At 51.4% G+C, this 144,179-nt stretch overlaps 2 protein-coding genes, 1 long non-coding RNA gene and 5 other non-coding genes across 15 annotated transcripts; 1 reads left to right on the forward strand and 7 right to left on the reverse strand.

Moving 5' to 3' along the window:
• Positions 1-16,262: 16,262 nt before the first annotated feature.
• On the reverse strand, positions 16,263-21,260 carry LOC148443115 (uncharacterized). 4 transcript variants are annotated; one of them, XR_015875731.1, is made up of 8 exons: positions 21,172-21,260; positions 20,578-20,635; positions 19,837-19,896; positions 19,527-19,593; positions 18,770-18,829; positions 17,619-17,671; positions 17,145-17,200; positions 16,263-16,364 (listed from the first exon to the last, which is right to left on the reverse strand). It is a non-coding gene; the product is annotated as an uncharacterized LOC148443115 (long non-coding RNA). The 4 variants fall into 4 exon arrangements; XR_015875732.1 differs by lacking the exon at positions 21,172-21,260 and adding an exon at positions 21,110-21,170; XR_015875733.1 differs by lacking the exon at positions 17,145-17,200 and having other exon boundaries at positions 21,172-21,252.
• Positions 16,981-17,113, reverse strand: LOC148443116 (small nucleolar RNA SNORA9). Its single transcript, XR_015875741.1, has one exon. It is a non-coding gene; the product is annotated as a small nucleolar RNA SNORA9 (small nucleolar RNA).
• On the reverse strand, positions 17,459-17,591 carry LOC148443117 (small nucleolar RNA SNORA9). The gene has a single exon (XR_015875738.1). It is a non-coding gene; the product is annotated as a small nucleolar RNA SNORA9 (small nucleolar RNA).
• Positions 18,608-18,740, reverse strand: LOC148443118 (small nucleolar RNA SNORA9). Its single transcript, XR_015875736.1, has one exon. It is a non-coding gene; the product is annotated as a small nucleolar RNA SNORA9 (small nucleolar RNA).
• LOC148443119 (small nucleolar RNA SNORA9) lies at positions 19,673-19,805 on the reverse strand. Its single transcript, XR_015875737.1, has one exon. It is a non-coding gene; the product is annotated as a small nucleolar RNA SNORA9 (small nucleolar RNA).
• On the reverse strand, positions 20,168-20,300 carry LOC148443120 (small nucleolar RNA SNORA9). Its single transcript, XR_015875739.1, has one exon. It is a non-coding gene; the product is annotated as a small nucleolar RNA SNORA9 (small nucleolar RNA).
• A 24,153-nt stretch (positions 21,261-45,413) lies between the features above and the next one.
• On the reverse strand, positions 45,414-54,359 carry ANAPC15 (anaphase promoting complex subunit 15). Its single transcript, XM_088463182.1, has 5 exons — positions 54,220-54,359; positions 50,214-50,336; positions 50,073-50,132; positions 46,441-46,575; positions 45,414-46,355 (listed from the first exon to the last, which is right to left on the reverse strand). The coding sequence occupies exons 2-5, from the start codon at positions 50,331-50,333 to the stop codon at positions 46,308-46,310; spliced, it is 363 nt and encodes a 120-aa protein (XP_088319308.1). The 5' UTR covers positions 50,334-50,336; positions 54,220-54,359; the 3' UTR covers positions 45,414-46,307.
• Positions 54,360-54,382: 23 nt separating this feature from the next.
• CCM2 (CCM2 scaffold protein) lies at positions 54,383-106,926 on the forward strand. Of its 5 annotated transcripts, none has more exons than XM_088463177.1 (11): positions 54,383-54,571; positions 55,715-56,024; positions 90,013-90,192; positions 94,272-94,355; positions 99,034-99,217; positions 99,853-99,989; positions 100,087-100,222; positions 102,774-102,828; positions 103,979-104,090; positions 104,389-104,527; positions 105,080-106,926. In XM_088463177.1, exons 2-11 carry the CDS (start codon positions 55,995-55,997, stop codon positions 105,379-105,381), a joined length of 1,359 nt encoding a protein of 452 aa, XP_088319303.1. In that variant the 5' UTR covers positions 54,383-54,571; positions 55,715-55,994; the 3' UTR covers positions 105,382-106,926. The 5 variants fall into 5 exon arrangements, with proteins under 5 accessions (XP_088319303.1, XP_088319302.1, XP_088319307.1 ...); XM_088463176.1 differs by having other exon boundaries at positions 54,383-54,567; XM_088463181.1 differs by having other exon boundaries at positions 54,383-54,567; positions 100,087-100,183.
• The last annotated feature ends 37,253 nt before the right edge of the window (positions 106,927-144,179 follow it).

Genomic DNA, 144,179 nt, shown 5'->3' on the forward strand with positions numbered 1-144,179 from the left:
ATCTGCCCCAAGTTAGCTAGCGTCCTTATATCAAACCCCGAATACTCATACATTACATATTCACACATAAGGTTTAGTAAGTTTTACAGTATATGATTTAAGTTGGTTCAGTTAGTTTAAATGCTGTGAAATAAAGATATTTGATAACTTAGGTTCTGTACATGCTAAGACAGCAGTGTTTGGGTTCGTACTGATGCGTACTCTTTCATCAGAATTCCGGTACTATCGGTGTGGAGATCACATCATGCATTCACAACTTATGGACCGCAGAGACTACAAGCAACAAAATGTATATTATAGAAACAACTGTTAGGATGCAGACATGGGGGTGGGAAGGGAAAACCCCCAGCTGTTAAAGGCAGGGAGATTCTATTTGAACCAGCCTGTTAAAAGCTCTGTAACAGATGCTTCTCCCCTGGGAACCAATGACATCAGCAACATACTCCTCTATTATCCGTTCTATTCTGGGGGGGGGTATAAAAAGGGGTGAGCGGATTCGGTTCTACTCGGTTCCGTTTGGATTTAAAAACCGAATCTTATTGGCTATCCAAAAAAAAATGTGTGCTCAAACGCTGGGTTCTTGTCTTCTTGCTGAATTTTGAATGATGAGGGGTCTCTTGCTGATATCTATCACTGGGTCCGGAAGCTCTGCGTATGTATACTGTGCTTGGGTCTGTATATTTCCTTTGCGTCTAATTGTGTCTGGATCAATAGCGTGTAACTGACTGTACTTTTACTTGAATAATACTTTGTGCTTTGGAACCACATGTTCTAAGTCTGCAGTCTCTATTTACTGTATGATTGCATATGCAAATTAGCGTTATTCTTAGAGGTTTATAGGAAAGATTTTAGAAGGTATAGGCAGGGGTATATAGAGGTTCAATTTTAATATCGTCAATACGCTTCCTCCCTCCATACAGGACCCCACTGGCTGCCTCTACTGCTGTCACAGCTTCCTCCCTCCATACAGGACCCCACTGGCTGCCTCTACTGCTGTCACAGCTTCCTCCCTCCATACAGGACCCCACTGGCTGCCTCAACTGCTGTCACAGCTTCCTCCCTCCATACAGGACCCCACTGGCTGCCTCTGCCACAGCTTCTTCCCTCCATACAGGACCCCACTGGCTGTCTCTACTGCTGTCACAGCTTCCTCCCTCCATACAGGACCCCACTGGCTGCTTCTGCTGCTGTCACAGCTTCTTCCCTCCATACAGGACCCCACTGGCTGTCTCTACTGCTATCACAGCTTCCTCCCTCCATACAGGACCACACTGGCTGCTTCTGCTGCTGTCACAGCTTCCTCCCTCCATACAGGATCCCACTGGCTGCCTCTACTGCTGTCACAGCTTCCTCCCTCCATACAGGACCCCACTGGCTGCCTCTACTGCTGTCACAGCTTTCTCCCTCCATACAGGATCCCACTGGCTCCCTCTACTGCTGTCACAGCTTCCTCCCTCCATACAGGACCCCACTGGCTGCCTCTATTGCTGTCACAGCTTCCTCCCTCCATACAGGACCCCACTGGCTGCCTCTACTGCTGTCACAGCTTCCTCCCCCCATACAGGACCCACTGGCTCCCTTTACTGCTGTCACAGCTTCCTCCCGCCATACAGGACCCCACTGGCTGTCTCTACTGCTGTCACAGCTTCCTCCCTCCATACAGAAACCCACCGGCTCCCTCTACTGCTGTCACAGCTTCCTCCCTCCATACAAGACCCCACTGGCTGCCTCTACTGCTGTCACAGCTTCCTCCCTCCATACAGGACCCCACTGGCTGCCTCTACTGCTGTCACAGCTTCCTCCCTCCATACAGGACCCCACTGGCTGCTTCTGTCACAGCTTCTTCCCTCCATACAGGACCCCACTGGCTGTCTCTACTGCTGTCACAGCTTCCTCCCTCCATACAGAAACCCACTGGCTGCCTCTACTGCTGTCACAGCTTCCTCCCCCCATACAGAACCCCACTGGCTCCCTCTACTGCTGTCACAGCTTCCTCCCCCCATACAGGACCCCACTGGCTGTCTCTACTGCTGTCACAGCTTCCTCCCTCCATACAGGACCACACTGGCTGCTTCTGATGCTGTCACAGCTTCTTCCCTCCATACAGGACCCCACTGGCTGCCTCTACTGCTGTCACAGCTTCCTCCCTCCATACAGGATCCCACTGGCTGCCTCTACTGCTGTCACAGCTTCCTCCCTCCATACAGGACCCCACTGGCTGCTTCTGTCACAGCTTCTTCCCTCCATACAGGACCCCACTGGCTGCCTCTACTGCTGTCACAGCTTCCTCCCTCCATACAGGACCCCACTGGCTGCCTCTACTGCTGTCACAGCTTTCTCCCTCCATACAGGATCCCACTGGCTCCCTCTACTGCTGTCACAGCTTCCTCCCTCCATACAGGACCCCACTGGCTGCCTCTATTGCTGTCACAGCTTCCTCCCTCCATACAGGACCCCACTGGCTGTCTCTACTGCTGTCACAGCTTCCTCCCTCCATACAGGACCCCACTGGCTGTCTCTACTGCTGTCACAGCTTCCTCCCTCCATACAGGACCCCACTGGCTGCCTCTACTGCTGTCACAGCTTCCTCCCCCCATACAGGACCCACTGGCTCCCTCTACTGCTGTCACAGCTTCCTCCCTCCATACAGGACCCCACTGGCTGCCTCTACTGCTGTCACAGCTTCCTCCCTCCATACAGGACCCCACTGGCTGCCTCTACTGCTGTCACAGCTTCTTCCCTCCATACAGGACCCCACTGGCTGTCTCTACTGCTGTCACAGCTTCCTCCCTCCATACAGGACCACACTGGCTGCTTCTGCTGCTGTCACAGCTTCCTCCCTCCATACAGGACCCCACTGGCTGCCTCTACTGCTGTCACAGCTTCCTCCCTCCATACAGGACCCCACTGGCTGCCTCTACTGCTGTCACAGCTTTCTCCCTCCATACAGGATCCCACTGGCTCCCTCTACTGCTGTCACAGCTTCCTCCCTCCATACAGGACCCCACTGGCTGCCTCTATTGCTGTCACAGCTTCCTCCCTCCATACAGGACCCCACTGGCTGCCTCTACTGCTGTCACAGCTTCCTCCCTCCATACAGGACCCCACTGGCTGCCTCTACTGCTGTCACAGCTTCCTCCCTCCATACAGGACCCCACTGGCTGCCTCTACTGCTGTCACAGCTTCCTCCATCCATACAGGACCCCACTGGCTGCTTCTGTCACAGCTTCTTCCCTCCATACAGGACCCCACTGGCTGTCTCTACTGCTGTCACAGCTTCCTCCCTCCATACAGAAACCCACTGGCTGCCTCTACTGCTGTCACAGCTTCCTCCCCCCATACAGAACCCCACTGGCTCCCTCTACTGCTGTCACAGCTTCCTCCCCCCATACAGGACCCCACTGGCTGTCTCTACTGCTGTCACAGCTTCCTCCCTCCATACAGGACCACACTGGCTGCTTCTGTCACAGCTTCTTCCCTCCATACAGGACCCCACTGGCTGCCTCTACTGCTGTCACAGCTTCCTCCCTCCATACAGGACCCCACTGGCTGCCTCTACTGCTGTCACAGCTTTCTCCCTCCATACAGGATCCCACTGGCTCCCTCTACTGCTGTCACATCTTCCTCCCTCCATACAGGACCCCACTGGCTGCCTCTATTGCTGTCACAGCTTCTTCCCTCCATACAGGACCCCACTGGCTGCCTCTACTGCTGTCACAGCTTCCTCCCTCCATACAGGATCCCACTGGCTGCCTCTACTGCTGTCACAGCTTCCTCCCTCCATACAGGACCCCACTGGCTGCCTCTACTGCTGTCACAGCTTCCTCCCTCCATACAGGACCCCACTGGCTGCTTCTGTCACAGCTTCTTCCCTCCATACAGGACCCCACTGGCTGCCTCTACTGCTGTCACAGCTTCCTCCCTCCATACAGGACCCCACTGGCTGCCTCTACTGCTGTCACAGCTTTCTCCCTCCATACAGGATCCCACTGGCTCCCTCTACTGCTGTCACAGCTTCCTCCCTCCATACAGGACCCCACTGGCTGCCTCTATTGCTGTCACAGCTTCCTCCCTCCATACAGGACCCCACTGGCTGTCTCTACTGCTGTCACAGCTTCCTCCCTCCATACAGGACCCCACTGGCTGTCTCTACTGCTGTCACAGCTTCCTCCCTCCATACAGGACCCCACTGGCTGCCTCTACTGCTGTCACAGCTTCCTCCCCCCATACAGGACCCACTGGCTCCCTCTACTGCTGTCACAGCTTCCTCCCTCCATACAGGACCCCACTGGCTGCCTCTACTGCTGTCACAGCTTCCTCCCTCCATACAGGACCCCACTGGCTGCCTCTACTGCTGTCACAGCTTCTTCCCTCCATACAGGACCCCACTGGCTGTCTCTACTGCTGTCACAGCTTCCTCCCTCCATACAGGACCACACTGGCTGCTTATGCTGCTGTCACAGCTTCTTCCCTCCATACAGGACCCCACTGGCTGCCTCTACTGCTGTCACAGCTTCCTCCCTCCATACAGGATCCCACTGGCTGCCTCTACTGCTGTCACAGCTTCCTCCCTCCATACAGGACCCCACTGGCTGCCTCTACTGCTGTCACAGCTTTCTCCCTCCATACAGGATCCCACTGGCTCCCTCTACTGCTGTCACAGCTTCCTCCCTCCATACAGGACCCCACTGGCTGCCTCTATTGCTGTCACAGCTTCCTCCCTCCATACAGGACCCCATTGGCTGCCTCTACTGCTGTCACAGCTTCCTCCCCCCATACAGGACCCACTGGCTCCCTTTACTGCTGTCACAGCTTCCTCCCTCCATACAGGACCCCACTGGCTCCCTCTACTGCTGTCACAGCTTCCTCCCTCCATACAGGACCCCACTGGCTGCCTCTACTGCTGTCACAGCTTTCTCCCTCCATACAGGACCCCACTGGCTCCCTCTACTGCTGTCACAGCTTCCTCCCTCCATACAGGACCCCACTGGCTCCCTCTACTGCTGTCACAGCTTCCTCCCTCCATACAGGATCCCACTGGCTCCCTCTACTGCTGTCACAGCTTCCTCCCTCCATACAGGACCCCACTAGTGTGGTCACAGCTTCCTCCCTCCATACAGGACCTCACTGGCTGCCTCTACTGCTGTCACAGCTTCCTCCCTCCATACAGGACCCCACTGGCTCCCTCTACTGCTGTCACAGCTTCCTCCCTCCATACAGGATCCCACTGGCTCCCTCTACTGCTGTCACAGCTTCCTCCCTCCATACAGGACCCCACTGGCTGCCTCTATTGCTGTCACAGCTTCCTCCCTCCATACAGGACCCCACTGGCTGTCTCTACTGCTGTCACAGCTTCCTCCCTCCATACAGGACCCCACTGGCTGTCTCTACTGCTGTCACAGCTTCCTCCCTCCATACAGGACCCCACTGGCTGCCTCTACTGCTGTCACAGCTTCCTCCCCCCATACAGGACCCACTGGCTCCCTCTACTGCTGTCACAGCTTCCTCCCTCCATACAGGACCCCACTGGCTGCCTCTACTGCTGTCACAGCTTCCTCCCTCCATACAGGACCCCACTGGCTGCCTCTACTGCTGTCACAGCTTCTTCCCTCCATACAGGACCCCACTGGCTGTCTCTACTGCTGTCACAGCTTCCTCCCTCCATACAGGACCACACTGGCTGCTTATGCTGCTGTCACAGCTTCTTCCCTCCATACAGGACCCCACTGGCTGCCTCTACTGCTGTCACAGCTTCCTCCCTCCATACAGGATCCCACTGGCTGCCTCTACTGCTGTCACAGCTTCCTCCCTCCATACAGGACCCCACTGGCTGCCTCTACTGCTGTCACAGCTTTCTCCCTCCATACAGGATCCCACTGGCTCCCTCTACTGCTGTCACAGCTTCCTCCCTCCATACAGGACCCCACTGGCTGCCTCTATTGCTGTCACAGCTTCCTCCCTCCATACAGGACCCCATTGGCTGCCTCTACTGCTGTCACAGCTTCCTCCCCCCATACAGGACCCACTGGCTCCCTTTACTGCTGTCACAGCTTCCTCCCTCCATACAGGACCCCACTGGCTCCCTCTACTGCTGTCACAGCTTCCTCCCTCCATACAGGACCCCACTGGCTGCCTCTACTGCTGTCACAGCTTTCTCCCTCCATACAGGACCCCACTGGCTCCCTCTACTGCTGTCACAGCTTCCTCCCTCCATACAGGACCCCACTGGCTCCCTCTACTGCTGTCACAGCTTCCTCCCTCCATACAGGATCCCACTGGCTCCCTCTACTGCTGTCACAGCTTCCTCCCTCCATACAGGACCCCACTAGTGTGGTCACAGCTTCCTCCCTCCATACAGGACCTCACTGGCTGCCTCTACTGCTGTCACAGCTTCCTCCCTCCATACAGGACCCCACTGGCTCCCTCTACTGCTGTCACAGCTTCCTCCCTCCATACAGGACCCCACTGGCTGCCTCTACTGCTGTCACAGCTTTCTCCCTCCATACAGGACCCCACTGGCTCCCTCTACTGCTGTCACAGCTTCCTCCCTCCATACAGGACCCCACTGGCTCCCTCTACTGCTGTCACAGCTTCCTCCCTCCATACAGGACCCCACTGGCTGCCTCTACTGCTGTCACAGCTTCCTCCCTCCATACAGGACCCCACTGGCTGCCTCTACTGCTGTCACAGCTTCCTCCCTCCATACAGGACCCCACTGGCTGCTTCTGTCACAGCTTCTTCCCTCCATACAGGACCCCACTGGCTGTCTCTACTGCTGTCACAGCTTCCTCCCTCCATACAGAAACCCACTGGCTGCCTCTACTGCTGTCACAGCTTCCTCCCCCCATACAGAACCCCACTGGCTCCCTCTACTGCTGTCACAGCTTCCTCCCCCCATACAGGACCCCACTGGCTGTCTCTACTGCTGTCACAGCTTCCTCCCTCCATACAGGACCACACTGGCTGCTTCTGCTGCTGTCACAGCTTCTTCCCTCCATACAGGACCCCACTGGCTGCCTCTACTGCTGTCACAGCTTCCTCCCTCCATACAGGATCCCACTGGCTGCCTCTACTGCTGTCACAGCTTCCTCCCTCCATACAGGACCCCACTGGCTGCCTCTACTGCTGTCACAGCTTCCTCCCTCCATACAGGACCCCACTGGCTGCTTCTGTCACAGCTTCTTCCCTCCATACAGGACCCCACTGGCTGCCTCTACTGCTGTCACAGCTTCCTCCCTCCATACAGGACCCCACTGGCTGCCTCTACTGCTGTCACAGCTTTCTCCCTCCATACAGGATCCCACTGGCTCCCTCTACTGCTGTCACAGCTTCCTCCCTCCATACAGGACCCCACTGGCTGCCTCTATTGCTGTCACAGCTTCCTCCCTCCATACAGGACCCCACTGGCTGTCTCTACTGCTGTCACAGCTTCCTCCCTCCATACAGGACCCCACTGGCTGTCTCTACTGCTGTCACAGCTTCCTCCCTCCATACAGGACCCCACTGGCTGCCTCTACTGCTGTCACAGCTTCCTCCCCCCATACAGGACCCACTGGCTCCCTCTACTGCTGTCACAGCTTCCTCCCTCCATACAGGACCCCACTGGCTGCCTCTACTGCTGTCACAGCTTCCTCCCTCCATACAGGACCCCACTGGCTGCCTCTACTGCTGTCACAGCTTCTTCCCTCCATACAGGACCCCACTGGCTGTCTCTACTGCTGTCACAGCTTCCTCCCTCCATACAGGACCACACTGGCTGCTTATGCTGCTGTCACAGCTTCTTCCCTCCATACAGGACCCCACTGGCTGCCTCTACTGCTGTCACAGCTTCCTCCCTCCATACAGGATCCCACTGGCTGCCTCTACTGCTGTCACAGCTTCCTCCCTCCATACAGGACCCCACTGGCTGCCTCTACTGCTGTCACAGCTTTCTCCCTCCATACAGGATCCCACTGGCTCCCTCTACTGCTGTCACAGCTTCCTCCCTCCATACAGGACCCCACTGGCTGCCTCTATTGCTGTCACAGCTTCCTCCCTCCATACAGGACCCCATTGGCTGCCTCTACTGCTGTCACAGCTTCCTCCCCCCATACAGGACCCACTGGCTCCCTTTACTGCTGTCACAGCTTCCTCCCTCCATACAGGACCCCACTGGCTCCCTCTACTGCTGTCACAGCTTCCTCCCTCCATACAGGACCCCACTGGCTGCCTCTACTGCTGTCACAGCTTTCTCCCTCCATACAGGACCCCACTGGCTCCCTCTACTGCTGTCACAGCTTCCTCCCTCCATACAGGACCCCACTGGCTCCCTCTACTGCTGTCACAGCTTCCTCCCTCCATACAGGATCCCACTGGCTCCCTCTACTGCTGTCACAGCTTCCTCCCTCCATACAGGACCCCACTAGTGTGGTCACAGCTTCCTCCCTCCATACAGGACCTCACTGGCTGCCTCTACTGCTGTCACAGCTTCCTCCCTCCATACAGGACCCCACTGGCTCCCTCTACTGCTGTCACAGCTTCCTCCCTCCATACAGGACCCCACTGGCTGCCTCTACTGCTGTCACAGCTTTCTCCCTCCATACAGGACCCCACTGGCTCCCTCTACTGCTGTCACAGCTTCCTCCCTCCATACAGGACCCCACTGGCTCCCTCTACTGCTGTCACAGCTTCCTCCCTCCATACAGGACCCCACTGGCTGCCTCTACTGCTGTCACAGCTTCCTCCCTCCTTACAGGACCCCACTGGCTGCCTCTACTGCTGTCACAGCTTCCTCCCTCCATACAGGACCCCACTGGCTGCTTCTGTCACAGCTTCTTCCCTCCATACAGGACCCCACTGGCTGCCTCTACTGCTGTCACAGCTTCCTCCCTCCATACAGGACCCCACTGGCTGCCTCTACTGCTGTCACAGCTTTCTCCCTCCATACAGGATCCCACTGGCTCCCTCTACTGCTGTGACAGCTTCCTCCCTCCATACAGGACCCCACTGGCTGCCTCTATTGCTGTCACAGCTTCCTCCCTCCATACAGGACCCCACTGGCTGTCTCTACTGCTGTCACAGCTTCCTCCCTCCATACAGGACCCCATTGGCTGTCTCTACTGCTGTCACAGCTTCCTCCCTCCATACAGGACCCCACTGGCTGCCTCTACTGCTGTCACAGCTTCCTCCCCCCATACAGGACCCACTGGCTCCCTCTACTGCTGTCACAGCTTCCTCCCTCCATACAGGACCCCACTGGCTGCCTCTACTGCTGTCACAGCTTCCTCCCTCCATACAGGACCCCACTGGCTGCCTCTACTGCTGTCACAGCTTCTTCCCTCCATACAGGACCCCACTGGCTGTCTCTACTGCTGTCACAGCTTCCTCCCTCCATACAGGACCACACTGGCTGCTTATGCTGCTGTCACAGCTTCTTCCCTCCATACAGGACACCACTGGCTGCCTCTACTGCTGTCACAGCTTCCTCCCTCCATACAGGATCCCACTGGCTGCCTCTACTGCTGTCACAGCTTCCTCCCTCCATACAGGACCCCACTGGCTGCCTCTACTGCTGTCACAGCTTTCTCCCTCCATACAGGATCCCACTGGCTCCCTCTACTGCTGTCACAGCTTCCTCCCTCCATACAGGACCCCACTGGCTGCCTCTATTGCTGTCACAGCTTCCTCCCTCCATACAGGACCCCATTGGCTGCCTCTACTGCTGTCACAGCTTCCTCCCCCCATACAGGACCCACTGGCTCCCTTTACTGCTGTCACAGCTTCCTCCCTCCATACAGGACCCCACTGGCTCCCTCTACTGCTGTCACAGCTTCCTCCCTCCATACAGGACCCCACTGGCTGCCTCTACTGCTGTCACAGCTTTCTCCCTCCATACAGGACCCCACTGGCTCCCTCTACTGCTGTCACAGCTTCCTCCCTCCATACAGGACCCCACTGGCTCCCTCTACTGCTGTCACAGCTTCCTCCCTCCATACAGGATCCCACTGGCTCCCTCTACTGCTGTCACAGCTTCCTCCCTCCATACAGGACCCCACTAGTGTGGTCACAGCTTCCTCCCTCCATACAGGACCTCACTGGCTGCCTCTACTGCTGTCACAGCTTCCTCCCTCCATACAGGACCCCACTGGCTCCCTCTACTGCTGTCACAGCTTCCTCCCTCCATACAGGACCCCACTGGCTGCCTCTACTGCTGTCACAGCTTTCTCCCTCCATACAGGACCCCACTGGCTCCCTCTACTGCTGTCACAGCTTCCTCCCTCCATACAGGACCCCACTGGCTCCCTCTACTGCTGTCACAGCTTCCTCCCTCCATACAGGACCCCACTGGCTGCCTCTACTGCTGTCACAGCTTCCTCCCTCCATACAGGACCCCACTGGCTGCCTCTACTGCTGTCACAGCTTCCTCCCTCCATACAGGACCCCACTGGCTGCTTCTGTCACAGCTTCTTCCCTCCATACAGGACCCCACTGGCTGTCTCTACTGCTGTCACAGCTTCCTCCCTCCATACAGAAACCCACTGGCTGCCTCTACTGCTGTCACAGCTTCCTCCCCCCATACAGAACCCCACTGGCTCCCTCTACTGCTGTCACAGCTTCCTCCCCCCATACAGGACCCCACTGGCTGTCTCTACTGCTGTCACAGCTTCCTCCCTCCATACAGGACCACACTGGCTGCTTCTGCTGCTGTCACAGCTTCTTCCCTCCATACAGGACCCCACTGGCTGCCTCTACTGCTGTCACAGCTTCCTCCCTCCATACAGGATCCCACTGGCTGCCTCTACTGCTGTCACAGCTTCCTCCCTCCATACAGGACCCCACTGGCTGCCTCTACTGCTGTCACAGCTTCCTCCCTCCATACAGGACCCCACTGGCTGCTTCTGTCACAGCTTCTTCCCTCCATACAGGACCCCACTGGCTGCCTCTACTGCTGTCACAGCTTCCTCCCTCCATACAGGATCCCACTGGCTGCCTCTACTGCTGTCACAGCTTTCTCCCTCCATACAGGATCCCACTGGCTCCCTCTACTGCTGTCACAGCTTCCTCCCTCCATACAGGACCCCACTGGCTGCCTCTATTGCTGTCACAGCTTCCTCCCTCCATACAGGACCCCACTGGCTGTCTCTACTGCTGTCACAGCTTCCTCCCTCCATACAGGACCCCACTGGCTGTCTCTACTGCTGTCACAGCTTCCTCCCTCCATACAGGACCCCACTGGCTGCCTCTACTGCTGTCACAGCTTCCTCCCCCCATACAGGACCCACTGGCTCCCTCTACTGCTGTCACAGCTTCCTCCCTCCATACAGGACCCCACTGGCTGCCTCTACTGCTGTCACAGCTTCCTCCCTCCATACAGGACCCCACTGGCTGCCTCTACTGCTGTCACAGCTTCTTCCCTCCATACAGGACCCCACTGGCTGTCTCTACTGCTGTCACAGCTTCCTCCCTCCATACAGGACCACACTGGCTGCTTATGCTGCTGTCACAGCTTCTTCCCTCCATACAGGACCCCACTGGCTGCCTCTACTGCTGTCACAGCTTCCTCCCTCCATACAGGATCCCACTGGCTGCCTCTACTGCTGTCACAGCTTCCTCCCTCCATACAGGACCCCACTGGCTGCCTCTACTGCTGTCACAGCTTTCTCCCTCCATACAGGATCCCACTGGCTCCCTCTACTGCTGTCACAGCTTCCTCCCTCCATACAGGACCCCACTGGCTGCCTCTATTGCTGTCACAGCTTCCTCCCTCCATACAGGACCCCATTGGCTGCCTCTACTGCTGTCACAGCTTCCTCCCCCCATACAGGACCCACTGGCTCCCTTTACTGCTGTCACAGCTTCCTCCCTCCATACAGGACCCCACTGGCTCCCTCTACTGCTGTCACAGCTTCCTCCCTCCATACAGGACCCCACTGGCTGCCTCTACTGCTGTCACAGCTTTCTCCCTCCATACAGGACCCCACTGGCTCCCTCTACTGCTGTCACAGCTTCCTCCCTCCATACAGGACCCCACTGGCTCCCTCTACTGCTGTCACAGCTTCCTCCCTCCATACAGGATCCCACTGGCTCCCTCTACTGCTGTCACAGCTTCCTCCCTCCATACAGGACCCCACTAGTGTGGTCACAGCTTCCTCCCTCCATACAGGACCTCACTGGCTGCCTCTACTGCTGTCACAGCTTCCTCCCTCCATACAGGACCCCACTGGCTCCCTCTACTGCTGTCACAGCTTCCTCCCTCCATACAGGACCCCACTGGCTGCCTCTACTGCTGTCACAGCTTTCTCCCTCCATACAGGACCCCACTGGCTCCCTCTACTGCTGTCACAGCTTCCTCCCTCCATACAGGACCCCACTGGCTCCCTCTACTGCTGTCACAGCTTCCTCCCTCCATACAGGACCCCACTGGCTGCCTCTACTGCTGTCACAGCTTCCTCCCTCCATACAGGACCCCACTGGCTGCCTCTACTGCTGTCACAGCTTCCTCCCTCCATACAGGACCCCACTGGCTGCTTCTGTCACAGCTTCTTCCCTCCATACAGGACCCCACTGGCTGTCTCTACTGCTGTCACAGCTTCCTCCCTCCATACAGAAACCCACTGGCTGCCTCTACTGCTGTCACAGCTTCCTCCCCCCATACAGAACCCCACTGGCTCCCTCTACTGCTGTCACAGCTTCCTCCCCCCATACAGGACCCCACTGGCTGTCTCTACTGCTGTCACAGCTTCCTCCCTCCATACAGGACCACACTGGCTGCTTCTGCTGCTGTCACAGCTTCTTCCCTCCATACAGGACCCCACTGGCTGCCTCTACTGCTGTCACAGCTTCCTCCCTCCATACAGGATCCCACTGGCTGCCTCTACTGCTGTCACAGCTTCCTCCCTCCATACAGGACCCCACTGGCTGCCTCTACTGCTGTCACAGCTTCCTCCCTCCATACAGGACCCCACTGGCTGCTTCTGTCACAGCTTCTTCCCTCCATACAGGACCCCACTGGCTGCCTCTACTGCTGTCACAGCTTCCTCCCTCCATACAGGACCCCACTGGCTGCCTCTACTGCTGTCACAGCTTTCTCCCTCCATACAGGATCCCACTGGCTCCCTCTACTGCTGTCACAGCTTCCTCCCTCCATACAGGACCCCACTGGCTGCCTCTATTGCTGTCACAGCTTCCTCCCTCCATACAGGACCCCACTGGCTGTCTCTACTGCTGTCACAGCTTCCTCCCTCCATACAGGACCCCACTGGCTGTCTCTACTGCTGTCACAGCTTCCTCCCTCCATACAGGACCCCACTGGCTGCCTCTACTGCTGTCACAGCTTCCTCCCCCCATACAGGACCCACTGGCTCCCTCTACTGCTGTCACAGCTTCCTCCCTCCATACAGGACCCCACTGGCTGCCTCTACTGCTGTCACAGCTTCCTCCCTCCATACAGGACCCCACTGGCTGCCTCTACTGCTGTCACAGCTTCTTCCCTCCATACAGGACCCCACTGGCTGTCTCTACTGCTGTCACAGCTTCCTCCCTCCATACAGGACCACACTGGCTGCTTATGCTGCTGTCACAGCTTCTTCCCTCCATACAGGACCCCACTGGCTGCCTCTACTGCTGTCACAGCTTCCTCCCTCCATACAGGATCCCACTGGCTGCCTCTACTGCTGTCACAGCTTCCTCCCTCCATACAGGACCCCACTGGGTGCCTCTACTGCTGTCACAGCTTTCTCCCTCCATACAGGATCCCACTGGCTCCCTCTACTGCTGTCACAGCTTCCTCCCTCCATACAGGACCCCACTGGCTGCCTCTATTGCTGTCACAGCTTCCTCCCTCCATACAGGACCCCATTGGCTGCCTCTACTGCTGTCACAGCTTCCTCCCCCCATACAGGACCCACTGGCTCCCTTTACTGCTGTCACAGCTTCCTCCCTCCATACAGGACCCCACTGGCTCCCTCTACTGCTGTCACAGCTTCCTCCCTCCATACAGGACCCCACTGGCTGCCTCTACTGCTGTCACAGCTTTCTCCCTCCATACAGGACCCCACTGGCTCCCTCTACTGCTGTCACAGCTTCCTCCCTCCATACAGGACCCCACTGGCTCCCTCTACTGCTGTCACAGCTTCCTCCCTCCATACAGGATCCCACTGGCTCCCTCTACTGCTGTCACAGCTTCCTCCCTCCATACAGGACCCCACTAGTGTGGTCACAGCTTCCTCCCTCCATACAGGACCTCACTGGCTGCCTCTACTGCTGTCACAGCTTCCTCCCTCCATACAGGACCCCACTGGCTCCCTCTACTGCTGTCACAGCTTCCTCCCTCCATACAGGACCCCACCGGCTCCCTCTACTGCTGTCACAGCTTCCTCCCTCCATACAGGACCCCACTGGCTGCCTCTACTGCTGTCACAGCTTTCTCCCTCCATACAGGACCCCACTGGCTCCCTCTACTGCTGTCACAGCTTCCTCCCTCCATACAGGACCCCACTGGCTCCCTCTACTGCTGTCACAGCTTCCTCCCTCCATATAGGACCTCCAGGCTGCATTTTCTGTGTATTACTTGTCTGGCTCACTGTTTGCAACTTATAAATTGGTCATCTTTAATGTGTCCACAGTCCCTACTGCATTCAGGTCTCCAGGATGCCACGTCCACCTAAAAGCCAGGCCTCCTGAGACGCACCCACTTATGTGTGCAAGATGGGTCCTCCTCACAACGACTGATGATCGCACTATCTGTATAGAGTGACTGTGCGAATGGCTTCTCTGCGAGCCGACTCCCCTCCTCATTTGCTTGAGAGAAGTCTCCATGCCTCCACCTCTGCATCAGACCCACCAGATTAGTGTCTCCTCTAGCATTACCTCTGCCCTACTACATGGTCACTGACCGGGAGCAGACTCCATATTCCTGCACCGCAGTTTTTATGAACCAGGCCGGCTTCTGAGGAAACTAGGTCTCTCTATACAGAAACACCCCCACAGCCCCCAACTCAAACAGAGCCTCACTGGGCAAGTGTTCCATCTGACCGGTCCAATATATAACCCAGAGGTTCCCTAACACGGTCCTCAAGAGCTCAGGTGTTTGTTATATCCATGGTTGAGCACAGGTGGTTAAATTAAATTGACTGAGGTACTAAATAAGTCACCTGTGCTCAACCATGGATATTTCTAATACCTGAACTGTTGGGGAGCCTTGAGGACCGCGCTCCCGTTTCCCTACAGCAGAGGTTCCCAAACTCTACCATTACAGTCCAGGTTTTAAGGCTATCCATGCTTGAGTCCAGATGGTTAAATCAAATTGACTGAGGTACTAATTAAGCCAACAGTGCTCAGGCATGGATATCCTTACCACCTGGACTGTAATGGCAGAGTTTGGGGACCACTGCCCTACAGTATATTTAGTAACTGCAGTAACGCCCAGTTACCACTTGGTTAGTATCTAGTGTTTTATAAAGGTTTTTTTATTCATACTTGTAACGCTTTGTAGGACAGGCTGGGGTTGTAATTTTTTATATATATATATATACACACACACACAGAGGAATTAAGTCAACCATTCAAGAGGTGACATATTGCCAATGAGGACCCAGGCCTAGCAGTCCCTGACCGCTTCCCACCCTCCTGCAGTCATACAGATCACTCTGGGGTCCTCACTGCTGATGGCACCAGTACTGGGGTTTGGAATCGGTTCTAGGGGCTTCCTCCAATTACTTTCAGAATTCCCTAATCTAGGTGGACTGTGGTGGCAGCGGCTGGCACATGGGCGTGACTGACTGCTATGGACGTTATAGCCACTTTGTGCCAGGATGTCTAAGAGAGTAACACAGGGAGGGCAGTGGTGAAGAGCGGTACCACCCTCCATGCTCCTGGGAAAATATTGGTCATCCTGCCCCCCGCACATCCTCCTCCATCACATTGTCCTGACCCAAACGCATTTGGCAGCCATTACCTCAGGCTGCAGGGGAGAAGCCAGATAGCAGTGCAGCATTCCCATAGACCACACGGTTCTCAAACTCACTCCTCAGGGCCCCTCACATTTTCCAGGTCACACAGCAGGTGCACAGGTGTAATCATTACTCACTGACACATTTTAAGAGATCCACAGGTGGAGCTAATCATTGCACTTGTAATTCTGTGGAGACCTGGAAAACATGCTCTGTTCGGGGGCCTAAGGACAGAGTTTGAGAACCTGGGCCCTAGACTTTAGCTGTTTAATAGGAAATGACAATCTTACAGGAGCTGTACAGGTTTTACAGAACACACAAGTGTAGCCAGTCTCACACAAAGCACTTTATTAGCAGGTTACTATCCGCCAACGAGGCCATCGCGGGAAGAGCGGTTTCCATTTCTTACAAATTACAGCAGCGACGCAGATTTACCTGAAAGAAAAATCATCACATTAACAAATAAAAGACAAACAAAAGGCCACCACCAGCTGCACATTAACCTGTAACATGACCAAATATATTTATAAGACAATACTCCTGCCATACAGGAACGGGGGAGATTTTGGGGTGATATATATTTTTTTACCATATGTGCAATGGAATGTTAGCGTTCCCTCTAGGCTGTTTTAGACGGGCACCACACCCTGCTTGATCTCTAAAGGGCAGAATGCACCCTGCCCCTATTGGCAGCGCCCTGCTAAAACAGCCTGCCGGGTGCCATCCCCACCAGCGGGCCGCAGTGTCCGGTGGTTGGGGAAAATTGCGATGTAGCGATCACCACCGGGAAATAGATACCAGGTGCATGCGCCCAGCATTTATTCACAGGAAAGGGAGAGATTGGGGGCAGCTCGGCCTGTCTGCAAGTGCCAGGCACACCCCCTCCCAAGAGTGATGAAAAGGGCGAGTATCTTATAGACACGGCCACCACAGTGCCCCTCTCTATGTCCGGTGCCAGACCTAGTGTGAACATGAAATATAATGACTATAAGTATCCCAGTGTTATGTAATTACTGTCAGAGGGTTGGGATCAATTTCATCCCCATAAAGACGTTGTCTGGGATTTCTATAACCTCCCCCCGGAGGGGCAGAGAGAGGCCTCAAACCGTCCCAGGGCTGATCTAGCAGAGTCTACAGGAATGGACAGTGCTACTGCAAGCCCCAACATGCTGGAAGACCTGCACATGGCGGAGGGGAGTAGGGGGCAATATACACCTCATGTCCAGCCCAATCTTCATCCACCACACACAGGGGACCAACGATTCTTCTTACTGACAAAATAATAATGTACGTTAATGTAGAGAAGTGTTTGCACCATTTGGAACAGGGCAGAACCAGAACCTGACTATACGTTTGTCTGCCCCAGTGTACAGAACAATCTGCGATCACATGTATGACACATACGAATGACTTGTGTGTAGCGCTAGTTACAGGGAGACCGCACAAGTCATCAGCAGGGATTACACGGACAATCTCCTGTCTCCTACTCAGAAATGTCATCTACGACAGGCACATATTTATTCCTCTGTCAGTGTCTGGGATTTCTATAACCTCCCCCCGGAGGGGCAGAGAGAGGCCTCAAACCGTCCCAAGGCTGATCTAGCAGAGTCTACAGGAATGGACGGGGCTACCGCAAGCCCCAACATGCTGGAAGACCTGCACAAGGCGACAGTAGGGGGCAATACGCACCTCGTATCCAGCCCAATCTTCATCCACCACAGAGGTAACAGAAGCACTGCGTCCTATAGACAGGAAATGAGAAATGTCACAATCCTCCATCACAGGTTTTACATCAGAACGGACTGTACCAAATCCTGTAACTCCTGGTGGCAAAATCTAGGCCAGGGGTATTCAACATGCTGCCCCCCAGCTGCTGTGGAACTACACATCCCAGCATGTCCTAATAGCAAAATCGTGGCGAGGCATGCTGGGATATGTAGTTCCACAGCAGCTAGAGGGCCGCATGTTGAATACCCCTGGTCTAGACATTTTACCAATTCCACCCAGCCTTTATAATATGTATCTATATGGGAGTCATGACAGCGTCACAGTCAGATTAGGTTGCAGAGCTTGCGCTTTGCCTGTTTGGCTTCAGCAAAAAACTCAAGACGCTCGTCCAAAGGGGCCACAAGATCAAAAATCATCCTAAAACCGCAAACGGGCGTAATCCGGGTAACACCTGATCTGTGCCGGGAACATCCAAGAGACTGTTTTAGGAAGGAGACTATAACAGCTCTTTTATATTTCTGACAGACCTCAGTTAATAACACGTCAGTAATATACGGGATATGGCTGAAATATATTACAGAACAGATGACGACACTTACCTGTACCAGCAACCTACATTCACCCACTCCCTATGGGGAGTACATTAGGGCACGGTCCTGGAATATCTGTCACTATATACTGAATGCATATAGTACATACTGATCCAGTTATTACACCTCCAGGTGCCGATGCACCCCCCCCCCCCCCCCTCAATACATAGATGATACACTGATGCCAATCTCTCACTACGATACATTTCTACTCTATGATGTTTTCCCGAGCGTTAGTGATCCAGCCCAGGTTACAGCCTTTGCAGAGACAATAGTGGAATGAGCCAGAACATTTACAGGGGTCTCATTCTCTCCTACTCAGAAAAGTCATCTACGACAGACACATATTTATCCCTCTATCAGTGTCTGGGATTTCTATAACCTCCCCCCGGAGGGGCAGAGAGAGGCCTCAAACCGTCCCAGGGCTGATCTAGCAGAGTCTACAGGAATGGACAGGGCTACTGCAAGCCCCAACATGCTGGAAGACCTGCACATGGCGGAGGGTAGGAGAGAAATACTCACCTTGTATTGTATGGTCACCACTGACCGGCTCACCCGGGTGCGCACCAATCATCTGGGACTCTAGAAAACACAGACAGGTTGAAGTCACCATTTTACCATATAAGATACTAGTATAACGGACATGGCCTATGAGGGGCCACCTCAGCCTCCGCCCCAGACAACCCATCCCGCCATCGCGGCACCGTACTGACACACCCCCCCCCCCCCAGACAAACGGCTTAGTTATGTCCCTCCCCCTTCAGGTCTATCCCGTCTCCCTCACTCAGTGGAAGCTGTTGGGGCGTGCACTCAGTCTTCCACCGCGCACGCATTGTGGAGACGGGACCGCCCTATGTAATTATATAGATTACGTCTCTTAAGACGACCAAACAATTTTATTATTTTAAATTATAATTTACAACTAATTACTAATGTCTTTGCTATCTTCTGGTGGAAAATATGCATTCAAATTCTTTCTATCCTATCTACTTATGAGCTTATAGATCTCAGCCCACATGTAACAATTCAACAAAGAATCCTTTCATTCTCCCCCTGCCCTCCTCACTGTAATATAACATGGGAGGCAGCCGGGATGTGCTAACATTTCCCAGAACCCATGTGAAAGTGATCTGTAATGTTACAGAGAAGCTTTAGCTGCTGCATTCGCATTAGGTCATGGTGGGTTTCTATGAGGAGGTTCTGTGGTCTTTTAAATCGCTGCCAGTGACCTCCACACGTCTCCCCCCAAATTACCTCCACACATCTCCCCCCAAATTACCTCCACACTGTCACCAGCTGTCTGAGGCTTTGCCATGGAGTCCAGTCCTGTTGTCACGGGGAGAATGCTGGACACAGGAGGGAGCAGAATAATGAGGGTGACGATCATTCTTATGGTCTTTATGCTGCAACAATGTATTTGTGCCTCAGTGTCTGGGATTTCTATAACCTCCCCCCGGAGGGGCAGAGAGAGGCCTCAAACCGTCCCAGGGCTGATCTAGCAGAGTCTACAGGAATGGACAGGGCTACTGCAAGCCCCAACATGCTGGAAGACCTGCACATGGCGGAGGGGAGTACGGGGCAATACACACCTCGTATCCAGACCAATCTTCATCCACCACACACAGGGGACCGACGATTCTTCTTACTGACTGGAAGAAAGAATAATAATTTATTTTAATGTAGAGAAGTGTTTGCACCATTTGGAACAGGGCGGAACCAGATCCTGACTATACAATTGTCTGCCCCAGTGTACAGAATAATCTGTGATTGCGTCACATGTATGACATGGAAACCTACGAATGACTTGTGTATAGCGCTAGTTACAGGGAGACCGCTCAAGTCATCTACAGGGATTACACTGCCTCACCCCAACGCATCAGCACGCGAATATCAGCAATCCAGAGCTATGTATTCCTCTGTCAGTGTCTGGGATTTCTATAACCTCCCCCCGGAGGGGCAGAGAGAGGCCTCAAACCGTCCCAGGGCTGATCTAGCAGAGTCTACAGGAATGGACGGGGCTACTGCAAGCCCCAACATGCTGGAAGACCTGCACATGGCGGAGGGGAGTAGGGGGCAATACACACCTCGTATCCAGCCCAATCTTCATCCACCACACAGAGCAGTGCCTATTGTTCTAGGCATTACTGATTATATATATATATATATATATATATTATATATTCAGCATTGGAGCTCTGTAATAATCACCTCCTTTTGCACCAAAGGTTTCTGATTAGGGACCCTGTATGTCTGGGCAGTGACACCAGAACATACAGATAGTAAGATATAGTATATAGATGGTTATATACAGTATATAGGTGGTTACACACCCTATATACACTGAGGGTCCTCATCCTGCTCTCCTGGCTCAGCCGCAGGTCACAGGCCCTGGAAAACAGACAAATATCTGTATAAAGGTACTGACACATTGCACCAGTAACAGCACCAGTGACCCCAGTAACAGCTCCAGTGACTCCAGTAATTGCACCAGTATCCCCAGTAACAGCTCCAGCGACCCCTCTATCGGCACTGGCCGCACCAGTGACCCCAGTAATTCCACTATCACCAGTGTCCCCAGTAACAGCACCAGTGACCTCAGTAAAACCCACTATCTGCACAGGCCGCACCAGTATCAGCACCAGTGACCCCACTATGTGCACCAGTATCCCCCATTATCTGCACAGACCACACCAGTATACCCAGTAACCGCACCAGTGCCCTCAGTAACCCCACTATTGGCACAAGCCGCACCAGTATCCCCAGTAACAGCACCAGTGTCCCCAGTAACAGCACCAGTGTCCCCAGTAACAGCACCAGTGTCCCCAGTGATTGCAACAGCACCAGGGCCCTCAGTAACCCCACCATCGGCACTGGCCGCACTAGTGACCCGAGTATCGGCGCAGACACACGCGGCCCCGTCCTACCTCTGCCAGGAGCACATGGAGGAGGAGGAGGAGGAGGAGACGCCCGATCTGGGCCGCCTGCCCCTCCCCCCGGGCCGCCCCATGTATCACCCGCTACCAGTTACCGCGCACAGCCCATATCCGCAGTAGTGCCGGGGGCTCGCTGTGACCGGGGCACGTTATTATACCGCCATGTGTCACCCTCTTACTACACTGCCAGCAGGGAGAGATGAGGGGAGCTGTATAGTGAGGAGACTCCCCCCGCCGCCGCCGGCAGATGGTTCAGTCTGAGGAGGCTGCAGTGCTCTCAGTGTACAGCAGGGGGCGCAGTGAGGACTCTCAGTGATGGTATATAGCTGGCTGTAATGTAACTCTGGTATCAGATACTGCAGTGCTCTCAGTGTACAGCAGGGGGCGCAGTGAGGACTCTCAATGATCGTATATAGCTGGCTGTAATGTAACTCTGGTGTCAGATACTGCAGTGCTCTCAGTCTACAGCAGGGGGCGCAGTGAGGACTCAATGATAGTATACTGTATAGCTGGCTGTAATGTAACTCTGGTATCAGATATTGCAGTGCTCTCAGTGTACAGCAGGGGGCGCAGTGAGGACTCTCAATGATAGTTATGTATCTAAAGTAGCCTATCCGATGGATTGGTACGATATCGCACAGTGTATGGGCCTGATTTCGTACAAAGCGCGCTCCCGTGGGGTCGTACATTCCATTGCCTGATCGCACTGCAGAACCATGCAATCAGGGGATGCAATGTGCAATCCCATGTGTTGTTAATGTTATACAGGTGAGGGAGGGGGGAGCCGGCATATCGGGCGGTCGGATGTTGGATCCCCCATCACCTCATCGCACCATGTATCAGGGAAGGCTCCAGGGGTCTGAGCACCCTGTGCTGGCCCGGTACTGTGCGCCCTGCAATCGAGTGCACCAAAGCCGCGCGCGACCAAAATTGGGGGAGTGGCCTCATTCCCATAGGCCATGCCGCCTCCGTCACTGGCTGGGCTGCCCTCTCCCGTCAGTGAATGGATGCCGCGCGCATGCATGCTGCATCCATTCATACGCCACTGGGTCCGGCACCGCCGCACAGCTGTGGCGGTGGGGGTCCCCAACCTCACGATTTGGCCACCCGCAGCAGGCAAGATCTGAAGATGTGATGTACGACCAGTGGGTACGCGCATCGGCATCGTGATTGTGAGTGGAGACTCACGTTTAGGACATATTTTACACAATCTTTCGTTCCAATGCGTCGGAATCGGGCAGATCGCGTACAAAAATTGCCTAGTGTGTAGGCACCTTTAGGGTCAGAATTTAGTTTTTTCAAAATGGGAGTGATCACTGCATGCTTGTACACTGATGGGAGTGATCACTGCATGCTTGTACACTGATGGGAGTGATCACTGCGTGCTTGTACACCGATGGGAGAGATCACTGCATGCTTGTACACCGATGGGAGCGATCACTGCGTGCTTGTACACCGATGGGAGCGATCACTGCGTGCTTGTACACCGATGGGAGCGATCACTGCGTGCTTGTACACCGATGGGAGCGATCACTGCGTGCTTGTACACCGATGGGAGCGATCACTGCGTGCTTGTACACCGATGGGAGCGATCACTGCGTGCTTGTACACCGATGGGAGCGATCACTGCGTGCTTGTACACTGATGGAAGTGAACCGATGGGAGCGATGATTGCATGCTTGTACACCGATGGTAGCGATCACTGCATGCTTGTACACCGATGGTAGCGATCACTGCGTGCTTGTACACCGATGGGAGCGATCACTGCATGCTTGTACACCGATGGGAGCGATCACTGCGTGCTTGTACACCGATGGGAGCGATCACTGCGTGCTTGTACACCGATGGGAGCGATCACTGCGTGCTTGTACACCGATGGGAGCGATCACTGCGTGCTTGTACACCGATGGGAGCGATCACTGCGTGCTTGTACACCGATGGGAGCGATCACTGCGTGCTTGTACACTGATGGAAGTGAACCGATGGGAGCGATGATTGCATGCTTGTACACCGATGGTAGCGATCACTGCATGCTTGTACACCGATGGTAGCGATCACTGCGTGCTTGTACACCGATGGTAGCGATCACTGCGTGCTTGTACACCGATGGTAGCGATCACTGCGTGCTTGTACACCGATGGTAGCGATCACTGCGTGCTTGTACACCGATGGGAGCGATCACTGCGTGCTTGTACACCGATGGGAGCGATCACTGCGTGCTTGTACACCGATGGGAGCGATCACTGCGTGCTTGTACACCGATGGGAGCGATCACTGCGTGCTTGTACACCGATGGGAGCGATCACTGCGTGCTTGTACACTGATGGAAGTGAACCGATGGGAGCGATGATTGCATGCTTGTACACCGATGGGAGCGATCACTGCGTGCTTGTACACCGATGGGAGCGATCACTGCGTGCTTGTACACTGATGGAAGTGAACCGATGGGAGCGATCACTGCGTGCTTGTACACCGATGGGAACGATCACTGCGTGCTTGTACACCGATGGGAGCGATCACTGCGTGCTTGTACACCGATGGGAGCGATCACTGCGTGCTTGTACACCGATGGGAGCGATCACTGCGTGCTTGTACACCGATGGGTGCGATCACTGCGTGCTTGTACACCGATGGGAGCGATCACTGCGTGCTTGTACACCGATGGGAGCGATCACTGCGTGCTTGTACACCGATGGGAGTGATCACTGCGTGCTTGTACACCGATGGGAGTGATCACTGCGTGCTTGTACACCGATGGGAGCGAACACTGATGGGAGCGATCACTGCATGCTTGTACACTGAAGGGAGTAATCACTGCGTGCTTGTACACTGATGGGAGCGAACACTGATGGGAGCGATCACTGCGTGCTTGTACACCGATGGGAGCGATCACTGCGTGCTTGTACACCGATGGGAGCGATCACTGCGTGCTTGTACACCGATGGGAGCGATCACTGCGTGCTTGTACACCGATGGGAGTGATCACTGCGTGCTTGTACACCGATGGGAGTGATCATTGCGTGCTTGTACACCGATGGGAGTGATCACTGCGTGCTTGTACACCGATGGGAGTGATCACTGCGTGCTTGTACACCGATGGGAGAGATCACTGCTTGCTTGTACACCGATGGGAGCGATCACTGCGTGCTTGTACACCGATGGGAGCGATCACTGCGTGCTTGTACACCGATGGGAGCGATCACTGCGTGCTTGTACACCGATGGGAGCGATCACTGCGTGCTTGTACACTGATGGAAGTGAACCGATGGGAGCGATCATTGCATGCTTGTACACCGATGGTAGCGATCACTGCGTGCTTGTACACCGATGGGAGCGATCACTGCGTGCTTGTACACCGATGGGAGCGATCACTGCGTGCTTGTACACCGATGGGAGCGATCACTGCGTGCTTGTACAGCAATGGGAGCGATCACTGATGGGAGCGATCACTGCGTGCTTGTACACTGATGGGAGCGATCACTGCGTGCTTGTACACTTATGGGAGTGATCACTGCGTGCTTGTACACTGATGGGAGTGATCACTGCGTGCTTGTACAATGATAGGAGTGATCACTGCGTGCTTGTACACCGATGGGAGCGATCACTGCGTGCTTGTACACTGATGGAAGTGAACCGATGGGAGCGATCACTGCGTGCTTGTACACCGATGGGAGCGATCACTGCGTGCTTGTACACCGATGGGAGCGATCACTGCGTGCTTGTACACCGATGGGAGCGATCACTGCGTGCTTGTACACCGATGGGAGCGATCACTGCGTGCTTGTACACCGATGGGAGCGATCACTGCGTGCTTGTACACCGATGGGAGCGATCACTGCGTGCTTGTACACCGATGGGAGCGATCACTGCGTGCTTGTACACCGATGGGAGCGATCACTGCGTGCTTGTACACCGATGGGAGCGATCACTGCGTGCTTGTACACCGATGGGAGTGATCACTGCGTGCTTGTACACTGATGGGAGTGATCACTGCGTGCTTGTACACCGATGGGAGCGAACACTGATGGGAGCGATCACTGCATGCTTGTACACTGATGGGAGTAATCACTGCGTGCTTGTACACCGATGGGAGCGAACACTGATGGGAGCGATCACTGCGTGCTTGTACACCGATGGGAGCGATCACTGCGTGCTTGTACACCGATGGGAGTGATCACTGCGTGCTTGTACACCGATGGGACTGATCACTGCGTGCTTGTACACCGATGGGAGTGATCACTGCGTGCTTGTACACCGATGGGAGTGATCACTGCGTGCTTTACACCGATGGGAGTGATCACTGCGTGCTTGTACACCGATGGGAGAGATCACTGCTTGCTTGTACACCGATGGGAGCGATCACTGCGTGCTTGTACACCGATGGGAGCGATCACTGCGTGCTTGTACACCGATGGGAGCGATCACTGCGTGCTTGTACACCGATGGGAGCGATTACTGCATGCTTGTACACCGATGGGAGTAATCACTGCATGCTTGTACACTGATGGAAGTGAACCGATGGGAGCGATCATTGCATGCTTGTACACCGATGGTAGCGATCACTGCGTGCTTGTACACCGATGGGAGCGATCACTGCGTGCTTGTACACTGATGGAAGTGAACCGATGGGAGCGATAATTGCATGCTTGTACACCGATGGTAGCGATCACTGCGTGCTTGTACACCGATGGTAGCGATCACTGCATGCTTGTACACTGATGGAAGTGAACCGATGGGAGCGATCATTGCATGCTTGTACACCGATGGTAGCGATCACTGCGTGCTTGTACACCGATGGGAGCGATCACTGCGTGCTTGTACACTGATGGAAGTGAACTGATGGGAGCGATCATTGCATGCTTGTACACCGATGGTAGCGATCAGTGCGTGCTTGTACACCGATGGTAGCGATCACTGCGTGCTTGTACACCGATGGGAGCGATCACTGCGTGCTTGTACACCGATGGGAGCGATCACTGCGTGCTTGTACACCGATGGGAGCGATCACTGCGTGCTTGTACACTGATGGAAGTGAACCGATGGGAGCGATCATTGCATGCTTGTACACCGATGGTAGCGATCACTGCGTGCTTGTACACCGATGGTAGCGATCACTGCGTGCTTGTACACCGATGGGAGCGATCACTGCGTGCTTGTACACCGATGGGAGCGATCACTGCGTGCTTGTACACCGATGGGAGCGATCACTGCGTGCTTGTACACCGATGGGAGCGATCACTGCGTGCTTGTACACCGATGGGAGTGATCACTGCGTGCTTGTACACTGATGGGAGTGATCACTACGTGCTTGTACACTGATGGGAGTGATCACTACGTGCTTGTACACTGATGGGAGTGATCACTGCGTGCTTGTACACTGATGGGAGTGATCACTGCGTGCTTGTACAATGATGGGAGTGATCACTGCGTGCTTGTACACTGATGGGAGTGATCACTGCGTCCTTGTACACCGATGGGAGCGATCACTGCGTGCTTGTACACTGATGGAAGTGAACCGATGGGAGCGATCACTGCATGCTTGTACACCGATGGTAGCGATCACTGCGTGCTTGTACACCGATGGGAGCGATCACTGCGTGCTTGTACACCGATGGGAGCGATCACTGCGTGCTTGTACACCGATGGGAGCGATCACTGCGTGCTTGTACACCGATGGGAGCGATCACTGCGTGCTTGTACACTGATGGGAGCGATCACTGCGTGCTTGTACACTGATGGGAGCGATCACTGCGTGTTTGTACACTGATGGGAGTGATCACTGCGTGCTTGTACACTGATGGGAGTGATCACTGCGTGCTTGTACACTGATGGGAGTGATCACTGCGTGCTTGTACACCGATGGGAGCGAACACTGATGGGAGCGATCACTGCATGCTTGTACACTGATGGGAGTGATCACTGCGTGCTTGTACACCGATGGGAGCGAACACTGATGGGAGCGATCACTGCGTGCTTGTACACCGATGGGAGCGATCACTGCGTGCTTGCACACCGATGGGAGCGATCACTGCGTGCTTGCACACCGATGGGAGCGATCACTGCGTGCTTGCACACCGATGGGAGCGATCACTGCGTGCTTGCACACCGATGGGAGATGGGAGCGATCACTGCGTGCTTGCACACCGATGGGAGCGATCACTGCGTGCTTGCACACCGATGGGAGCGATCACTGCGTGCTTGCACATCGATGGGAGCGATCACTGCGTGCTTGCACACCGATGGGAGCGATCACTGCGTGCTTGCACACCGATGGGAGCGATCACTGCGTGCTTGCACACCGATGGGAGCTTTCACTGCGTGCTTGCACACCGATGGGAGCTTTCACTGCGTGCTTGCACACCGATGGGATCGATCACTGCGTGCTTGCACACCGATGGGAGCGATCACTGCGTGCTTTCACACCGATGGGAGCGATCACTGCGTGCTTGCACACCGATGGGAGCGATCACTGCGTGCTTGCACACCGATGGGAGCGATCACTGCGTGCTTGCACACCGATGGGAGCGATCACTGCGTGCTTGCACACCGATGGGAGCGATCACTGCGTGCTTGCACACCGATGGAAGCGATCACTGCGTGCTTGCACACCGATGGGAGCGATCACTGCGTGCTTGCACACCGATGGGAGCGATCACTGCGTGCTTGCACACCGATGGGAGCGATCACTGCGTGCTAGCACACCGATGGGAGCGATCACTGCGTGCTTGCACACCGATGGGAGCGATCACGGCGTGCTTGCACACCGATGGGAGCGATCACGGCGTGCTTGCACACCGATGGGAGCGATCACGGCGTGCTTGCACACCGATGGGAGCGATCACTGCGTGCTTGTACACCGATGGGAGCGATCATTGCGTGCTTGCACACTGATGGGAGTGATCATTGCGTGCTTGTACACTGATGGGAGTGATCATTGCGTGCTTGCACACTGATGGGAGTGATCATTGCGTGCTTGAACGGTGATGGAAAGATACCAGTAGAGAAGGAGAGATTACAGATTTTAGTTAAGGTTGGGATGAGCACAGGAGACAGAGGGCCTGATTCAGACCCGGTCGCAAGCGCTGAGCGCTCACAACCAGGTCGATGGTGGCCCAGAGCACATGACGCACCCAACACACGGCCATAGCCGGTCTGGACGCCCCTCCAGCAAGGGAATAAATGGATTTCAGGCATATTTCAACCTTGCGATCCGTAGCATCCTTTAAGGAGGACATGGGCAAAGTATCACTCCTCACTAGGCGTGTGACATGAGAATCCACCTGCGGAGGAGATTCCCACTTGGAGAAAGGGGTATGCAAAAGCCAAATGTTTCTGAGGCTGGTACAGTTTACCCGGCTTTTTCCACGCCTCCTCTAAATGACCAGATAGAGGAAATACAGTGGCATCACCCTTAATATCCTTAAAGAAGATGTATTTGGATTTGGCCACAGGGGGATCGCCATCCTCAGTAACCAAGGCTGTACGGACTACCCATATAAGGCCAGGTACATAGACCTTAGACTTAGGCTCCGCCTCCTTAGTACGGAGGGGCTCCTGGTCAGAAAGGTCTTTAATGTCACCGTCATCAGATGACACATCATCCTCATCATACTGAGGCGTCTGAGACACTAAAGGCCGCAATGATGACTCCCCCTGTAAACCGTTCGACAGGTGTTGCACCGTATTGGACAAGGAATTGACCCACGCAGGCTCCTGTGAGACCTGGGGGGGCATCAATTGTCTGGGGAACCCCTGGATGGGTGATGACACCACCGACTGCTGTGACAACCCCATGTGGGGAAACGCAGGGGGCGTCGCTAGCTGGCCCACAAGGGTTGTAAGTGCCTTAGCAAATCAAGTCCAGGGCGGTTCCTGCACAGGCGCAGTGACACAAATCGGGCGTGACATTATATAACATGCCTTAAATAATCCCTCAGCGCTCCCATCACCCTCCGCTATTGGTACATTACATGTGGTACACTTTAGCTGAAGAGGAAAATCACGTTCTCTCTCAGACATGATGAGTGGAACGGAGCGTATGTGACTCCCCTCACAGATAAATAAATACTTTTACTGTAAGGCAATGAACACCCTGCAACACCGCACCGCAAGGGCTTTAGCAGTGATAGGAAAACAGGGATAGGAAAATGGCTGACAGTCAGAAGTGAGAGTACAGTCAGACAGCACTAGCATATAGTCACATACAATGCAGAAATAAATCCCTGCACTATCAGCGCTGAAATCAACTACACAGACACAGAGCCTGGTAGGAAACAGCACTGCACACTCTGGACCTCATTCAGAGTCGGTCGTTACGGCCGCACGGCCGGATATGCAAATGAAGCGCTCGCAAGTTGCGTCGTTAAGATGGGATCATTAGCTGGACGATCGAGGGGAGGATGCGGCCGTAAGACTAAAAATACGCCCCCTTCTCGTTCGCATTACACGTCATCTCCGGGCATATAAAGATTAATTGTGACCATCGGAACTGGTCGTAGAGCTTAAGGTTGACCATACCCTCTCTTAAGCACTACGATCTAGTCAGTGTAAAAACCTCCCATGTCACATGTGCCATGACGCTACTTAGTTAATTATGCACTCCCATAAATCGGCGTTTTATGGGACGTGATGTCAGTAGGTCGACTTCCTGCTCTACTAGAGCAGGAAATCCACTGGGGCTTGCGGCCACGAGACCCTACCGCAAGGGTCTCGTCGCAAGCCCGATGGTCTTGACCATCGCGACTATCACCTGGCCGCTCGCATAAGCTGTGGGTGGTAACCCACAGCTATGCGAGCGGCCAAGAGGCTGCAACTAAAAAAAGAAGCGCCCGCCCTGATTCAGAGCGAGCGCTCACTTTTTGCGAGCGCCTCTGAATCAGGCATTATGTATCTATATCCCAGCCTTATACTGAGCTAATGTACTATGTATCTATATCCCAGCCTTATACTGAGGTAATGTACTATGGGCCTGATTCAGAGCCGTTCGCTATTTGTGGTCGTTCGTTTAAAAACAAGGGGTGGCTATTCAAATGATCCGTACGCACACCTCTTAGTCTGAACGAGCGAGCAAAACATACGCTCGTTTATTTGTTAAAAACGCCCCCTGGCCGCTCGCATCCTACGTCATGTCCGCTATTTATTAGATTAATCGAGTACATCGACCAGCGTATGAACTGCTCGCTATTCTTGTGGTTGGTGTTTGCTACCACAAATTTGCGAGCAGTTCTGGCTATAAAATAACCCAGTGACGTGGTCAATGACGCTGCTGTTTTAAATATACACACCCATAAAACGCCCGTTTTGACCTTTAAGCACGCCTGCGTTCGGATCTCCACTCCCCATTTTCAAACTCCTTCCCCTGTTACCACCCACATACGCCTCATTCTGTCACTCAAAATAGCAGGCCCTCGCTATATTGCGTACCAACGATTTTCGGCCGCACTGACTGGTTCGCGCATGCGTACTAAAAACCGTACGCATGCGCAGATGTGCAAACATCGCTCGGAACGAGCGTACTGCCGCTAACGAGCGGCTCTGAATGAGGGCCTATGATTCTATATCCCAGCCTTATACTGAGGTAATGTAATATATATCTATATCCCAACCTTATACTGAGGTAATGTACTATGTATCTTTGTCCCAGCCTTATACTGAGCTAATGTACTAATGTAATGTGCGAGCACATGAATTTCGGCCGCACTGACTGGTTCGCGCATGCGTATAACGATCCGTACGCATGCGCAGTTGGGCAAACATCGCTCGGAGCGAACGAGAGGCCGCTTACGAGCGGCTCTGAATCAGGCCCTATATCTCAGCCTTATACTGAGGTAATGGACTATGGGCCTGATTCAGAGCCGCTCGTAAGCGGCCGCTCGTTCGTTCCGAGCGATGTTTGCACAACTGCGCATGTGTACGGATTGTAATACGCATGAGCGAACCAGTCAGTGTGGCCGAAAATCGTTTGTTCGCTAAATAGCGAATGCCTGCTATTTTGAGTGACATGAGGAGGCGTATGTGGGTGGTAACAGGGGAAGGTGCTTGAAAACGGGGAGTGGAGATCCGAAGGCAGGCGTGCTTAAAGGTCAAAACGGGCGTTTTATGGGTGTGCATAATTAATACAGCAGCGTCATTGACCACGTCACTGGGTTATTTTATAGTCAGAACTGCTCGCAAGATTGTGGTAGGAAAAACCAACCACAAGAATAGCGAGCAGTTCATACGCTGGTCGATGTACTCGATTAATCTAATAAATAGCGGACATGACGTAGGATGTGAGCGGCCAGGGGGCGTAGTTTTAAAAAAAAGACCGCATGTTTTGTACGCTCGTTCAGACCTAGAGGCGTGAACAGACCGCAAAGAGCGAACGGTTCATTTGAATAGCCACCCCTTTTTTCTGAACGAGCGAGGGCAAATAGCGTCCGGCTCTGAATCAGGGCCTATGTGTCTACAGTATATCCCAGCCTTATACTGAGGCAATGTGTCAAATGTGTGTGTATGTATATACAGTCAGGTCCATAAATATTGGGACATTGACAGAATTTTCATATTTTGGCCTCTATTCACCACCACCATGGCTTTGAAATTAAACAAACAAGATGTGATTTACCTGCAGACTTTCAGATTTAATTTGAGAGTAATTACATCCAAATCAGGAGAACGGTGTAGGAATTACAACGGTTTCTATATGTGCCTCCCACTTTTTAAGGGTCCAAAAGTAATGGGACAAACTAAACAATCCTAAATCTAACTTTCACGTTTTAATACTTTGTTGCAAATCCTTTGCAGGCAATTACAGCCTGAAGTCTGGAACGTATAGACATCACCAGACGCTGGGTTTCATCCCTGGTGATGCTCTGCCAGGCCTCTACTGCAAATGTCTTCAGTTCCTGCTTGTTCTTGGGGAATTTTCCCTTCAGTTTTGCCTTCATCAAGTGAAATACATGCTCAATCGGATTCAGGTCAGGGGATTGACTTGGCTATTGCATAACATTCCACTTTTTAGCCTTAAAAAACTCTTTGGTTGCTTTTGCAGTATGCTTCGGGTCATTGTCCATCTGCACTGTGAAGCGCCGTCCAATGAGTTCTGAAGCATTTGACTGAATATGAGCATATAATATTGCCCGAAACACTTCAGAATTCATTCTGCTGCTTTTGTCAGCAGTCACATCATCAATAAATACAAGGGAACCAGTTCCATTGGCAGCCATACATGCCCACGCCATGACACTACCACCACCATGCTTCACTGATGAGGTGGTATGTTTTGGATCATGAGCAGTTCCTTTCCTTCTCTTCCCATCACTCTGGTACAAGTTGATCTTTGTCTCATCTGTCCATAGGATGTTGTTCCAGAACTGTAATGGCGTTTTTAGATGTTGTGTGGCAAACTCTAATCTGGTCTTCCTGTTTTTGTGGCTCACCAATGGTTTACATCTTGTGGTGAACCCTCTATATTCACTCTTGTGAAGTCTTCTCTTGATTGTTGACTTTGACACATATACACCTACCTCCTGGAGAGTGTTCTTGATTTGGCCAACTGTTGTGAAGGGGTTTTTCTTCACCAGGGAAATAATTCTTCTGTCATCCACCACAGTTGTTTTCCATGGTCTTCTGGGTCTTTTGGTGTCGCTGAGCTCTCTGGTGAATTCTTTCTTTTTAAGAATGTTCCAAACAGTTGATTTGGCCACACCTAATGTTTTTGCTATCTCTCTGATGGGTTTGGTTTGATCTTTCAGCCTAATGATGGCTTCACTGATAGTGACAGCTCTTTGGATCTCATATTGAGAGTTGACAGCAACTGATTCCAAATGCAAATGTCACACCTAGAATCAACTCCAGACCTTTTACCTGCTTAATTGATAATGAAATAACGAGGGAATAACCCACACCTGTCCATGAAATAGCTTCTGAGTTGATAGTCCCATTACTTTTGGCCCCTTAAAAAGTGGGAGGCACATATAGAAACCGTTGTAATTCCTACACCGTTCACCTGATTTGGATGTAATTACCCTCAAATTAAATCTGAAAGTCTGCAGGTAAATCACATCTTGTTTGTTTCATTTCAAAGCCATTGTGGTGGTGACTAGAGGCCAAAATATGAAAATTCTGTCAATGTCCCAATATTTATGCACCTGACTGTATGTATATAAAATCTCAGCCTTATACTGAGGTAATACCACATGGCATCTCTGTTATTAATCCATTTACATTGTACTTTTATGTGCAATATACTGACTGCTTTACATGTCTCTCCATACTGCCACATCATGGATACCACACTCTACCGTCCCTCCCGTCCCGACTGCCGAATAATGTACTCCCTACTCTACCATCCCTCCCATCCCGACTGCCGAATAATGTACTCCCTACTCTACCATCCCTCCCGTCCCAACTGCGGAATAATGTACTCCCTACTCTACCGTCCCTCCCGTCCCGACTGCCGAATAAAGTACTCCCTACTCTACCGTCCCTCCCATCCCGACTGCCGAATAATGTACTCCCTACTCTACCATCCCTCCCGTCCCAACTGCGGAATAATGTACTCCCTACTCTACCGTCCCTCCCGTCCCGACTGCCGAATAAAGTACTCCCTACTCTACCGTCCCTCCCGTCCCGACTGCCGAATAATGTACTCCCTACTCTACCGTCCCTCCCGTCCCGACTGCCGAATAATGTACTCCCTACTCTACCATCCCTCCTGTCCCGACTGCGAATAACGTACTCCCTACTCTACCATCCCTCCCATCCCGACTGCCGAATAATGTACTCCCTACTCTACCATCCCTCCCATCCCGACTGCCGAATAATGTACTCCCTACTCTACCGTCCCTCCCGTCCCGACTGCCGAATAATGTACTCCCTACTCTACCATCCCTCCTGTCCCGACTGCGAATAACGTACTCCCTACTCTACCATCCCTCCAATCCCGACTGCCGAATAATGTACTCCCTACTCTACCATCCCTCCTGTCCCGACTGCCGAATAATGTACTCCCTACTCTACCGTCCCTCCCGTCCCGACTGCCGAATAAAGTACTCCCTACTCTACCGTCCCTCCCGTCCCGACTGCCGAATAATGTACTCCCTACTCTACCGTCCCTCCCGTCCCGACTGCCGAATAATGTACTCCCTACTCTACCATCCCTCCTGTCCCGACTGCGAATAACGTACTCCCTACTCTACCATCCCTCCCATCCCGACTGCCGAATAACGTACTCCCTACTCTACCATCCCTCCCATCCCGACTGCCGAATAATGTACTCCCTACTCTACCGTCCCTCCCGTCCCGACTGCCGAATAATGTACTCCCTACTCTACCGTCCCTCCTGTCCCGACTGCGAATAACGTACTCCCTACTCTACCATCCCTCCCATCCCGACTGCCGAATAATGTACTCCCTACTCTACCATCCCTCCTGTCCCGACTGCCGAATAATGTACTCCCTACTCTACCATCCCTCCCGTCCCGACTGCCGAATAATGTACTCCCTACTCTACCATCCCTCCTGTCCCGACTGCGAATAACGTACTCCCTACTCTACCATCCCTCCCATCCCGACTGCCGAATAATGTACTCCCTACTCTACCATCCCTCCTGTCCCGACTGCCGAATAATGTACTCCCTACTCTACCATCCCTCCCGTCCCGACTGCCGAATAATGTACTCCCTACTCTACCATCCCTCCTGTCCCGACTGCGAATAACGTACTCCCTACTCTACCATCCCTCCCATCCCGACTGCCGAATAATGTACTCCCTACTCTACCGTCCCTCCCATCCCGACTGCCGAATAATGTACTCCCTACTCTACCATCCCTCCCGTCCCGACTGCCGAATAATGTACTCCCTACTCTACCGTCCCTCCCATCCCGACTGCCGAATAATGTACTCCCTACTCTACCATCCCTCCCGTCCCGACTGCCGAATAATGTACTCCCTACTCTACCATCCCTCCTGTCCCGACTGCGAATAACGTACTCCCTACTCTACCATCCCGACTGCCGAATAATGTACTCCCTACTCTACCATCCCTCCTGTCCCGACTGCCGAATAATGTACTCCCTACTCTACCATCCCTCCCGTCCCGACTGCCGAATAATGTACTCCCTACTCTACCATCCCTCCTGTCCCGACTGCGAATAACGTACTCCCTACTCTACCATCCCTCCCATCCCGACTGCCGAATAATGTACTCCCTACTCTACCATCCCTCCTGTCCCGACTGCGAATAACGTACTCCCTACTCTTCCATCCCTCCCGTCCCGACTGCCGAATAATGTACTCCCTACTCTACCAACCCTCCCGTCCCGACTGCCGGATAAAGTACTCCCTACTCTACCATCCCTCCTGTCCCGACTGCGAATAACATACTCCCTACTCTACCATCCCTCCCATCCCGACTGCCGAATAATGTACTCCCTACTCTACCGTCCCTCCCGTCCCGACTGCCGAATAACGTACTCCCTACTCTACCATCCCTCCCGTCCTGACTGCCGAATAATGTACTCCCTACTCTTACCATCCATCCCTCCCGTCCCGACTGCCGAATAATGTACTCCCTACTCTACCATCCCTCCAGTCCTGCCTGCCGAATAAAGTACTCCCTACTCTACCATCCCTCCCGTCCCGACTGCCGAATAATGTACTCCCTACTCTACCATCCCTCCCGTCCCAACTGCAGAATAACGTACTCCCTACTCTACCATCCCTCCCGTCCCGACTGCGGAATAATGTACTCCCTACTCTACCATCCCTCCTGTCCCGACTGCGAATAACGTACTCCCTACTCTTCCATCCCTCCCATCCCGACTGCCGAATAATGTACTCCCTACTCTACCATCCCTCCCGTCCTGACTGCCGCATCATGTACTCCCTACTCTACCATCCCTCCAGTCCTGACTGCGGAATAATGTACTCCCTACTTTACCATCCCTCCCGTCCTGACTGCCGCATCATGTACTCCCTACTCTACCATCCTTCCCCTGTCCTGACTGCGGAATATGTACTCCCTACTCTACCATCCCTCCCGTCCCCTTACTGCCACATCATGGACTCCCTACTCTACCATCCCTCCTGTCCCGACTGCGGAATAATGTACTCCCTACTCTACCATCCCTCCAGTCCTGACTGCGGAATAATGTACTCCCTACTTTACCATCCCTCCCGTCCTGACTGCCGCATCATGTACTCCCTACTCTACCATCCTTCCCCTGTCCTGACTGCGGAATATGTACTCCCTACTCTACCATCCCTCCCGTCCCCTTACTGCCACATCATGGACTCCCTACTCTACCATCCCTCCTGTCCCGACTGCGGAATAATGTACTCCCTACTCTACCATCCCTCCAGTCCTGACTGCGGAATAATGTACTCCCTACTCTACCATCCCTCCCCAGTCCTGACTGCCGCACCATGCCTCCCGTCCCCTTACTGTCACATCATGGACTCCCTACTCTACCATACCTCCCGTCTCCTGACTGCAGCATCATGGACTCCCTACTCTACCATCCCTGCCCTGTCTGCAGCATCATGGACTCCCTACCCTACCATCCCGCCCCGACTGCAGCATCACGGACCCCCTACTCTACCATCCCGCCACAACTGCAGCATCACGGACTCCCTGCTCTACCATCCCACCCCTGTCCCGACTGCCGCACCATTGACTACCTATTCTACCATCCCTCCCCTGTCCCATGACTGCCGCACCATGGACTCCCTATTCTAGCATCCCTCCCCTGTTCCATGATTGCCACATCATGGACTCTCTGCTCTACCACCCTCCCCTGTCGCATGACTGCCGCACCATGGACTCTCTGCTCTACCACCCTCCCCTGTCCCATGACTGCCGCACCATGGACTCCCTGCTCTACCACCCTCCCCTGTCCCATGACTGCCGCATCATGGACTCTCTGCTCTACCACCCTCCCGTCTCCAGTCTGCCACATCATGGACTCCCTGCTCTACCATCCCTCCAGTCCCATGACTGCCACATCATGGACTTCCTGCTCTACCATCCCTCCCGTCTCCAGTCTGCCACATCATGGACTCCCTGCTCTACCATCCCTCCCGTCGCAAGACTGCCGCATCATGGACTCCCTGCTCTACCATCCCTCCCCTGTCCCATGACTGCCGCACCATGGACTCCCTGCTCTACCACCCTCCCCTGTCCCATGACTGCCGCATCATGGACTCTCTGCTCTACCACCCTCCCCTGTCTCCAGTCTGCCACATCATGGACTCCCTGCTCTACCATCCCTCCAGTCCCCAGTCTGCCACATCATGGACTTCCTGCTCTACCATCCCTCCCCTGCAGCATCATGAACTCCCTACTCTACCATCCCTCCCCTGTCCCATGACTGGCGCACCATGGACTCCCTGCTCTACCATCCCTCCCCTGTCCCATGACTGCCGCACCATGGACTCTCTGCTCTACCACCCTCCCCTGTCCCATGACTGCCGCATTATGGACTCCCTGCTCTACCATCCCTCCCACCTGCCACATCATGAACTCCCTACTCTACCATCCCTCCCGCCCCGACTGCAGCATCACGGACTCCCTGCTCTACCATCCCTCCCCTGTCTCCAGTCTGCCACATCATGGACTCCCTGCTCTACCATCCCTCCCCTGTCGCAAGACTGCCGCATCATGGACTCCCTGCTCTACCATCCCTCCCGTCCCCAGTCTGCCACATCATGGACTTCCTGCTCTACCATCCCTCCCCTGCCGCATTATGAACTCCCTGCTCTACCATCCCTCCCATCTGCCACATCATGAACTCCCAACTCTACTATCCCTCCCGCCCCGACTGCAGCATCACGGACTCCCTGCTCTACCATCCCTCCCCTGTCCCCAGTCTGCCACATCATGGACTCCCTGCTCTACCATCCCTCCCCTGTCCCAAGACTGCCACATTATGGACTCTCTGCTCTACCACCCTGGCCTGTCCCAAGACTGCGGCATCATGGACTCCCTGCTCTACCATCCCTCCCATCTGCCACATCATGAACTCCCTACTCTACCATCCCTCCTGTCTCCTGACTGCTGCATCATGGACTCCCTACTCTACCATCCCTCCCCTGTCCCCAGTCTGCTAAATCATGGACTCTCTGCTCTACCATCCCTCCCGTCCCCAGTCTGCCGCATCATGGACTCCCTATTCTACCATCCCTCCCCCTGTCCCCAGTATGCCGCATCATGGACTCCCTACTCTACCATCCCTCCCATCTGCCACATCATGGACTCCCTTCTCTACCATCTCTCCCGTCCCATGCCTGCCGCACCATGGACTCCCTGCTCTTCCATCCCTCTCCTGTCCCAAGACTGCCGCACCAAGGACTCTCTGCTCTACCACAGTGGCCTTTCCCATGATTGCCGCATCATGGACTCCCTGCTCTACCATCCCTCCCATCTACCACATCATGAACTCCCTACCTCTACCATCCCTCCTGTCTCCTGACTGCCGAATCATGGACTCCCCTGTCCCCAGTCTGCTGCATCATGGACTCCCTACTCTACCATCCCTCCCATCTGCTGCATCATGGACTCCCTACTCTACCATCCCTCCCATCTGCCGCATCATGGACTCCCTACTCTACCATCCCTCCCATCTGCTGCATCATGGACTCCCTGCTCTACCACCCTCCCATCCCTTGACGCCCACATCATGGACTACCTACTCTACCATCCCTCCCGTCTCCTGACTGCCGCATCATGGACTCCCTACTCTACCACCCTCCCCCATCTTTCCACTTCAACCTTCTGTGCTTTTTCTTTTCTCTGTAATATTCCACTGCATGTTACAACTCTATGCATGGCTCATCCTGCCCCCTGTAACCTATGCAGTGTGCCTAAGATGACTATAGTTACACAGGCAGGAAGAACCCCTGTAACTAATTATGCAGTGGGTATCTTGCTAGTCACTGTTCATTTTATCCATGTATATCTTGCTTAGCTCACATTGTAACCAATGTAGTGCTCAATATGGCTGCCCCGCCTGGGACTCCAATGTGTCCAATGAACAATGACGGTTCTGATCATTTTGGAGCGATCTCACCTATTATCTTTTATCTCCCCATTATGGGTCATCTCTTCCAGACATTGCCTATTCTACCCAGTATAATCCTATGTAATGTGCCAGAAATGGCTGCCTCACTTGGATCCTTCGTGGGTAGGATGAATAATACTGGGAACTTATTACCCAAAATGGCTGCCACGCCTTTGTATTATATGTATGGTCTCTGTATCTTATATTATGTGCAGCCTATCTGTAAAGTGCCTTGAGTCCTATTGGAGAAGAGCACTATATAAATAAAATATGAGATATGGTAAGAACTTACCTTTGTTATCTCTACGAAGTCCACAGGGTTCCACAGGTTACCTTGGGGTATAGGTGATGACGTCAGGCATCGGGCACCATAGAGTTAAGTTTTCAGCCTCCCAGGATGCACTAGGGTCCCCCTCCTATACCCCGCCCCCGAGCCAAGGCATCTCAGTTACGTACCAAGCCATAGGCCGGAGGAGGAGAAGGAAGAGAGAGAAAAAAAGATCTGGACACACACAAGAATCACATTCTCACCAGAGGGAGACGAAAAAACCAATGACCAGAGCAAAACCTATCTGCAGCACAGGTGCGACAGGGCGGGAGTCCTGTGGAACCCTATGGACTTCGTAGAAATAGAGATAACAAAGGTAAGTTCTTACCATATCTCATATTTTCTACTTCAGGGTCCATAGGGTATCCACAAGATACCTTGGGGATGTCCCAAAGCAGTATCCTTTAAGGGTGGGGACGCTCCTGTGCCGAAAGGAGAATCCGCCGCCTGAAGGAAGCATCCTGAGAGGCAAAGGTGTCAAACGCGTAATACCTCACAAAAGGTATGGACAGAGGACCATGAGGCCGCCTTGCAGATCTGGACTGCAGAGGCACCACGTCGAGCTGCCCACGAAGGACCCACAGACCTAGTGGAATGAGCCCTCACAGAAGATGGAACCGGCAGGCCTTCATGAAGATAAGCTTCAGAAATTGCCATACGGATCCAAGCTGCCAAAGTTTGCTTTGAAGCAGGCCAACCCTTTTTACGGAAGCCATAGAGGACAAACAAGGCGTTTGACTTCCTAAACGAAGAAGTGCGGTCAACATAAATCCTTAAGGCCCGCACAACATCCAAAGTGGCCTCACCCAATGAAAGGTCAGGTGAGTTAAAAGCCAGCACAACGATTTCCTCGTTGATATGAAAACGGGAAACAACTTTTGGAAGAAAATCAGGACGAGTGCACAGCACTGCCCTGTTCCCATGAAAAATCAAGAAAGGGGGGGGTCTACAAGAGAGCCCCTAAATCAGAAACACGTCTGGCCGAAGCGATGGCCAGAAGGAAAACAGTTTTAGCTGTTAGCCATTTAAGATCCACTGAGCCCAGTGGTTCAAACGGCGGTCCCTGGAGAGCCCTCAGGACCACAGCCAAATCCCAAGGCGCCACCGGTGGAACAAATGGTGGCTGAATTCGCAGAACATCTTGCATAAAGGTGCGCTCATCAGGGATTGTAGCAATCCTACGATGGAACCAGAAAGACAGGGCAGAAACCTGCACCTTCAAAGAAGAAAGGCGAAGCCTATGGTCTAGTCCCGCTTTTAGGAAGGCTAGCACTCTAGACAGACGGAACTCCCGAGGTGCATAACCTCTCGGTCGACACCACTGGAAGAACGTATGCCACACACGATGGTATATTCTTGCTGAAGACGGTTTCCGAGCTCTTAGCATAGTTCGTACTACAGAGCTGGAAAACCCCCTGGACCTTAACATGGCCGTCTCAACAGCCACGCCGTCAAAGACAGCCGAGTCAGGTCCGGGTGAAGACAAGGACCCTGTGACAGAAGGTCCGGTCGTAGCGGCAACCGCAGAGGAATGTCCACGGACAGACCCTGAAGGTCTGAGAACCAGTGCCGTCTGGGCCATGCGGGAGCTATCAACAGGAGCGTCCCTCCTTCCTGTTTGAATTTCCGGATTACCCGAGGAAGAAGGAAAAACGGAGGAAACAGATAAGCAAACCGGAACGTTCACTGGACGGACAGAGCATCCACCAGAGACGCCTTTTCGTCTCTTGTGCGAGACCCGTACACCGGCAACTTGTTGTTGTGCCGTGACGCCATGAGGTCGATCTCTGGAAGATCCCACCTGTCCACCAGAAGTTGAAAGACGTCCTGGTGCAGAGACCATTCCCCCGGATGAACGTCCTGGCGACTGAGAAAGTGGCCTCCCAGGATGAATACCGCTGATATGGCCGGGAGATTGCGCTCCGCCCAGATCAGGATGCGGGACACCTCTACAAGTGCCGTCTGACTTCGGGTTCCTCCTTGCCAATTTATGTAGGACACGGTGATTGGACCTGCACGGGCTGACCCTAGAGAACCCGATGGGCCTGCTGGAGAGCATTGAAAACGGCACGGAGTTCCAAGATGTTTATTGGAAGCTCCTTTTCCGCCTGAGTCTATCTGCCCTGGAACAAGTGTGGACCCGTGACCGCTCAATAGGACCCAGTTCGCCACCCAAAATGGACGACCCTTGTTGAGATTGGTCATCTGCAACCACCAGGCAAGGGACAGGCGAACCTCCGGAGTGAGCACCATCGTCTGGGATTTGAGACTCTGAGGCAGTCCATTCCATTTGGACAGGATCAATTGCTGCAGAGGTCTGGAGTGAAACTGGGCATATTCCACCATGTCGAATACGGACACCATGGAGCCCAGTAACTTCATTGCCGAGTGAAGAGACACACGGCAACTCTGCAGACAACTGCGCACCCTCAACTACAAGGCAGAGATCTTTTCCCCCCCGTCACAAAGATCCTCTGCTGACTGGAGTCCAACAAGGCTCCGAGGTGCAAAATCCTCTGAGACGGGATCAGGGTGGACTTTTTCCAGTTTATCAACCAGCCGTCACGTTGCAGTACCGCAATCGTCAGATCCAAATGGTGTAGAAGGAGCTCCGGAAATTCTGCTACCAACAGTAGGTCGCCCAAGTACGGCAACATGCGGACTCCCTGCAGCCGCAGGGAAGCTGCCATGACCGCCATCACCTTGGTGAACACATGTGGTGCTGTCGCCAAGCCAAAAGGTAACGCCCGGAACTGGAAGTGATCGTTGCGGATTGCAAACCTGAGGAACTGTTGATGGCGCGAAAGAATAGGGACATGCAGATAAGCGTCCTGTATGTCCAACGACACCATGTAATCCCCAGGTTCCAGCGCCAGAATGATGGACCGTAGGGTCTCCCTCCGAAACGTCGGCACCCGCAAGGACTTGTTGAGTGCTTTGAGGTTTAGGATCGGACGGTACGACCCATTGGGTTTCTGCACCAAAAACAGATTAGAATAGAAACCCAGGCCCCTCTGGGTTAAAGGAACATGCACTATAACTCCAGCCTGGAGCATAGTGTGCAAAACCTTCCGCAGTTCCGTGGCTTTGTTCCGGTCTGATGGAAGACCTGTGGTGAAGAATTGGGATGGGGGCCTGTGCCGGAAGGAGAGGGCATACCCGTGAGAAACCACCTCGTGAACCCAACTGTCTGTCGTGGTTACCGACCAACACTGGGCGAACCGTAGCAGGTGGCCTCCCACTTTGGGATCCCCCAAAGGGAGGCCCGGACCGTCAGGCCGCAGGTTTGTCATCAGACTTAGGGGCCGAACGTCTAGTACTCCAGGCCTGCTTCCGGGGCTTGGCCGACTTCTTGGGGCCAGCCTGTCGGGGAAAGGACTGTGCTTTAGGCCTACCCTGGGCCCTGTAAGGCCGAAAGGACGACGTACCTGAACTGGAAGGAACTGCAGCAGACGGGAGACATGCCGATTTGGCTGCCGCCAGTGTGGCTACAATTTTGTCCAGAACCGGACCAAATAGGACTTTTCCATTAAAAGGCAAGGCTTCCAGGCCCTTTTTGGAATCAGCGTCCGCCTTCCAAGATCGCAACCATAAGGTGCGACGAGCCGCCACTGCAGCCGCAGAAATCCGTGAGGCCGCTTTATTAATTTAAGTGGCCAAATCCCGGAGATTGCCTATCAACTCGGTCTGTTCAGCCGAACAGTCGGAATCGAAAGACGCCTCTAAAGTATCTGCCCAGCGCTCCATAGCTCTGGCTACCCAACACACGGCCATCGCCGGCCTTGATGCCCCCCTGCGAGGGAATAAACGGACTTTAGGCAGATTTCTACCTTACAGTCCGTGGCATCCTTTAAGGAGGACATGGAGGGCATGGGCAACGTGGCACTTCGGACCAGGCGTGTCACATGTGAATCCACCTGTGGCGGGGATTCCCACTTAGCAAAATAATTGTCTGCAAACGTATAAGCCACTGCTAAACGTCTTTGAGGCTGAAACCGTTTGCCTGGATATTTCCACGCCTCCGCTAAGTGGTCCACTAATTGACCCGAAAGAGGAAACACTGTGGCATCGCCCTTAACATCCTTGAAAAAGGCATATTTGGATTTTGACACCGGAGGATCGTCATCCTCAATAACTAAAGCAGTCCGGACTGCACGAATAAGGCCAGGAATATAAACCTTAGACTTAGCGTCCGACTCCTTAGTACGGGGAGGTTCTTGGTCAGAAAGATCCAGAATCTCCCCATCATCGGACATCTCGTCGTCATCCTCATAAGGAGCAGACAGAGACGCCACCGGCCGCTTGTGAGGCCGCAACACAGACTCCCCTTGTAACACGTCCGACAAATGCTGTACAGAGCTTGTCAGTGAATTAACCCACGCAGGCTCCTGAGACCTGAGGAGGGGAAATAGGGAGACTGTGGGGTACCATCAATTGTCTCGGGAAAGCCTGCATGGGTGACGACACCACTGACTGCTGGGACAATCCCATCTGTGAGAATGCAGGCTGCGGAGCTAACTAGCCCACGACGCTTGTTAGCGCTTTGGCGAAACAAGCCCAGGGCGGCTCCTGTACCGGAGCCGTGACAGTAATTGGCCGCGCCAATAAATAACACTGCCGACACCGCGTTACCCTCCCCCTCCGCTATAGGTACCTTACACGTAGTACACAGAAGCTGGAGAGGAAAATCACTTTCAGACATGATGGCAAGTATGTGACCCCTCTCACTGATATGCGTTAGTATAGTGAGAGAACCGCCCTGCATTCACCGCACCGCAAGGGCTTTAGCAGAAGAAGATCAGGGACAGTGAAAAAGCTGACAGTAGAAAGTGAAAGTACAGGCAGCAGACGCTAGCAGCAGTCACATACAATGCAAAGAAATCAATCCCTGCACTATCAGTGCTGATCCTCAACTACGCAGACACAGTGCCTGGTAGGACACAGCGCTGCATACACAGACCTGAACCAATGGAGGAGAGGTATGCCGGGGGACCCAGACCGCGATGCCACCGATCTTCAGCGTCCAGCAGCGCTCACCATGCTTCCAGCAAAAGATGGCCACCGAGGAGCAGAGAGGAGGCCGGCCTGGGGGAGGAGCGCTGCCACAGGGCCAATCGGCAGGTGCAGAGAGGGCTGTGTGCAGCGGGGGAGGCGCCGGCTGTGATACAGGGAAGGCGCGCTCCCCTGGCATGCAATTAACCCCTGGGACGCCGCAGCGCTACTGCTCAGCTGCGGTCCGCTGTCCCAGGGGGGTAGTGGAAGCGCAGGTCCAAAACCTTGCTCCACGCTGCAGCCAGTCCCCAGGGAACCCCCTGCCTGGGGACTCTGGACCATGTGCTCAGCAGCTACCCACCGCTTACCTGCTGCCCCCTTGAATCCGGCCATGGTCCCAAATATCTGGGGTTATCGCTAGCTGTGACCCCAGATGCCTACCAGCATCCCCGGATCAGTACCGGCGTTCTGGTACCGGCGGGGGTGTAGGGAAGACAGCATGGACGGCAGTACTGACTGTCCATCCAGATGAGCAGCCACAGTTGTCTTGTAGAAAACTTCAGGGGCCAATTCTAGCCCCGCTCTAAACAGGTGCATCAGACTCCGGCCGGGCACCAAACGAAACTGAGATGCCTTGGCTCAGGGGCGGGGTATAGGAGGGGGACCCCAGTGCATCCTGGGAGGCTGAAAACTTAACTCTATGGTGCCCGATGCCTGACGTCATCATCTATACCCCAAGGTAACCTGTGAAGTAGGAAATTATTAGTATAAACCTAGAAGTACGTATGTTCTCTACATAAGTAAATGTCACATTAGATAAAAAATGATGAGGTTTATTGTAACATCGATAAATAAACATTACACCCCCCCCCCACTATCCCAACTCTGCATATCAGGTTAAAACTACTCACACATGAAACGTGGACCCCGAAAAACCTGTTTAGGCCTTCAATGTGAAGCTGAGGTACAAAGAGCCAGAACATGTATCCTATATGTATTCATTTGATTTCATGGGTGGACACACAGACAGACAGACACTGCAGTGCGGGCTGGCTATACCGAGAGCTATCTGTAGCCGTCCCCACTGCCAGGGTACACGCACTTCTCAGTTCATACCACTATGACCGGGGTTTCTGACGTGACAGGAGGGCTGGCTGAAGACCCTCTCAGACAGCAGCGGCTGCAGGACAGGTAGTGACCAGAGACTGCATACAGCAATCAGGGGGTTACATTTGAAAAATAGACCATTTCGTGGTTTTCTTGCAGATATAAACTCTTAAACCCCCTTCCCCCCAAAAGGCCCAAATCCCACGAGTTTAGCCTCTAACCCGCACATGCTGCAGATACAGGTTACATGAACCACATAGCTTGCAGCTATAGGGAGAGGGTACAACACTGACAATAGACCGGCCATCGTCTGATCATCACTGACACAAAGGGAGCGGCACAGAACAGAACCATCTTCCGCATCAGTCTTGCAGGCTCTGCCGCTCTCTCCATATTATAATACAGAATAAATACATGGTGTAAGCAGACGTGGGGGACCGGGTCTAGTTTCAGGCATTACAGTGAACACAGCTGCAGGGACACAGACAGGCAGCTATGACTCCCTGGCAAGCCAAGGGTTCTGCTGGGTCATCCACCGGTCCTGGCCCCGCTCCCTTAAGTGATCCTGCTAGATCATCCACTGGTCCTGGCCCCGCTCCCTTCAGAGATCCTGCTAGATCATCCACTGGTCCTGGCCCCGCTCCCTTCAGAGATCCTGCTAGATCATCCACTGGTCCTGGTCCTGCTCCGCTCCCTCCATGTCAGCCTAATGAAGAGGAGAGAAAGTTCATTGTAGACCCCAGAGCTGGATGTACATCGCTTCCCTATAGGTCAGATTCACTATCACTCACCTCGATCTCCCCATCATCTGGAGACTCATTATAATCATTCATCTCATCCATGTCCTGCATGTCCTCGTCGTCCTCAGAATCTTCCTCGCTGTCTTCATCATCCTCGTCATCTTCCTCTTCCTCCTCATCATAGGGCTGGGAAACAGAGAAGAGACAACTTATTACCCAGACAGGACGCAGGTGTAATTTCACCCCACGGGGACGCAGGACCCTGCCCTACAAAGCCCCCTTTCAAATCTCTGTAGTTACATTTAAGTATCATCTGTTCCTGACCAAGTTCTAAACTTTGCTAAGCAGAGTTCGGATGTATGTACTGTGCACTATATAAGCTAAAGTGATTCACCAACAACTGCAGCAAAGTAAATACATAAAGAGACACTGAACAGTTTCAAAGTAAAGTTAGAGAAAAAAAAAGGGGTGCGACTCGCTGCACCAGTCAGACGTTAGGCATTATAGTCCCTATCTGGTATAATGGGCACAGGGTGCGATCAGTGACAGCTGTCAGTCAGTCATAGAAAAGCCGCTGTCGTATCGTGATGCACAAAACGTAAGCAATAAATAAAATGTAAATGTTCATTAGAAGAACGCAGGTACAAACATATACATATAATATACAACCAAATATTAGTGTGAGAAGTAGGAACACAAATGTGGTTGTTATTATAAGAATTGGGTCTTTAGAATACTAACGGGCGCCCCAAAAACACAAGTGAATGCCGCCCTGATAGCAGAGACACTAGAATACTAAGCTTAGAGAAAAATAATTACATTATCAGTGGAAGTAGAAGTATCCACAAGTCACAGATCTGCTTATCTGGTAACAGCTAAGGCTGGGTACACACGTAAAGATTATCTGTCCAACCAGCCAACTAGGTGATTGGTTGGAATGAGAATCTGGTAACGTATGTGAGTAACTGATATTCAGCTATTTGTTCCTAAATGCCAGAAAACAGATGAAAATGGCGTCAGACAAGTTTGTTAAAATGTTTCATCTAAACGATTTGTTCAAACTTGTCTGACGTCATTTTCATCTGTTTTCTGGCATTTAGGAGCAAATTGCTGATCATCAGTTACTCCCATACCTTACCAGATTCTCATTCCAACCAATCACCTAGCTGGATGGTTGGACATAAAATCTTTACGTATGTACCCAGCTTTAGGTTCACTCCATTGTGAGCGCATTAGGCTGTCTAATATTCCAAATCGTGAGCACATCTGATCTATACGTCGTGTCATGTATGGGACATTTCATGCAATGGCCCAATAGTAAGTATTCTTGTAACCATTCATTTCCTTTAAACCAAATATGCAGTTTATTAGTAATTATCATGAACAATCCTCATAATAGAGGTAAGAACAGTCACATCACTTTATGCTGGCCATACACCTGCACGACGAGCGTAAGATCAGATTCACATACGACTCCCCGGAGCTCCCGCTGGCATATTTGTTGTTTTTCATTGCACACGATCTGTCGTACGATCGATCCTGTGCCTCACGCGCTCATCGGGAAAAAGTAATTGAAACGACAAGAATGGACGCACGATGCATCGCATGCACAAAATACACGGTACGATCTGCACACGATACGATGGATAATATGGGCTGCACATCTAATCATACCATACGTTTTGGGAGCGCGCATCGGATCGTATCCTTCTCCAAGAATACACGATTCATCATAAGACTAGTCAAAAACCGGGCAATCGGTTCGAAATCGTGCAGGTGTATGGCCAGCGTTACTCTCCGGTTATTTCATAAAGTGAGAGAGGGCATCTACATTTATAGTGTAGGTATTGTACCCGATTTGGACCCTAAGTACTCAGGACCTCATTCAGAGTCAGTCGTTGCGGCCGCACGGTCGTAAGGGAAAAGGGGCCGGATATGCAAATGATGCACTCGCAAGTTGCGTCCTTAAGATCAGATCGGTAGCTGGCCGACCAAGGGGAGGATGTGGCCATAAGACAAAAAATACGCCCCCTTCTCGTACGCATTACACGTCATCTCCGGCCATATAAGGATTAATCGAGACCATCGGAACTGGTCGTGGAGCTTAAGGTTGACCATACCCTCTCTTAAGCACTACAATCTAGTCAGTGTAAAAACCTCCCATGTCACGTGTGCCATGACACTACTTTGTTAATTATGCACTCCCATAAAACGCTGTTCGCATAATTAGGCACGCCTGCGTTCGGATCTCCACTCCCCCGTTTTCAAGCACCTTCCCCTGTTACCACCCACAAATGCCTCATTCTGTCACTCAAACTACCGACCTGGCTGTGTTCAAGGAGAGAGAAATTTCTGATCGTAGCAGCTAGTTTGCGCACGCGCATTGCGAACTTTACGCATGCGCAGTTTAGCGAACATCGGCGGCGTACGACCATGCGGCCGCAACGACCGACTCTGAATGAGGTCCTCAGTCTGTTAATATTCAGGAGGTGGTATTGTATGATATATTCAAATCAGCTTTTATTTTCACAATAATAAATGTTGGTCACAAATTATACACCCTACATATATACTGTGTTATAGGAGATGAGAATACATCACAGTAGCTTGAAGCGTCAATAGGGCATATAATAGCAATTGTGTGCAAAGTTTCTATTCAGTACAGTACATAACTTAATAGCCTCAATTACATCATACAAAGGGCGGGATGTACTACTCATTGCCTTTTGGATGTGGTACATCCCGCAACTTATCCAGATCATCCTGGCATTAATAACGCCAGTATATACCTAAAACTGCAAATAAAAATCGCAAAGAACAGCGCTTCTGAGACCAGGAGGTCCTTCTGCGCATGTAGTATGACTCGCTTGTCGCAGAGACCGCTGGGTGGGATTCGATTGAGGGCTGGATGCATCAAGCATCATATTTTCAATGCGATGCATTCTGCCACGCATCGCATGCATACAGTAGCGTCACTTATTAACGCTGTATGTATGCAGATTCAAGCAAAGGACAACTCTCCGATCAGACTGGTCATTTGCTGTGTGGGGTCTTCCGGGTCCTTCTGAGCGTGCGCGGCGGTCAGCCAGCACAATACGTAAGCTGCGGGGGACCCTCGGAGGATCCTATTGGATTCCTCACAGGGAAGTCTCAAAAAAGAAGCTCATAGGCTTCTATTAGGCAACCTATCGGGTCCAAGCTCCGGGAAGTTTTGCTTTCCGGCTCTTGGTGCAGTCAAACCTGACTGCATCGGGTCGCGAACGGGATTATTCCCGAGACCGACCCTGGTTACAGTAAAAGGATCTCATTGGTGGTTCAGGAGCGCTAACACCAACTTTTCATGGCCTGTTACAAAACATCCTCTGCTAATGACTCACATTTGGCAGGGCTGACACGGGTGCAGTATCAAAGGGGTCAACCGGGGTCCAAAATGCAGTATGAAGAGTTGTAACACGAGTTGAAACTGTGTTCAGGTGTCCCAGGTCGGAGCCAATGCTTCAGTGTGAAAGGGGTATTACTAGCCAGTCTAATCTCTGCAGCTCACAGCGTAAAGTTACACTGACGAGCAATTTAGAGAGTTCACACTTGAATTGAATTTGGAAGGAGAGGGGAGCACTGGAGACGGAGTGAGCTAGGGAAGAGCAGGAGGGTGGAGTAGCCCCGTTACACCCCCAGCTCCTTACCTCAGAGGTGGGCTTTCCTATAGGCACTAGGTTGTTGTCCTTTTCGGCTATGCTCTGGAGCTGTGGGGGGAGAACGCATAGATTAGTGTCTGAGTAACGGTGCGCAATAACCCGGAGGACATCGTCCAGCCCCCGACTCACCCAGGCCTGGTGCTGCTGCTCTTGTTGCTGTAGTTCATTCTCGTCCACACAGGGACGGTCCAGGTTAAACCACAGGGACTCGGTGACTTGTGGGAATAGTGACGGGAACAGCGTGGACATGATCTGTAAGGAAGAACCACGTGTCAGTCACTTCTATAGCACATTACTCCTTTGTACAAGGCGTTTCCCTATTAGACGTATGATGGAGACACGCAGAATCTGACAGCACACGTTACACGTGTACACGGAGCAGCCACAGGGAAGCCATCTGCAAGGAGAAAGCATTTCCAGTATATATAGTCCTCCGTACACAGTCCTCATTGTCTGATACTTCTACTACTCTGCACAGTCTTCTTGTGTGTATCAGACTGTCACACACATGTAACATGGATAGAAAGTAAAAGTGCATATATGTAACATGCTCAATCCTAAGAGCACATCCATGTAACACCAGTGTGAGCACGTACAAGTGACATGGAGACACCAAGGTAGCATATACATGCAACATAGGGACACATACATGTAATATGGATACACTTGACAGAACACATATATGGAACATTGAGAGACTGTGAAAACTGTTACATGCAACATGGATACACAGTGTCGGAAGCATTTGCGTCCGGTTTTCCGTACAGCCACGGTAATCCACTTACAAGCTTTTGCTAATGTGTGCAGGACATATATGTGTATCGCTGTCCCACCCACTGTTTATACACCTGCAGCCACGACAATCATGATTAGTATCTGTACATCCAGCCGCAAAAGATCCGTCAGAAACAGACGTCCCACCTCCATCAGCGCGCCACCACACTCACACTAGATTCAACAGTTCCCTGCGTCTCCACCGTATCCACCCATCTCACAGAAAAAGCGGTCCCATCAATCCATCCGCACTTGTGATCCTGTGCATGCACAGTACGCCGAGATCCGCGTCATCCGCCCATAAGCTGAGTGAGCACATACATGTAACACGGAGACACTGTGAGGACATATACATGTAATGTAGATACACATAGGGGAATTCAATTCGAGGCAAAGTTTTCGGCTGTCCGACTTTTCGCTTCATTCGCCTGTTTCAGAGGCAAATTTATTCCGTGCTTGTTCCCACTTTTCGCCTAATTCAATTACAAAACAGGCGAAAAAGAAAATAGGCGAATGCGGAACAGGCGAAAAGTACTGAAAGAATTGGGGAAATCAGTTTGCACCCCAGAAACAGGTGCACTAACATAGGGAATGAATATAGATGTGTACTAATAGCCCTAATAATATAGGGAATGAATATAGATGTGTACTAATAGCCCTAATAATATAGGGAATGAATATAGATGTGTACTAATAGCCCTAATAAGACTATTTTGGGTACTTAAGTTGTGTAAATTGCTTGCTATTAGCGTCTAGGTAAAAGTGGTGAAGAATGGCATAAAGCTGTATTTTTTGGGTGAAAATAAGTAGTCCTGTCAAATTTGGGGTACATGAAAATGGGCGCTAGTATATTTTTATGTCTCTAAAGTGAACTTTTTAAAAACAAGAAAAATCCACCTGCTATCCCAAAATCACCTGACCCATACTTGGGGAGCCCCAAGAAGTGTATTTCGCTACTTTTTATGTTTATCCCCTCACTTTTTACATTTTCGCCCCAAAAATTACATGTCTTTTTTTGGGGTGTTCTTAGGTTTTTTTTTGCAGATTTGTCTTTTGGAGGCTGTCCCAAGGGTTCTGAGTCGTTTCCCCACGTTTGCACCCCAAAATAAAGATTTTGCATTTCTTTTCACCTGCTATTGATTGGAGAATCTGTTTTGGTGAATTGTTTCTACTTAGGCGAAATTGTCCTGGAATTGAATTTGGTGAATTTTCTTTTTGGCGAAATTTTTAAAAAAAAAAAAACAGGCGAAAAAAGGCTTTTCATCTCTAATTGAATATGGCCCACAGTGATCACATACATGCAACATGGAGACACTGTGAGGACCGATACATAATATAGAGATCCACAGTGATCACATACATGCAACATGGAGACAATGAGGTCAAATACATGTAATATAGATACACAGTGATCACATACATGTAACATGGAGACACTGTGAGGACCGATACATAATATAGAGATCCACAGTGATCACATACATGCAACATGGAGACAATGAGGTCAAATACATGTAATATAGATACACAGTGATCACATACATGTAACATGGAGACACTGTGAGGACCGATACATAATATAGAGATCCACAGTGATCACATACATGCAACATGGAGACAATGAGGTCAAATACATGTAATATAGATACACAGTGATCACATACATGTAACATGGAGACATTGTGAGGACCGACACATAATATAGAGATCCACAGTGATCACATACATGATGTGACATGGGAGACACTGTATGAGCAGATACATGGACACACTGAGTGAGCACATACATATAACATGGAGACACTGCGAGGACAGATACATGTAATATGAATACACTGAGTGAGCACATACATGTAACATGGAGACACTGCGAGGACAGATACATGTAATATGAATACACTGAGTGGGCACATGCATGTAACATGGAGACACTATGAGCAGATACATGTAATATGAATACACTGAGTGGGCACATGCATGTAACATGGAGACACTGTATGAGCAGATACATGTAATATGAATACACTGAGTGAGCACATACATGTAACATGGAGACACTGTATGAGCAGATACATGGACACACTGAGTGAGCACATACATATAACATGGAGACACTGCGAGGACAGATACATGTAATATGAATACACTGAGTGAGCACATACATGTAACATGGAGACACTGCGAGGACAGATACATGTAATATGAATACACTGAGTGGGCACATGCATGTAACATGGAGACACTGTATGAGCAGATACATGTAATATGAATACACTGAGTGGGCACATGCATGTAACATGGAGACACTGTATGAGCAGATACATGTAATATGAATACACTGAGTGGGCACATGCATGTAACATGGAGACACTGTATGAGCAGATACATGTAATATGAATACACTGAGTGGGCACATGCATGTAACATGGAGACACTGTATGAGCAGATACATGTAATATGAATACACTGAGTGGGCACATGCATGTAACATGGAGACACTGTATGAGCAGATACATGTAATATGAATACACTGAGTGAGCACATACATGTAACATGGAGACACTGTATGAGCAGATACATGGACACACTGAGTGAGCACATACATATAACATGGAGACACTGCGAGGACAGATACATGTAATATGAATACACTGAGTGAGCACATACATGTAACATGGAGACACTGCGAGGACAGATACATGTAATATGAATACACTGAGTGAGCACATACATGTAACATGGAGACACTGTATGAGCAGATACATGGACACACTGAGTGAGCACATACATATAACATGGAGACACTGCGAGGACAGATACATGTAATATGAATACACTGAGTGGGCACATGCATGTAACATGGAGACACTGCGAGGACAGATACATGTAATATGAATACACTGAGTGGGCACATGCATGTAACATGGAGACACTGTATGAGCAGATACATGTAATATGAATACACTGAGTGGGCACATGCATGTAACATGGAGACACTGTATGAGCAGATACATGTAATATGAATACACTGAGTGAGCACATACATGTAACATGGAGACACTGCGAGGACAGATACATGTAATATGAATACACTGAGTGGGCACATGCATGTAACATGGAGACACTGTATGAGCAGATACATGTAATATGAATACACTGAGTGGGCACATGCATGTAACATGGAGACACTGTATGAGCAGATACATGGACACACTGAGCGAGAACTGACATGTAACAGAGACACTGTGAAGACCGATACATGTAATGTAGAGATACACAGTGAGCACATGCATGCTGTCACATGGAGACACTGAGTGAGCACATACATGTAAGAGGGAGACACACAACATACTGTACTCACATAATTACACCTGGTCAGTCACCGTCTCTCTTCCTCCAGCTGCTCTCCGGTCTCTTGCCTCCAGCAAGATGGCGGATAACGGCCGGCAAGCCACGCCCTCTTCCAGACACTGATGATAGAGTCATGTGGGGATAGACAGACCTTACTGCTGTCCGTGAGTTGACGTCAGTCATCCCAGCCACTCCCTCTCTATCACACACAGACCCATCCGCGGAGCATGCTGGGAAGGCTACACCCAACATGGCAGGAGACTTGAAAAAAGTATTGGGCGACCGGCTGGAGGATCTGACCGGGGAGGAGTCCGCCTCCTGGGAGTAATACTGAGGCCGGGACCCGGGGCATCACCAGGCGAGTGTGTATCACTATTGCTACACTGTGTGCCTCACTATCACTACCTGTCCCCGCCCCTTTATCAATAGTGTGCCTCACTATGACTACCTGTCTCCGCCCCTTTATCACTAATGTGCCTCACTATCACTACCTGTCCCCGCCCCTTTATCACTAGTGTGCCTCATTATCACTACCTGTCCCCACCTCTCTATCAATAGTGTGCCTCACTATCACTACCTGTCCCCGCCCCTTATTCAAGTGTGCCTCACTATCACTACCTGTCCCCGCCCCTTTATCACTAGTGTGCCTCACTATCACTACCTGTTCCTGCCCCTTTATCACTAATGTGCCTCACTATCACTACCTGTCCCTGCCCCTTTATCAATAGTGTGCCTCACCATCACTACCTGTCCCCGCCCCTTTATCACTAATGTGCCTCACTATCACTACCTGTCCCCGCCCCTTTATCACTAGTGTGCCTCACTATCACTACCTGTCCCTGCCCCTTTATCACTTGTGTGCCTCCCTATCACTACCTGTCCCCGCCCACTTTCTGTCCATGTAACGTGTTTTAGCCTGGGTAGTGCCCACTCTCTGACCATGTAACGTGTTTTAGCCTGGGTAGTGCCCACTCTCTGACCATGTAACGTGTTTTAGCCTGGGTAGTGCCCACTCTCTGACCATGTAACGTGTTTTAGCCTGGGTAGTGCCCACTCTCTGACCATGTAACGTGTTTTAGCCTGGGTAGTGCCCACTCTCTGACCATGTAACGTGTTTTAGCCTGGGTAGTGCCCACTCTCTGACCATGTAACGTGTTTTAGTCTGGGTAGTGCCCACTTTCTGACCATGTAACGTGTTTTAGCCTGGGTAGTGCCCACTCTCTGACCATGTAACATGTTTTAGCCTGGATAGTGTCCAGTCTCTGGCCATGTAGCGTGTTTTAGCCTGGATAGTGCCCACTCTTTGACCATGTAACGTGTTTTAGCCTGGGTAGTGCCCACTCCCTGACCATGTAACGTGTTTTAGCCTGGATAGTGTCCAGTCTCTGGCCATGTAGCGTGTTTTAGCCTGGGTAGTGCCCACTCTCTGGCCATGTAACGTGTTTTAGCCTGGGTAGTGCCCACTCTCTGACCTGCTCACACATTTATTTTCTCTTATATTTCAGATTTCCCTAATACACAATATGTGTGAACGTCTTTGTATGAATTTCCCTTTGCTGTGCCAGTGATCCTCCATCCCGCCCTTTCCTGCCGCTGTCTCCCCATCTGACAACTCTCTCCCACCTAGGGGGCTCCCCGTTCCTACAGAGCCCCACCTGTAGCTCCTGGGCTGCAGGCATGTCATTGAATCCCCCAACACGGGTGACAGCGACACCGCCCCTCTCCTCTCCCTGCCTCACGTCTGCCACCCAGGATCGCCGGAGGAGGAGACTCTGCAGGTGAGAGATGGAAGATGATGGCAAGAAGGGGAAAAAGGTAAGACGGTGTCAGCTAGCGCACACGGGGGGGGGGGATCACTGCAACAGGCTTACTAAGTTATAAGATATTCAAGATCATTTTGTGTCTCATCACATCTGTGAGGTTCCTCTGGTCTGTGAGTGGTTTTAGCTGTAGGGATTGTGTTCCCAGCTTCCCCATACACTGCAATATATCATTGTAATCCATTAGTCACCTCATCCAAAGCTCATCACCTCCACGTGCCCTGATGAGGTGACTCGCACCATATATGTGTCATGGATGAGCTGCTGATTCCATGCAAGGTGTAGGGACAGTGGGCCTCATTCAGAGGCGGTCGTTAGATGCAAGCAATCACACAGAATCAGGGCGGCCGCTTGCATCCTGAACGGCCGCCTCCTTGTCGATCGTTAAGCTGTGGGTTACCGACCAGGTTGATGGTCGCGATGGTGATCACCATCGGGGCTTACGACCAGGGTAGGGTCTGGGCACTCGTAAGCCCCAGGGAGCTTTCTGCTCTGATGGAGCAGGAAGCTCCCTACTGACATCACTGACGATGTCAGTGCGGCCACCCACAAAACGGTAGGCGTTCGTAAAGGAACGCCTCCGTTTTGGAAACCACCCCCTCGGCCCGCCTACCAAAGGGGGGCAGCGATCGATCAACATCGACAGCCGCCCCTTTGGTAACGAGCTCCGGAGCGACAGAGTTTCTCTGTCGCTCCGGGGCTTGCGCTCGCGCAGTGCGGCCGCTGCGCGTGCGCAGGCCCAACCATCGAGTCGGTTACGAGCGCATCGGTGCTAGCGACCGACTCTGAATGAGGTCCAGTGACTGGTGAATACTGTGATGCAGGGATATAATATCCATAGCAGCACATGATATGAGGAAGGGGCAGCAGGAAGCCACAGACAGTTATATAGTGGGAAGAGCAGGTTCCCCAGCAGCACAGAGTATATCAGGAGATGAATGATGTGTTAGTGAGGACAGGGCTGCATGTGACAGGGGCAGTGACATGATGTGAGGAGGGAATGGAGGCAGCAGGAAGTCACAGACTGAGAGTTATATAGTGGGAGGAGCAGGGTCCCCAGCAGCACAGAGTATATCAGGAGATGAGTGATGTGTCAGTGAGGACAGGGCTGCATGTGACAGGGGCAGTGACATGATGTGAGGAGGGAATGGAGGCAGCAGGAAGTCACAGACTGAGCGTTATATAGTGGGAGGAGCAGGGTCCCCAGCAGCACAGAGTATATCAGGAGATAAGTGATGTGTTAGTGAGGACAGGGCTGCATGTGACAGGGGCAGTGACATGATGTGAGGAGGGGAATGGAGGCAGCAGGAAGCCACAGACTGAGAGTTATATAGTGGAAGGAGCAGGGTCCCCAGCAGTACAGAGTATATCAGGAGATGAGTGATGTGTTAGTGAGGACAGGGCTGCATGTGACAGGGGCAGTGACATGATGTGAGGAGAGGAATGGAGGCAGCAGGAAGCCACAGACTGAGAGTTATATAGTGGAAGGAGCAGGGTCCCCAGCAGCACAGAGCAGTGATGTGAGTTTCCTGTCATACTCATGTGTGCAGACCTTGGTGTCCTCAGCGCTATGTGGAAGGAAGTTTAGGGCTGGTCTCGCTGAGCTCAGGTACAGTGGTTTTCTAGCAGACCTCTTCTATATGGAGCACCTGTAAATGAACAGTTTTCTCAATGTAAAAGTGTAAATGTGATCTATACAACAAGCAGCGCAGTCTTTCTAATATTCATAGTGACGCAGTGTTATCTCCCGTCATTTACTGTATGAGTTCTAGAATGAATCATCTGACCCTATTGTGCCATTGCCACCTGTAGGAACACTCGCCAGTCCGCCTGTTTTCCTCAGTACCGGGGCACTTATATCTTCTGCCTCTGGGTGGAATTGTACATTTTCCATGAGCCTATAGTTAGTTGTAGTTCTATACAGACTTCCTTTTAGATGTTTAACATAAACTGACTTCTATAACTGATTGTCTCTCTGTAAAGCGATAAATGTTATGACACCAGTTTGCGTCTTACTACAGCTGAAAAATGTGGAATTGTTGTTGCAGAAATGGACCAGCTTGCCGGGGACTCATATAAACCCTTATTATTCATTATTCTATTACTCCAGACTCCAGATGATGACTCAGGTTGCTCCTGACAACAGTCCCGTGTATTTGCGTACAGTGGGCGGATTCAGCTTAGAACGGAATTGCAATTATGGTAATGCAGCATCACGCCCCCCCCCCCCCGTGCATGCATCACTTATCCCAGCATAACACAGCATCGGATAATCTGCAAGAACATCGCTAAGTGACCCATGGGGTCACGCAAGCCGGCCTCCGCAGGTGAGAGTAAGAGGACAGGAAGCCTCCGTCAGCCGATGGAGATCCTGGCCTCTCCCCCCCCCCCCCCCCCCCCCAACGAAGGCGACACGCCTCCGTTCATGGAAACACTGGTCGTCGCCACTCCCTCCCCGCCCACACATGTGCAGTACAGGTCAGGTGCCTGCGAACATGGGGAATCTGCATTCAGCAGTGCGCTAGCGTGTAATCGGGGGCCGGCGTGTGCGTTACTGTAACTTTCCGGCTTGATTACAGCACCTGACGGTGTCAGACTCCCTCCTGTCAGTCCTATTCAGGGGGAGAGTATTCCTGAGTGCTCGCTAGCTGCTGGCCCATGGCTGGAAAATTGTTCAGTTGACACCAGAATACGTTTCTTACTCTGAACGTTTTCCAAATCCCGTATTCACTCTCTGCAGCCTCCTCCCACCTGTCTGCCCCTTATACAATCCGCCATAAATGCTGCGGAGTTACTGATCTTCCTCTCTGGCTGCTCCGCAATCTGCTGCACAGCTCTGCAACTCTCTAACTTTCAATCTTCACTCTCCCACCCCCACCCCATATTCTCGCTGAATCTTCCTTCAGTCCCATTTCTGCCCCGAGTCCCTCTCTACCTCTTGTTGTCCCGGTATCACCTGCCCCCAATAGCCTGTAAGCTCTCGGGCCCAGGACATCGTCACGCTTATGTCTGCATCCTTATCTGCGGCTCTGTGCTATATGTATGATGTATCACACTGTCCAGAGCTTTGCAGAGCCTTACACATAAACTATCATTAGGGTTACTTATATCCAGTATAGGGTGCTAGTACCTTCTGTTATACTCTGCGCAGCTGAGCTAAGGACACGTGAGGGTAGAATTCAGGTCTCCTCCTTGTCCTGTGCTGCGGGTGATGGTGGGTATGCTGGTTACTGACGCTTGTGTTGTGTCTGTCACGGAGTTGGGTGTTCTGTCCTCCTGTGAGCACTGTCCGGATGTTGTGTCTGACATTTGTTACCCTGACCTAGGACAGCTCCCGATCACCGATCGTCCATTATGTTTATCTCCGTCTGCGGTACTCACAGATACAAGGGTTTATCTCGTAGAGCTCTGCATGTCGGAGCCTCTCTCCGGAGATCGGTGTCGGATTCCCCCCTGGGCCTGTGAGCAGCTGTTCGGGGCAGGTTCCTCTGGTTGTTGGCAGTACCTATGGCATCAGGGCTAGTGTAATCGTCTCATACATCATCATATTGGGTTACTGCATCTGTGTAGCTAGGCGCTCCGTATCTTCTTCTCTAGCGTCTTGTTCTTCTTAGAACGTCAGCTCTTCTGCCCCCCCCGAATTCCGAGTGCTGTGTGATGGAGGGTGTATGAGTAAAAGAGGGTGTGAGCGACGTGCAATGTGCCGGCTATATCCGAGTTTCTGTAATGTGCAGCGCGGTATCAAATGTAATATTAGGCTTTATCTCTGGCACTGAGATTTTATTCTTATACCGTTCAGTTTCCTAGTATGAGGTCGGAGGGCGACACCTGACGGGCGGATTACGGGACGCCCCTCCAGGTTCCGTACACCCAGCTCTCCGAGGCCTGCGTGGGAGATGGGATAACTAAGTAAGGGAGAGTTGTTCAAAGTGGATAATTTATTTAATTACTTTGTTTTTGGTTTTCTTTATGCAATGTAAGTCTCCCATAATCCTTTACACCCTAGTAAGTTGTTTTTATTCTTCCTTCTTAAACGCCACTGGCTTTTTTTTGTTTTTTATTGTTCAGACGTAATCGGAGACCATTCCCAATCTCCGCACATTATTAATGTGTGGCAGAGATCTGGCCCATGTAATCAAGATGGTGGCCTTTGGCACTGAGGGGGTTAATGTCTTGTGCTGCCCGGCCATTTTCAGGTTCAGGATCCTCTCGCCAAAAACGTCATCTTTCACGGACGTCTCCCCCACAGATGTGCGCGATGGGTGACGTTTTGTCCATGTAAGATGACGTTTTGCCTCGTTCTGTCATCTGAACTTGGCGGGAAGATCCGAGCCAAAGCCGGAGCGCTCGTCTCTAGGTGTGACGTGTTGTTTAATGCGCTGTGCACAGTTGTAGAAATGTAAGGACTGCGCACTTATAGGAGTGTACTACAAAGGTGTTTTGCTTTATGGTACTTTGACCTTTGGAAACAGATTGTTCGTGGACATGCTCACATAGGAAGTGATATGATGATAACCTGGCCCTACCATAGGCGTATGTTAATGTAAAGCACTTTCTGTGCAATGCACTCCAGGGGCTTATTCCTGTATTGTGGAGCTTAGACAGGTATTTGCAAAATCTTTATTGTGTTTAAGACAAACTGGTTTGGGTCATAGATACATGAAAGGAGGAAAGCAATTTACCGATTCCTGTGCAATGTGAGTTGTATAAATATGTTAGGAGACAGTTGTCTGATTTGTGTACTAGTCCTAGAGGTCTAGGGGCAGGATTACAGCCTGCTGTATTGTGTCCTCTTACTATAAAAAGGGCCGACGTCGCTCTGTTGGGAGACTATCCTCTGACCCGTCTTGAGTCAGATTGCATCTACTTGCCTAAAGACGCCGGCATCTGCTTGCATCCTGTGACCACCAGAATAGAGCAAAATGCTGCTCCGTTCTCTGGCCCTCATTCAGAGCCGGACGCTCTGACCAGAGCGCTCGCTCTGAATGAGGGCCGTCCTCCATAAAAATGGAGTGTCCTCCTGGACGCTCGTATAGCTGTGGGTCACCACCCACAGCCTATACGAGCGTGCAGGTTGATGGTCGCGATGGTCTTGACCATCGCGACCATCGCCACTGCGAGTCGGAGCCTGCGGTTGAGTTTCTCAACCGCAAGGCCCGGAGTGATTTTGGCTCTATCAGAGCCAAAATCACTCCCACTGACATCACTAGTGATGTCAGTGGGCCGGCTTCTGACGGTAGGCGTTCCCTTGGGAACGCCCCCGTCTGGGAGGCACGCCCACCAAAGGGGGCGTGCTGTCAATCAACATCGACAGCACGCCCCCTTTGATCAGACACAACGAGCGAAGGAAAGTCCTTCGCTCGTCGCGTCTCGCACGTGCCCATGCTCAGTGCACACCATCGACCCACTTGCGAGCGGACAGCTGCTCGCGAGTGGGTCTGAATCAGGCCCTCTGACTGTTCTGGTTCGAGCCCAGGGCCTCCAAGCTGAAACCCTCTGCGAGCTGTCCTGCAGAGACTGGTCCGTGGTGGGGGACCAGTGAAAGTTAGCCGACACTATGCAGGAAGTGCCCACACATACCCAGAAGTTGGTGGTCCCAGGTGCCGGTGGTAGCAGCGAGTTACCCGCCCATTACGCTGTGGGAGGAGTCAGCAACAAGTGGTTAAAAAGGGTGGTGTAATAAGTCCGGTCCGCTTACTCACGGATGAGTTACCACCTCTATTCTATCAGTGTCAGATCTGTGCGCAGTGAGGTCATCCAGTTACAAATGGCTGTAAGGAACTGGGGGCTTTTTGATGCAATGTTTGGTTCCAGCCCTGTTCTAGCTAGTGATTCAATGGTCCTTTTATATCTGAGGAAGGGTCTCAGTGGGTTCCTCCCAGAATATTTGCTGCCCTGGAAGGAACAGGGGCTCTTTCATAACTGTACAGATGACATAACCTGATTTATAGGCTATAATGTCCCTCTATGCACTTACAGTGGTCCCAAGGTGCTGGGCAGAGGTTTCTGGGAATGATTTCTGTGCGTCAGATGGCGTGTAATATGCAGATGGCTATTATGAATGTGTGCCCGAGCAATGTCTGCGCTGGGTTCCTACAGCGCGATGAACGTTCCCATATTCCTTGTAGAAGCGGGTTATTAAGTTGCATTCAGCCATTTACATTCCTCTGTGTTTCACCAGAATTATGTCAGAAATGAATTTTACACATAGGAAAGCCACAATTCCAAAGCTTCACGTGAATAATGTTTCCACGTACAAAATGGCCGCCTGCACTCTGTGTGGCCTGGAACCCACGTGACGTCTAGAGAGACCACGATTACTCAGAGGGTCTGCTGATCGACATTGCGCATATCTGCGGTAATGAAGTTTTACACCTTGGCCATCCGCCATTCTGTTTAGAAGACTTTATAGCTGCCGGTATCACAGAAGATCTGTAGATATTTCCAAAATGCCCTCTAATGTTTTATACCGGCTGCCTTTGCTTCTATGAAGTTTATACTTCTACAGCAAATTGGTTTTATTGTGTTTTTTATTGTTTCTAAAGTTCCGGATCAGAAAAACAAACTACGCACAGTGACGCAAAACCCAAGGTAAAAATAGCTTACAATCTAAGAGGCGATGGGTTTGATTCTGAGGTGAGAATAAAGCCAGGATAGCCGTAGTCCAAATCGGCGGATCGAAGCAACATATCTATTGCACATCGTCTTGTGTGTACCCGCTATGTCGCTGGCAGTACGCACTCCCACATGTTGTCGGCAACATCCTCCAGTGGCCCTGCATGCAGGTCCGGGGGGCGATAACGTTAGGTGCCCCCGCCAACGTTCCGTCGCTGACGGCATCGGTAAGTGTGTATGGGTTTGATACGCAGGATAAAGCCATGTTGTAGTACCATGTACTGCAGGCTGGAAGACCTGACATGTTCCTGCAGGCTGTGACCTGGGCTCGTCTGACCCATGACTGTATAGTGTGTGTGGTTTTACCTCATGTGGCGGATGTCGGTGTGTTTGCCTGCGGCCTGCACTGAACTCGTATCCTGGAAGGTAGAGGAGCTGCACAGTCTCTTCAGGGTCATCTCTGCTACAGGGCAGAGCAAGCACCAAATGCCCTCGGGCCATGTGGTATTGAAGTAGGAAGCGCCGATTGGGATAGTCGTGTCCGCAGATGGCTGGCTCATTATGGCGTGATCTCGCCGTGTGTGGCCCCAATACCTGCTAGTCTCTGATCAGCCCCTTCCCTGGGACATGCTAGAAACCTGTTAGTAAATGTGGTCATAGGGTTTGCGCTGACACCTTCCGAGCACACTGACGTTCTCTTAATGCGGAATTGATCCGGTCGCTCAGTTGTATGCAGGGAGGACATCGCTCAATCACTATGGCGGCTACATTGGACGCTGGGCTTGGGGGACGCGGTTTGCCTTCGTGTGATATGTTTATTTCCTCTGTCAGTAGCCTGTGGCGATGTCTCCTGCTGCAGTGATGCCTGCACTATGTGGGAGGATCCTGACTGACACAACAGGCACAGAGTGACTGACAGACTGCAGGGATACATGCATTGGGATGGTTAGTGTGTGACCTGTATGAGCGGCCATCAGCACCTTGTCCTATAGATGTGGGAGGATCCTGACTGACACAACAGGCACAGAGTGACTGACAGACTGCAGGAATACATGCATTGGGATGGTTAGTGTATGAGATGCCATCAGCACCTTGTCCTATAGATGTGGGAGGAGCCTCAGCTGTGTAACGGGAGGTGAAAAGTAAAACTTTATTTTTACCAGACGGTGTAACACAGAACAATGTATTTTAACTTCTGTGACCGGATGACCTCGCTCCGCCATTGATAGGATAGACGCAGTGGTGGCAAGCCTTGGCACTCCAGCTGCTGTGGGACTACATATCCCAGCATGCCCTGCCACAGTTTTAGCATTCCCTAATAGCAAAACTCTGATGGTGCATGCTGGGATATGTAGTCCCACAGCAGCTGATGTGCCAGGGTTCGTCACCAAGGGATAGAGAGTGGTTACACGTAACCACCCTCTATCCTATCAGTGGAGGAGTATCCTGAGTGGCCTTACTTCACAATTCCTAGGGATTCCCTTTGACTGCTAGTGACTGTCTATTACTGACTCCTCCCACTGCGCATTGAGTGGGTATTTCATGTCTACCACCAGGCCCCTACCCCTTGTTCCGCCCAGGCTTCTGTATGCCGGCACCTGGAACCACTTCTCCTTGGTTCTTACTCCAGCACCTGGAACCACCTACTTTGGGGTATGTGTGTGGGCACGCTGCTGCAACACTTCCTGGGTCATGTCAGCTAATTCCCACTGGCCTCTAACTATGGAGCAGTCTGCCCGGGGCAGATGGCAGTGGGGTTCAGCTCGGAGACATTGGGTTAAGGCAAGATGTTTATTGCTGAAATTTCTTTAAAAAGAACAGTCCATTGCAGAAGGTGCTCGGGATAATTACAGCATACAGATGTCACATGAGTACAATGCTTCATGTTCAGAGGATACAAACAATCAGGGCTCACATGCCCCCTGTTTATATAGTTCTAACACACAATAACACAGGGGGGTAAGCCCGTACTGTGTCCCTTAGCCAATCAAGCTATGTGCATGTACTGTGCATGCACACATTTAATATTGTTGCTAATGAATAGTGGGGAAGCCAACACTCTACTGTGTCTGAGAGCACCTGGACATATAACCACACCCCTGAGAGCACCTGGACAGATAAAAACACCCCTGAGAGCACCTGGACAGGTAACCACACTCCTGAGAGCACCTGGACAGGTAACCACACTCCTGAGAGCACCTGGACAGGTAACCACACTCCTGAGAGCACCTGGACGGGTAACCACACTCCTGAGAGCACCTGGACAGGTAACCACACCCCTGAGAGCACCTGGACAGGTAACCACACCCCTGAGAGCACCAGACATATCGCATTGGCTGCGCTGCACGACCGATGGACAGATATGCCTACAGACCACTCGTACACACACCGTCTGCCGTAACCCGCTGCAGCAAGCAGTGGCGTAAGTTCATCCCAGACGCCCGAAGCCATCAATATTCGGGCAATACATACCCGGGCCACGTTAAGATTACTCACGTATAACTGTAAGGGGGCAGAAAGCGTTTCCTCCAGGCCGAGACCAAAGAGGCAGAAACGTGGATTAGTAAAGAAATCTGGATTCCCGTATTAAGTTCATAAGTAACCACCCTCGACCTAAAGGTAGCGACGTTCAGGGATACTTTTCTGTAATGGGGCGGGTGGGATATCCAGGTGATCATTCTGGACATAGGGAAAGCTGGCCCTACTCCTCCCAATAGGACCCTGATAAAATGGGATGTTATTAGGGTCTGTTCATTGTAGATGCTAAGGGCACAAATGATGCTACCGAGCTGCGAGGGGGTACCCCGGAGGAGAATGACTGGTCTACAGTAACACTGATTGATGCTAAGGGCACAAATGATGCTAGCGAGCTGCGAGGGGGTACCCCGGAGGAGAATGACTGGTCTACAGTAACACTGATTGATGCTAAGGGCACAAATGATGCTAGCAGGCTGCGAGGGGGTACCCCGGAGGAGAATGACTGGTCTACAGTAACACTGATTGATGCTAAGGGCACAAATGATGCTAGCGGGCTGCGAGGGGGTACCCGGGAGGATAATGACTGGTCTACAGTAACACTTATTGATGCTAAGGGCACAAATGATGCTAGCGGGCTGCGAGGGGGTACCCGGGAGGAGAATGACTGGTCTACAGTAACACTGATTGATGCTAAGGGCACAAATAATGCTAGTGGGCTGCGAGGGGGTACCCCGGAGGAGAATGACTGGTCTACAGTAACACTGATTGATGCTAAGGGCACAAATGATGCTAGCGGGCTGCGAGGGGGTACCCCGGAGGAGAATGACTGGTCTACAGTAACACTTATTGATGCTAAGGGCACAAATGATGCTAGCGGGCTGCGAGGGGGTACCCCGGAGGAGAATGACTGGTCTACAGTAACACTGATTGATGCTAAGGGCACAAATGATGCTAGCGGGCTGCGAGGGGGTACCCCGGAGGAGAATGACTGGTCTACAGTAACACTGATTGATGCTAAGGGCACAAATGATGCTAGCGGGCTGCGAGGGGGTACCCCGGAGGAGAATGACTGGTCTACAGTAACACTGATTGATGCTAAGGGCACAAATGATGCTAGCGGGCTGCGAGGGGGTACCCCGGAGGAGAATGACTGGTCTACAGTAACACTGATTGATGCTAAGGGCACAAATTATGCTACCGGGCTGCGAGGGGGTACCCCGGAGGAGAATGACTGGTCTACAGTAACACTGATTGATGCTAAGGGCACAAATGATGCTAGCGAGCTGCGAGGGGGTACCCGAGAGGATAATGACTGGTCTACAGTAAAACTGATTGATGCTAAGGGCACAAATGATGGTAGCGAGCTGCGAGGGGGTACCCCGGAGGAGAATGACTGGTCTACAGTAACACTGATTGATGCTAAGGGCACAAATTATGCTACCGGGCTGCGAGGGGGTACCCCGGAGGAGAATGACTGGTCTACAGTAACACTGATTGATGCTAAGGGCACAAATGATGCTAGCGAGCTGCGAGGGGGTACCCGAGAGGATAATGACTGGTCTACAGTAAAACTGATTGATGCTAAGGGCACAAATGATGGTAGCGAGCTGCGAGGGGGTACCCCGGAGGAGAATGACTGGTCTACAGTAACACTGATTGATGCTAAGGGCACAAATGATGCTAGCGGGCTGCGAGGGGCTACCCCGGAGGAGAATGACTGGTCTACAGTAACACTGATTGATGCTAAGGGCACAAATGATGGTAGCGGGCTGCGAGGGGGTACCCCGGAGGAGAATGACTGGTCTACAGTAACACTGATTGATGCTAAGGGCACAAATAATGCTAGCGGGCTGCGAGGGGCTACCCCGGAGGAGAATGACTGGTCTACAGTAACACTGATTGATGCTAAGGGCACAAATGATGCTAGCGGGCTGCGAGGGGGTACCCGAGAGGATAATGACTGGTCTACAGTAACACTTATTGATGCTAAGGACACAAATGATGCTAGCGGGCTGCGAGGGGGTACCCCGGAGGAGAATGACTGGTCTACAGTAACACTTATTGATGCTAAGGACACAAATGATGCTAGCAGGCTGCGAGGGGGTACCCCGGAGGAGAATGACTGGTCTACAGTAACACTGATTGATGCTAAGGGCACAAATGATGCTACCGGGCTGCGAGGGGGTACCCCGGAGGAGAATGACTGGTCTACAGTAACACTGATTGATGCTAAGGGCACAAATGTTGCTAGCGGGCTGCGAGGGGGTACCCCGGAGGATAATGACTGGTCTACAGTAACACTTATTGATGCTAAGGACACAAATGATGCTAGCAGGCTGCGAGGGGGTACCCCGGATGAGAATGACTGGTCTACAGTAACACTGATTGATGCTAAGGGCACAAATGATGCTAGCGGGCTGCGAGGGGGTACCCCGGAGGAGAATGACTGGTCTACAGTAACACTGATTGATGCTAAGGGCACAAATGATGCTAGCGGGCTGCGAGGGGGTACCCCGGAGGATAATGACTGGTCTACAGTAACACTTATTGATGCTAAGGGCACAAATGATGCTAGCGGGCTGCGAGGGGTACCCCGGAGGAGAATGACTGGTCTACAGTAACACTGATTGATGCTAATGTCTCCTATTAAATGGTATCTCCACTGAAATTGGCCTGACATGAATCTGTAGTTACTACCGTACGTTGCTCCCAAACTTTCTTAGTTCTCGTCATGCTTAGGCCCTCAACCATTATTTCCCCGGCACCCCAGGGCCAAGGGGGTTATTCAGCTAGCAGCGATCTACCCCATAGCGGTGCGAATAAAACTGAACTAGGTTCTCCTACTGTGTTCACCTAGTGTAAGTGAATCCCTCGCCCATTTTCTTATTGGGGTACTCCTTAGAAATGATAAAACTCAGGAACTTGTGCCTCTCCGCCATCCTTAGGGCGTATTACGTAGTGCTGATCACAGATTTGTTTGTCCACGTCTGGGCTACAAACGTGCTGCTGTAATCATTTGTTTTGGAACAGTCACCCATGGCACCCCTGAGAGTGCGTTGTGGCACCGCGGCACCCGGCTTGGGAACCGCTGGCATAGTGTATACATACGTATATATCCCTATATAGGTTTGCTTTGTATATACTGCCCTCTACAGACCATACACGTATAAATCTCCCTTCATACAGGCACAGATCTATACATTGGTATACTGGGGATGGATAACCTTAGAATTGCCGCCCCCGCCCCAAACACTGAAAATACTGATTACATAATAAAGCTCCATTGTTACACCCATCACCATGTACATTAATGATCCTATGGGCCGCTGGTGCGGCGAGTTCTCGGTTCACCGACTGCGTTCTCCCCATTGCTGGGATATCGCTTGGATTGAATTGGTGCCTGACACTGATTTAGTCGGATATATGTAATTTGGAGCTGTCACGCTGAATGCGGAGATAACGGCTATTTACAGAAACTGTTTATAAACCTTTTCATCATTTCATTGAGGTGATCCGTGACCATTGTTTTTATTTGTGGTATATTCCCTATTTTCTTCCTTTTAGGACTAGTTCTAGCTGGGGAATGGGGTCTGGTCACTTGAGCTGTGATGGCTCTATCACAGTGTATGCTGGTCATCCCTCTTTAGCTGTATATGCTATCACAGTGTATGCTGGTCATCCCTCTTTAGCTGTATATGCTATCACAGTGTATGCTGGTCATCCCTCTTTAGCTGTGTTGGCTCTATCAGTGTATGCTGGTCATCCCTCTTTAGCTGTATATGCTATCACAGTGTATGCTGGTCATCCCTCTTTAGCTGTGTATGCTATCACAGTGTACGCTGGTCATCCCTCTTTAGCTGTGATGGCTCTATCACAGTGTATGCTGGTCATCCCTCTTTAGCTGTATATGCTATCACAGTGTATGCTGGTCATCCCTCTTTAGCTGTGTTGGCTCTATCAGTGTATGCTGGTCATCCCTCTTTAGCTGTATATGCTATCACAGTGTATGCTGGCCATCCCTCTTTAGCTGTGTATGCTATCACAGTGTATGCTGGTCATCCCTCTTTAGCTGTGATGGCTCTATCACAGTGTATGCTGGTCATCCCTCTTTAGCTGTATATGCTATCACAGTGTATGCTGGTCATCCCTCTTTAGCTGTGTATGCTATCACAGTGTATGCTGGTCATCCCTCTTTAGCTGTGTTGGCTCTATCACAGTGTATGCTGGTCATCCCTCTGTAGCTGTATATGCTATCATAGTGTATGCTGGTCATCCCTCTTTAGCTGTGTATGCTATCACAGTGTATGCTGGTCATCCCTCTTTAGCTGTGTTGGCTCTATCACAGTGTATGCTGGTCATCCCTCTTTAGCTGTGTTGGCTCTATCACAGTGTATGCTGGTCATCCCTCTTTAGCTGTGTATGCTATCACAGTGTATGCTGGTCATCCCTCTTTAGCTGCGATGGCTCTATCACAGTGTATGCTGGTCATCCCTCTTTAGCTGTATATGCTATCATGGTGTATGCTGGTCATCCCTCTTTAGCTGTGTATGCTATCACAGTGTATGCTGGTCATCCCTCTTTAGCTGTGTATGCTATCACAGTGTACGCTGGTCATCCCTCTTTAGCTGCGATGGCTCTATCACAGTGTATGCTGGTCATCCCTCTTTAGCTGTGTTGGCTCTATCACAGTGTATGCTGGTCAGCTGGTCATCCCTCTTTAGCTGTGTATGCTATCACAGTGTATGCTGGTCATCCCTCTTTAGCTGTATATGCTATCATGGTGTATGCTGGTCATCCCTCTTTAGCTGTGTATGCTATCACAGTGTATGCTGGTCATCCATCTTTAGCTGTGTATGCTATCACAGTGTACGCTGGTCATCCCTCTTTAGCTGCGATGGCTCTATCACAGTGTATGCTGGTCATCTCTCTTTAGCTGCGTTGGCTCTATCACAGTGTATGCTGGTCATCCCTCTTTAGCTGTGTTGGCTCTATCACAGTGTATGCTGGTCATCCCTCTTTAGCTGCGTTGGCTCTATCACAGTGTATGCTGGTCATCCCTCTTTAGCTGTGTTGGCTCTATCACAGTGTATGCTGGTTGTGAGCTGACGCCTTTTGCCTAGGCCGTCACTGGTCACGTGTTAGCGCTTTTGGACTCCCACTCACCATCAGTGACCGCCTGTCACTGACTCCACCCATTGTGCCGTGGGCGTGTAACAATGCTGCCACCACCAAACTCTACCATCGGCGTTTGGAACCGCTTTTTACGTTACCCTCAGGCTCCTCCCTCGGCACCTGGAACCGCTTCTGCTGCGTATGAGTTTGACTAACTGCAGACACACCTCCTGTTTGGTGTCGGCTGTCCCCACCTGATCCCTCGCAATGGACCAGGTCTGTACGGTAGTTTGGCAGAGGGCTTGAACTTGGAGACACGGAGCTCTTACCCAGAACAGCAGGAGAACGGAATAGCGTTTTGCGCAATTCTGTTGGTCGCAGGATTGAGGTACAATTGAATTCAGGCAAGATGTTTATTGCTCAAAGTCTTAAAGAAGACCCTCCCTTCCGTCTGAAGGAGAATATCACACAGAAATCAAACAGCAATTCTCCACAAAAGATTTCCAAAGATGTACCACATACAGGAATCTTATCAGCAGCTCTTCTCAAAGAAGTTACAGGGTTGTACACACACAACAGAGGCTCACAGGCCCTGTATATATAGTCAGAAAACACACTACAGCATGGTGACATCCACCCACAGTTGGTCTTGTAACCCAATCAGAACATCTATCCCAAAAGTAATTACAACTCACATTCCACAGTAACTGGTCATTTACTTTCACACAGTGACAAAATATCTATGTAGGATGACCAGCAATAATATTCGCTTTGGTCTTCCTGCAATAATCATGAAAAAACAAACACTTCTCTCCCCCAGAAGTGCACACACACACACAGGAGAGATAGTCTCAGGCCATCTCACCCTCTTCACACCACACAGAAACCTTCCAGCCAGGTCTAATCTGGAATGCACTTCAAAGAAAGCTTTGTTACACAATGGTCTGACCACTATCATAGGTCAGGACAAATAACATATCACTTCCTATGTCAGGAGGTGAGAATGTCTCATAACCATTTGACTTAAATGTTACAGCCTTCTAAAACAAAACAACTTATACATTCCTTATAAGTGCATTTTCTCTACAAAATATACATTTAAACCATATAGTGCATATCCTATTAAATATACGTTGCTTCATGCACTAATGCATTGCAGATCAGCTGCAGTGCATTACAGCAATACATATATACTTTAATACAGTTTATTATAAACCATGTACAGTGTGCTTTTACACTTTCCTTTTAAATATGGCGCAATGGCATGAGGATTAATCCCCTCAATGCCTTGGCAGCCATTTTAATAACGTGTGGTTGGCCTCCAGCCACACTGGTCATCCCTCTTGAGCTGTGTATGCTATCACAGTGTATGCTTGTCATCCCTCTTTAGCTGTGTTGGCTCTATCACAGTGTATGCTGGTCATCCCTCTTTAGCTGTGTATGCTATCACAGTGTATGCTGGTCATCCCTCTTTAGCTGTGTATGCTATCACAGTGTATGCTGGTCATCCCTCTTTAGCTGTGTTGGCTCTATCACAGTGTATGCTGGTCATCCCTCTTTAGCTGTGTTGGCTCTATCACAGTGTATGCTGGTCATCCCTCTTTAGCTGTGTTGGCTCTATCACAGTGTATGCTGGTCATCCCTCTTTAGCTGTGTTGGCTCTATCACAGTGTATGCTGGTCATCCCTCTTTAGCTGTGTATGCTGGTCATCCCTCTTTAGCTGTGTATGCTATCACAGTGTATGCTGGTCATTCCTCTTTAGCTGTGTATGCTATCACAGTGTATGCTGGTCATTCCTCTTTAGCTGTGTATGCTATCACAGTGTATGCTGATCATCCCTCTTTAGCTGTGATAGCTCTATCACAGTGTATGCTGGTCATCCATCTTTAGCTGTGATGGCGCTATCACAGTGTATGCTGGTCATCCCTCTTTAGCTGTGATGGCTCTATCACAGTGTATGCAGGTCATCCCTCTTTAGCTGTGTATGCTATCACAGTGTATGCTGGTCATCCCTCTACCTGTGTATGCTATCACAGTGTATGCTGGTCATCCCTCTTTAGCTGTGTGTGCTGTAACAGTGTATGCTGGTCATCCATCTTTAGCTGTGTTGGCTCTATCACAGTGTATGCTGGTCATCCCTCTTTAGCTGTGTATGCTGGTCATCCCTCTTTAGCTGTGTATGCTATCACAGTGTATGCTGGTCATCCCTCTTTAGCTGTGTGTGCTGTAACAGTGTATGTTGGTCATCCATCTTTAGCTGTGAGTGCTGTAACAGTGTATGCTGGTCATCCCTCTTTAGCTGTGATTGCTCTATCACAGTGTATGCTGGTCATCCCTCTTTAGCTGTGTATGCTGTCACAGTGTATGCTGGTCATCCCTCTAGCTGTGTATGCTGTCACAGTGTATGCTGGTCATCCCTCTTTAGCTGTGTATGCTCTATCACAGTGTATGCTGGTCATCCCTCTTCAGCTGTGATGGCTCTATCACAGTGTATGCTGGTCATCCCTCTTTAGCTGTTTATGCTATCACAGTGTATACTGGTCATCCCTCTTTAGCTGTGTTCGCTCTATCACAGTGTATGCTGGTCATCCCTCTTTAGCTGTGATGGCTTTATCACAGTGTATGCTGGTCATCCCTCTTTAGCTGTTTTGGCTCTATCACAGTGTATGTTGGTCATCCCTCTTTAGCTGTGTATGCTGTCACAGTGTATGCTGGTCATCCCTCTTTAGCTGTGTTGGCTCTATCACAGTGTATGCTGGTCATCCCTCTTTAGCTATACTGGCTCTATCACAGTATATGCTGGTTATCCCTCTTTAGCTGTGTATGCTATCACAGTGTATGCTGGTCATGCCTCTTTAGCTATGTTGGCTCTATCACAGTGTATGCTGGTCATGCCTCTTTAGCTGTGATCGCTGTATCACAGTGTATGCTGGTCATCCCTCTTTAGCTGTGTATGCTATCATCGTGTATGCTGGTCATCCCTCTAGCTGTGTATGCTGTCACAGTGTATGCTGGTCATCCCTTTTTAGCTTTATATGCTATCACAGTGTATGCTGGTCATCCCTCTTTAGCTGTGTTGGCTCTATCACAGTGTATGCTGGTCATCCCTCTTTTGCTGTGTATGCTATCACAGTGTATGCTGGTCATCCCTCTTTAGCTGTGATGGCGCTATCACAGTGTATGCTGGACATCCCTCTTTAGCTGTGATGGCTCTATCACAGTGTATGTTGGTCATCCCTCTTTAGCTGTGATGGCTCTATCACAGTGTATGATGGTCATCCCTCTTTAGCTGTGTATGCTATCACAGTGTATGCTGGTCATCCCTCTTTAGCTGTGTATGCTATCACAGTGTATGCTGGTCAACCCTCTTTAGCTGTGTATGCTATCACAGTGTATGCTGGTCAACCCTCTTTAGCTGTGTGTGCTGTAACAGTGTATGCTGGTCATCCATCTTTAGCTGTGATGGCGCTATCACAGTGTATGCTGGTCATCCCTCTTTAGCTGTGATGGCTCTATCACAGTGTATGCTGGTCATCCCTCTTTAACTGTGTATGCTATCATCGTGTATGCTGGTCATCCCTCTAGCTGTGTATGCTATCACCGTGTATGCTGGTCATCCCTCTTTAGCTGTGATGGCTCTATCACAGTGTATGCTGGTCATCCCTCTTTAGCTGTGTATGCTGTCACAGTATTTGCTGGTCATCCCTCTTTAGCTGTTTATGCTATCACAGTGTATGCTGGTCATCCCTCTTTAGCTGTGATGGCTTTATCACAGTGTATGCTGGTCATCCCTCTTTAGCTGTGGTGGCTTTTTCACAGTGTATGCTGGTCATCCCTCTTTAGCTGTGTTGGCTCTATCACAGTGTATGCTGGTCATCCCTCTTTAGCTGTGTATGCTGTCACAGTGTATGCTGGTCATCCCTCTTTAGCTGTGTTGGCTCTATCACAGTGTATGCTGGTCATCCCTCTTTAGCTGTGTATGCTGTCACAGTGTATGCTGGTCATCCCTCTTTAGCTATGATGGCTCTATCACAGTGTATGCTGGTCATCCCTCATTAGCTGTGTTGGCTCTATCACAGTGTATGCTGGTCATCCCTCTTTAGCTATGCTGGCTCTATCACAGTATATGCTGGTCATCCCTCTTTAGCTGTGTATGCTATCACAGTGTGTGCTGGTCATGCCTCTTTAGCTATGTTGGCTCTATCACAGTGTATGCTGGTCTTGCCTCTTTAGCTGTGATGGCTCTATCACAGTGTATGCTGGTCATCCCTCTTTAGCTGTGTATGCTGTCACAGTGTATGCTGGTCATCCCTTTTTAGCTTTATATGCTATCACAGTGTATGCTGGTCATCCCTCTTTAGCTGTGTTGGCTCTATCACAGTGTATGTTGGTCATCCCTCTTTAGCTGTGTATGCTATCACAGTGTATGCCGTTGGTCATCCCTCTTTAGCTGTGTATGCTATCACAGTGTATACTGGTCATCCCTCTTTAGCTGTGTATGCTATCACAGTGTATGCTGGTCATCCCTCTTTAGCTGTGTATGCTATCACAGTGTATGCTGGTCATCCCTCTTTAGCTGTGTATGCTATCACAGTGTATGCTGGTCATCCCTCTTTAGCTGTGTATGCTATCACAGTGTATGCCGTTGGTCATCCCTCTTTAGCTGTGTGTGCTGTCACAGTGTATGCTGGTCATCCCTCTTTAGCTGTGTATGCTGGTCAACCCTCTTTAGCTGTGTATGCTGGTCATCCCTCTTTAGCTGTGTATGCTATCACAGTGTATGCTGGTCAACCCTCTTTAGCTGTATTGGCTCTATCACAGTGTATGCTGGTCATCCCTCTTTAGCTGTGTATGCTATCACAGTGTATGCTGGTCATCCCTCTTTAGCTGTGTATGCTATCACAGTGTATGCTGGTCATCCCTCTTTAGCTGTGTATGCTATCACAGTGTATACTGATCATCTCTCTTTAGCTGTGTATGCTATCACAGTGTATGCTGGTCATCCCTCTTTAGCTGTGTATGCTGTCACAGTGTATGCTGGTCAACCCTCTTTAACTGTGATGGCTCTATCACAGTGTATGCTGGTCATCCCTCTTTAGCTGTGTATGCTATCACAGTGTATGCTGGTCATCCCTCTTTAGCTGTGTATGCTATCACAGTGTATGCTGGTGATCCCTCTTTAGCTGTGTATGCTATTACAGTGTATGCTGGTCATCTCTCTTTAGCTGTGTATGCTATCACAGTGTATGCTGGTCATCCCTCTTTAGCTGTGTATGCTATCGCAGTGTATGCCGTTGGTCATCCCTCTTTAGCTGTGTTGGCTCTATCACAGTGTATGCTGGTCATCCCTCTTTAGCTGTGTATGCTATCACAGTGTATGCTGGCCATCCCTCTTTAGCTGTGTATGCTATCACAGTGTATGCTGGTCATCCCTCTTTAGCTGTGTAAGCTATCACAGTGTATGCTGGACATCCCTCTTTAGCTGTGATGGCTCTATCACAGTGTATGCTGGCCATCCCTCTTTAGCTGTGTATGCTATCACAGTGTATGCTGGTCATCCCTCTTTAGCTGTGATGGCGCTATCACAGTGTATGCTGGCCATCCCTCTTTAGCTGTGATGGCTCTATCACAGTGTATGCTGGCCATCCCTCTTTAGCTATGTATGCTATCACAGTGTATGCTGGTCATCCCTCTTTAGCTGTGTATGCTATCGCAGTGTATGCTGGTCATCCCTCTTTAGCTGTGTATGCTATCGCAGTGTATGCTGGTCAACTCTCTTTAGCTTTATATGCTATCGCAGTGTATGCTGGTCATCCCTCTTTAGCTGTGTATGCTATTGCAGTGTATGCTGGTCAACCCTCTTTAGCTGTGATGGCTCTATCACAGTGTATACTGGTCATCCCTCTTTAGCTGTGTTTGCTATCACAGTGTATGCTGGTCATCCCTCTTTATCTGTGTATGTTATCGCAGTGTATGCTGGTCAACCCTCTTTAGCTGTATATGCTATCACAGTGTAAGCTGGTCATCCCTCTTTAGCTGTGTATGCTATCACAGTGTAAGCTGGTCATCCCTCTTTAGCTGTGTATGCTATCACAGTGTATGCTGGTCATCCCTCTTTAGCTGTGTATGCTATCGCAGTGTATGCTGGTCATCCCTCTTTAGCTGTGTATGCTCTATCACAGTGTTTGCTGGTTATCCCTCTTTAGCTGTATATGCTATCACAGTGTATGCTGGTCATCCCTCTTTAGCTGTGTATGCTATCACAGTGTATGCTGGTCAACCCTCTTTAGCTGTGTATGCTATCACAGTGTAAGCTGGTCATCCCTCTTTAGCTGTGATGGCTCTATCACAGTGTATGCTGGTCATTCCTCTTTAGCTGTGTATGCTATCACAGTGTATGCTGGTCATCCCTCTTTAGCTGTGTGTGCTATCACAGTGTATGCTGGTCATCCCTCTTTAGCTGTGATGGCTCTATCACAGTGTATGCTGGTCATTCCTCTTTAGCTGTGTATGGTATCACAGTGTATGCTGGTCATCCCTCTTTAGCTGTGTATGCTGGTCATCCCTCTTTAGCTGTGTATGGTATCACAGTGTATGCTGGTCATCCCTCTTTAGCTGTGTATGCTATCACAGTGTATGCTGGTCATCCCTCTTTAGCTGTATATGCTATCATAGTGTATGCTGGTCATCCCTCTTTAGCTGTGTTGGCTCTATCACAGTGTTTGCTGGTCATCCCTCTTTAGCTGTGTATGCTATCACAGTGTATGCTGGTCATCCCTCTTTAGCTGTGTATGCTATCACAGTGTATGCTGGTCATCCCTCTTTAGCTGTGTATGCTATCACAGTGTATGCTGGCCATCCCTCTTTAGCTGTGTATGCTATCACAGTGTATGCTGGTCATCCCTCTTTAGCTGTGATGGCTCTATCACAGTGTATGCTGGTCATTCCTCTTTAGCTGTGTATGCTATCACAGTGTATGCTGGTCATCCCTCTTTAGCTGTGTATGCTATCGCAGTGTATGCTGGTCATCCCTCTTTAGCTGTGTTGGCTCTATCACAGTGTTTGCTGGTCATCCCTCTTTATTAGTGTATGCTATCACAGTGTATGCTGGTCATCCCTCTTTAGCTGTGATGGCTCTATCACAGTGTATGCTGGTCATCCCTCTTTAGCTGTGATGGCTCTATCACAGTGTATGCTGGTCATCCCTCTTTAGCTGTATATGCTATCACAGTGTATGTTGGTCATCCCTCTTTAGCTGTGTATGCTATCACAGTGTATGCTGGTCATCCCTGTGTCTCTGATTATGTGGCCGCTGCCCGGACCTCTGGGCCTGGGCCCTGATACTCGGCCGTCTTGCTTTGCCCTGTGTTTATCTGGGTTTCCTCTGACTGTCAGGGTGGAGCTGGGAAATATATTTGTTCTCGCTGGTGAGTTCCTGGGAATTGTCCTTTCCTCTTGTCACAGAGGTGGGGAGCGCCCCAGCCCCCTCCTTACGTCTGTTATCGGCTGCAGAAACTCTGTATATAAGGCCGGGCTGTGCTTACTGTTGTGGCAAAGGATCCAGCCCCCAGAGCCTACTCTCCGCTGGTGTTATGGTATGTCTGTGACCGATTATAGTCCTGCAGGATTGGGGTATAAAGCAACGTTTAGGGTCTGGTAGCAGCCTGGAACGCCCTGCCCAATATTCGGTTGCAGAGCATTCACCCCTCCGTGGCAGCCAGCTTTATTCAGGTGTGTGCTTAACACTGCAGATTAAGGCTCAGCAGCGCAGGGGTTTTAACTGATATATTTCTATCTATATTATAAATAGTATGTAGTTATTATTGTGATGCGATGTCTGCTGCATTATAAAGAGACCCGTTTCTGTAATATGACGGTTATTTGAGTGCGAGCTGAGGATTTACAGCGCAATGGGTAATGACGCAGGACGCTGTGACACCATTGTATTTAACCGCGCAGCCCGTGCTTCCTGGCATTACCCCTGTATATGGTATGATGGTCAGAGCAGTCTGAGTGTTCTGTTCTAGAACCCCGTTACCTCCATCCATTATGTATAGCATGGGGAATAACCTATACCATGGATTAGATCAGTGGTTCTCAACTCCAGGTCACAAATACCCCCAACAGGTCATGTTTTCAGGTTTTCTATCTGTGGAAATGTAGAGTAATTACTGACCCCAGCATAATAGACAAAATCACCCGTGCATGATTAAACAATCCAGAAAACATGACCTGTTGGGGTACTTGAATACTGGAGTTGAGAACCCCTGGATTAGATGATAGCTGGTGACTACAATGTCGGGCAACGCTCTGAGTGATCTCTATCCCGTTTTGTCCCCTTCCAGCCTAATCCCCTCCCCAGGCACCACCTCCACCTGCTAAATATGACATTTGTTTTGAAATAATAAATTAAGTGCTTTACTTTTTAACAAGTAGAACATAAATCCCACGTCTGGGCCCGCAGTACCACGGCGCACGCTCAGGCCGTTTCATGTAAGCGCATATCGGCAGAGACTGACCCGCCAAAGTGGTAAATGAACACTTACCCGGCCATACGGGATTAATTATCACCGTCATTTCCTGGTCTTTGCAAGCAGGGACCTGGTTCTTGAGTATTAATGAGCCCCACCAGAGACATGGATGAGGAACGGGGAAATCTGAGTAGACTGCGGCCAGCGCTGACTTAGAGGGCCTTAGGCCTCACCCCTTACATAAGCCGCGCACGTGCTGTACCAGGAACGCTGACAGCTGCTTTGGGTTATGTTATACATGAGCGTATTTATGAAAGTCCGTTACTGGTGCCTGTTTTTTTGCTATATAATGCCTAATAAATTAAGCTCTTGCTTTAGACTTCCCCCTCCCTGACAATTGTCCCCGATTCCCAAAACACACCTTGAAATGTGAGGACTTCTCCGACCATAATTTGACCCCATCCTTAGGATAGGGAAGGAGAGGGAGAAGCCAAACCTTCCCTGGGGGTCAGAGCCGAGCTGTCCTACAAGGCGCGTGGTTGCTGTGGTTGCGCTGTCATGGGGAATAATGTGTATATATATAGGTACAGTGGAACCCATGAACTTGGCACGGTGAGTTTGCAATGCTAGCCACTGTGCCACGGTGCTGCCCTATTCCTCTGTGTTGACTGAAACACGTTTATAATCCGAAACTGACAATGCACCGCTGTGACGTAATCCAGTTTTATAAAAAAAAAAAATCTGATTTATAGTTCCAGAGAACGAAGGGATAATCCCAGCGGTTCTGCCGGTAGCTCCAGACCGATTCCAGACACCAAAGGGTAAATTTACTAAAGTGAGAGTTTTTAGAAGTGAGTTTTAAAAGTGATGTTGCCCATAGCAACCAATCAGATTCTACTTAACATATAACTAGCACCGTCTAGAAGATAATAGCTAGAATCTGATTGGTTGCTATGGGCAACATCACTTTTAAAACTCACTTCTAAAAACTCTCACTTTAGTAAATTTGCCCCCAAATATTTAGTGCAGCTCCGAAAATGAAACCAAACCTCTTCTCTGGCTGCTATGGGGGGAGAGCGCGGAGATTACCTTTAGATAACATTTCATTAATGTCCTCTTTGATCTATTCTCAAATCCCATCTAATAACTAAACCTCTCGGGACTGGCAGACTCTGCCGTCTACAGGCCTCATCCTCATGAATACGGATTCAGCGCACAAAGTGTGAGGCCAGGTGCTTGTCAGACGTACTCCGATCCCCACCTGTGGTGAGGTACATCAGTCACTGTGTGTTGTGTTATGCTGTGAGGTACATCAGTCACTGTGTTGTGTTATGCTGTGAGGTACATCAGTCACTGTGTTGTGTTATGATGTGAGGTACATCAGTCACTGTGTTGTGTTATGCTGTGAGGTACATCAGTCACTGTGTTGTGTTATGCTGTGAGGTACATCAGTCACTGTGTTGTGTTATGCTGTGAGGTACATCAGTCACTGTGTTGTGTTATGCTGTGAGGTACATCAGTCACTGTGTGTTGTGTTATGCTGTGAGGTACATCAGTCACTGTGTTGTGTTATGCTGTGAGGTACATCAGTCACTGTGTGTTGTGTTATGCTGTGAGGTACATCAGTCACTGTGTTGTGTTATGCTGTGAGGTACATCAGTCACTGTGTTGTGTTATGATGTGAGGTACATCAGTCACTGTGTTGTGTTATGCTGTGAGGTACATCAGTCACTGTGTTGTGTTATGCTGTGAGGTACATCAGTCACTGTGTTGTGTTATGCTGTGAGGTACATCAGTCACTGTGTTGTGTTATGCTGTGAGGTACATCAGTCACTGTGTTGTGTTATGCTGTGAGGTACATCAGTCACTGTGTGTTGTGTTATGCTGTGAGGTACATCAGTCACTGTGTTGTGTTATGCTGTGAGGTACATCAGTCACTGTGTGTTGTGTTATGCTGTGAGGTACATCAGTCACTGTGTTGTGTTATGCTGTGAGGTACATCAGTCACTGTGTTGTGTTATGCTGTGAGGTACATCAGTCACTGTGTTGTGTTATGCTGTGAGGTACATCAGTCACTGTGTTGTGTTATGCTGTGAGGTACATCAGTCACTGTGTGTTGTGTTATGCTGTGAGGTACATCAGTCACTGTGTTGTGTTATGCTGTGAGGTATATCAGTCACTGTGTTGTGTTATGCTGTGAGGTACATCAGTCACTGTGTTGTGTTATGCTGTGAGGTACATCAGTCACTGTGTTGTGTTATGCTGTGAGGTACATCAGTCACTGTGTTGTGTTATGCTGTGAGGTACATCAGTCACTGTGTTGTGTTATGCTGTGAGGTACATCAGTCACTGTGTTGTGTTATGCTGTGAGGTACATCAGTCACTGTGTGTTGTGTTATGCTGTGAGGTACATCAGTCACTGTGTGTTGTGTTATGCTGTGAGGTACATCAGTCACTGTGTGTTGTGTTATGCTGTGAGGTACATCAGTCACTGTGTGTTGTGTTATGCTGTGAGGTACATCAGTCACTGTGTTGTGTTATGCTGTGAGGTACATCAGTCACTGTGTTGTGTTATGCTGTGAGGTACATCGGTCACTGTGTTGTGTTATGCTGTGAGGTACATCAGTCACTGTGTTGTGTTATGATGTGAGGTACATCAGTCACTGTGTTGTGTTATGCTGTGAGGTACATCAGTCACTGTGTTGTGTTATGCTGTGAGGTACATCAGTCACTGTGTGTTGTGTTATGCTGTGAGGTACATCAGTCACTGTGTTGTGTTATGCTGTGAGGTACATCAGTCACTGTGTTGTGTTATGCTGTGAGGTACATCGGTCACTGTGTTGTGTTATGCTGTGAGGTACATCAGTCACTGTGTTGTGTTATGATGTGAGGTACATCAGTCACTGTGTTGTGTTATGCTGTGAGGTACATCAGTCACTGTGTTGTGTTATGCTGTGAGGTACATCAGTCACTGTGTGTTGTGTTATGCTGTGAGGTACATCAGTCACTGTGTTGTGTTATGCTGTGAGGTACATCAGTCACTGTGTTGTGTTATGCTGTGAGGTACATCGGTCACTGTGTTGTGTTATGCTGTGAGGTACATCAGTCACTGTGTTGTGTTATGATGTGAGGTACATCAGTCACTGTGTTGTGTTATGCTGTGAGGTACATCAGTCACTGTGTTGTGTTATGCTGTGAGGTACATCAGTCACTGTGTGTTGTGTTATGCTGTGAGGTACATCAGTCACTGTGTTGTGTTATGCTGTGAGGTACATCAGTCACTGTGTTGTGTTATGCTGTGAGGTACATCGGTCACTGTGTTGTGTTATGCTGTGAGGTACATCAGTCACTGTGTTGTGTTATGATGTGAGGTACATCAGTCACTGTGTGTTGTGTTATGCTGTGAGGTACATCAGTCACTGTGTTGTGTTATGCTGTGAGGTACATCAGTCACTGTGTTGTGTTATGCTGTGAGGTACATCAGTCACTGTGTTGTGTTATGCTGTGAGGTACATCAGTCACTGTGTTGTGTTATGCTGTGAGGTACATCGGTCACTGTGTTGTGATGCAGACAGGAGGAAGTTGTGGTCACCCACCTCCCAATCCTCTGCGCAGTTAGTACTGTGAGACCTGCACGGGGATGTGATCTCATGCCGCTGTATCTATACACTCGCTGCCACGGCCCCTGGATTTGCAGATGGATGGAGAGGTAGGAGGTTGCAGCCTGCCTCCATGGCTGGTCATTGTGTTTGAGGGGCCAGTAAGTTTGTAGGGATTTGGGGTGTCTGTCTGGGCAGCCGGTGATGCTCCTTTCCGATGTCTGTCTGTGGCTTAGATTCCCGGTATAATATAAGGGGAGGGTTCCGGGGATGTAGGATCAGACTACAGAGCTGAGTAGCGGAGGTGACTCCATCTATGATGGTCAGGGATGACTCTATCACACGTGATGATGAAAGCTGTTGCATAAAGACATGTTACACGTAGTCCCGTGTATCTCGCTCTCTGTGTGACATGACCTGTGCACGTTCGATAAGTCCTGTATTGCCCCAAGCTGATCGGTCTCTCCTCGCAGCCGTCTCCCACCTGCCCCAGCTAGTGCAGCCCTCCCCCCCCCCCCGTCTCCTGTACATGTTGTTGTCTTACCTCTCTGTAACGTCTCTTCCTCATTTCTACGTGTGCGGCTTTCAGCCCTGTACAGTGTCGTGTGGTTGTCAGCCCTATATGGTTTACCCTCCTCCTATGCTGACCACAAGGGTCCTACCACACATCCTGTGCCTCCCTCCTCAGCTGCCAGACACCTGTCTGCCCTGGGGTGCTGGTTTATGGCTGACAGTTTCTCATAGTGACTGACATACAGCAAACCTGCGCCCTGTACGTTCTCCTTCTTGCAGGACAGTTGTGCCAGATGCTTCATACACATTAGCCCTGGCAGCCATTTTATGCTTTGTAAACCATGATTCACAATCTTCTTTTTGGGTTCCTGCTTCACCTCACACAGAGCGTGGCTGGGGGCCGCCATGATACAGGTGCCTATGTCATGTGACCTCTCTCCATTGTCTGGTGAGCTGCTAATTCCCTAAGGTGACCATTCAGCCACCTGCTCCATACCGTGCTCTTACAGGGGGGCACACTAAGGCGGGGGGGGGGGCAATAAGCGACACGTTCCTGCATGTCCTGAGAGCAAAACTGTGGCAGTCCATGCTGAGATGTGTAGTCTCACAGCATCTGGAGAGCCTCTTATTGTCTACCCATGCATTAAGGGGTATTTGGACAGTCCCTCTGGTGGTCTGTACGTGGCACGGGGAGAGACCACCACAGCATTCCGTCTGGACCCTAGTTTAGAGCTGCTGGGCCTACATCATTCTGTGCAGGGTGTAGGCCCGGAGCGATGGGCCTCTTGTACATAGTGGTGTCTAATACATGGTAACCTCTACATTGGCAGGGGGCTCGGACCCCGTTATGGTCCAATAGCAGCAGAAGTCACATGCAGCCCATCCAGCCAATGATCGCTGGGGTCTCTGAGGGGAGCATTAGACTTGTGTTCATCCTGCTTGTTGCTGTAGTGAGTAAAAGTTCCAGAATAACCATGTCAGGGAGAATGATGTATTGTGGTGTATTCAACGCCCGGCCATCCCTGCATGCCTTGCCACAGTTTTGCTATTAGGGCATGCTAAAACTGTTGCAGGGCATGCTGGGATGTGTAGTTCCACAGCAGCTGGGGGTCCGCATGTTGAATACCTCTGATGTATTGGATTTCCCATTAGACTATAGAGCAACCTGATGAATAACGTTGCGGATATTGGCCATAGGGCAGCAAGGGTGTGAGTCCCGCGTCCATAGACGTCTTATGTACCATACTCCCAGCCTGCCCAGAATGACTGGTACGCTCCTTCCAGAGGTGAGAAGGTTCACTGGTAGCTAGGCCAGGGAAGGCGGGAGACTCACTGGTAGCTAGGCCAGGAAAGACGGGAGACTCACTGGTAGCTAGGCCAGGAAAGACGGGAGACTCACTGGTAGCTAGGCCAGGAAAGGCGGGAGACTCACTGGTACCTAGGCCAGGGAAGGCGAGAGACTCACTGGTAGCTAAGCCAGGAAAGGCGGGAAACTCACTGGTAGCTAGGCCAGGGAAGGCGGAAGACTCACTGGTAGCTAGGCCAGGAAAGGCGGGAGACTCACTGGTAGCTAGGCCAGGAAAGGCGGGAGACTCACTGGTAGCTAGGCCAGGAAAGGCGGGAGACTCACTGGTAGCTAGGCCAGGAAAGGCGGGAGACTCACTGGTAGCTAGGACAGGGAAGGCGAGAGACTCACTGGTACCTAGGCCAGGGAAGGCGAGAGACTCACTGGTAGCTAGGCCAGGAAAGGCGGGAGACTCACTGGTAGCTAGGCCAGGAAAGGCGGGAGACTCACTGGTAGCTAGGCCAGGAAAGGCGGGAGACTCACTGGTAGCTAGGCCAGGAAAGGCGGGAGACTCACTGGTAGCTAGGCCAGGGAAGGCGGGAGACCAGGGAAAGCGGAAGACTCACTGGGAGCTAGGCCAGGAAAGGCGGGAGACTCACTGGTAGCTAGGCCAGGAAAGGCAGGAGACTCACTGGTAGCTAGGCCAGGGAAGGCGGGAGACCAGGGAAGGCGGAAGACTCACTGGTAGCTAGGCCAGCAAAGGCGGGAGACTCACTAGTAGCTAGGCCAGGAAAGGCGGGAGACTCACTGGTAGCTAGGCCAGGGAAGGCGGGAGACCAGGGAAGGTGGAAGACTCACTGGTAGCTAGGCCAGGAAAGGCAGGAGACTCACTGGTAGCTAGGCCAGGAAAGGCGGGAGACTCACTGGTAGCTAGGCCAGGAAAGGCGGAAGACTCACTGGTAGCTAGGCCAGGAAAGGCGGGAGACACACTGGTAGCTAGGCCAGGGAAGGCGGGAGACTCACTGGTAGCTAGGCCAGGAAAGGCGGGAGACTCACTGGTAGCTAGGCCAGGAAAGGCGGGAGACAAACTGGTAGCTAGGCCAGGAAAGGCAGGAGACTCACTGGTAGCTAGGCCAGGAAAGGCGGGAGACATAATGGTAGCTAGGCCAGGGAAGGCGGGAGACTCACTGGTAGCTAGGCCAGGAAAGGCGGGAGACTCACTGGTAGCTAGGCCAGGAAAGGCGAGAGACTCACTGGTAGCTAGGCCAGGAAAGGCGGGAGACTCACTGGTAGCTAGGCCAGGAAAGGCGGGAGACTCACTGGTAGCTAGGCCAGGAAAGGCGGGAGACTCACTGGTAGCTAGGCCAGGGAAGGCGGGAGACCAGGGAAGGCGGAAGACTCACTGGGAGCTAGGCCAGGAAAGGCGGGAGACTCACTGGTAGCTAGGCCAGGAAAGGCAGGAGACTCACTGGTAGCTAGGCCAGGGAAGGCGGGAGACCAGGGAAGGCGGAAGACTCACTGGTAGCTAGGCCAGCAAAGGCGGGAGACTCACTAGTAGCTAGGCCAGGAAAGGCGGGAGACTCACTGGTAGCTAGGCCAGGGAAGGCGGGAGACCAGGGAAGGTGGAAGACTCACTGGTAGCTAGGCCAGGAAAGGCAGGAGACTCACTGGTAGCTAGGCCAGGAAAGGCGGGAGACTCACTGGTAGCTAGGCCAGGGAAGGCGGGAGACCAGGGAAAGCGGAAGACTCACTGGTAGCTAGGCCAGGGAAGGCGGAAGACTCACTGGTAGCTAGGCCAGGAAAGGCGGGAGACACACTGGTAGCTAGGCCAGGGAAGGCGGGAGACTCACTGGTAGCTAGGCCAGGAAAGGCGGGAGACTCACTGGTAGCTAGGCCAGGAAAGGCGGGAGACAAACTGGTAGCTAGGCCAGGAAAGGCGGGAGACTCACTGGTAGCTAGGCCAGGAAAGGCGGGAGACATACTGGTAGCTAGGCCAGGGAAGGCGGGAGACTCACTGGTAGCTAGGCCAGGAAAGGCGGGAGACTAACTGGTAGCTAGGCCAGGGAAGGCGGGAGACTCACTGGTAGCTAGGCCAGGAAAGGCAGGAGACCAGGGAAGGTGGAAGACTCACTGGTAGCTAGGCCAGGAAAGGCAGGAGACTCACTGGTAGCTAGGCCAGGAAAGGCAGGAGACTCACTGGTAGCTAGGCCAGGAAAGGCAGGACACTCACTGGTAGCTAGGCCAGGGAAGGCGGGAGACCAGGGAAAGCGGAAGACTCACTGGTAGCTAGGCCAGGGAAGGCGGAAGACTCACTGGTAGCTAGGCCAGGGAAGGCGGAAGACTCCCTGGTAGCTACGCCAGGAAAGGCGGGAGACACACTGGTATCTAGGCCAGGGAAGGCGGGAGACTCACTGGTAGCTAGGCCAGGAAAGGCGGGAGACACACTGGTAGCTAGGCCAGGAAAGGCGGGAGACACACTGGTAGCTAGGCCAGGAAAGGCGGGAGACTCTCTGGTAGCTAGGCCAGGAAAGGCGGGAGACTCACTGGTAGCTAGGCCAGGAAAGGCGGGAGACTCACTGGTAGCTAGGCCAGGAAAGGCGGGAGACACACTGGTAGCTAGGCCAGGGAAGGCGGGAGACTCACTGGTAGCTAGGCCAGGAAAGGCGGGAGACTCACTGGTAGCTAGGCCAGGAAAGGCGGGAGACACACTGGTAGCTAGGCCAGGGAAGGCGGGAGACTCACTGGTAGCTAGGCCAGGAAAGGCGGGAGACTCACTGGTAGCTAGGGGAAGGCGGGAGACTCATTGGTAGCTAAGCCGGGGAAGGCGGGAGACTCACTGGTAGCTAGGCCAGGGAAGGCGGGAGACTCACTGGTAGCTAGGCCAGGAAAGGCGGGAGACACACTGGTAGGTAGGGCAGGGAAGGCAGGAGACTCACTGGTAGCTAGGCCAGGGAAGGCGGGAGACTCACTGGTAGCTAGGCCAGGGAAGGCGGTAGACCAGGGAAAGCGGAAGACTCACTGGTAGCTAGGCCAGGGAAGGCGGGAGACTCACTGGTAGCTAGGCCAGGGAAGGCGGGAGACTCACTGGTAGCTAGGCCAGGGAAGGCGGGAGACTCACTGGTAGCTAGGCCAGGAAAGGCGGGAGACTCACTGGTAGCTAGGCCAGGAAAGGCGGGAGACTCACTGGTAGCTAGGCCAGGAAAGGCGGGAGACTCACTGGTAGCTAGGCCAGGGAAGGCGGAAAACTCACTGATAGCTAGGCCAGGGAAGGCGGAAGACTCACTGGTAGCTAGGCCAGGAAAGGCGGGAGACACACTGGTAGCTAGGCCAGGGAAGGCGGGAGACTCACTGGTAGCTAGGCCAGGGAAGGCGGGAGACACACTGGTAGCTAGGCCAGGAAAGGCGGGAGACCAGGGAAGGCGGAAGACTCACTGGTAGCTAGGCCAGGAAAGGCGGGAGACTCACTGGTAGCTAGGCCAGGAAAGGCGGGAGACTCACTGATAGCTAGGCCAGGGAAGGCGGGAGACCAGGGAAGGCGGAAGACTCACTGGTAGCTAGGCCAGCAAAGGCGGGAGACTCACTGGTAGCTAGGCCAGGAAAGGCGGGAGACTCTCTGGTAGCTAGGCCAGGAAAGGCGGGAGACTCACTGGTAGCTAGGCCAGGAAAGGCAGGAGACTCACTGGTAGCTAGGCCAGGGAAGGCGGGAGACCAGGGAAAGCGGAAGACTCACTGGTAGCTAGGCCAGGGAAGGCGGAAGACTCACTGGTAGCTAGGCCAGGGAAGGCGGAAGACTCCCTGGTAGCTACGCCAGGAAAGGCGGGAGACACACTGGTATCTAGGCCAGGGAAGGCGGGATACTCACTGGTAGCTAGGCCAGGGAAGGCGGGAGACACACTGGTAGCTAGGCCAGGAAAGGCGGGAGACACACTGGTAGCTAGGCCAGGAAAGGCGGGAGACTCACTGGTAGCTAGGCCAGGAAAGGCGGGAGACACACTGGTAGCTAGGCCAGGGAAGGCGGGAGACTCACTGGTAGCTAGGCCAGGAAAGGCGGGAGACTCACTGGTAGCTAGGCCAGGAAAGGCGGGAGACACACTGGTAGCTAGGCCAGGGAAGGCGGGAGACTCACTGGTAGCTAGGCCAGGAAAGGCGGGAGACTCACTGGTAGCTAGGGGAAGGCGGGAGACTCACTGGTAGCTAAGCCAGGGAAGGCGGGAGACTCACTGGTAGCTAGGCCAGGGAAGGCGGGAGACTCACTGGTAGCTAGGCCAGGAAAGGCGGGAGACACACTGGTAGGTAGGGCAGGGAAGGCAGGAGACTCACTGGTAGCTAGGCCAGGGAAGGCGGGAGACTCACTGGTAGCTAGGCCAGGGAAGGCGGTAGACCAGGGAAAGCGGAAGACTCACTGGTAGCTAGGCCAGGGAAGGCGGGAGACTCACTGGTAGCTAGGCCAGGGAAGGCGGGAGACTCACTGGTAGCTAGGCCAGGGAAGGCGGGAGACTCACTGGTAGCTAGGCCAGGAAAGGTGGGAGACTCACTGGTAGCTAGGCCAGGAAAGGCGGGAGACTCACTTGTAGCTAGGCCAGGGAAGGCGGGAGACCTGGGAAAGCGGAAGACTCACTGGTAGCTAGGCCAGGGAAGGCGGAAGACTCACTGGTAGCTAGGCCAGGGAAGGCGGAAGACTCACTGGTAGCTAGGCCAGGAAAGGCGGGAGACACACTGGTAGCTAGGCCAGGGAAGGCGGGAGACTCACTGGTAGCTAGGCCAGGGAAGGCGGGAGACACACTGGTAGCTAGGCCAGGAAAGGCGGGAGACACACTGGTAGCTAGGCCAGGAAAGGCGGGAGACTCACTGGTAGCTAGGCCAGGAAAGGCGGGAGACACACTGGTAGCTAGGCCAGGGAAGGCGGGAGACTCACTGGTAGCTAGGCCAGGAAAGGCGGGAGACTCACTGGTAGCTAGGCCAGGAAAGGCGGGAGACACACTGGTAGCTAGGCCAGGGAAGGCGGGAGACTCACTGGTAGCTAGGCCAGGAAAGGCGCGAGACTCACTGGTAGCTAGGCCAGGGAAGGCGGGAGACTCACTGGTAGCTAGGCCAGGGAAGGCGGGAGACTCACTGGTAGCTAGGCCAGGGAAGGCGGGAGACTCACTGGTAGCTAGGCCAGGGAAGGCGGGAGACACACTGGTAGCTAGGCCAGGAAAGGCGGGAGACTCACTGGTAGCTAGGCCAGGGAAGGCGGGAGACTCACTGGTAGCTAGGCCAGGAAAGGCGGGAGACTCACTGGTAGCTAGGCCAGGAAAGGCGGGAGACTCACTGGTAGCTAGGCCAGGAAAGGCGGGAGACTCACTGGTAGCTAGGCCAGGGAAGGCGGGAGACCAGGGAAGGTGGAAGACTCACTGGTAGCTAGGCCAGGAAAGGCGGGAGTCTCACTGGTAGCTAGGCCAGGGAAGGCGGGAGACTCACTGGTAGCTACGCCAGGAAAGGCGGGAGACTCACTGTTAGCTAGGCCAGGAAAGGCGGGAGACTCACTGGTAGCTAGGCCAGGGAAGGCGGGAGACTCACTGGTAGCTTGGCCAGGGAAGGCGGGAGACTCACTGGTAGCTAGGCCAGGGAAGGCGGGAGACTCACTGGTAGCTAGGCCAGGGAAGGCGGGAGACTCACTGGTAGCTAGGCCAGGGAAGGCGGGAGACTCACTGGTAGCTAGGCCAGGGAAGGCGGGAGATTCGCAGACACCTATCCCGTGTAAATCTCCCATGTGTAGTGTGACCTATGGAGCTTTGTGCCGCTCACAGTAGGACTGTATGACTGTATAAAGTGCTTTATACCCGGTAACCTGACAGATTACAGAGATGACGGCAGTCCTAGCTCACATAGGGGGAGCCCTATTTATGTCCGTCGGTCCTCTCTCCCAGCAGCCTGGAATCGTGTCCCCATTTAAACGGGTCTTCCAGAAGGGGGAGAAGGGGCGAGACAAGAAGGCTCAGGAGAAGGTGACGGAACGGAGGCCTCTACACACGGTGCCAGCGTCGCAGCCCGAGCATCGCGTGGAGCCTGACCTGCTGCTCAATGATTATATTGAGAAAGAAGTCAAGGTACAGCGGCCCCTGCTCCTATGTGTTATCCCAATATTCATCTGTCTGTCTGAGCGAGTCATGCATAGCAACGTCCGCAGGCTTCACATAAGGGATATACGTATGTCATATACTGGGGAATGTGTTTATATATATATGGGATAAGGGTCTCTCTGCTTTCCATTGTATGGGTGTAAGTCACTGTGACCATATCGGGTGAGGCTGCAAGCTAGACATGGTCTCTTAGCCAGAGCCGTAACTAGACTTTTTGGTGCCCTGTGACAGAGAGAGCATTGGCGCCCCCCTCATTTTTCAAAGGGACATAATGCACCCAAAAAAGGGCCATGACCTCATGGGGAAGGGCCAGGGAAGAGATAGGGTAGGCCAGGAGATGCTGGGGATAAATAGGGACATAATATAGTGCACCTGAGAGAGGACCATGGCCTCATGGGGAAGGGCCAGGGAAGAGATAGGAGAGGCCAGGAGATGCTGGGGATAAATAGGGACATAATATAGTGCACCTGAGAGAGGGCCATGGCCTCATGGGGAAGGGCCAGGGAAGAGATAGGGGAGGCCAGGAGATGCTGGGGATAAATAGGGATATAATATAGTGCACCTGAGAGAGGGCCACGGCCTCATGGGGAAGGGCCAGGTAAGAGATAGGGGAGGCCAGGAGATGCTGGGGATAAATAGGGACATAATATAGTGCATCTGAGCCTCATGGGAGGGCCAGGGAAGAGATAGGGGAGGCCAGGAGATGCTGGGGATAAATAGGGATATAATATAGTGCACCTGAGAGAGGGCCATGGCCTCATGGGGAAGGGCCAGGGAAGAGATAGGGGAGGCCAGGAGATGCTGTGGATAAATAGGGACATAATATAGTGCACCTGAGAGAGGGCCATGGCCTCATGGGGAAGGGCCAGGGAAGAGATAGGGGAGGCCAGGAGATGCTGGGGATAAATAGGGATATAATATAGTGCACCTGAGAGAGGGCCATGGCCTCATGGGGAAGGGCCAGGGAAGAGATAGGGGAGGCCAGGAGATGCTGTGGATAAATAGGGACATAATATAGTGCACCTGAGAGAGGGCCATGGCCTCATGGGGAAGGGCCAGGGAAGAGATAGAGGAGGCCAGGAGATGCTGGGGATAAATAGGGACATAATATAGTGCACCTGAGAGAGGGCCATGGCCTCATGGGGAAGGGCCGGGGAAGAGATAGGAGAAGCCAGGAGATGCTGGGGATAAATAGGGATATAATATAGTGCACCTGAGAGAGGGCCATGGCCTCATGGGGAAGAGCCAGGGAAGAGATAGGGGAGGCCAGGAGATGCTGGGGATAAATAGGGACATAATATAGTGCACCTGAGAGAGGGCCACGGCCTCATGGGGAAGGGCCGGGGAAGAGATAGGGGAGGCCAGGAGATGCTGGGGATAAATAGGGACATAATATAGTGCACCTGAGAGAGGGCCACGGCCTCATGGGGAAGGGCCAGGGAAGAGATAGGGGAGGCCAGGAGATGCTGGGGATAAATAGGGACATAATATAGTGCACCTGAGAGAGGGCCACGGCCTCATGGGGAAGGGCCGGGGAAGAGATAGGGGAGGCCAGGAGATGCTGGGGATAAATAGGAACAAAATATAGTGCACCTGAGAGAGGGCCATGGCCTCATGGGGAAGGGCCGGGGAAGAGATAGGGGAGGCCAGGAGAGGCTGGGGATAAATAGGGACATAATATAGTGCACCTGAGAGAGGGCCACGGCCTCATGGGGAAGGGCCAGGGAAGAGATAGGGGAGGCCAGGAGATGCTGGGGATAAATAGGGACATAATATAGTGCACCTGAGAGAGGGCCATGGCCTCATGGGGAAGGGCCGGGGAAGAGATAGGGGAGGCCAGGAGATGCTGGGGATAAATAGGAACATAATATAGTGCACCTGAGAGAGGGCCATGGCCTCATGGGGAAGGGCCGGGGAAGAGATAGGGGAGGCCAGGAGATGCTGGGGATAAATAGGAACATAATATAGTGCACCTGAGAGAGGGCCATGGCCTCATGGGGAAGGGCCAGGGAAGAGATAGGGGAGGCCAGGAGATGCTGGGGATAAATAGGGACATAATATAGTGCACCTGAGAGAGGGCCATGGCCTCATGGGGAAGGGCCGGGGAAGAGATAGGGGAGACGCTGGGGATGAAATAAAAGGAAGCTACAAGTGAGACTGATAATAAACAGAAATGTGACAGGCCAAAACAGCGCCCCCTGACCTGTGGTGCCCTGTGCGATAGCATCGGCCGCACTACCCTAGCAACGGCCCTGCTCTTAGTATTTCTTAATAATACAGTATGAGTGCATTATTCCTACTAATACGCAAGGTTACTCCATGAACCCCTATAATATGTGCGTATATATACAGTCAGGTGCATAAATATTGGGACATTGACAGAATTTTCAGATTTTGGCCTCTAGTCACCACCACCATGGCTTTGAAATGAAACAAATAAGATGTGCTTTAACTGCAGACTTTCAGATTTAATTTGAGGGTAATTACATCCAAATCAGGTGAATGGTGTAGGAATTACAACGGTTTCTATATGTGCCTCCCACTTTTTAAGGGGCCAAAAGTAATGGGACAAACTAAACAATCCTAAATCTAACTTTCACTTTTTAATACTTTGTTGCAAATCCTTTGCAGGCAATTACAGCCTGAAGTCTGGAACGCATAGACATCACCAGACGCTGCGTTTCATCCCTGGTGATGCTCTGCCAGGCCTCTACTGCAAATGTCTTCAGTTCCTGCTTGTTCTTGGGGCATTTTCCCTTCAGTTTTGTCTTCATCAAGTGAAATGCATGCTCAATCTGATTCAGGTCAGGGGATTGACTTGGCCATTGCATAACATTCCACTTTTTAGCCTTAAAAAACTCTTTGGTTGCTTTTGCAGTATACTTCGGGTCATTGTCCATCTGCACTGTGAAGCGCCGTCCAATGAGTTCTGAAGCATTTGACTGAATATGAGCATATAATATTGCCTGAAACACTTCAGAATTTATTCTACTGCTTTTGTCAAAGTCACATCATCAATAAATATAAGGGAACCAGTTCCATTGGCAGCCATACATGCCCACGCCATGACACTACCACCACCATGCTTCACTGATGAGGTGGTATGTTTTGGATCATGAGCAGTTCCTTTCCTTCTCCATACTCTTCTCTTCTCATCACTCTGGTACAAGTTGATCTTTGTCTCATCTGTCCATAGGATGTTGTTCCAGAACTGTAATGGCTTTTTTAGATATTGTTTGGCAAACTCTAATCTGGTCTTCCTGTGTTTGTGGCTCACCAATGGTTTACATCTTGTGGTGAACCCTCTATATTCACTCTTGTGAAGTCTTCTCTTGATTGTTGACTTTGACACATTTACATCTACCTCCTGGAGAGTGTTCTTGATTTGGCCAACTGTTGTGAAGGGGTTTTTCTTCACCAGGGAAATAATTCTTCTGTCATCCACCACAGTTGTTTCCCGTGGTCTTCCGGGTCTTTTGGTGTTGCTGAGCTCTCCGATGCGTTCTTTCTTTTTAAGAATGTTCCAAACAGTTGATTTGGCCACACCTAATGTTTTTGCTATCTCTCTGATGGGTTTATTTTGATTTTTCAGCCTAATGATGGCTTGCTTCGCTGTTAGTGACAGCTCTTTGGATCTCATATTGAGAGTCGACAGCAACTGATTCCAAATGCAAATGTCACACCTAGAATCAACTCCAGACCTTTTACCTGCTTAATTGATAATGAAATAACGAGGGAATAACCCACACCTGTCCATGAAATAGCTTTTGAGTTGATAGTCCCATTACTTTTGGCCCCTTAAAAAGTGGGAGGCACATATAGAAACCGTTGTAATGCCTACACCATTCACCTAATTTGGATGGAATTACCCTCAAATGAAATCTGAAAGTCTGCAGGTAAAGCACATCTTGTTTGTTTCATTTCAAAGCCATTGTGGTTGTGAATAGAGGCCAAAATATGAAAATTCTGTCAAATTTCCCAATATTTATGCACCTGACTGTAATACATTATTATTATTAATAATAATTATATCTCCCTACCTCTAGTATTTGGGGCAGCTGACCTCTATTCCCGGATACCTCAATCCTTCCAGCCGGACAGAGATCCTGCAGCTCCTGGACAATGCTAAGGTGAGGAGCCCTGCGGAGCGGATTACACGCACATTGTACAGAGATCCGTTCTTAGAAACCATTTTGCGGTTTGAGAGTTGATTTGCTCCACGTTAATTTGTCCCCTGTGTTCTATGGGAGTTTGTGGCCGATATATATTTCTTAGGGTGCCCGTCCGTGCTCTGGGGTATAACACTGTGCCCTGTAGCCATGCCATAAAAGCTGCTTATAAACTCTTTGTTTTCCCTTTAAATAAGCTCCACCTGTAATACATGAAATATTCCAGTGTAACCTCCGTCCCGCTTCCTTTTGTAAATCTTTTTATCCAAATGTACAGAAGTGCTGGTTATATGGGGGAAATTCAATTGTTTTTGGGCGCCCTGCACTCAGTGGAAACTATTCAATTGTTGCTCAGTTCGGGCGCGAATACAACGGGCGCCCGTTATTTGTGCGAGCAGAAATTTGTGAAAAGTCCGGCTTTTCTCACATTGTCCTTGTTGCGCCCGATCGTATAGATGAGTTTAGCCGCGTAACCCGGTCTATTTGGGCACGACCAGCATGACAAAGGAATGGGCACCAAAACAACAATTGCAAATCGCCCTGTATAAAGTGACGGGCGGTAGTGTGCGGCGGGGCCCACTAAAACAGCTGAATCACCCCTATTATTATTGTGAGGTGATTTAGGGGGAGCAATGTAAGTTTGGCGCAATAAATTCTATGTGACCGTGCTGCAATTGTGCGACACGACGCTTGGTGATGATTGGCTGGGAAAGTTGCAGCTAATTACAACCACAACACTGTTCTACGCCATCTGTAGACAGCTGTATTTTCGGGGGGTATGGTTCATTGGGTCTACATTGTCTAGATAGACAATGTTTAGGTAGGCAATGGAAGATAGACAGGCAATACATAGACAGGGACTGAAGGAGGTTGACAGAGTCTGAAGGTCGACTGGTAACAAGGTCGACAGGGACTGACGGTCGACAGGGAATAGGTCGGCAGGTACTAAACGTCAACAGGCAGGTCGACAGGGTCATAAGGTCGACACACTAAAGGTCGACTGGTCTGAACGTCGACAGGCAGTAGGTCGACACTCATATAGTCAAATGGTCGACACTTTTTTTTTTTTTAGGGTTAGGCACTTACTCCGACGGGTTGACTAGTATGAAGGTCGACAGGCAGTAGGTCGACACTTATATAGTCAAATGGTCGACACCTTTATTTTTTGGGGGGTTAGGCACTTACTCTGACGGTTAGGGTTAGGCACTTCGGGTTAGGCACCAAGAGGAGGGTTAGGAATAAAGTTTAGGGCAAAAATCAAACAAAAACATGTGTCGACCATTTGCATGTCGACTGAGTGTCGACCCAATGACCCTGTCGACCTTCAGTCCCTTTGACCTTCAGCCTGTCGACATTCGTACCTGTCGACCTTGTTACCAGTTTGCCTTTAGTGTGTCGACCTTCTGACCCTGTCGACCTTTTGCCTGTCGACCTTCAGACCCTGTCGACCTTCGGTCCCTGTCTATTGCCTATCTTCCATTGTGTACCTAAACACTGTGTATATAGACAATGTAGACCTAAAGACCGGATACCATTTTCGGGTACACTTATTTATGTATCCAGTTACTACCAGCGCTGGGATCCTGCTGCTACTGCGTGTTTTATGGGAAACTGTTTAACAAAGGTTTATACAAATGATTAATGTAAAAATCTCCTGTACTGAGTGTGTTGTCTAAGTACAGCCTGTAATCCTCGGGCGCTTATGGAAGACTGGTCACATAATAAATCTCAGTAATATAAATTCATGGTGCATTAAAAGGCAAATTAGGGAATCCTCTGTTGATTTTCATTATTCCCCCATTGGTAATTACAAAAATCAGATGATCAACTGCATGGAAGTACGTGATGTTCCCGTATATCGGCTTTTCTTAGCGTGTTCCTCACATGTGAACCAATAAACCCAAAGCACCGATCTGCTGCGTTATCCTAGATTACTTTAATATGTTAAAAAAATCACATTACAATGAACACAGATTACTTCTAGCAGCTGTTCTAGTCCTTGTACTAGTACCGGATACCACCCTGTTATATGGCGTGTAATAGCGTCTGTATGATAAAGTTCTCTCCGCCCCGGCCTGTCTTTATAATGACATACACATACTGTTATATAGTGATATTAATCTCTGCAGCTTTATAGTCTACACCAATGAGTTTTATACCATTTAAATTCATGAGTGCAGAAAGGAGTCTGACATCACTCTGATCCGTTCCTGATTGTAAATACGACCCCTGTGGTAACTGAACTCACATTGACAAAGATCCCTGAAGGGGCTGAAACGGGAGAGCAGACGTGCCATAAAAGACCGCTGTTATTGAAAGCTGTGTGCTCTGCGGGTGGTCCCGGGAATCTAGCTAACTTTATAACATGCACATAAGTTCCAAAAGCCACGGGATAGCAGTATGTACAGGAAATGGTAGGTTGTGCCACCGTACTGTGACATCTTGGAAATGGCCAGACCTGCATCAGGTGTAATCTGGCATCTCATGAGTCAGTTTGAACACCGGCTAGGCTGCTCGTGGCAAGGTGACGTAAATTTATCAGTGTTCGAATAGTGTACGATAGTGGGTGCCTGACGAATAGGAGACGAATGGGACATTCCATTTCCGTTGTCGTGCGGACATTCAGCCTTTTTTCTATGGAGTCGTGTCTACCGGGAATACCTCATGGATGGTATTACCACCCACCGTGGACAACGCAGTGTCCGACCACAGGTGCTTAATGATTGTGACCAGCGGCGTCTGGCTAGAATTGTCCATGGTAACGGACAAGCGACCCTGGCTCACATCACATCCACATACAATGCAGAAGGTACCAGATGCATATCCAGCAGGACAGTGCAGAAGTCTTTAGCTTCCATGGGATATGCAGAAGGCCCACCAGAGCACCCCTGTGAGCACTACGACACCAGACGCAGCGCCTCACCTGGACTCGCGATGTTGCTAATTGGACCCTGGAGGACTGGTAACATGTGGCGTGGCCCAATGAATCGCTGTTCCTGTTGTTCTGGGCTGATGGTAGTGCTCGGGTGTGACGCAAACCCCATGAGGCCATGGACCCCAGTTGTCATCAAGGCACCGTGCAGGCTGGTGGTGGTTCCATAATGGTGTGGGGTGTGTGCACGTGGCATGGGTTGGGTCAGCTGGTCCACCTGGACATGTCATTGACCGGTAACCACTACGTCGCACTGCTTGATGACCATTTGCAGCCTTTCGTGGACTCCCATGTACCCCCACAATGATGGAATATTCCAGCAGGATAATGCAGTGTCATCGGTCCCAAGTTGTCCAGAATTGGTTTGAAGAACATTATGGAGAGTTCTGACGAATGGTGTGGCCGCCACGTTCGCCTAACATGAACCCAAATCGAGCAATTTTAGGACATGGTGGAGAGGTCCATTCACACCCAAGATCCTGCACCTACAAATATCAGGGAGCTGTGGGAAGAAATCCTGACGGCAGGGGTCAACATCTCTCCAGAGGTCTTCCGTCCACTTGTGAAATTGATGCCACGTTGCGTTGCTGCGCTTTGCCGGGCTAGAGGGTCCTACACGATACTAGGCACCTATCCCATGACTTTTGGCACTGCAGGGTACAGACCTTATTACACGCTTATATAAGCTTATACACGCTATATATTGTGTATTATATAAGAAGATGTTTTCCGGATTGTAAATTCTGTTAGACGAATTCTCTCTTTACTTGTTCATTATTAGGAGCAAAGTTTCTTACATCTAGCTAAAATAAAGCCGATGTACGTGGACTCCAGGGAAGAGCCACCTGCGTACGCACAGCTGATCTTCTGATGTGTTTTTATAAGTAAAGTACCAAAGAAGAACAAAGCAGAGGGTTCCCCATGAGCGTATAATTCTCTGAGTTAATATTACTGTCATTTATTATGTGACCTGTTTCTCATCATCGCCTAAGGATTATCCACCTTATTCATACATGTTTCCATGGATTTATAGGGTCTGCCACAATGATTTTGGCTGCTGGAACAGAGGGCCTGATTCAAACCCGGTCGCAAGCGCTGAGCACTCGCAACCGGGTCAATGGTGGCCCAGAGCACATGCGCACGACGGAGCCGGCTCTGTCGTGCGCATGCGCGAGACCCGGATAGCGACGCGCAATCCGTCGCTACGGGTCTCGTACCAAAGGGGGCGTGCTGTCGATGTTGAGTGACAGCACGCCCCCTTTGGTGGGCGGGCCGGGGGAGTGGCTGCCCATACGGAGGCATTCCCATGAGAACGCCTACTGTCTGGGGGCGGCCGCACTGACATCACGAGTGATGTCAGTGGGAGAGCTTTCGGCTCTGATAGAGCCGAAATCTCTCTGGGGCTTGCGGCAACGAGACCCTACCACAAGGGTCTCGTCTGAAGCCCGATGGTCGCGATGGTCTTGACCATCGCGACCATCTTCCTGGCCGCTCGCTATAGCTGTGGGTGGTCACCCACAGCTATGCGAGCGGCCAGGAGGTCACTGCAGAAAAAAATAGCCCGTCCCTGATTCAGAGCGAGCGCTCTGTCAGAGTGTCCGGCTCTGAATCAGGCCCTGAATCTGTGCTGTTTCTATGCATGTGTGTTGTCCTGTAAGATTTGACTGCATCCCGTTAACCCCTGAGGCCACTGTGCTTTATACACAGAGACTGCACCAGCTCCCAGCTCAGCTGACCCAGGAACACGACGCGCTCATCAGCTTGTCTGCGTACAACGTCAAGGTGGTGTGGAGGGACGGCGAGGACGTCATACTCAGAGTGCCCATTCACGACATCGCTGCCGTCTCCTACATCCGAGATGACTGTCTGCATTTGGTGCTGCTGAAAACGGGTGAGGTGCCGTGTTGTATCAGAGCCGAGAGCACTCCCACTGACACCACTTGTGATGTCAGTGGGGCCAGCCCCAGACGGTAGGCGTTCCCTTGGGAACTCCTATGTCTGGCCAGCCACCTCCCCGGCACGCCCACCAAAGGGTGTGCTGTCACTCACCATCGACAGCACGCCCCCTTTGTAGCGAGATCCATAGCGACGGCTTGGCCATCGCTATCCGGGTCTCGCGCATGCGCACTGGGCCAACATCGACCAGCTTGATTATGTTGTGTAATAATAAATAAGTGCATATAGATGAGTCCACATACACCCGGCCTCAAATGGCACCAGATCGCCCTGTCTGGAGCGCCACGGATTTAACCGCGCCATGCAAGTTTTTTGCACCAGGTGTCTCGCGCCAAAAGGCACAGAAAGGATAGGTGTGTGAGGATACACCGGCATTTACACGCTACACAAATAACTGTACAGTAAAGAACAGCCGCATCATTGTAAGACCCTCATGAAACAAGTTGCAGCCCCTCCCGATTTCTGCTATCTCTCTGCAGTGCTGGGGCAGCGCCAGTGTCTGGTGGGTATAAGAGCTGATAAACTGCCACCGTCTAACCCGCTGTCTTCTCTCCTCTCCTTGCCGTATAGCACAGGATCCCGGGATCTCTCCCAGCCAGAGCCTGTCCGCAGAGAGTGCCAAAGTCTTTACCTCCGGATCCCTGTGTGAGTGCGGGACGGGCCCCGTAGAATCGTGCTGTCTGGTTATCCTGGCTACTGAGAGTAAAGTAATGGCCCCCACCTTTTCCCATTGTTACCAGTGTTCCCATCGACTCTCCTGTCGTGTGAGGTGTGACCGCTCTTCTGTGTCTTCTCTGCCTGCAGGCGGCCGCGGAGGAACTGTGCTCGCTGCTGGGACAGGTCTTCCAGATCGTGTACACGGAATCCACCATCGACTTCCTAGACAGGGCCATATTTGATGGTGCGTCCACTCCCACCCGCCATATGTCCTTACACAGCGGTACGTGAGCGGGACGTAAACCGAGACTGCTCCCCATACTGTACAGATCTGAGCGCCGGTTCCGTTTTCTATATTGGGAATGATGCCGCTGGGGTTAGATGTCGTTGCCTTTCTTGTATACTGTATATGTTTGTAAAGGATATATGAATATATAGGAAGTAATGGGAGGCTGGACAACCTCATTATGAACAGAGCTTGGTTGGATGGGGCAGATCCAGGTGATATACACCTCTGTAATGTACAGCCTGCATTATGACTGTGGGCCTGATTCAGAGCCGGACGCTATTTGCGGACGGTCGTTCAAGAAAAGGGGGTGGCTATTCAAATGAACCGTTTGCTCTTTGCGGTCTGTTGACGCCTCCATGTCTGAACGAGCGAACCAAACTTGCAGTCGTTTTTTGGATAACTACGCCCCCTGGCCGCTCGCATCCTACGTCATGTCCGCTATTTATTAGACTAATCGAGTATATCGACCAGCGTATGAACTGCTCGCTATTCTTGTGGTTGGTTTTTCCTACCACAATCTTGCGAGCAGTTCTGGCTATAAAATAACCCAGTGACGTGGTCAATGACGCTGCTGTATTAATTATGCACATCCATAAAACGCCCGTTTTGACCTTTAAGCGCGCCTGCGGTCGGATCTCCACTCCCCGTTTTCAAGCACCTTCCTCTGTTACCACCCACATACGCCTCCTCCTGTCACTCAAAATAGCAGGCATTCGCTATTTAGCGAACAAACGATTTTCGACCGCACTGACTGCTTCGCGCATGCGTATTAAAATCCGTACGCATGCGCAGTTGGGCAAACATCGCTCGGAACGAACGAGCGGCCGCTTACGAGCGGCTCTGAATCAGGCCCTGTGACAGCTGTTAGTGTATAGATGGACCCCACTCACAAGCCCATTAATGGGACCCCTGAGTTACAGATTATAGTTCTCCCTCTCCTTTGCCCCCACATTCCATTTCTTGCCCTATCCTGCCGCTCCCAGCTCAGCTACGTCACTGGCATCAGACCCTTCCTCTCCCAGGATGCCACCAAAACTTTTCTCCACTCACAGACCATTTGTTGTCAGGACTACTGAGACTCTCTCCTTACTGGCCTCCCCCTGCTCCCTACTTGCTCCTCTCCAATCTGTACTTAATGTTGTAGCTAGACTTACCCTCCTCTCCTGCTGCTCCACATCTGCCTCCCCTCTCTGCCAAGCCTGGCTTCCCTTCCCCTACAGAACCCTCTTCAGACACCTCACCCTCATGTACAAGGCCCTCTCCAACTCCACAGCTCCCTACACCTCAGCCCTCTTCTTCATATATACTCCCTGCTGCCGTCTCTGGTCAGCCAATGATCTCCATCTTTCCTCCCCTCTAGTAATTACCTCTCACTCCCAAACACCATCTCCCTCGTTCCTCAGAATTTCCCCCAGCTTCAAACTGTCATTGAAATCCCACCTGTTCATAAAAGCCTATCCGTCCACCACTTAACCCTGTCACCACCTCGCCCCCTTTCGTCATCCATCTCTCCCACTCTTACCCTTAGCTCCCCCTACACTGGCTCACCCCATGTGCCAACCATTTGTCTGCCCCATCCCTTCATGCCAGGTACACACTAAGTGATATGTTGCCCAATCCAGCAGATTGGAGCGACATATCGGGCACATCAGCCAATGTGTACCTGCGAATGTCGCTGATGAAGCCCGCTCCCACGCGTCGTTGGCTACATTGCGCCATGGTTAATGACTGCCCCTGCCATTGCATCGTCGCTGCTGGCATCGGCACTTGCCGATGCCAGCGCCACGCCAGATCCCATCACTTAAGAGGTCGATTCACACTAGACGTCGTCTAGTGTGGTCCGGCCTTTAGACTGTAAGCGCCAATGAGCAGGGCCCTCCTGGTCTCATTACCAATTGCTGCGCTGTGCCCTTTCCTCCTTGGGCTCTCTCTGTACTCCACTCCTCTATTATCTTTCTACTTCTTTCAGTGGCTGTAAACCTGTGAGCTGTGCCCACGCTAATGGGCACATGTTTGCGCTGACTATATGCCTTGCACCCCATTATATACATCCCGGCTATATAAGTGTTGAGAGTTTTAGCGTTATTTGTTTACTGTCTTGTACATTTGTACCGTGTACTGTATTGTTGTGTGCCCTCTGTACAGCGCTGTTGACCACATATGGCAGCCTATATATAATGGTCAATAATAATATTAGTCTGCGTTCCCCGACACGCTCTGGTACGTGTTGGCGATGGCAGCAAAACATAGTAATTTGGCTGCAGGGGGGCAGGTAATGACACCAGACTGCAAGGTCTATTTATCAGCCGTGAAAAGCGTGGAGAAGCGACCAATGGAGAAGTTGCTCATAGCAACCATTCAGCTCCTACTTATTGTTTAATACACTGTACTTAATAAATGCTACTTCAAAGCTGATTGGTTGCTATGGGCAACTTCTCCACCTGTCACTTCTCCACACTTTTGACTGCTTGATAAATAGACCCCTGTGTCCTCTGTTTCCCTGAGATCCGGGATGTGTGTGACCCTCGTACGTTGCTCATTTCAGATGACTCTTCCAGCAAGCTGGAGGGGAAGGAGGCCTACGAGGAAGTCGGAGCCTTGTAAGTATCGTTATTTACACTACACAAAATATACTGACGCCAACTAAAATTAATAACATATATGTTTATGTATCGGTGATCGCATTAGTTCATGTACAGTCTTCTATGATTCGTTACTCTAAAGCGCGCCCACAGAGCAGTGTCATGCACTTCTGATCACATGGCTCTGATCGTAATCTTGCAGAAAAAAATACTATACGGCAGGAGGAGCAAGCCAATAAAGTTAATACCAGCACCGCTGTGGTTGTTCTCTGTTTGGGGAACAATAAAGTTAATACCAGTACAGCAGTGTTGTTCCCTGTTTGGAGAACAATAAAGTTAATACAAGCACAGCGGTGGTTGTTCTCTGTTTGGAGAACAATAAAGTTAATACCAGCACAGTGGTGGTGGTTCTTTGTTTGAGGAACAATAAAGTTAATACCAGTATAGCATTGGTTGTTCCCTGTTTGGAGAACAATAAAGTTAATACCAGCACAGCATTGGTTGTTCTCTGTTTGGAGAACAATAAAGTTAATACCAGCACAGCATGGTTGTTCTCTGTTTGGAGAACAATAAAGTTAATACCAGCACAGCATTGGTTGTTCTCTGTTTGGGGAACAATAAAGCTCTGTTGAAAACGAGAGGAAGAGAGAATTGTAGCTTTTAATAAAATATGTAAAAATATAATAAATGTATTGTAGCTGATGATTTATGTGGTGGTGATGAATATGCCTGTGCTACAATTTGTTATTAATAATCTACATTGATTTATATTACCCTACGTTGGCCATTTATGAAGGAGTCGGGGTTTAGTGAAATAGGAGAGTTCTGAATCCACAGCCCTGGTGGTAACTAGGCGGCTATTCCGCTACTTTGTGGGCTGGTAGCCAGAGCCCTGCGCCATTCTCAGGTGCGCGTACAGGGAATGGGCGCTTGAAGCCGTGCAGATAACCACAGTAGTACGTGGTCCTGATATGGCTGTCCGGGCCTACAACAACTTTGACTGCTCTTAAGAGTCAGGCCGAAAACGATGCACCTTTATATTTGTGCACACATGCGGCCAAATGTTGCCTCCGCACCAGGCCCTCCATCTTTATTCCTATCCTGGGATGTGGGCAGTTTGCGGGCACTGACTCCATTGTAATGAGTGTTTCCGCTATTTTCCCAATAGCTCTTTCCAGGGCTCCGTGGATGGCGATGGGAACTCTCCTCATAACAAGACGGCCAGCGAGAGTGAGCTGAGCGCCACGGCGGCGGAACTGCTGCATGACTATATGATGACGGTAAGGCCACGTGCACGAGACGGGATAGGCCGCTCTAAGGTCGTGTGACTAGTGAGTCTGCACCTTCATAACGGAGCAGTAACCTTATTTCTGGCATTCTACAACCTGCGGCAATGTGACCAATCACAATGGGGACCCAGATCCTGATGGCCACCTGCAAAGCCTTAGAAGGCATCCCCCGGCCGTAGCGCCATGGGATCCGTGGGCTTTACTTCAGATTATGTGGCCGTTTATTGTTCCGTGGCTGGTGGTTTCTCACTTTTCCATCGCTGATCTTTTATTTTGTCTCATTTAACAGTTAAGAACCAAACTTTCCTCACAAGAAATCCAGCAGTTTGCGATGCTCATCCACGAGTACCGGAACGGCGCCTCCATCCACGAGTTCTGCATCAACCTCCGCCAGCTGTACGGGGACAGCAGGAAGTTCCTGCTACTCGGTAAGGAGAGACCAGTGGTCAGGGGAACCTTGGGCAGCATTCGACAGATGGCGCATATATAACTGGTGCAGGCAGTGTGGGGCAGAGATCACATTGGGTGCTGCTGGCCCAGTCCCTCCTTTCAGTCTATGGACTGTTGGAGTAATGGGTTAGCGGCGATGTCAGCAAATGAATAACTGGTGATAGGTAGAAACCGGCACCGTGTATTGTAGTGGGTTGGGTCAGATGCTTTTTTTAAAATTTTAGATCACTGTAACCAGTCATGAAGGGGTTAACTTCTAGATTTATCTTCTACAGTCACCAGGGTGTATGAAGCGGGCACCTCGATTGCTGGCACATTGAAGTTAATGGGGGCACTCTTGCCCAGAGCATATGGGCTCCTGTGATGTCCCCAGTCACCTGAGTGTGCCCGCAGGGAGCAGTTAGATCATAGTCCCACGTGTGGCGCCACCTTACACGGGAGTCAGAGAGAAGTGTCGTGGCTTTGGAGACCACGTGCAGGTTGTCAGGTTAATGGCCGTCCAGCTGTTACATTCTCTTCCTTCTGCGCAGGTCTCCGGCCGTTCATTCCCGAGAAGGACAACCAGCATTTTGAGAACTTCCTGGAAACCATCGGCGTGAAGGACGGACGGGGGATAATCACAGACAGCTTTGGGAGGTACAGACGGACTATGAGCACCGCCTCGAACTCCACCACAAACGGCAACGGCGCAGCTGAGAGCTCGGACGAGCAGTCGGCGCCATCGGAAGGAGACGAATGGGATCGAATGATTTCTGACATAAGTAATGACATCGAGGCTCTCGGGTGTAGCCTGGACCAAGACCTGCCACCAGGACCCGCTAACTATTCATGACTCCTGGAGGTGTTAGAGAGCGAGTCTGTGGCGTCTCCTCACCAGCAGTTACTGGCTCAGCGGCAAAGGTAGCCTCCGAGGGCGAGTACTTCCATGCCTTTATGGAGGCGCTGATGCGGAATCTGCTACCGCCAACAGCGAGCCGCATTCACATCGTTTTTACATTAACCCCATGGGCATTTCATTGGGATTCGTCACCATAACATTACCTTAAGTTATCCGAGAGAGAGCGATGATGGTGCCCAAGTTTTGTTGGGCCTTTAAAGTGTACATGAGAGACGGGAGAACTTTTATATCCTAAAGTGCATTTGTTACAACTCCTATGCGAGACCCCTCTTTGCGCCTCGGGCCGGAGGGGGTTTATACCATGAAGTGACCGTTTTCTACTTTGCACATGGACGCTATCCATTGTTACACTCGAGACTTCTATATAATATTTGGGTGAAGAGAAGTTTACCACAATGTGAATCTGTGAAATGCGCAGGCCGGCTCGCCGCTGGCGTTTGAAGGAATGAGCGCGGAGTTTATGTTCCATGTTGATGATTGGTGTGCGCTTGTGTTTTATTTCCCCCTCAATGTGTGCTATTGTATATTTTATACTCACCAGTGTTTGCAAGTCCCGGGACCCTGCGTTTACAAGGACAGGGTTGCCGGGCAAGGAGCGTATTGCTGGAGGGAGAGGAGGGTGCCCCGTGGTAGGGCAGTTACACAAGCTGGATCTCAGGCTTGTAACCCTGGGTACACGTTGTATTTATATTGTTTTGTTACACGGTTTATACAATGTCTATGCTGTTTACAAGGATTGGCCAATCTTGCTGCTTGTATGTTACAGCGCTGCGTGGATCCCAGTTCCACCATTTGTCTTAGTAATGACGTTACTGCCCCAGTGCCAAAGCTTGTCGCGTCACGCGTCACGTCACAGCGCAGCGGCTGCTTCAGGGTTTGGTAGGTTGGGTAAAGTCTGCATAAAACAACAATATGTATTTTTGGGGTTTTTTTTCGCTTCCTTCCTACAGATTAATGAATATTGAGGAATTTAGGTCCATTTATGGGTTTCTGCGCACAAAGCTATTTACCGCGTGTGCTGTGTTTATTGGTTTTTATCATAATGATACTTCCCCCTCCAGTCAGCTACCTACATTTGTGATCCGCCTGTCATGGCGGAAAGAGAGATGAGAGACCGGTGTGACTGCAATGGGACAGTGATTACAATCACCTGTGCTGTAATGGTAGTCCCCCCTCCCCAGCGTCTCTCCGCCATGACCGGTGACCAGTAAGTAAGTCAGACAGCTCACAGAATCGTGTCTAATGAGCACCTGAGAACGTGGGCATGCCTCCGCACCCAAAAAAGCCCCCCTCCCCACCCCAGAAAACCGTAGGATCACAATACTATCCTCAGTAAATGTAATCTGTTTGGAGGGTTTTCATGAAGTATGTTCCTGGCTGTAGCTCGTGAACATTTCTGCTGATGCTGCGTTTGGACCTCAGATTGGGGGGGTGTCTCAGTCCCTCAATAATTACAGACTAATAAAAGGTGAATATCCAGTCGTTTCCCGTTTCTGGCGTCAGGGACAGAACACTGCTGACATTTTAATACTTATATTTTTTATTTATAAGTAACCTTGGATGGGAATCCCCTTCAATGTTGTCCTCCCCACAGAGCAGGGGACAGCGCCAGCCAGCGAGTCCCCTGATCCCTCACACGCTGCTCTGTTACATATAGAAGCCGGAGGTTGTCGCAGACGTCCTGGTGACTTCTGATGCCATAATAATATACAGGATGGGGGGGAATGATTCCATCTAATACACAAGTTCTCCTCATAAACACAGAACTCACTGTTTATATACATTATCTACATACGTTCATATTAATTTCACGCGTGCATTCTGCTCGTGTGTGACACAGATTGCTCCGGATGTAGATATGACGGACTATCGTTACAGTGATCCGATTGCTCAGATACTGACATACTTAATGTGTTATGACCGCGTGAGACGTTTTATATGAAAGCATTATAGACCAGCAAAGGGGCGATAACTGTAATATTATTGCGTCTCACGCTTTTCACTCTGCGTATACACCAGCAAATCCCCAGACTAAAACCTGTCCTCGCCCTTCTCAGTCCCTTTCACATTATGTTAAATCATATTAAATGCCAGGCTGCGATTGGCTGAAACCAGTCACCTGGTACATCATTTATTTTCTATTATTCAGCATGTTGACTCCACATCTCACCATATAGCTCTGTATTACAGGTGTTAATTGCACCCACTTCCCACGGTGACGCTCAGGTATTCTTGTCATTGCTTTGGAGCAGATCATTTGCTAGGTCTTATTAACCACCTCCGTATACCGTATGCTATACAGATGCCAGTTCCTTTGTTAGCAGGTGAAATAACTTTCATGGGTGGCCGAGAATCCCTGGTGGTGTCATTATGTGGAAGAGATATAAATGGATATACAGATTTAGCAGTTATTAAGGTTTTTCCACAGAGTCGCTTAGACCTGGGACATTTCGTTCATTCCGCATCCAGAACCGGAACCTCCGTCAGTCTGTCTGGATCTAACCATCGATGTTTAGCTGCTATACGCAATGGTAACTATTCCCTGGGCAGCAGAAGTCCTAGATGCTGACGTATAGGTGAAACATCACCCGCGGGTGGATAGATGTACTAATCGTGTCCTAGTTTCCTCGCTCTGTAGTATTTATCATATGTTAATCCACACCTGAATGATCTCAGGTGAGTCTGTGACGTGGATTAGCAGAGCTGGCGTTACCAGCGTGGGAACGGACGCAGTCTGGGTTACCTGCGCACTCTCCGCGATCATCAGCGTTTATTTCCTTTTGAGGTCAGAGTAGAATCCCTGGCAGCCAACATTGATTAGGCCAATTTCTGTAGGTTTAGAAGTTTGTTATTTTACTGCTGGATACTGCGGTGTGATGGGACCAGGCTGAGGAGCTGCTCTGTTATTACTGCTGGATACTGCGGTGTGATGGGACCAGACTCAGGTGCTGTTATTACTGCTGGATACTGCGGTGTGATGGGACCAGGCTGAGGTGCTGTTATTACTGCTGGATACTGCGGTGTGATGGGACCAGACTGAGGTGCTGTTATTACTGCTGGATACTGCGGTGTGATGGGACCAGGCTGAGGTGCTGTTATTACTGCTGGATACTGCGGTGTGATGGGACCAGGCTGAGGAGCTGTTATTACTGCTGGATACTGCGGTGTGATGGGACCAGGCTGAGGTGCTGTTATTACTGCTGGATACTGCGGTGTGATGGGACCAGGCTGAGGTGCTGTTATTACTGCTGGATACTGCGGTGTGATGGGACCAGGCTGAGGTGCTGTTATTACTGCTGGATACTGCGGTGTGATGGGACCAGGCTGAGGTGCTGTTATTACTGCTGGATACTGCGGTGTGATGGGACCAGGCTGAGGTGCTGTTATTACTGCTGGATACTGCGGTGTGATGGGACCAGACTGAGGTGCTGTTATTACTGCTGGATACTGCGGTGTGATGGGACCAGGCTGAGGTGCTGTTATTACTGCTGGATACTGCGGTGTGATGGGACCAGACTGAGGTGCTGTTATTACTGCTGGATACTGCGGTGTGATGGGACCAGGCTGAGGTGCTGTTATTACTGCTGGATACTGCGGTGTGAGGGACCAGACTGAGGTGCTGTTATTACTGCTGGATACTGCGGTGTGATGGGACCAGGCTGAGGTGATGTTATTACTGCTGGATACTGCTGTGTGATGGGACCAGGCTGAGGTGATGTTATTACTGCTGGATACTGCGGTGTGATGGGACCAGACTGAGGTGCTGTTATTACTGCTGGATACTGCGGTGTGATGGGACCAGGCTGAGGAGCTGCTCTGTTATTACTGCTGGATACTGCGGTGTGATGGGACCAGGCTGAGGTGCTGTTATTACTGCTGGATACTGCGGTGTGATGGGACCAGGCTGAGGTGCTGTTATTACTGCTGGATACTGCGGTGTGATGGGACCAGACTGAGGTGCTGTTATTACTGCTGGATACTGCGGTGTGATAGGACCAGGCTGAGGTGCTGTTATTACTGCTGGATACTGCGGTGTGATGGGACCAGGCTGAGGAGCTGCTCTGTTATTTCTGCTGGATACTGCGGTGTGATGGGACCAGGCTGAGGTGATGTTATTACTGCTGGATACTGCGGTGTGATGGGACCAGGCTGAGGAGCTGCTCTGTTATTACTGCTGGATACTGCAGTGTGATGGGACCAGGCTGAGGTGATGTTATTACTGCTGGATACTGCGGTGTGATGGGACCAGACTGAGGTGCTGTTATTACTGCTGGATACTGCGGTGTGATGGGACCAGACTGAGGTGCTGTTATTACTGCTGGATACTGCGGTGTGATGGGACCAGGCTGAGGAGCTGCTCTGTTATTACTGCTGGATACTGCGGTGTGATGGGACCAGGCTGAGGTGCTGTTATTACTGCTGGATACTGCGGTGTGATGGGACCAGACTGAGGTGCTGTTATTACTGCTGGATACTGCGGTGTGATGGGACCAGACTGAGGTTCTGTTATTACTGCTGGTTAATGCGGTGTGATGGGACCAGGCTGAGGTGCTGTTATTACTGCTGGATACTGCGGTGTGATGGGACCAGGCTGAGGTGCTGTTATTACTGCTGGTTACTGCGGTGTGATGGGACCAGACTGAGGTGCTGTTATTACTGCTGGATACTGCGGTGTGATGGGACCAGACTGAGGTGCTGTTATTACTGCTGGATACTGCGGTGTGATGGGACCAGACTGAGGTGCTGTTATTACTGCTGGATACTGCGGTGTGATGGGACCAGACTGAGGTGCTGTTATTACTGCTGGATACTGCGGTGTGATGGGACCAGACTGAGGTGCTGTTATTACTGCTGGATACTGTGGTGTGATGGGACCAGGCTGAGGTGCTGTTATTACTGCTGGATACTGTGGTGTGATGGGACCAGGCTGAGGTGCTCTTATTACTGCTGGATACTGCGGTGAGATGGGACTAGACTGAGGTGCTGTTATTACTGCTGGATACTGCGGTGTGATGGGACCAGGCTGAGGTGCTGCTCTGTTATTACTGCTGGATACTGCGGTGAGATGGGAATAGACTGAGGTGCTGTTATTACTGCTGGATACTGTGGTGTGATGGGATCAGGCTGAGGTGCTACTCTGTTATTACTGCTGGATACTGCGGTGTGATGGGACCAGACTGAGGTGCTGCTCTGTTATTACTGCTGGATACTGCGGTGTGATGGGACCAGACTGAGGTTCTGTTATTACTGCTGGATACTGCGGTGTGATGGGACCAGGCTGAGGTGCTGTTATTACTGCTGGATACTGCGGTGTGATGGGACCAGACTGAGGTGCTGCTCTGTTATTACTGCTGGATACTGCGGTGTGATGGGACCAGGCTGAGGTGCTGTTATTACTGCTGGATACTGCAGTGTGATGGGACCAGGCTGAGGTGCTGTTATTACTGCTGGATACTGCGGTGTGATGGGACCAGGCTGAGGTGCTGCTCTGTTATTACTGCTGGATATTGCTGTGTGATGGGACCAGGCTGAGGTGCTGTTATTACTGCTGGATACTGCGGTGTGATGGGACCAGACTGAGGTGCTGTTATTACTGCTGGATACTGCGGTGTGATGAGACCAGACTGAGGTGCTGTTATTACTGCTGGTTAATGCGGTGTGATGGGACCAGGCTGAGGTGCTGTTATTACTGCTGGATACTGCTGTGTGATGGGACCAGACTGAGGTGCTGTTATTACTGCTGGATACTGTGGTGTGATGGGACCAGACTGAGGTGCTGTTATTACTGCTGGATACTGTGGTGTGATGGGACCAGGCTGAGGTGCTGTTATTACTGCTGGATACTGCGGTGTGATGGGACTAGACTGAGGTGCTGTTATTACTGCTTTATACTGTGGTGTGATGGGACCAGACTGAGGTGCTGCTCTGTTATTACTGCTGGATACTGCGGTGTGATGGGACCAGACTGAGGTGCTGCTCTGTTATTACTGCTGGATACTGCGGTGTGATGGGACCAGACTGAGGTGCTGTTATTACTGCTGGATACTGCGGTGTGATGAGACCAGACTGAGGTTCTGTTATTACTGCTGGATACTGCGGTGTGATGGGACCAGGCTGAGGTCCTGTACAGTTATTACTGCTGGATACTGCGGTGTGATGGGACCAGGCTGACGTGCTGTTATTACTGCTGGATACTGCGGTGTGATGGGACCAGACTGAGGTGCTGTTATTACTGCTGGATACTGCGGTGTGATGGGACCAGACTGAGGTGCTGTTATTACTGCTGGATACTGTGGTGTGATGGGACCAGGCTGAGGTGCTGTTATTACTGCTGGATACTGCGGTGTGATGGGACCAGGCTGAGGTGCTGTTATTACTGCTGGATACTGCGGTGTGATGGGACCAGACTGAGGTGCTGTTATTACTGCTGGATACTGTGGTGTGATGGGACCAGGCTGAGATGCTGTTATTACTGCTGGATACTGTGGTGTGATGGGACCAGGCTGAGGTGCTGTTATTACTGCTGGATACTGTGGTGTGATGGGACTAGACTGAGGTGCTGCTCTGTTATTACTGCTGGATACTGCGGTGTGATGGGACCAGACTGAGGTGCTGTTATTACTGCTGGATACTGTGGTGTGATGGGACCAGGCTGAGGTGCTGTTATTACTGCTGGATACTGTGGTGTGATGGGACCAGGCTGAGGTGCTGTTATTACTGCTGGATACTGTGGTGTGATGGGACTAGACTGAGGTGCTGCTCTGTTATTACTGCTGGATACTGCGGTGTGATGGGACCAGACTGAGGTGCTGTTATTACTGCTGGATACTGCGGTGTGATGGGACCAGACTGAGGTTCTGTTATTACTGCTGGATACTGCGGTGTGATGGGACCAGGCTGAGGTGCTGCTCTGTTATTACTGCTGGATACTGCGGTGTGATGGGACCAGACTGAGGTGCTGCTCTGTTATTACTGCTGGATACTGCGGTGTGATGGGACCAGGCTGAGGTGCTGTTATTACTGCTGGATACTGCGGTGTGATGAGACCAGACTGAGGTTCTGTTATTACTGCTGGTTAATGCGGTGTGATGGGACCAGGCTGAGGTCCTGTACAGTTATTACTGCTGGATACTGCGGTGTGATGGGACCAGACTGACGTGCTGTTATTACTGCTGGATACTGCGGTGTGATGGGACCAGACTGAGGTGCTGTTATTACTGCTGGATACTGCGGTGTGATGGGACCAGACTGAGGTGCTGTTATTACTGCTGGATACTGTGGTGTGATGGGACCAGGCTGAGGTGCTGTTATTACTGCTGGATACTGCGGTGTGATGGGACCAGGCTGAGGTGCTGTTATTACTGCTGGATACTGCGGTGTGATGGGACCAGACTGAGGTGCTGTTATTACTGCTGGATACTGTGGTGTGATGGGACCAGGCTGAGATGCTGTTATTACTGCTGGATACTGTGGTGTGATGGGACCAGGCTGAGGTGCTGTTATTACTGCTGGATACTGTGGTGTGATGGGACTAGACTGAGGTGCTGCTCTGTTATTACTGCTGGATACTGCGGTGTGATGGGACCAGACTGAGGTGCTGTTATTACTGCTGGATACTGTGGTGTGATGGGACCAGGCTGAGGTGCTGTTATTACTGCTGGATACTGTGGTGTGATGGGACCAGGCTGAGGTGCTGTTATTACTGCTGGATACTGTGGTGTGATGGGACTAGACTGAGGTGCTGCTCTGTTATTACTGCTGGATACTGCGGTGTGATGGGACCAGACTGAGGTGCTGTTATTACTGCTGGATACTGCGGTGTGATGGGACCAGACTGAGGTTCTGTTATTACTGCTGGATACTGCGGTGTGATGGGACCAGGCTGAGGTGCTGCTCTGTTATTACTGCTGGATACTGCGGTGTGATGGGACCAGACTGAGGTGCTGCTCTGTTATTACTGCTGGATACTGCGGTGTGATGGGACCAGGCTGAGGTGCTGTTATTACTGCTGGATACTGCGGTGTGATGAGACCAGACTGAGGTTCTGTTATTACTGCTGGTTAATGCGGTGTGATGGGACCAGGCTGAGGTCCTGTACAGTTATTACTGCTGGATACTGCGGTGTGATGGGACCAGACTGAGGTGCTGTTATTACTGCTGGATACTGCGGTGTGATGGGACCAGACTGAGGTGCTGTTATTACTGCTGGATACTGTGGTGTGATGGGACCAGGCTGAGGTGATGTTATTACTGCTGGATACTGCGGTGTGATGGGACCAGACTGAGGTGCTGTTATTACTGCTGGATACTGCGGTGTGATGGGACCAGACTGAGGTGCTGTTATTACTGCTGGATACTGTGGTGTGATGGGACCAGGCTGAGGTGCTGTTATTACTGCTGGATACTGCGGTGTGATGGGACCAGGCTGAGGTGCTGTTATTACTGCTGGATACTGCGGTGTGATGGGACCAGACTGAGGTGCTGTTATTACTGCTGGATACTGTGGTGTGATGGGACCAGGCTGAGATGCTGTTATTACTGCTGGATACTGTGGTGTGATGGGACTAGACTGAGGTGCTGCTCTGTTATTACTGCTGGATACTGCGGTGTGATGGGACCAGACTGAGGTGCTGTTATTACTGCTGGATACTGTGGTGTGATGGGACCAGGCTGAGGTGCTGTTATTACTGCTGGATACTGCGGTGTGATGGGACCAGGCTGAGGTGCTGTTATTACTGCTGGATACTGCGGTGTGATGGGACCAGACTGAGGTGCTGTTATTACTGCTGGATACTGTGGTGTGATGGGACCAGACTGAGGTGCTGTTATTACTGCTGGATACTGCGGTGTGATAGGACCAGACTGAGGAGCTGTTATTACTGCTGGATACTGCGGTGTGATGGGACCAGGCTGAGGTGCTGTTATTACTGCTGGATACTGCGGTGTGATGAGACCAGACTGAGGTGCTGCTCTGTTATTACTGCTGGTTAATGCGGTGTGATGGGACCAGGCTGAGGTCCTGTACAGTTATTACTGCTGGATACTGCGGTGTGATGGGACCAGGCTGAGGTGCTGTTATTACTGCTGGATAATGCGGTGTGATGGGACCAGACTGAGGTGCTGCTCTGTTATTACAGCTGGATACTGCGGTGTGATGGGACCAGACTGAGGTGCTTCTCTGTTATTACTGCTGGATACTGCGGTGTGTTGGGACCAGACTGAGGTGCTGTTATTACTGCTGGATACTGTGGTGTGATGGGACCAGACTGAGGTGCTGCTCTGTTATTACTGCTGGATACTGTGGTGTGATGGGACCAGGCTGAGGTGCTGTTATTACTGCTGGTTACTGCGGTGTGATGAGACCAGACTGAGGTGCTGTTATTACTGCTGGATACTGCGGTGTGATGGGACCAGACTGAGGTGCTGCTCTGTTATTACTGCTGGATACTGCGGTGTGATGGGACCAGACTGAGGTGCTGCTCTGTTATTACTGCTGGATACTGCGGTGTGATGGGACCAGACTGAGGTTCTGTTATTACTGCTGGATACTGCGGTGTGATGAGACCAGACTGAGGTGCTGTTATTACTGCTGGATACTGCGGTGTAATGGGACCAGACTGAGGTGCTGTTATTACTGCTGGATACTGTGGTGTGATGGGACCAGACTGAGGTGCTGTTATTACTGCTGGATACTGCGGTGTGATGGGACCAGGCTGAGGTGCTGCTCTGTTATTACTGCTGGATACTGCGGTGTGATGGGACCAGGCTGAGGTGCTGTTATTACTGCTGGATACTGCGGTGTGATGAGACCAGACTGAGGTGCTGCTCTGTTATTACTGCTGGATACTGCGGTGTGATGGGACCAGACTTAGGTGCTGCTCTGTTATTACTGCTGGATACTGCGGTGTGATGGGACCAGGCTGAGGTGCTGTTATTACTGCTGGATACTGCGGTGTGATGGGACCAGACTGAGGTGCTGCTCTGTTATTACAGCTGGATACTGCGGTGTGATGGGACCAGACTGAGGTGCTGTTATTACTGCTGGATACTGCGGTGTGATGGGACCAGACTGAGGTGCTGTTATTACTGCTGGATACTGTGGTGTGATGGGACCAGACTGAGGAGCTGCTCTGTTATTACTGCTGGATACTGCGTGTGATAGGACCAGGCTGAGGTGCTGCTCTGTTATTACTGCTGGATACTGCGGTGTGATGGGACCAGGCTGAGGTGATGTTATTACTGCTGGATACTGTGGTGTGATGGGACCAGGCTGAGGTCCTGCTCTGTTATTACTGCTGGATACTGCGGTGTGATGGGACCAGACTGAGGAGCTGTTATTACTACTAGTTAATGCGGTGTGATAGGACCAGGCTGAGGTCCTGTACAGTTATTACTGCTGGATACTGCGGTGTGATGGGACCAGGCTGAGGTGCTGTTATTACTGCTGGATACTGCGGTGTGATGGAACCAGGCTGAGGTGCTGTTATTACTGCTGGATACTGCGGTGTGATGGGACCAGACTGAGGTGCTGTTATTACTGCTGGATACTGCGGTGTGATGGGACCAGGCTGAGGTGCTGCTCTGTTATTACTGCTGGATATTGCGGTGTGATGGGACCAGGCTGAGGTGCTGTTATTACTGCTGGATACTGCGGTGTGATGGGACCAGACTGAGGTGCTGCTCTGTTATTACTGCTGGATACTGCGGTGTGATGGGACCAGACTGAGGTGCTGTTATTACTGCTGGATACTGCGGTGTGATGAGACCAGACTGAGGTGCTGTTATTACTGCTGGATACTGCGGTGTGATGGGACCAGACTGAGGTGCTGTTATTACTGCTGGATACTGTGGTGTGATGGGACCAGGCTGAGGTGCTCTTATTACTGCTGGATACTGCGGTGTGATGGGACCAGACTGAGGTGCTGTTATTACTGCTGGATACTGTGGTGTGATGGGACCAGGCTGAGGTGCTCTTATTACTGCTGGATACTGCGGTGTGATGGGACCAGACTGAGGTTCTGTTATTACTGCTGGATACTGCGGTGTGATGGGACCAGACTGAGGTGCTGTTATTACCGCTGGATACTGCGGTGTGATGGGACCAGGCTGAGGTGCTGTTATTACTGCTGGATACTGCGGTGTGATGGGACCAGGCTGTGGTGCTGTTATTACTGCTGGATACTGCGGTGTGATGGGACTAGACTGAGGTGCTGTTATTACTGCTGGATACTGTGGTGTGATGGGACCAGGCTGAGGTGCTGTTATTACTGCTGGATACTGTGGTGTGATGGGACCAGGCTGAGGTGCTGTTATTACTGCTGGATACTGCGGTGTGATGGGACCAGACTGAGGTTCTGTTATTACTGCTGGATACTGCGGTGTGATGGGACCAGGCTGAGGTGCTGCTCTGTTATTACTGCTGGATACTGCGGTGTGATGGGACCAGACTGAGGTGCTGCTCTGTTATTACTGCTGGATACTGCGGTGTGATGGGACCAGGCTGAGGTGCTGTTATTACTGCTGGATACTGCGGTGTGATGAGACCAGACTGAGGTTCTGTTATTACTGCTGGTTAATGCGGTGTGATGGGACCAGGCTGAGGTCCTGTACAGTTATTACTGCTGGATACTGCGGTGTGATGGGACCAGACTGAGGTGCTGTTATTACTGCTGGATACTGCGGTGTGATGGGACCAGACTGAGGTGCTGTTATTACTGCTGGATACTGTGGTGTGATGGGACCAGGCTGAGGTGATGTTATTACTGCTGGATACTGCGGTGTGATGGGACCAGACTGAGGTGCTGTTATTACTGCTGGATACTGCGGTGTGATGGGACCAGACTGAGGTGCTGTTATTACTGCTGGATACTGTGGTGTGATGGGACCAGGCTGAGGTGCTGTTATTACTGCTGGATACTGCGGTGTGATGGGACCAGGCTGAGGTGCTGTTATTACTGCTGGATACTGCGGTGTGATGGGACCAGACTGAGGTGCTGTTATTACTGCTGGATACTGTGGTGTGATGGGACCAGGCTGAGATGCTGTTATTACTGCTGGATACTGTGGTGTGATGGGACTAGACTGAGGTGCTGCTCTGTTATTACTGCTGGATACTGCGGTGTGATGGGACCAGACTGAGGTGCTGTTATTACTGCTGGATACTGTGGTGTGATGGGACCAGGCTGAGGTGCTGTTATTACTGCTGGATACTGCGGTGTGATGGGACCAGGCTGAGGTGCTGTTATTACTGCTGGATACTGCGGTGTGATGGGACCAGACTGAGGTGCTGTTATTACTGCTGGATACTGTGGTGTGATGGGACCAGACTGAGGTGCTGTTATTACTGCTGGATACTGCGGTGTGATAGGACCAGACTGAGGAGCTGTTATTACTGCTGGATACTGCGGTGTGATGGGACCAGGCTGAGGTGCTGTTATTACTGCTGGATACTGCGGTGTGATGAGACCAGACTGAGGTGCTGCTCTGTTATTACTGCTGGTTAATGCGGTGTGATGGGACCAGGCTGAGGTCCTGTACAGTTATTACTGCTGGATACTGCGGTGTGATGGGACCAGGCTGAGGTGCTGTTATTACTGCTGGATAATGCGGTGTGATGGGACCAGACTGAGGTGCTGCTCTGTTATTACAGCTGGATACTGCGGTGTGATGGGACCAGACTGAGGTGCTTCTCTGTTATTACTGCTGGATACTGCGGTGTGTTGGGACCAGACTGAGGTGCTGTTATTACTGCTGGATACTGTGGTGTGATGGGACCAGACTGAGGTGCTGCTCTGTTATTACTGCTGGATACTGTGGTGTGATGGGACCAGGCTGAGGTGCTGTTATTACTGCTGGTTACTGCGGTGTGATGAGACCAGACTGAGGTGCTGTTATTACTGCTGGATACTGCGGTGTGATGGGACCAGACTGAGGTGCTGCTCTGTTATTACTGCTGGATACTGCGGTGTGATGGGACCAGACTGAGGTGCTGCTCTGTTATTACTGCTGGATACTGCGGTGTGATGGGACCAGACTGAGGTTCTGTTATTACTGCTGGATACTGCGGTGTGATGAGACCAGACTGAGGTGCTGTTATTACTGCTGGATACTGCGGTGTAATGGGACCAGACTGAGGTGCTGTTATTACTGCTGGATACTGTGGTGTGATGGGACCAGGCTGAGGTGCTGTTATTACTGCTGGATACTGTGGTGTGATGGGACCAGACTGAGGTGCTGTTATTACTGCTGGATACTGCGGTGTGATGGGACCAGGCTGAGGTGCTGCTCTGTTATTACTGCTGGATACTGCGGTGTGATGGGACCAGGCTGAGGTGCTGTTATTACTGCTGGATACTGCGGTGTGATGAGACCAGACTGAGGTGCTGCTCTGTTATTACTGCTGGATACTGCGGTGTGATGGGACCAGACTTAGGTGCTGCTCTGTTATTACTGCTGGATACTGCGGTGTGATGGGACCAGGCTGAGGTGCTGTTATTACTGCTGGATACTGCGGTGTGATGGGACCAGACTGAGGTGCTGCTCTGTTATTACAGCTGGATACTGCGGTGTGATGGGACCAGACTGAGGTGCTGTTATTACTGCTGGATACTGCGGTGTGATGGGACCAGACTGAGGTGCTGTTATTACTGCTGGATACTGTGGTGTGATGGGACCAGACTGAGGAGCTGCTCTGTTATTACTGCTGGATACTGCGTGTGATAGGACCAGGCTGAGGTGCTGCTCTGTTATTACTGCTGGATACTGCGGTGTGATGGGACCAGGCTGAGGTGATGTTATTACTGCTGGATACTGCGGTGTGATGGGACCAGGCTGAGGTGCTGCTCTGTTATTACTGCTGGATACTGCGGTGTGATGGGACCAGGCTGAGGTGATGTTATTACTGCTGGATACTGCGGTGTGATGGGACCAGGCTGAGGTGCTGCTCTGTTATTACTGCTGGATACTGCGGTGTGATGGGACCAGGCTGAGGTGCTGTTATTACTGCTGGATACTGCGGTGTGATGAGACCAGACTGAGGTGCTGCTCTGTTATTACTGCTGGATACTGCGGTGTGATGGGACCAGACTTAGGTGCTGCTCTGTTATTACTGCTGGATACTGCGGTGTGATGGGACCAGGCTGAGGTGCTGTTATTACTGCTGGATACTGCGGTGTGATGGGACCAGACTGAGGTGCTGCTCTGTTATTACAGCTGGATACTGCGGTGTGATGGGACCAGACTGAGGTGCTGTTATTACTGCTGGATACTGCGGTGTGATGGGACCAGACTGAGGTGCTGTTATTACTGCTGGATACTGTGGTGTGATGGGACCAGACTGAGGAGCTGCTCTGTTATTACTGCTGGATACTGCGTGTGATAGGACCAGGCTGAGGTGCTGCTCTGTTATTACTGCTGGATACTGCGGTGTGATGGGACCAGGCTGAGGTGCTGTTATTACTGCTGGATACTGCGGTGTGATGAGACCAGACTGAGGTTCTGTTATTACTGCTGGTTAATGCGGTGTGATGGGACCAGGCTGAGGTCCTGTACAGTTATTACTGCTGGATACTGCGGTGTGATGGGACCAGACTGAGGTGCTGTTATTACTGCTGGATACTGCGGTGTGATGGGACCAGACTGAGGTGCTGTTATTACTGCTGGATACTGTGGTGTGATGGGACCAGGCTGAGGTGATGTTATTACTGCTGGATACTGCGGTGTGATGGGACCAGACTGAGGTGCTGTTATTACTGCTGGATACTGCGGTGTGATGGGACCAGACTGAGGTGCTGTTATTACTGCTGGATACTGTGGTGTGATGGGACCAGGCTGAGGTGCTGTTATTACTGCTGGATACTGCGGTGTGATGGGACCAGGCTGAGGTGCTGTTATTACTGCTGGATACTGCGGTGTGATGGGACCAGACTGAGGTGCTGTTATTACTGCTGGATACTGTGGTGTGATGGGACCAGGCTGAGATGCTGTTATTACTGCTGGATACTGTGGTGTGATGGGACTAGACTGAGGTGCTGCTCTGTTATTACTGCTGGATACTGCGGTGTGATGGGACCAGACTGAGGTGCTGTTATTACTGCTGGATACTGTGGTGTGATGGGACCAGGCTGAGGTGCTGTTATTACTGCTGGATACTGCGGTGTGATGGGACCAGGCTGAGGTGCTGTTATTACTGCTGGATACTGCGGTGTGATGGGACCAGACTGAGGTGCTGTTATTACTGCTGGATACTGTGGTGTGATGGGACCAGACTGAGGTGCTGTTATTACTGCTGGATACTGCGGTGTGATAGGACCAGACTGAGGAGCTGTTATTACTGCTGGATACTGCGGTGTGATGGGACCAGGCTGAGGTGCTGTTATTACTGCTGGATACTGCGGTGTGATGAGACCAGACTGAGGTGCTGCTCTGTTATTACTGCTGGTTAATGCGGTGTGATGGGACCAGGCTGAGGTCCTGTACAGTTATTACTGCTGGATACTGCGGTGTGATGGGACCAGGCTGAGGTGCTGTTATTACTGCTGGATAATGCGGTGTGATGGGACCAGACTGAGGTGCTGCTCTGTTATTACAGCTGGATACTGCGGTGTGATGGGACCAGACTGAGGTGCTTCTCTGTTATTACTGCTGGATACTGCGGTGTGTTGGGACCAGACTGAGGTGCTGTTATTACTGCTGGATACTGTGGTGTGATGGGACCAGACTGAGGTGCTGCTCTGTTATTACTGCTGGATACTGTGGTGTGATGGGACCAGGCTGAGGTGCTGTTATTACTGCTGGTTACTGCGGTGTGATGAGACCAGACTGAGGTGCTGTTATTACTGCTGGATACTGCGGTGTGATGGGACCAGACTGAGGTGCTGCTCTGTTATTACTGCTGGATACTGCGGTGTGATGGGACCAGACTGAGGTGCTGCTCTGTTATTACTGCTGGATACTGCGGTGTGATGGGACCAGACTGAGGTTCTGTTATTACTGCTGGATACTGCGGTGTGATGAGACCAGACTGAGGTGCTGTTATTACTGCTGGATACTGCGGTGTAATGGGACCAGACTGAGGTGCTGTTATTACTGCTGGATACTGTGGTGTGATGGGACCAGGCTGAGGTGCTGTTATTACTGCTGGATACTGTGGTGTGATGGGACCAGACTGAGGTGCTGTTATTACTGCTGGATACTGCGGTGTGATGGGACCAGGCTGAGGTGCTGCTCTGTTATTACTGCTGGATACTGCGGTGTGATGGGACCAGGCTGAGGTGCTGTTATTACTGCTGGATACTGCGGTGTGATGAGACCAGACTGAGGTGCTGCTCTGTTATTACTGCTGGATACTGCGGTGTGATGGGACCAGACTGAGGTGCTGCTCTGTTATTACTGCTGGATACTGCGGTGTGATGGGACCAGGCTGAGGTGCTGTTATTACTGCTGGATACTGCGGTGTGATGAGACCAGACTGAGGTTCTGTTATTACTGCTGGTTAATGCGGTGTGATGGGACCAGGCTGAGGTCCTGTACAGTTATTACTGCTGGATACTGCGGTGTGATGGGACCAGACTGAGGTGCTGTTATTACTGCTGGATACTGCGGTGTGATGGGACCAGACTGAGGTGCTGTTATTACTGCTGGATACTGTGGTGTGATGGGACCAGGCTGAGGTGATGTTATTACTGCTGGATACTGCGGTGTGATGGGACCAGACTGAGGTGCTGTTATTACTGCTGGATACTGCGGTGTGATGGGACCAGACTGAGGTGCTGTTATTACTGCTGGATACTGTGGTGTGATGGGACCAGGCTGAGGTGCTGTTATTACTGCTGGATACTGCGGTGTGATGGGACCAGGCTGAGGTGCTGTTATTACTGCTGGATACTGCGGTGTGATGGGACCAGACTGAGGTGCTGTTATTACTGCTGGATACTGTGGTGTGATGGGACCAGGCTGAGATGCTGTTATTACTGCTGGATACTGTGGTGTGATGGGACTAGACTGAGGTGCTGCTCTGTTATTACTGCTGGATACTGCGGTGTGATGGGACCAGACTGAGGTGCTGTTATTACTGCTGGATACTGTGGTGTGATGGGACCAGGCTGAGGTGCTGTTATTACTGCTGGATACTGCGGTGTGATGGGACCAGGCTGAGGTGCTGTTATTACTGCTGGATACTGCGGTGTGATGGGACCAGACTGAGGTGCTGTTATTACTGCTGGATACTGTGGTGTGATGGGACCAGACTGAGGTGCTGTTATTACTGCTGGATACTGCGGTGTGATAGGACCAGACTGAGGAGCTGTTATTACTGCTGGATACTGCGGTGTGATGGGACCAGGCTGAGGTGCTGTTATTACTGCTGGATACTGCGGTGTGATGAGACCAGACTGAGGTGCTGCTCTGTTATTACTGCTGGTTAATGCGGTGTGATGGGACCAGGCTGAGGTCCTGTACAGTTATTACTGCTGGATACTGCGGTGTGATGGGACCAGGCTGAGGTGCTGTTATTACTGCTGGATAATGCGGTGTGATGGGACCAGACTGAGGTGCTGCTCTGTTATTACAGCTGGATACTGCGGTGTGATGGGACCAGACTGAGGTGCTTCTCTGTTATTACTGCTGGATACTGCGGTGTGTTGGGACCAGACTGAGGTGCTGTTATTACTGCTGGATACTGTGGTGTGATGGGACCAGACTGAGGTGCTGCTCTGTTATTACTGCTGGATACTGTGGTGTGATGGGACCAGGCTGAGGTGCTGTTATTACTGCTGGTTACTGCGGTGTGATGAGACCAGACTGAGGTGCTGTTATTACTGCTGGATACTGCGGTGTGATGGGACCAGACTGAGGTGCTGCTCTGTTATTACTGCTGGATACTGCGGTGTGATGGGACCAGACTGAGGTGCTGCTCTGTTATTACTGCTGGATACTGCGGTGTGATGGGACCAGACTGAGGTTCTGTTATTACTGCTGGATACTGCGGTGTGATGAGACCAGGCTGAGGTGCTGTTATTACTGCTGGATACTGCGGTGTAATGGGACCAGACTGAGGTGCTGTTATTACTGCTGGATACTGTGGTGTGATGGGACCAGGCTGAGGTGCTGTTATTACTGCTGGATACTGTGGTGTGATGGGACCAGACTGAGGTGCTGTTATTACTGCTGGATACTGCGGTGTGATGGGACCAGGCTGAGGTGCTGCTCTGTTATTACTGCTGGATACTGCGGTGTGATGGGACCAGGCTGAGGTGCTGTTATTACTGCTGGATACTGCGGTGTGATGAGACCAGACTGAGGTGCTGCTCTGTTATTACTGCTGGATACTGCGGTGTGATGGGACCAGACTTAGGTGCTGCTCTGTTATTACTGCTGGATACTGCGGTGTGATGGGACCAGGCTGAGGTGCTGTTATTACTGCTGGATACTGCGGTGTGATGGGACCAGACTGAGGTGCTGCTCTGTTATTACAGCTGGATACTGCGGTGTGATGGGACCAGACTGAGGTGCTGTTATTACTGCTGGATACTGCGGTGTGATGGGACCAGACTGAGGTGCTGTTATTACTGCTGGATACTGTGGTGTGATGGGACCAGACTGAGGAGCTGCTCTGTTATTACTGCTGGATACTGCGTGTGATAGGACCAGGCTGAGGTGCTGCTCTGTTATTACTGCTGGATACTGCGGTGTGATGGGACCAGGCTGAGGTGATGTTATTACTGCTGGATACTGCGGTGTGATGGGACCAGGCTGAGGTCCTGCTCTGTTATTACTGCTGGATACTGCGGTGTGATGGGACCAGACTGAGGAGCTGTTATTACTACTAGTTAATGCGGTGTGATAGGACCAGGCTGAGGTCCTGTACAGTTATTACTGCTGGATACTGCGGTGTGATGGGACCAGGCTGAGGTGCTGTTATTACTGCTGGATACTGCGGTGTGATGGAACCAGGCTGAGGTGCTGTTATTACTGCTGGATACTGCGGTGTGATGGGACCAGACTGAGGTGCTGTTATTACTGCTGGATACTGCGGTGTGATGGGACCAGGCTGAGGTGCTGCTCTGTTATTACTGCTGGATATTGCGGTGTGATGGGACCAGGCTGAGGTGCTGTTATTACTGCTGGATACTGCGGTGTGATGGGACCAGACTGAGGTGCTGCTCTGTTATTACTGCTGGATACTGCGGTGTGATGGGACCAGACTGAGGTGCTGTTATTACTGCTGGATACTGCGGTGTGATGAGACCAGACTGAGGTGCTGTTATTACTGCTGGATACTGCGGTGTGATGGGACCAGACTGAGGTGCTGTTATTACTGCTGGATACTGTGGTGTGATGGGACCAGGCTGAGGTGCTCTTATTACTGCTGGATACTGCGGTGTGATGGGACCAGACTGAGGTGCTGTTATTACTGCTGGATACTGTGGTGTGATGGGACCAGGCTGAGGTGCTCTTATTACTGCTGGATACTGCGGTGTGATGGGACCAGACTGAGGTTCTGTTATTACTGCTGGATACTGCGGTGTGATGGGACCAGACTGAGGTGCTGTTATTACTGCTGGATACTGCGGTGTGATGGGACCAGGCTGAGGTGCTGTTATTACTGCTGGATACTGCGGTGTGATGGGACCAGGCTGTGGTGCTGTTATTACTGCTGGATACTGCGGTGTGATGGGACTAGACTGAGGTGCTGTTATTACTGCTGGATACTGTGGTGTGATGGGACCAGGCTGAGGTGCTGTTATTACTGCTGGATACTGTGGTGTGATGGGACCAGGCTGAGGTGCTGTTATTACTGCTGGATACTGTGGTGTGATGGGACTAGACTGAGGTGCTGCTCTGTTATTACTGCTGGATACTGCGGTGTGATGGGACCAGACTGAGGTGCTGTTATTACTGCTGGATACTGCGGTGTGATGGGACCAGACTGAGGTTCTGTTATTACTGCTGGATACTGCGGTGTGATGGGACCAGGCTGAGGTGCTGCTCTGTTATTACTGCTGGATACTGCGGTGTGATGGGACCAGACTGAGGTGCTGCTCTGTTATTACTGCTGGATACTGCGGTGTGATGGGACCAGGCTGAGGTGCTGTTATTACTGCTGGATACTGCGGTGTGATGAGACCAGACTGAGGTTCTGTTATTACTGCTGGTTAATGCGGTGTGATGGGACCAGGCTGAGGTCCTGTACAGTTATTACTGCTGGATACTGCGGTGTGATGGGACCAGACTGAGGTGCTGTTATTACTGCTGGATACTGCGGTGTGATGGGACCAGACTGAGGTGCTGTTATTACTGCTGGATACTGTGGTGTGATGGGACCAGGCTGAGGTGATGTTATTACTGCTGGATACTGCGGTGTGATGGGACCAGACTGAGGTGCTGTTATTACTGCTGGATACTGCGGTGTGATGGGACCAGACTGAGGTGCTGTTATTACTGCTGGATACTGTGGTGTGATGGGACCAGGCTGAGGTGCTGTTATTACTGCTGGATACTGCGGTGTGATGGGACCAGGCTGAGGTGCTGTTATTACTGCTGGATACTGCGGTGTGATGGGACCAGACTGAGGTGCTGTTATTACTGCTGGATACTGTGGTGTGATGGGACCAGGCTGAGATGCTGTTATTACTGCTGGATACTGTGGTGTGATGGGACTAGACTGAGGTGCTGCTCTGTTATTACTGCTGGATACTGCGGTGTGATGGGACCAGACTGAGGTGCTGTTTTTACTGCTGGATACTGTGGTGTGATGGGACCAGGCTGAGGTGCTGTTATTACTGCTGGATACTGCGGTGTGATGGGACCAGGCTGAGGTGCTGTTATTACTGCTGGATACTGCGGTGTGATGGGACCAGACTGAGGTGCTGTTATTACTGCTGGATACTGTGGTGTGATGGGACCAGACTGAGGTGCTGTTATTACTGCTGGATACTGCGGTGTGATAGGACCAGACTGAGGAGCTGTTATTACTGCTGGATACTGCGGTGTGATGGGACCAGGCTGAGGTGCTGTTATTACTGCTGGATACTGCGGTGTGATGAGACCAGACTGAGGTGCTGCTCTGTTATTACTGCTGGTTAATGCGGTGTGATGGGACCAGGCTGAGGTCCTGTACAGTTATTACTGCTGGATACTGCGGTGTGATGGGACCAGGCTGAGGTGCTGTTATTACTGCTGGATAATGCGGTGTGATGGGACCAGACTGAGGTGCTGCTCTGTTATTACAGCTGGATACTGCGGTGTGATGGGACCAGACTGAGGTGCTTCTCTGTTATTACTGCTGGATACTGCGGTGTGTTGGGACCAGACTGAGGTGCTGTTATTACTGCTGGATACTGTGGTGTGATGGGACCAGACTGAGGTGCTGCTCTGTTATTACTGCTGGATACTGTGGTGTGATGGGACCAGGCTGAGGTTCTGTTATTACTGCTGGTTACTGCGGTGTGATGAGACCAGACTGAGGTGCTGTTATTACTGCTGGATACTGCGGTGTGATGGGACCAGACTGAGGTGCTGCTCTGTTATTACTGCTGGATACTGCGGTGTGATGGGACCAGACTGAGGTGCTGCTCTGTTATTACTGCTGGATACTGCGGTGTGATGGGACCAGACTGAGGTTCTGTTATTACTGCTGGATACTGCGGTGTGATGAGACCAGACTGAGGTGCTGTTATTACTGCTGGATACTGCGGTGTAATGGGACCAGACTGAGGTGCTGTTATTACTGCTGGATACTGTGGTGTGATGGGACCAGGCTGAGGTGCTGTTATTACTGCTGGATACTGTGGTGTGATGGGACCAGACTGAGGTGCTGTTATTACTGCTGGATACTGCGGTGTGATGGGACCAGGCTGAGGTGCTGCTCTGTTATTACTGCTGGATACTGCGGTGTGATGGGACCAGGCTGAGGTGCTGTTATTACTGCTGGATACTGCGGTGTGATGAGACCAGACTGAGGTGCTGCTCTGTTATTACTGCTGGATACTGCGGTGTGATGGGACCAGACTTAGGTGCTGCTCTGTTATTACTGCTGGATACTGCGGTGTGATGGGACCAGGCTGAGGTGCTGTTATTACTGCTGGATACTGCGGTGTGATGGGACCAGACTGAGGTGCTGCTCTGTTATTACAGCTGGATACTGCGGTGTGATGGGACCAGACTGAGGTGCTGTTATTACTGCTGGATACTGCGGTGTGATGGGACCAGACTGAGGTGCTGTTATTACTGCTGGATACTGTGGTGTGATGGGACCAGACTGAGGAGCTGCTCTGTTATTACTGCTGGATACTGCGTGTGATAGGACCAGGCTGAGGTGCTGCTCTGTTATTACTGCTGGATACTGCGGTGTGATGGGACCAGGCTGAGGTGATGTTATTACTGCTGGATACTGCGGTGTGATGGGACCAGGCTGAGGTCCTGCTCTGTTATTACTGCTGGATACTGCGGTGTGATGGGACCAGACTGAGGAGCTGTTATTACTACTAGTTAATGCGGTGTGATAGGACCAGGCTGAGGTCCTGTACAGTTATTACTGCTGGATACTGCGGTGTGATGGGACCAGGCTGAGGTGCTGTTATTACTGCTGGATACTGCGGTGTGATGGAACCAGGCTGAGGTGCTGTTATTACTGCTGGATACTGCGGTGTGATGGGACCAGACTGAGGTGCTGTTATTACTGCTGGATACTGCGGTGTGATGGGACCAGGCTGAGGTGCTGCTCTGTTATTACTGCTGGATATTGCGGTGTGATGGGACCAGGCTGAGGTGCTGTTATTACTGCTGGATACTGCGGTGTGATGGGACCAGACTGAGGTGCTGCTCTGTTATTACTGCTGGATACTGCGGTGTGATGGGACCAGACTGAGGTGCTGTTATTACTGCTGGATACTGCGGTGTGATGAGACCAGACTGAGGTGCTGTTATTACTGCTGGATACTGCGGTGTGATGGGACCAGACTGAGGTGCTGTTATTACTGCTGGATACTGTGGTGTGATGGGACCAGGCTGAGGTGCTCTTATTACTGCTGGATACTGCGGTGTGATGGGACCAGACTGAGGTGCTGTTATTACTGCTGGATACTGTGGTGTGATGGGACCAGGCTGAGGTGCTCTTATTACTGCTGGATACTGCGGTGTGATGGGACCAGACTGAGGTTCTGTTATTACTGCTGGATACTGCGGTGTGATGGGACCAGACTGAGGTGCTGTTATTACTGCTGGATACTCCGGTGTGATGGGACCAGGCTGAGGTGCTGTTATTACTGCTGGATACTGCGGTGTGATGGGACCAGGCTGTGGTGCTGTTATTACTGCTGGATACTGCGGTGTGATGGGACTAGACTGAGGTGCTGTTATTACTGCTGGATACTGTGGTGTGATGGGACCAGACTGAGGTGCTGCTCTGTTATTACTGCTGGATACTGCGGTGTGATGGGACCAGACTGAGGTGCTGCTCTGTTATTACTGCTGGATACTGCGGTGTGATGGGACCAGACTAAGGTTCTGTTATTACTGCTGGATACTGCGGTGTGATGGGACCAGGCTGAGGTGCTGCTCTGTTATTACTGCTGGATACTGTGGTGTGATGGGACCAGGCTGAGGTGCTGTTATTACTGCTGGATACTGTGGTGTGATGGGACCAGACTGAGGTGCTGTTATTACTGCTGGATACTGTGGTGTGATGGGACCAGGCTGAGGTGCTGTTATTACTGCTGGATACAGTGGTGTGATGGGACCAGACTGAGGTGCTGTTATTACTGCTGGATACTGCGGTGTGATGGGACCAGACTGAGGAGCTGCTCTGTTATTACTGCTGGATACTGCGGTGTGATAGGACCAGGCTGAGGTGCTGCTCTGTTATTACTGCTGGATACTGTGGTGTGATGGGACCAGGCTGAGGTGCTGTTATTACTGCTGGATACTGTGGTGTGATGGGACCAGGCTGAGATGCTGTTATTACTGCTGGATACTGTGGTGTGATGGGACCAGGCTGAGGTGCTGTTATTACTGCTGGATACTGTGGTGTGATGAGACCAGACTGAGGTGCTGTTATTACTGCTGGATACTGCGGTGTGATGGGACTAGACTGAGGTGCTGCTCTGTTATTACTGCTGGATACTGTGGTGTGATGGGACCAGACTGAGGTGCTGTTATTACTGCTGGATACTGTGGTGTGATGTGACCAGGCTGAGGTGCTGTTATTACTGCTGGATACTGCGGTGTGATGGGACCAGGCTGAGGTGCTGTTATTACTGCTGGATAATGCGGTGTGATGGGACCAGACTGAGGTGCTGCTCTGTTATTACAGCTGGATACTGCGGTGTGATGGGACCAGACTGAGGTGCTTCTCTGTTATTACTGCTGGATACTGCGGTGTGTTGGGACCAGACTGAGGTGCTGTTATTACTGCTGGATACTGTGGTGTGATGGGACCAGACTGAGGTGCTGCTCTGTTATTACTGTTATTACTGCTGGATACTGTGGTGTGATGGGACCAGACTGAGGTGCTGTTATTACTGCTGGTTACTGCGGTGTGATGAGACCAGACTGAGGTGCTGTTATTACTGCTGGATACTGCGGTGTGATGGGACCAGACTGAGGTGCTGCTCTGTTATTACTGCTGGATACTGCGGTGTGATGGGACCAGACTGAGGTGCTGCTCTGTTATTACTGCTGGATACTGCGGTGTGATGGGACCAGACTGAGGTTCTGTTATTACTGCTGGATACTGTGGTGTGATGGGACCAGGCTGAGGTCCTGTACAGTTATTACTGCTGGATACTGCGGTGTAATGGGACCAGGCTGAGGTGCTGTTATTACTGCTGGATACTGCGGTGTGATGGGACCAGACTGAGGTGCTGTTATTACTGCTGGATACTGTGGTGTGATGGGACCAGGCTGAGGTGCTGTTATTACTGCTGGATACTGTGGTGTGATGGGACCAGACTGAGGTGCTGTTATTACTGCTGGATACTGCGGTGTGATGGGACCAGACTGAGGAGCTGCTCTGTTATTACTGCTGGATACTGCGGTGTGATAGGACCAGGCTGAGGTGCTGCTCTGTTATTACTGCTGGATACTGCGGTGTGATGGGACCAGGCTGAGGTGCTGTTATTACTGCTGGATACTGCGGTGTGATGAGACCAGACTGAGGTGCTGCTCTGTTATTACTGCTGGATACTGCGGTGTGATGGGACCAGACTGAGGTGCTGCTCTGTTATTACTGCTGGATACTGCGGCGTGATGGGACCAGACTGAGGTGCTGCTCTGTTATTACTGCTGGATACTGCGGTGTGATGGGACCAGGCTGAGGTGCTGTTATTACTGCTGGATACTGCGGTGTGATGGGACCAGACTGAGGTGCTGCTCTGTTATTACAGCTGGATACTGCGGTGTGATGGGACCAGACTGAGGTGCTGTTATTACTGCTGGATACTGCGGTGTGATGGGACCAGACTGAGGTGCTGTTATTACTGCTGGATACTGTGGTGTGATGGGACCAGGCTGAGGTGCTGTTATTACTGCTGGATACAGTGGTGTGATGGGACCAGACTGAGGTGCTGTTATTACTGCTGGATACTGCGGTGTGATGGGACCAGACAGAGGAGCTGCTCTGTTATTACTGCTGGATACTGCGGTGTGATAGGACCAGGCTGAGGTGCTGCTCTGTTATTACTGCTGGATACTGCGGTGTGATGGGACCAGGCTGAGGTGCTGTTATTACTGCTGGATACTGCGGTGTGATGAGACCAGACTGAGGTGCTGCTCTGTTATTACTGCTGGATACTGCGGTGTGATGGGACCAGACTGAGGTGCTGCTCTGTTATTACTGCTGGATACTGCGGCGTGATGGGACCAGACTGAGGTGCTGCTCTGTTATTACTGCTGGATACTGCGGTGTGATGGGACCAGGCTGAGGTGCTGTTATTACTGCTGGATACTGCGGTGTGATGGGACCAGACTGAGGTGCTGCTCTGTTATTACTGCTGGATACTGCGGTGTGATGGGACCAGACTGAGGTGCTGTTATTACTGCTGGATACTGCGGTGTGATGGGACCAGACTGAGGTGCTGTTATTACTGCTGGATACTGTGGTGTGATGGGACCAGACTGAGGAGCTGCTCTGTTATTACTGCTGGATACTGCGGTGTGATGGGACCAGGCTGAGGTCCTGCTCTGTTATTACTGCTGGATACTGCGGTGTGATGGGACCAGACTGAGGAGCTGTTATTACTACTAGTTAATGCGGTGTGATAGGACCAGGCTGAGGTCCTGTACAGTTATTACTGCTGGATACTGCGGTGTGATGGGACCAGGCTGAGGTGATGTTATTACTGCTGGATACTGCGGTGTGATGGGACCAGGCTGAGGTGATGTTATTACTGCTGGATACTGCGGTGTGATGGGACCAGGCTGAGGTCCTGCTCTGTTATTACTGCTGGATACTGCGGTGTGATGGGACCAGACTGAGGAGCTGTTATTACTGCTGGATACTGCGGTGTGATGGGACCAGGCTGAGGTGCTGTTATTACTGCTGGTTACTGCGGTGTGATGGGACCAGGCTGAGGTGCTGTTATTACTGCTGGTTACTGCGGTGTGATGGGACCAGGCTGAGATGCTGTTATTACTGCTGGATACTGCGGTGTGATGGGACCAGGCTGAGGAGCTGTTATTACTGCTGGATACTGCGGTGTGATGGGACCAGGCTGAGGTGCTGTTATTACTGCTGGATACTGCAGTGTGATGGGACCAGGCTGAGGAGCTGTTATTACTGCTGGATACTGCGGTGTGATGGGACCAGGCTGAGGTGCTGTTATTACTGCTGGATACTGCGTGTGATGGGACCAGACTGAGGAGCTGCTCTGTTATTACTGCTGGATACTGCGGTGTGATGGGACCAGACTGAGGTGCTGTTATTACTGCTGGATACTGCGGTGTGATGGGACCAGGCTGAGGTGCTGTTATTACTGCTGGATACTGCGGTGTGATGGGACCAGACTGAGGTGCTGTTATTACTGCTGGATACTGCGGTGTGATGGGACCAGACTGAGGTGCTATTATTACTGCTGGATACTGCGGTGTGATGGGACCAGACTGAGGTGCTGTTATTACTGCTGGATACTGCGGTGTGATGGGACCAGGCTGAGGTGCTGTTATTACTGCTGGATACTGCGGTGTGATGGGACCAGGCTGTGGTGCTGTTATTACTGCTGGATACTGCGGTGTGATGGGACCAGACTGAGGTGCTGTTATTACTGCTGGATACTGCGGTGTGATGGGACCAGGCTGAGGTGCTGTTATTACTGCTGGATACTGCGGTGTGATGGGACCAGACTGAGGAGCTGCTCTGTTATTACTGCTGGATACTGCGGTGTGATGGGACCAGACTGAGGTGCTGTTATTACTGCTGGATACTGCGGTGTGATGGGACCAGACTGAGGTGCTGTTATTACTGCTGGATACTGCGGTGTGATGGGACCAGACTGAGGAGCTGCTCTGTTATTACTGCTGGATACTGCGGTGTGATGAGACCAGACTGAGGTTCTGTTATTACTGCTGGATACTGTGGTGTGATGGGACCAGGCTGAGGTGCTGTTATTACTGCTGGATACTGCGGTGTGATGGGACCAGGCTGAGGAGCTGTTATTACTGCTGGTTACTGCGGTGTGATAGGACCAGGCTGAGGTGCTGTTATTACTGCTGGATACTCCGGTGTGATGGGACCAGACTGAGGTGCTGCTCTGTTATTACTGCAAGATACTGCGGTGTGATGGGACCAGGCTGAGGTGCTGTTATTACTGCTGGATACTGCGGTGTGATGGGACCAGACTGAGGTGCTGTTATTACTGCTGGATACTGTGGTGTGATGGGACCAGGCTGAGGTGCTGTTATTACTGCTGGATACTGCGGTGTAATGGGACCAGGCTGAGGTGCTGTTATTACTGCTGGATACTGCGGTGTGATGGGACCAGACTGAGGTGCTGTTATTACTGCTGGATACTGTGGTGTGATGGGACCAGGCTGAGGTGCTGTTATTACTGCTGGATACTGTGGTGTGATGGGACCAGACTGAGGTGCTGTTATTACTGCTGGATACTGCGGTGTGATGGGACCAGACTGAGGAGCTGCTCTGTTATTACTGCTGGATACTGCGGTGTGATAGGACCAGGCTGAGGTGCTGCTCTGTTATTACTGCTGGATACTGCGGTGTGATGGGACCAGGCTGAGGTGCTGTTATTACTGCTGGATACTGCGGTGTGATGAGACCAGACTGAGGTGCTGCTCTGTTATTACTGCTGGATACTGCGGTGTGATGGGACCAGACTGAGGTGCTGCTCTGTTATTACTGCTGGATACTGCGGCGTGATGGGACCAGACTGAGGTGCTGCTCTGTTATTACTGCTGGATACTGCGGTGTGATGGGACCAGGCTGAGGTGCTGTTATTACTGCTGGATACTGCGGTGTGATGGGACCAGACTGAGGTGCTGCTCTGTTATTACAGCTGGATACTGCGGTGTGATGGGACCAGACTGAGGTGCTGTTATTACTGCTGGATACTGCGGTGTGATGGGACCAGACTGAGGTGCTGTTATTACTGCTGGATACTGTGGTGTGATGGGACCAGGCTGAGGTGCTGTTATTACTGCTGGATACAGTGGTGTGATGGGACCAGACTGAGGTGCTGTTATTACTGCTGGATACTGCGGTGTGATGGGACCAGACTGAGGAGCTGCTCTGTTATTACTGCTGGATACTGCGGTGTGATAGGACCAGGCTGAGGTGCTGCTCTGTTATTACTGCTGGATACTGCGGTGTAATGGGACCAGGCTGAGGTGCTGTTATTACTGCTGGATACTGCGGTGTGATGAGACCAGACTGAGGTGCTGCTCTGTTATTACTGCTGGATACTGCGGTGTGATGGGACCAGACTGAGGTGCTGCTCTGTTATTACTGCTGGATACTGCGGCGTGATGGGACCAGACTGAGGTGCTGCTCTGTTATTACTGCTGGATACTGCGGTGTGATGGGACCAGGCTGAGGTGCTGTTATTACTGCTGGATACTGCGGTGTGATGGGACCAGACTGAGGTGCTGCTCTGTTATTACAGCTGGATACTGCGGTGTGATGGGACCAGACTGAGGTGCTGTTATTACTGCTGGATACTGCGGTGTGATGGGACCAGACTGAGGTGCTGTTATTACTGCTGGATACTGTGGTGTGATGGGACCAGACTGAGGAGCTGCTCTGTTATTACTGCTGGATACTGCGGTGTGATGGGACCAGGCTGAGGTCCTGCTCTGTTATTACTGCTGGATACTGCGGTGTGATGGGACCAGACTGAGGAGCTGTTATTACTACTAGTTAATGCGGTGTGATAGGACCAGGCTGAGGTCCTGTACAGTTATTACTGCTGGATACTGCGGTGTGATGGGACCAGGCTGAGGTGATGTTATTACTGCTGGATACTGCGGTGTGATGGGACCAGGCTGAGGTGATGTTATTACTGCTGGATACTGCGGTGTGATGGGACCAGGCTGAGGTCCTGCTCTGTTATTACTGCTGGATACTGCGGTGTGATGGGACCAGACTGAGGAGCTGTTATTACTGCTGGATACTGCGGTGTGATGGGACCAGGCTGAGGTGCTGTTATTACTGCTGGTTACTGCGGTGTGATGGGACCAGGCTGAGGTGCTGTTATTACTGCTGGTTACTGCGGTGTGATGGGACCAGGCTGAGATGCTGTTATTACTGCTGGATACTGCGGTGTGATGGGACCAGGCTGAGGAGCTGTTATTACTGCTGGATACTGCGGTGTGATGGGACCAGGCTGAGGTGCTGTTATTACTGCTGGATACTGCAGTGTGATGGGACCAGGCTGAGGAGCTGTTATTACTGCTGGATACTGCGGTGTGATGGGACCAGGCTGAGGTGCTGTTATTACTGCTGGATACTGCGTGTGATGGGACCAGACTGAGGAGCTGCTCTGTTATTACTGCTGGATACTGCGGTGTGATGGGACCAGACTGAGGTGCTGTTATTACTGCTGGATACTGCGGTGTGATGGGACCAGGCTGAGGTGCTGTTATTACTGCTGGATACTGCGGTGTGATGGGACCAGACTGAGGTGCTGTTATTACTGCTGGATACTGCGGTGTGATGGGACCAGACTGAGGTGCTATTATTACTGCTGGATACTGCGGTGTGATGGGACCAGACTGAGGTGCTGTTATTACTGCTGGATACTGCGGTGTGATGGGACCAGGCTGAGGTGCTGTTATTACTGCTGGATACTGCGGTGTGATGGGACCAGGCTGTGGTGCTGTTATTACTGCTGGATACTGCGGTGTGATGGGACCAGACTGAGGTGCTGTTATTACTGCTGGATACTGCGGTGTGATGGGACCAGGCTGAGGTGCTGTTATTACTGCTGGATACTGCGGTGTGATGGGACCAGACTGAGGAGCTGCTCTGTTATTACTGCTGGATACTGCGGTGTGATGGGACCAGACTGAGGTGCTGTTATTACTGCTGGATACTGCGGTGTGATGGGACCAGACTGAGGTGCTGTTATTACTGCTGGATACTGCGGTGTGATGGGACCAGACTGAGGAGCTGCTCTGTTATTACTGCTGGATACTGCGGTGTGATGAGACCAGACTGAGGTTCTGTTATTACTGCTGGATACTGTGGTGTGATGGGACCAGGCTGAGGTGCTGTTATTACTGCTGGATACTGCGGTGTGATGGGACCAGGCTGAGGAGCTGTTATTACTGCTGGTTACTGCGGTGTGATAGGACCAGGCTGAGGTGCTGTTATTACTGCTGGATACTCCGGTGTGATGGGACCAGACTGAGGTGCTGCTCTGTTATTACTGCAAGATACTGCGGTGTGATGGGACCAGGCTGAGGTGCTGTTATTACTGCTGGATACTGCGGTGTGATGGGACCAGGCTGAGGTGCTGTTATTACTGCTGGATACTGCGGTGTGATGGGACCAGGCTGAGGTGCTGTTATTACTGCTGGATACTGCGGTGTGATGGGACCAGGCTGAGGAGCTGTTATTACTGCTGGTTACTGCGGTGTGATAGGACCAGGCTGAGGTCCTGTACTGTTATTACTGCTGGATACTGCGGTGTGATGGGACCAGACTGAGGTGCTGTTATTACTGCTGGATACTGCGGTGTGATGGGACCAGACTGAGGGGCTGCTCTGTTATTACTGTTATTACTGCTGGATACTGCGGTGTGATGGGACCAGGCTGAGGTGCTGCTCTGTTATTACTGCTGGATACTGCGGTGTGATGGGACCAGACTGAGGTGCTGTTATTACTGCTGGATACTGTGGTGTGATGGGACCAGGCTGAGGTGCTGTTATTACTGGTGGATACTGCGGTGTGATGGGACCAGTCTGAGGTGCTGTTATTACTGCTGGATACTGCGGTGTGATGGGACCAGACTGAGGAGCTGCTCTGTTATTACGGCTGGATACTGCGGTGTGATGGGACCAGGCTGAGGTGCTGCTCTGTTATTACTGCTGGATATTGCGGTGTGATGGGACCAGACTGAGGTGCTGTTATTACTGCTGGATACTGCGGTGTGATGGGACCAGACTGAGGTGCTGCTCTGTTATTACTGCTGGATACTGCGGTGTGATGGGACCAGACTGAGGTGCTGCTCTGTTATTACTGCTGGATACTGCGGTGTGATGGGACCAGACTGAGGTGCTGCTCTGTTATTACTGCTGGATACTGCGGTGTGATGGGACCAGGCTGAGGTGATGTTATTACTGCTGGATACTGCGGTGTGATGGGACCAGGCTGAGGAGCTGCTCTGTTATTACTGCTGGATACTGCAGTGTGATGGGACCAGGCTGAGGTGATGTTATTACTGCTGGATACTGCGGTGTGATGGGACCAGACTGAGGTGCTGTTATTACTGCTGGATACTGCGGTGTGATGGGACCAGACTGAGGTGCTGTTATTACTGCTGGATACTGCGGTGTGATAGGACCAGGCTGAGGTGCTGTTATTACTGCTGGATACTGCGGTGTGATGGGACCAGGCTGAGGAGCTGCTCTGTTATTACTGCTGGATACTGCGGTATGATGGGACCAGGCTGAGGAGCTGCTCTGTTATTACTGCTGGATACTGCAGTGTGATGGGACCAGGCTGAGGTGATGTTATTACTGCTGGATACTGCGGTGTGATGGGACCAGGCTGAGGAGCTGCTCTGTTATTACTGCTGGATACTGCAGTGTGATGGGACCAGGCTGAGGTGATGTTATTACTGCTGGATACTGCGGTGTGATGTGACCAGACTGAGGTGCTGTTATTACTGCTGGATACTGCGGTGTGATGGGACCAGACTGAGGTGCTGTTATTACTGCTGGATACTGCGGTGTGATGGGACCAGGCTGAGGAGCTGCTCTAATATTACTGCTGGATACTGCGGTGTGATGGGACCAGGCTGAGGTTCTGTTATTACTGCTGGATACTGCGGTGTGATAGGACCAGGCTGAGGTGCTGTTATTACTGCTGGATACGGCGGTGTGATGGGACCAGGCTGAGGAGCTGCTCTGTTATTACTGCTGGATACTGCGGTGTGATGGGACCAGGCTGAGGTGCTGTTATTACTGCTGGATACTGCGGTGTGATGGGACCAGGCTGAGGTGCTGTTATTACTGCTGGATACTGCGGTGTGATGGGACCAGACTGAGGTGCTGTTATTACTGCTGGATACTGCGGTGTGATAGGACCAGGCTGAGGTGCTGTTATTACTGCTGGATACTGCGGTGTGATGGGACCAGGCTGAGGAGCTGCTCTGTTATTACTGCTGGATACTGCGGTGTGATGGGACCAGGCTGAGGAGCTGCTCTGTTATTACTGCTGGATACTGCAGTGTGATGGGACCAGGCTGAGGTGATGTTATTACTGCTGGATACTGCGGTGTGATGGGACCAGGCTGAGGAGCTGCTCTGTTATTACTGCTGGATACTGCAGTGTGATGGGACCAGGCTGAGGTGATGTTATTACTGCTGGATACTGCGGTGTGATGGGACCAGACTGAGGTGCTGTTATTACTGCTGGATACTGCGGTGTGATGGGACCAGACTGAGGTGCTGTTATTACTGCTGGATACTGCGGTGTGATGGGACCAGGCTGAGGAGCTGCTCTGTTATTACTGCTGGATACTGCGGTGTGATGGGACCAGGCTGAGGTGCTGTTATTACTGCTGGATACTGCGGTGTGATGGGACCAGACTGAGGTGCTGTTATTACTGCTTCATACTGCGGTGTGATGGGACCAGACTGAGGTTCTGTTATTACTGCTGGTTAATGCGGTGTGATGGGACCAGGCTGAGGTGCTGTTATTACTGCTGGATACTGCGGTGTGATGGGACCAGGCTGAGGTGCTGTTATTACTGCTGGTTACTGCGGTGTGATGGGACCAGACTGAGGTGCTGTTATTACTGCTGGATACTGCGGTGTGATGGGACCAGACTGAGGTGCTGTTATTACTGCTGGATACTGCGGTGTGATGGGACCAGACTGAGGTGCTGTTATTACTGCTGGATACTGCGGTGTGATGGGACCAGACTGAGGTGCTGTTATTACTGCTGGATACTGCGGTGTGATGGGACCAGACTGAGGTGCTGTTATTACTGCTGGATACTGTGGTGTGATGGGACCAGGCTGAGGTGCTGTTATTACTGCTGGATACTGTGGTGTGATGGGACCAGGCTGAGGTGCTCTTATTACTGCTGGATACTGCGGTGAGATGGGACTAGACTGAGGTGCTGTTATTACTGCTGGATACTGCGGTGTGATGGGACCAGGCTGAGGTGCTACTCTGTTATTACTGCTGGATACTGCGGTGTGATGGGACCAGACTGAGGTGCTGTTATTACTGCTGGATACTGTGGTGTGATGGGACCAGGCTGAGGTGCTGCTCTGTTATTACTGCTGGATACTGCGGTGTGATGGGACCAGACTGAGGTGCTGCTCTGTTATTACTGCTGGATACTGCGGTGTGATGGGACCAGACTGAGGTTCTGTTATTACTGCTGGATACTGCGGTGTGATGGGACCAGGCTGAGGTGCTGTTATTACTGCTGGATACTGCGGTGTGATGGGACCAGACTGAGGTGCTGCTCTGTTATTACTGCTGGATACTGCGGTGTGATGGGACCAGGCTGAGGTGCTGTTATTACTGCTGGATACTGCGGTGTGATGGGACCAGGCTGAGGTGCTGTTATTACTGCTGGATACTGCGGTGTGATGGGACCAGGCTGAGGAGCTGCTCTGTTATTACTGCTGGATACTGCAGTGTGATGGGACCAGGCTGAGGTGATGTTATTACTGCTGGATACTGCGGTGTGATGGGACCAGACTGAGGTGCTGTTATTACTGCTGGATACTGCGGTGTGATGGGACCAGACTGAGGTGCTGTTATTACTGCTGGATACTGCGGTGTGATGGGACCAGGCTGAGGAGCTGCTCTGTTATTACTGCTGGATACTGCGGTGTGATGGGACCAGGCTGAGGTTCTGTTATTACTGCTGGATACTGCGGTGTGATAGGACCAGGCTGAGGTGCTGTTATTACTGCTGGATACTGCGGTGTGATGGGACCAGGCTGAGGAGCTGCTCTGTTATTACTGCTGGATACTGCGGTGTGATGGGACCAGGCTGAGGTGCTGTTATTACTGCTGGATACTGCGGTGTGATGGGACCAGGCTGAGGTGCTGTTATTACTGCTGGATACTGCGGTGTGATGGGACCAGGCTGAGGAGCTGCTCTGTTATTACTGCTGGATACTGCGGTGTGATGGGACCAGGCTGAGGAGCTGCTCTGTTATTACTGCTGGATACTGCAGTGTGATGGGACCAGGCTGAGGTGATGTTATTACTGCTGGATACTGCGGTGTGATGGGACCAGGCTGAGGAGCTGCTCTGTTATTACTGCTGGATACTGCAGTGTGATGGGACCAGGCTGAGGTGATGTTATTACTGCTGGATACTGCGGTGTGATGGGACCAGACTGAGGTGCTGTTATTACTGCTGGATACTGCGGTGTGATGGGACCAGACTGAGGTGCTGTTATTACTGCTGGATACTGCGGTGTGATGGGACCAGGCTGAGGAGCTGCTCTGTTATTACTGCTGGATACTGCGGTGTGATGGGACCAGGCTGAGGTGCTGTTATTACTGCTGGATACTGCGGTGTGATGGGACCAGACTGAGGTGCTGTTATTACTGCTTCATACTGCGGTGTGATGGGACCAGACTGAGGTTCTGTTATTACTGCTGGTTAATGCGGTGTGATGGGACCAGGCTGAGGTGCTGTTATTACTGCTGGATACTGCGGTGTGATGGGACCAGGCTGAGGTGCTGTTATTACTGCTGGTTACTGCGGTGTGATGGGACCAGACTGAGGTGCTGTTATTACTGCTGGATACTGCGGTGTGATGGGACCAGACTGAGGTGCTGTTATTACTGCTGGATACTGCGGTGTGATGGGACCAGACTGAGGTGCTGTTATTACTGCTGGATACTGCGGTGTGATGGGACCAGACTGAGTGCTGTTATTACTGCTGGATACTGCGGTGTGATGGGACCAGACTGAGGTGCTGTTATTACTGCTGGATACTGTGGTGTGATGGGACCAGGCTGAGGTGCTGTTATTACTGCTGGATACTGTGGTGTGATGGGACCAGGCTGAGGTGCTCTTATTACTGCTGGATACTGCGGTGAGATGGGACTAGACTGAGGTGCTGTTATTACTGCTGGATACTGCGGTGTGATGGGACCAGGCTGAGGTGCTACTCTGTTATTACTGCTGGATACTGCGGTGTGATGGGACCAGACTGAGGTGCTGTTATTACTGCTGGATACTGTGGTGTGATGGGACCAGGCTGAGGTGCTGCTCTGTTATTACTGCTGGATACTGCGGTGTGATGGGACCAGACTGAGGTGCTGCTCTGTTATTACTGCTGGATACTGCGGTGTGATGGGACCAGACTGAGGTTCTGTTATTACTGCTGGATACTGCGGTGTGATGGGACCAGGCTGAGGTGCTGTTATTACTGCTGGATACTGCGGTGTGATGGGACCAGACTGAGGTGCTGCTCTGTTATTACTGCTGGATACTGCGGTGTGATGGGACCAGGCTGAGGTGCTGTTATTACTGCTGGATACTGCGGTGTGATGGGACCAGGCTGAGGTGCTGTTATTACTGCTGGATACTGCGGTGTGATGGGACCAGGCTGAGGTGCTGCTCTGTTATTACTGCTGGATATTGCTGTGTGATGGGACCAGGCTGAGGTGCTGTTATTACTGCTGGATACTGCGGTGTGATGGGACCAGACTGAGGTGCTGTTATTACTGCTGGATACTGCGGTGTGATGAGACCAGACTGAGGTGCTGTTATTACTGCTGGTTAATGCGGTGTGATGGGACCAGGCTGAGGTGCTGTTATTACTGCTGGATACTGCTGTGTGATGGGACCAGACTGAGGTGCTGTTATTACTGCTGGATACTGTGGTGTGATGGGACCAGACTGAGGTGCTGTTATTACTGCTGGATACTGTGGTGTGATGGGACCAGGCTGAGGTGCTGTTATTACTGCTGGATACTGCGGTGTGATGGGACTAGACTGAGGTGCTGTTATTACTGCTTTATACTGTGGTGTGATGGGACCAGACTGAGGTGCTGCTCTGTTATTACTGCTGGATACTGCGGTGTGATGGGACCAGACTGAGGTGCTGCTCTGTTATTACTGCTGGATACTGCGGTGTGATGGGACCAGACTGAGGTTCTGTTATTACTGCTGGATACTGCGGTGTGATGGGACCAGGCTGAGGTGCTGCTCTGTTATTACTGCTGGATACTGCGGTGTGATGGGACCAGACTGAGGTGCTGCTCTGTTATTACTGCTGGATACTGCGGTGTGATGGGACCAGACTGAGGTGCTGTTATTACTGCTGGATACTGCGGTGTGATGAGACCAGACTGAGGTTCTGTTATTACTGCTGGTTAATGCGGTGTGATGGGACCAGGCTGAGGTCCTGTACAGTTATTACTGCTGGATACTGCGGTGTGATGGGACCAGGCTGACGTGCTGTTATTACTGCTGGATACTGCGGTGTGATGGGACCAGACTGAGGTGCTGTTATTACTGCTGGATACTGCGGTGTGATGGGACCAGACTGAGGTGCTGTTATTACTGCTGGATACTGTGGTGTGATGGGACCAGGCTGAGGTGCTGTTATTACTGCTGGATACTGCGGTGTGATGGGACCAGGCTGAGGTGCTGTTATTACTGCTGGATACTGCGGTGTGATGGGACCAGACTGAGGTGCTGTTATTACTGCTGGATACTGTGGTGTGATGGGACCAGGCTGAGATGCTGTTATTACTGCTGGATACTGTGGTGTGATGGGACCAGGCTGAGGTGCTGTTATTACTGCTGGATACTGTGGTGTGATGGGACTAGACTGAGGTGCTGCTCTGTTATTACTGCTGGATACTGCGGTGTGATGGGACCAGACTGAGGTGCTGTTATTACTGCTGGATACTGTGGTGTGATGGGACCAGGCTGAGGTGCTGTTATTACTGCTGGATACTGTGGTGTGATGGGACCAGGCTGAGGTGCTGTTATTACTGCTGGATACTGTGGTGTGATGGGACTAGACTGAGGTGCTGCTCTGTTATTACTGCTGGATACTGCGGTGTGATGGGACCAGACTGAGGTGCTGTTATTACTGCTGGATACTGCGGTGTGATGGGACCAGACTGAGGTTCTGTTATTACTGCTGGATACTGCGGTGTGATGGGACCAGGCTGAGGTGCTGCTCTGTTATTACTGCTGGATACTGCGGTGTGATGGGACCAGACTGAGGTGCTGCTCTGTTATTACTGCTGGATACTGCGGTGTGATGGGACCAGACTGAGGTGCTGTTATTACTGCTGGATACTGCGGTGTGATGAGACCAGACTGAGGTTCTGTTATTACTGCTGGTTAATGCGGTGTGATGGGACCAGGCTGAGGTCCTGTACAGTTATTACTGCTGGATACTGCGGTGTGATGGGACCAGGCTGACGTGCTGTTATTACTGCTGGATACTGCGGTGTGATGGGACCAGACTGAGGTGCTGTTATTACTGCTGGATACTGCGGTGTGATGGGACCAGACTGAGGTGCTGTTATTACTGCTGGATACTGTGGTGTGATGGGACCAGGCTGAGGTGCTGTTATTACTGCTGGATACTGCGGTGTGATGGGACCAGGCTGAGGTGCTGTTATTACTGCTGGATACTGCGGTGTGATGGGACCAGACTGAGGTGCTGTTATTACTGCTGGATACTGTGGTGTGATGGGACCAGGCTGAGATGCTGTTATTACTGCTGGATACTGTGGTGTGATGGGACCAGGCTGAGGTGCTGTTATTACTGCTGGATACTGTGGTGTGATGGGACTAGACTGAGGTGTTGCTCTGTTATTACTGCTGGATACTGCGGTGTGATGGGACCAGACTGAGGTGCTGTTATTACTGCTGGATACTGTGGTGTGATGGGACCAGGCTGAGGTGCTGTTATTACTGCTGGATACTGCGGTGTGATGGGACCAGGCTGAGGTGCTGTTATTACTGCTGGATACTGCGGTGTGATGGGACCAGACTGAGGTGCTGTTATTACTGCTGGATACTGTGGTGTGATGGGACCAGACTGAGGTGC

The sequence above is a fragment of the Taudactylus pleione genome, unplaced genomic scaffold, assembly GCF_031769625.1.
Source record: "Taudactylus pleione unplaced genomic scaffold, aTauple2 ptg001330l, whole genome shotgun sequence".
NCBI lineage: Eukaryota > Metazoa > Chordata > Amphibia > Anura > Myobatrachidae > Taudactylus > Taudactylus pleione.

What these genes read in the sequence shown, in the direction of transcription:
- ANAPC15 (XM_088463182.1), bottom strand. Translation starts at nt 50,333, where the DNA reads ATGTCCACGCTGTTCCCGTCACTATTCCCACAAGTCACCGAGTCCCTG. An exon ending in AGCAGCAGCACCAGGCCTGG is followed by an intron (nt 50,133 to 50,213) that starts GTGAGTCGGGGG and finishes CTCCCCCCACAG; the next exon opens with CTCCAGAGCATAGCCGAAAA. An exon ending in CAGATGATGGGGAGATCGAG is followed by an intron (nt 46,356 to 46,440) that starts GTGAGTGATAGT and finishes CCTCTTCATTAG; the next exon opens with GCTGACATGGAGGGAGCGGA.
- CCM2 (XM_088463177.1), top strand. Translation starts at nt 55,995, where the DNA reads ATGGAAGATGATGGCAAGAAGGGGAAAAAG. An exon ending in ATATTGAGAAAGAAGTCAAG is followed by an intron (nt 90,193 to 94,271) that starts GTACAGCGGCCC and finishes CCCTACCTCTAG; the next exon opens with TATTTGGGGCAGCTGACCTC. An exon ending in TCCTGGCTACTGAGAGTAAA is followed by an intron (nt 99,990 to 100,086) that starts GTAATGGCCCCC and finishes CTCTGCCTGCAG; the next exon opens with GCGGCCGCGGAGGAACTGTG.